Source organism: Sorghum bicolor, chromosome 10 (assembly GCF_000003195.3).
Source record: "Sorghum bicolor cultivar BTx623 chromosome 10, Sorghum_bicolor_NCBIv3, whole genome shotgun sequence".
NCBI classification, from domain to species: domain Eukaryota; kingdom Viridiplantae; phylum Streptophyta; class Magnoliopsida; order Poales; family Poaceae; genus Sorghum; species Sorghum bicolor.
Genome location: NC_012879.2, coordinates 59,697,476 through 59,830,283, shown reverse-complemented (window position 1 = coordinate 59,830,283; position 132,808 = coordinate 59,697,476). Strand labels below are relative to the sequence as shown.

Here is a 132,808-nt window from a genome sequence, read left to right as displayed (position 1 = left end):
GACGGACGCCGGCGTGGTCGGCGCCGGGATCGGAGACATAGCTAGCTCCAACTCGACGAGTAACGTCCAAGAAGAGTAGAGTGCTCGGTCACTCACATAGTCACATGCATGCAAGTGTAAGTACACAGAGAAGAGAAGCAGTAGTATTATCTATGCGGCTATAGTGGTACACCAATATACTAGCAGTAAACTAGTAATAAGCAGCCTGCAGATTAACCTAGCTAACTGTGATCCCAAATATATATAAACTCACTAACTCTCACTCCTAGTACTATTCATTAGTAGTACAAAGGAAGCAACGTGCAATATGTAGGTAGCTAGCTAAGAGTACACTCGGAAGCAAGAGACGGGCTATATATATTAGTCATTGACAGAGGTAATTAACTTACATATATTATTTACTAGTAATTAAGCTTGACGCCAAGTAGTGATCGATGAGTTGCAGGCAGGCAGGCATGCAGCTGGCTGGGCTGCCTCCCATCGGCAAGCACTAGAAAACACAGGGTACTATATGCATGGCCTCGGTAGCAAAGGGATCGGAGCGGCGCTGAAAGAGAAAGCGCGCGTCAGGCCATGCAGCCGCTCGCACACTGCCCAAGGCCAGCTGCTTGCGCGACGACGTCCGCCTACCTACCACCAGCCTATTATATAGCCACTAGCCAAAGCCTCTGCTCCCCCGGCCTCCTACACCTAGGCCTTGTTTAGTTCAAAAATATTTTGCAAAATCGACACTGTAGCTTTTTCGTTTATATTTGACAAATATTGTCCAATCATGGACTAACTATGCTCAAAAGATTCGTCTCATCAATTCCGACCAAACTGTGCAATTAGTTTTTATTTTTGTCTATATTTAATACTTAATGCATATGTCTAAAGATTCGATGTGACGGGGAATCTGAAAAATTTTGCAAAATTTTTTGGAACTAAACAAGGCCCTAAGCTATATATTCGGCAGTAGCCGCGCGCGGGCGCGGCAGGGCAGTCCTCCTCCTCGTCCTCCTCTACAATTAATCCAAATCAAATCCTATCCTCCAGACCAGAATAAGTAATTGTAGAATAAATATAGCCTCAAATTTATAGAGTACTGAATTTGAAGTAGAGAGAGAGAGAGATAGGCTACAAACTTAGAGTATGTTTGGTACAGCTCACAATAACTCTATTGTGAGCTGTTTTATTTTTGTGAAATAATTATTTCTAAAACAGCTTTATTGATGAAATTGTTTTTTTTCTCCTCTCAAAGACATGAGTTGAGATGAAACAGAAAAAAGTAGCTTCACTCTCTCATCTATGCATAAAGTAGTTGATGAAGATATTTTACCAAATACTTTTTCAAAATAGCTTCACTAGTGAAGTTAAGATATGTCAAACATGTCCTTACTGTCGAATAAGGCCGATTCACAGTCCTAATAATTAGCTTCTTTGAATTCAAACTTGATCTGGCTAATAGTCTACCTAAAATTGGCAGTGAATACCTAAGCAACAACTGTCTCACTAATTCAGCTAAACCAGCTAAATAGTTAGCTAACTAACATTATTAGCTATGAGGCGTCATTAGCGATCTAACTAATATTAGCAGCAACTAATGGATTAAAACAAGCTAGGGTTCATTTAAGCATATGTTACTTAGTACATAGTAATAGTAATTAAACCAGATATTACAAATGAATTACTGGATGATCCAAATGTGACTTTTTTTTTCCAAGAAAAGAAACAGATACGACATCCAAATGTGACTTAGTACAACACATACATATATGGTCAACACCGGGTTGTCCTATATATTATAGTGGTCATGCATGATCTCTCACGCAGAGACGCGGCGATAATTTCATCCGGCGCGCGCGCGGCCACAGCCTCTCAAAGCAATAAGCGGGATCAGTAATGTTAATATAATTATTAGGTTAGTTGATGATGATGGCGCGCGGCTGGGGCGGCTTAATTACTAGTACTAGTTTTATTTTATTCCAGCGAGCGGCGCGGGCACATGCATGCATTGCATGGCTGCCGGCCGGCCGGCGTTGTTCTTGCACATAGGATCGTCATCGGCGCCGAGACAGGCCGAGCAGCGACGCGTTTTTTTGGTTTTGTGCGTGCGTGCATGTGGCTGAGCGGCTGAGAGCTGAAAGCTCATGCGCCTGTAGTGCCGCGCTGTGCACACTACTACTGTGCCTGCGGACGCGTACGTCTTGTCTTTGTATAGGATACCGATATATATATATATATATATATATATATATATATATATATATATATATATATATATATATATATATATATATATAAATATATATGCTATGCGGCGCCGGCGATATATGATACTCGTACTATGCTTCAGGATTAAGTATGTACGCTAGGATTATACTATAGGAGTACTAAGGTGCACGTAGAGCAACTCCAGCAGTAACCTCTAAAAGTAGGTCCTTACTTTTAATTTGGGTGCTCTCCCTATTTCTTGGGGCTCAATTTTTTTGCTTCAACTCTAACAGTAGCACCCAAATTTGGACCCCCAAACCTATTCCAGAGAGAATGACACAAGAGACCTACTTGTCACTGTCTTTTTCTTTTTCCTCTTTCTTCTTCCTTTGGACATGGACACAATTAGAGCATTGAGCCAGTTACCGTAGGATGTCATGCACATACAAGGGTAGAGAGAGGAGCATGCGCTGGGGCTAGGACACGCGATGGAGGATGGGGGCTGCCCTCCTGTTGGGCCAACAGGAATGGGGTCTGGGGGAGAAATATGGGTGCCCAGCCAAATATGGGGTCTGGAGTAGGGGCCCTGCTGGAGTAATGTTTTTAGCCTGGACACCCATATTTAGCTATTGGGGCTTGAGTAGGGGTCCTGCTGGAGTTGCTCTAACAGTATAGTGTACTATATAGTATGCATGCATGTAGGATCGGTGCTACGTACTAGTAGCATGCGGCAGTACTAAGGTAGCTAGCTACACTCTAGTGTGTGTTTTCTTTAATTTTCCCCTGAACTAATCCTACAAAAAGTCCAAAAGGCCGCAAGCAATGCATGCATGCATGGAAGCAATAGCTTGCATGCAAGACAAAAGTGCAGGGCATATGTGTGTGTATTATATATATGCAGTACTGTACTGGTAGTAAATTACTAGTAAATTTTGTGTGTGTGTGTGTGTTCCCCTCAAAGCATGTGCTAAACTGATAGCTCCACAGCCTAACGTGTGTACAGGCGTCTGATTTTCCAGACCAAACACACCAGTGCTCACCTTTCCTACAAGGATGTAACACCCTAAATTTTGCTTCTTTGAAAATAGAGCTAAAATAATTTAATTTGTTGTTTTTGTGCTCATGAAAATATAGCAAGAATAATATTTTTCTTTAAAATAAAAGTTATCATAAGGCTTAGCAACATTGTTGTACATACATGCTGATGCATAGTATGATTTTTGCTTGTTGCACATTTGTGTGTTGAGAGTGAACAAAGTTTTAAAAATATGATTTTTTTTTGGTCGATTGTATCTCTTCCAAATCCTTGAGACTAAGCTAGTCAATCATATCCCAATCCATCACATGGCCCCACTTTGGCATAGACCTAGTCCATGTGTGAGCTATATCATCTGTTTCCTTCATCAGCACACCGTCCAAATTGGCCAGTGTCGCCGGCATGAGCCATCGTGGAACCTGAGTATATCTCTCCGGTTCCCTTGCATACTTGCCTGTCCTGTCTTTGTTTTGCTATCCTACTTCTAAAAATATATGGACACCGTACCTCAGCATAATTCTGACTCTCTCTTGCGTATATAAGTGACCCACGACTTATTTCTCTCCCGGTGCCTCATCTATCTTTAGCCCTAATTAATGTCCAGCGCCGCCGGCTTCGTTCATCGCCAAAATCCTCCATCATCACCATCAAAAGTCGTGAGTGCGTGCGCTGCCGCTGCAGTTCAGGACGAGGAAAAATCCATCCTCCTGTTGCTGCTGTGCGTTACCGTTCCTAGCCAGAGGATCATGATGAATTTTTGTCGCACACACGGGCTGCTGCTGCATGCCATCAGGCTGCTGCCGAGTTGGTGTTCTGATCCAATAGTTTCACTTCTCTTGGTGGGAAAAAAAAATAGCAGACTTTGCTAGATGCGCTCAAGAGGAGTACCAGTGTTGTTCAAGATGGTACATATCTGCTCCTCTCTTTTTAATCCTTTGATTTTCTTGTTAATTCCCAAAGACTATAGTTAATTCCGCTTGAGAAGTCTTTTACTGTTTGTCTTTGTAGCTCCGTTCATTAGTTTCGTATGTAGTAGTGTTAATTTATCACATGTCTCTATACATAATTAATTATTAATTATTATGAGTATGATTCATTTTACAATCTAAAAATAAAAATAATATAGTAGTTACACTTCGATATTATATATGCAAATATTAAAATGATTTAGTTACTATCACTAATGTGTTTAATTTAAAAATTATAATTTGATTATATTCAACTCGAGTTATTTGCAATTTAAACAGATGTTCTCACATATTTAATTTCTTCTAACAAATTAAGTTTAATTAATCTAAAATGCTACATATATATTTCTAAATGAAATATGATTAGTTAACTTGATTTTCTAAAATGAAAGTATGACGTGACTAACTTGAGTTAATAACCTTCACATGGTTTTGCTCAACTAAAATAAATCGAGCTCGTAATTATTTATTTTATAATATAGATCTCCTGTTAGTCGTTCTTTTTACACCGTAGCTTCGACCTCGATGTTTCTTGCATTTTCATGACCGTGGATCAAATTAGAGTGCTTTTCACGTCTGTGTGATCGTAGTGATGCGTAGAAATCTTTTATAAATTTTTCATATTGTTTTGCTAGTGTTGGTGTACTGTTCTAATTGTATCCTTGTTTGCTTCGTGTAGTTGTCTCCGATTGTCTGTGTGTTGATGATCGATGATCGAGTTTAGTCGGAAAGCAGTTTTTGGTGATCAAGGTCAGAGCCCTGGACAAGTAAGACCACCAGAATCAAAAGGATAAGCAAGAGCAATTGGATAAAGGCAAGTATAGCATTTGGATTTTATTTCTGTGACCATGATCCTGTGACTAGATTAATGTTAAGTAATAAACGATAAAAATGACTTTTTAGCAACTTGATGATTTGTCTGTACGTGATCACCCGGGACAACAGTGCAACCATGAGGGCTATAATGGCTCTGGCTTTAGCTCAGTATGAAGACCTTTTCTAGCTTGTTAGAGGTTACCCGAAAGGGCGGAGGGGCTGAACCGTTTTGGGTATAGTGTGGCCTCTGTCTGTATGTGTATAGGCTGCGAGTCATTGTGCCATCGGAAGGGGGGCTCTATATCTGCGCGCAAAGGAAACCTTGCGGCCCTAACATGTTAGACGAACTTTTGAAAGGCTTCATAGTGATCCCTGCCGACCTTCCTTGGAAGTGGGTTAAGAGGCTGATCACCTCGGGCGAAAGGGTAAATCATGACTCATGGGTAAAGATGTGCAACCTCTGCAGAGGGTTAAAAACTAGTATACTAGCCGAGCTCACGGTCAGGAGCGGCCTTGGGGACATCTACATTAAGGGTGATGATTCTTGTGTGTTATATATGTTCATTATTTATTATTTAATGCTCTACATTATTTATGTCACATTGATCATGAGATTGTGGGATATATACAATCTAGTTGCTATACTTGTGGAGTTCGACATGGACTCACTCTTGCTATTTCCCCCAAACCTCAGGAGAAGTTTAGGCTTGTGATCAACCAGTCAGTTGGATCCTGTAGAGTGGAGTTAATACCCGAAGTGTGGAGTTGTCTATCCGCTGTTTGCTATCAAAGGTTATCTCCTTTATACTAAGTACGTTATATATTTATGCATTGTCTTTTGATATTACCCCTTATTTGTAGCTATATGTGAGATTTGGCTTCAAACACTCACATATGGTGTATATCTGGTTTTGTCCTTAAAATCGGGTATTACAAAGTGGTATCAAAGCAATGCTGACTGTAGGACGCAAGCCTAGTTAGAAAATGGTCGTCTTAAGGTTTTGGAATTGTCATAAAATCCTTGCTCTATAAACCTTGGTATTTTCATCCATACTGTATCACTATCCTTGCTATTTGTCTCTACCTTGTTGCTTATTTTAAAAGTACTTGTTCTCATCTTCACTTCTGATTCGGTATTGTATTAGAACCTTTTCTTACCACCTTCTTGCATCTTTGAAATATAAGTTTTAGGATCTCTACCCTTACCATGAAGAGAACGATAGTATCGCAAGTTGAGTGAAGTGTGAACCTTCAATGCTTAATTGGTTGTTATTATGTTTATGTTTGATTTGAATCTTTATAATGATTGCAATGATCTTGTGGAATTACTTCACAATTTCATTAGTTTATAGACCTAAGGCATAAGGATTAATGAAATAAGTAGTTGGGTTTGGCTATCTCTTGTTTCTATCCCTTGCTGATTTTTGGAGCAGTTTGCAATAATGCTGGTGTATCTAAAGGTCCGATCGTGTAAAGTTTATCAAATTTTTCTAGGAACAACTAGACTTCAAGATCTTTCTCTGACCACAAGAATCACCCTCATAGCTATTATGGTTTGGAAGTTACAAAAATCACAAGATGATACAGATGTGCTGTCCAGAATCTGGACCAGTTTCGGGAACTTGCTGTTTGAGACAAATATAACTATAGAATTTGGAAAAGTGTTCTATAGAAAAGTTATAGACGACTTGCTAAGGTTTCCAACAGTATAAGCTGGAACTTATTTGGCTAAGTAGAACCTGAGATATGATATTTACAATTGGATGTTTCTGTTCTGTATCAAAGTCCGGACAGTTTTGGTATTCCCTATTTTTGGCCAAGTTAAAGACAGAATCTGGGAAAACGTGGTATATGAAAGTTGTAGATGATTTCCTAAGCTTTCCAAAAATATAAGGATCATCTCCAGATGAGTTAAGTAGCTCGAGATATAACTTCTGGAATTTACTACACTTTTGCTGAGACATTGTCAGGATGGATTTTAAGTTTGGCTATTTTACCTAAGCTTAAAGACAGAACCTAAGGAGGTTTTCTACATGAAAGTTGTTGGGAATTTCATAAGTTTTCTAAGGGTATAATCTACAACTCTATTGGATTAACAGAATAAGAGTTATATCTGTTTTACTACGCCGGTGTTTTCATATCAAGAAGAAAATTCCAGAATACCTGTTTGTTCTCTTGCACATAAGTTCTTAGGATGTCAGAGGTTCTCAATGATAGTTAACTTGTCTAGAAAACATGCAAGCTACCTTTCTTGTGCCCCTAGTTGACTTTTCATAAGGGGGGGTAGCCTAGTTAAAGGAGTTACCAATGAAAAGGATTGGCTAGTGTTGGATCATATGTGAGGATCACAAGGGCTTGGTAAATTGGTTTTGGATTCAAGATATCATCCCATTTAGAGAATATTAACGGAGATACATGTCATTGCTGATACTCATGGATTGAGAGTTGTGTTTATGAGGATCAGATGACACCAATGCCTTCAAAGCTATATGTACAATGTGAGAGTGAAGCAACTTGACTGTGATAAAAGTATCGACAATTGGAACTTAGGGATGAAGCTAACCTTGGATCGAGAGACTCGGTACAGGAAATTTAAAAGACTATATGATGTGTAGCGTCTAAAAAGGATATGGGAGCTAGTCCATATTGTCCCCCGATCCATCTCATCTTAAGGGGGTAGTACATTGATATCACGGGATGATGCATTTTCAATTTATCATGGAGTGAGAATTTTGTCTCTTGAGATATCCTATGATTATGATCATCTATCCTTGCTCGTATTACTGACATGGACTAAAAAGTTAAAGATAACTGGCCTTGTAATTGGAGTTACCTGAGAGTGAGCTCGGTGTACCTGAGGTGTTCACATGACAAAGTTGGAGGCATGTTTGGGTGTACTTAAGAAAAAAAAAATACCCTTAGAGAAATAAGTTTAAAGAAGGATCATACCTACTACACTAGGTGTCTCATCAATATTTTAGGAATAGTTGAGAGGCTACTTGGAGTAAGGCAGTGGAATCATTCCTATGAAGATATAACTACTCAAGGAAGTGAATAAGATTCAAAATCTATATCTCTTTGATCACCGTCTTCCGAATTTCGAGGACGAGATTCATTTTAAGGGGGGTAGAATTGTAACACCCTAAATTTTGCTTCTTTGAAAATAGAGCTAAAATAATTTAATTTGTTGTTTTTGTGCTCATGAAAATATAGCAAGAATAATATTTTTCTTTAAAATAAAAGTTATCATAAGGCTTAGCAACATTGTTGTACATACATGCTGATGCATAGTATGATTTTTGCTTGTTGCACATTTGTGTGTTGAGAGTGAACAAAGTTTTAAAAATATGATTTTTTTTTGGTCGATTGTATCTCTTCCAAATCCTTGAGACTAAGCTAGTCAATCATATCCCAATCCATCACATGGCCCCACTTTGGCATAGACCTAGTCCATGTGTGAGCTATATCATCTGTTTCCTTCATCAGCACACCGTCCAAATTGGCCAGTGTCGCCGGCATGAGCCATCGTGGAACCTGAGTATATCTCTCCGGTTCCCTTGCATACTTGCCTGTCCTGTCTTTGTTTTGCTATCCTACTTCTAAAAATATATGGACACCGTACCTCAGCATAATTCTGACTCTCTCTTGCGTATATAAGTGACCCACGACTTATTTCTCTCCCGGTGCCTCATCTATCTTTAGCCCTAATTAATGTCCAGCGCCGCCGGCTTCGTTCATCGCCAAAATCCTCCATCATCACCATCAAAAGTCGTGAGTGCGTGCGCTGCCGCTGCAGTTCAGGACGAGGAAAAATCCATCCTCCTGTTGCTGCTGTGCGTTACCGTTCCTAGCCAGAGGATCATGATGAATTTTTGTCGCACACACGGGCTGCTGCTGCATGCCATCAGGCTGCTGCCGAGTTGGTGTTCTGATCCAATAGTTTCACTTCTCTTGGTGGGAAAAAAAAATAGCAGACTTTGCTAGATGCGCTCAAGAGGAGTACCAGTGTTGTTCAAGATGGTACATATCTGCTCCTCTCTTTTTAATCCTTTGATTTTCTTGTTAATTCCCAAAGACTATAGTTAATTCCGCTTGAGAAGTCTTTTACTGTTTGTCTTTGTAGCTCCGTTCATTAGTTTCGTATGTAGTAGTGTTAATTTATCACATGTCTCTATACATAATTAATTATTAATTATTATGAGTATGATTCATTTTACAATCTAAAAATAAAAATAATATAGTAGTTACACTTCGATATTATATATGCAAATATTAAAATGATTTAGTTACTATCACTAATGTGTTTAATTTAAAAATTATAATTTGATTATATTCAACTCGAGTTATTTGCAATTTAAACAGATGTTCTCACATATTTAATTTCTTCTAACAAATTAAGTTTAATTAATCTAAAATGCTACATATATATTTCTAAATGAAATATGATTAGTTAACTTGATTTTCTAAAATGAAAGTATGACGTGACTAACTTGAGTTAATAACCTTCACATGGTTTTGCTCAACTAAAATAAATCGAGCTCGTAATTATTTATTTTATAATATAGATCTCCTGTTAGTCGTTCTTTTTACACCGTAGCTTCGACCTCGATGTTTCTTGCATTTTCATGACCGTGGATCAAATTAGAGTGCTTTTCACGTCTGTGTGATCGTAGTGATGCGTAGAAATCTTTTATAAATTTTTCATATTGTTTTGCTAGTGTTGGTGTACTGTTCTAATTGTATCCTTGTTTGCTTCGTGTATGTTGTCTCCGATTGTCTGTGTGTTGATGATCGATGATCGAGTTTAGTCGGAAAGCAGTTTTTGGTGATCAAGGTCAGAGCCCTGGACAAGTAAGACCACCAGAATCAAAAGGATAAGCAAGAGCAATTGGATAAAGGCAAGTATAGCATTTGGATTTTATTTCTGTGACCATGATCCTGTGACTAGATTAATGTTAAGTAATAAACGATAAAAATGACTTTTTAGCAACTTGATGATTTGTCTGTACGTGATCACCCGGGACAACAGTGCAACCATGAGGGCTATAATGGCTCTGGCTTTAGCTCAGTATGAAGACCTTTTCTAGCTTGTTAGAGGTTACCCGAAAGGCGGAGGGGTTGAACCGTTTTGGGTATAGTGTGGCCTCTGTCTGTATGTGTATAGGCTGCGAGTCATTGTGCCATCGGAAGGGGGGCTCTATATCTGCGCGCAAAGGAAACCTTGCGGCCCTAACATGTTAGACGAACTTTTGAAAGGCTTCATAGTGATCCCTGCCGACCTTCCTTGGAAGTGGGTTAAGAGGCTGATCACCTCGGGCGAAAGGGTAAATCATGACTCATGGGTAAAGATGTGCAACCTCTGCAGAGGGTTAAAAACTAGTATACTAGCCGAGCTCACGGTCAGGAGCGGCCTTGGGGACATCTACATTAAGGGTGATGATTCTTGTGTGTTATATATGTTCATTATTTATTATTTAATGCTCTACATTATTTATGTCACATTGATCATGAGATTGTGGGATATATACAATCTAGTTGCTATACTTGTGGAGTTCGACATGGACTCACTCTTGCTATTTCCCCCAAACCTCAGGAGAAGTTTAGGCTTGTGATCAACCAGTCAGTTGGATCCTGTAGAGTGGAGTTAATACCCGAAGTGTGGAGTTGTCTATCCGCTGTTTGCTATCAAAGGTTATCTCCTTTATACTAAGTACGTTATATATTTATGCATTGTCTTTTGATATTACCCCTTATTTGTAGCTATATGTGAGATTTGGCTTCAAACACTCACATATGGTGTATATCTGGTTTTGTCCTTAAAATCGGGTATTACAAAGGATTTTCGAGGCCTACATATAGCAAATAAGTTTTCACCTGAACTTTGAACAATTTCACAGAAAATAATTTGAACTCGTGGTAAGAAGATACCTCTTCGTTACACATTATGTCGCTTTGACCTTTTTTTGATACTTATATAGATTTTGTCATATACCTATGTATACGTTATGTCTCGATATCAAGTAATTCGCTCAAAAAAGGTAATTTATGTTCATATATATTAGGTAAGGTTGGAGTTCTTTCTTTGTCAAATAAACTCGTCCCTACGAGTTTTGTAATATCCTCGTATAGATACATAATGGTATATAGATAAAAACATCAGGAAAACAGTTGATTTTATTTCCTTCGATCCATCAGTGGTTGGAGCTATAGCGCATGCTGCTTAATATATATGGAATATAGTTTTTTCCCTAGCTTGAAAAATATACATATTATATTTATGTTCTTCATTCACGGCTTCAACACAGCCACGCCACCAGGACGCTGCGCCTAGCTGTACAAGACATCTCCATTTATATAGCAACATTTGTACTTTGGCACCTTCATGATTTCGCTTAACTATATAATGGTCCCAGAAATCATAATAGTCTCCTACTGATAGTACCAATAATTAAGTTCAACAGAATTACTACGCCGCTAAATAAATTGCACGACCTAGCTAGTAAGCTAGCTACTACTATACCTACTGTGTAGCCATACTACTACTTATATACATGTATAGTATATTGTATATACTATATAGTCTATACACATACTGATAACACATAACATGCCCTGTCTACGTACTGCTACACGTATGTACATGAACTGCAATTACGCGCCATTATTTGTGGATCATGCTCGCTTGAATTTGTGACAAAGCTAAGAACGCAGCCGGCATGCATGTGAGAGGCATCACCCATCCTTTACAAATTAAAGTTGTCTTCCCTCCCTTTGCTTGGGACCATCTCTATCTCCATGCATGCATATGCATATGTTTGCTGCTGCTGCTTCCATTTCCATGCATCCCCACACTAAACACAGCTAGTGCTAAGTGCTACTATCTCTAACCATCATGCATCCATGGTTAGATACATAGGGGGTGGTGGCCTTAACCTAACAAGGCTTAGCTGCTAGCAGCTCGGCTCTACACACTTCATTCATGCAGTGAAATTCTTGCACCTATGCAAGCACAGACAAGCTGACTAGGAGGCAAGGGCCCAGCTGGCACCCACCGGCCCCACTGCCCGCCCCAGCAGTGTACTATGAAGACTACAATTCTCAACCCGGGAATAAATGAGATTTTGCAACTAGGTCCCTAGACACATGTAGCTGTGGTTGTACACATATATACTCAGTCGCCCATAAATAATTATCGTTGTTGGTGTACGTACTATAAGTTTAACTCGATTTGTAGAAAATAGTGTAACATTTGTATCTCCAAATAAATTTATTAAAAAAACTAGATTCAAAGATTTTTCCAATGATACTAATTATGTATTATATTTAGATAAAGTTGTTTCTCGGAAAATAAAAATGATAGATATTTAGGTACAAAGAGAGTGTAGATGAGGGCAGGGTGTTAGGTGTGGATAGCATTGGCCCAATAAATTTCTGTTGTTAGGTCTGATTCCTTCCTGTTTGCTGCACAGCAGGATTTTGAAGACGTGGCAAAGGGGAGGGGGGAGAGAGCTAGCTTAACATGCTGCACCACCAGCTACCTCTTGCTTGCTTGCTTGCATTGCTCATGAAAGAGAAGGTCAAATTTTGTTGTTGGCCAGCTGAGAGTGAGAGGGTCAAGTGGTCCACAAAATCTAACAAGGCCTAACTCGTCATCATGATGCATGTCACTTTCCTCCTCTCCCATGTATCATGTATGAGATGGAGATGGATATTTGTGATTGGGGGGCTTGTATGTGTTGTGCTGTTGCACCAATGCTTATGACCAATACACATCAACAACTTTTGTTTTTTTATTAAATATTCTTATAGCCCACCTCATCTTTGGAAAAGGGTAAAACTGGATTCGTATGGTTGGTGCAATTAGTTAGGCATATATGCTACTCTTTAGTCTACAATTATTTATTATTTGAGGTAATAATCCATACATATATCCATCCATAATATTGAAGAGAAAAAATTTCTCTCCTCTAGAGATTTTCATCCTTTACTCTTTGTCTGGGCTTCATCTGTCTTTTTTCTTCATTGAGCATAAGCGATGTGTCTGGTTTAATAAGAGTAATATATTACGTGATGAATATAATATATCTGTTGGCTAATTTGTTGTGAGAGAAAAATACTACTGAATGGCTGACAGATTCGGCTGTATAATCCGACCTCACGCCTCATACTTATAGGAGTTATTAGTGCATAATCATGTACAGAGTTCAATTTCAAAACGTATTGACAGTGCAAGCTGTACGTCTACTAGTAATACTATAATGCAACCCTATAGTTTGCTTGATGGGCTAGATCAACCGAACTATATAGGGCGTTGAATTTGCAACTTCTATATAGTACATTCATAAGAGACACATTGAATATCCTGCCGCCGGTTGAACATGTTTTAGTGCCCTAATGAGTAGCAGCTAACTAGGGATCGGAGATACTATATATAACATGTATTGATCACGAGAAAACGACCTTAACTTGTGAACCTTGGGCGAATTGAAAGCCGGACACAAGGCCACGGTATTCTCATTGCATTTAGTGCTTGCTACTGTTGCTCTACTACCTACACTAACACAGAAAGAAAAGGAAGAATAGTGTTCTTGGGAGGTCTAAATCAAGATGATGCATACATGTACAGTGTAGAACCTAAGTGGACTCTCCATTTGCACAAATTTAGTGTTGCTTTTTTTGTAAGTTAGTTATCCTGTATTTTGTCTAATTAACCACCTGATATTATATATATATATAAAGAGAGAGAGAGAGAGAGAGAGAGAGAAATTTTTTTCTACATGTACGTGTAGTTACTCTCATCTTCAATAAACTACATTGTGTATGTACTCATACTTGTTTATCGGTTTGAGTATGTTTATATACTCATATTAAGATACTCTAGATCTTACCACGTGAATTTTTTTCAAAAAAATTATATTTTAAATATATTACTAAAATATCACTACTATATTATATATAATAAGTATAACCATATACTCTATATATGCATGCATACTTAACACAGTCTTAGATGGTCTAGTATGATCATATACTTTGTCTATATACATTTCGTTCGGTCATATACACCTTAAATCTAGAGATATATAGATGAGAGTAACTACACACGCGTGTAAAAAAAGCTCCAACTAATATAACTCATCAAGATAAGCGACTTGAATCTATATAAGTTTTAATTCTTTCCTTCCCACAAACTTTCTGATTTTAAAAATATGGTCGTGCCTCTTGGATTCCAGAAATTATTGCTCTATTTTTACATGTGGATTATTTACTCGATAATATATTAATACTAGAGCGAGTTTCAAAATTAATTCTTGCACTATCTCATCTTATTAATATGATCCGATCGATACAATAATTTGTCCAAGATGCAACTCATAAAAGCTCAGTAACCTGGCAAATTAAAAGAAAACCCCATCTGAATAATCTAATTAGATAGGCTATTCACAATTTAGCACATCAATGAAGGCTACAAGATGAAACTTAATTTACCTGTATCTGGTTTTAAAATATGCATTTATTAGAGGATTTATATGTTATGATGAAAGTATTTTTCATGATGAATGTATTAGTTTTAAAATTAGGCAGGATTGTATTTATATATTTAAATAATAAATAAAAAAGTAAGAGTTGAAAGGCTTTGATTAGCAGGAACTCCAATAAAAATACTTGTATCTCTACTGCCAGGCGGCGTACATAAACCAATAAGAGTAAAATACACTGGCAGCCCTTTAACTTGTCAGCCTGTGCCACTTTGGTCCATAAACTTGCAAACCCGAAAAAGTGACCCCTGAACTTATCCGCCTGTGCCAGTTTGGTCTTGCAAACGCAAAACAGTGGCCCCTGAACTTGTCGGCCTGTGCCACTTTGGTCCATGCGTGTAAAGGCTCTTTCAACGCGTCAACAAATATTTGTTTATTTCATAACTAATTATTAGTGAAATGCTAAATTCATGAAATGTTTTGTGTAGCCTCTTCATGATATACTCTGCCTAGGAAAAATATGAAACCTAGAAAATGAATAATTTTTGCTTGTTTTAAAATTATCTCTTTTAATTAATAAATGCAACGAATTGATATATTATTTGATATATTTGACGCTACGAATAAAAATATATCAATTTCGTAAATTAAAAAAGAAATGCTGACATCATCGTTGATGTCAACACCATAAACGGTGCCATGCATGGCCTACCAGAGGCGGCCACGTGGCAGAACAGTGCCATACAGCTGGTGTTATTTTCGTATTTGCATGTTCATGGACCAAGGTGGCACAGGTCGACAAGTTCAGAGGGCACTTTTTCGCGTTTGTAAGTTCATGGACCAAAGTGGCACAGACGGACAAGTTCAGGGGTCACTTTTTCGGATTTGCAAGTTCATGGACCAAAGTGGCACATGCTGACAAGTTAAAGGGCCGCCAGTGTATTTTACTCAACCAATAATAAAAGGATGCACGTATATGTAGCTTCTTTTCATCTAGGACCAGCGCGTATGCATGTTTAGCTACCTAGACAAGGAATAGACAAGTAATCCGCACATGCATGCATGCCACCAAAAGAAGGAGAAGAAGAAGACGAACGTACTGTGCATACGTTACATCGATCATCAATCAAACTAGCTAGAGATATATAATGAACTGTATGTGTAACGTCCTTTTCACAAATCCCAGCAAGATCAGCTTGAGCGACGACTAACACAGTACAAATACAATTGCCGGCCGGCAAGGCGTCAAGGGACTTATTATTTAGAGTTGTTAAGATAATCTTCTTACAATATGTCTAATTAATCTAGAGCTTGATCTTTAGCAAAGTAATACTGACTTATGTGTGCTATACATAGGGCTAGTTTGTGGCTGCCTTCACTCCACCATTTTTAGCTCCGCTTCTTATTTTCTAGCCAAACAAGTGTAGCTTCACTCTAGGAAAAAAGATGGAGTTGTGACCTACTAGAAACTCCAGTTTTGTAAAGCTACTCCACGGTGGAGTTTGTAGAACAAAGTTTGTGGAGCAGTTTCAAACAAGCTATGTATAGTTTGGCAATAGCTATAACACCATGAATGTAAGAATCTAATTTGAGGGCATTATATTATAGTTTTATCTGTTACTTATACTCTTATTTAGTTTGGAACGCCATCTCAAGTACTATTCTAAAAAACCTCAAGTACTATTATTGGTTTTGCACATGTGTGTCTCCTTCTAAGATAGAAGAGAAAAACAAGTCTTGCAATCTCAATCTACCGCTAAGGATGTTTCACATCCTAAAATTCAAAGAGTAGTAGTATCCGGCCACATATATATTACACAATAATAGTTCAAGCTTATTGATCCTTCTTCTTCCTTTTCTAGCAGTAGGACATAATACACTGTAATTCAATTACTCTATGTATATTATGCTTAACAGAAAATCAGCCAAATCTAGTCTAAGTATCTAAGCTATATTACTGTATTTTAGGTTTTGAACCCTCTAGCCAGAGCACTATGCTTTTTGTCGTGAATTATCTAGAGTAGTTAAGATTTCTAAAACTTTGTATCAAAACTGTAGAAGATAGAAAAATTAAAAAATAGAACTACTATATATGTTTCTCTATTTAATTTGTATAGATCATATATACTGCAGTACTGCAGCAAATTTTATACTGTAAGCCATAGATACATGAAAGATTTGTACTTCCATTAAAATGGGTGGCAAAATTGAGCTGTTTATGATTAACACTATTGCTCTAGAATTTACAATTCCTACTTATTCTAACTTAGTGAAAAAACAGGCATATACATATAAACATTCATTCCCCATTGAGTGTCTGAAGCATGATGTGAATTCTCATAACCCGAAAAACACTTCGAAATGGTGTATAAATGATAAAATTTGAAGCATTCCTACTTAGATTTGTGCATGCACGCGGGAGCATGGCTAGCTACACACTAAACCACTATACCAGTATCAGTTTATGTAGCTCCAATTCTAATTATTCCCAAATAACCAATTGAAGTAACATTTATTGGTCTAGTTAGATATATATGCTCTAAAGGTGAACTTATATATGTATTGTGCTTCTACATAAGGACCATGCATTCACTAGAATTTATGCCATGTACATATGAGTGCAAATTAAATATATCACTAAGTGAACTTATTAGGGAGCCATGAAGCATAATTATTATACTAGTGAGTATGTAGGCAAAACTTTGGATATACAACACGCACATACGAAACCTTGATCCAAATGTAACCATTTTGATCAATATATATAATTATTAGATATTGTGTGTGTATGACAACGTGAGAGAGGCAATCAAATTAATGCACACATAGGAGGAGCATGCATGCATGAACTTTTGAATCTAGTCCTGATTAACAATAATCCTGCTGGTGTCAACAACAACGACATCCGTACATATGTAAAAGCTACGAAGTTTTCTTGAAATAAGAGGAATTTATAATTGTATGAGAAGGTGAAAAGGAAAAGGCAAAGCAGAGATGAGGCGCTACGACAGCTAGCTAGATGTATAGTAGTATAGCCCAAGGACAGTACACACACTGTACCACTCTACATATGCTGTAGCCGGACTGTAGGCCGGCCGAGCTATCAAATTTTACAGAGCGTGGTGGAAGCTAGGACAAGAGATCACATACCAAAGTGTATGAAGTAGGTGCTCCTTTTATTTGTGTAACACCCAAAAATTTACAAATATTGAAATAGGAGAAAAATGATTTAATTTTGTATTTTTGTGCTCATGAAACATAGAAAAACAATTTTTTTTCCATTAACTTAAAATTTATCATAGGATTTAGCAACTTGTTGTGCATTCATATTGGAGCATTTATTTTCATTGTATTGTGTGATTTTGGGGAAAGTCAAAATATTTTCAAATGGATTTGAAAACTGCTTTGAAAAGACCTTGAAATAAAAAAAGAAAAAAAAAAAAAGAGAACAACAAAACAAAAGAAAAGGGAAAACTTTTCCCCACCTGCTTCTGGCCCGAAGGCCCAAATTCTCCCCTCCCTTCCCTTCTTTCTCCGCGGCCCAAACCCTCTCCCCTCGGCCCAGCCGGCGCGTGGCCAGGCAGGCCCGCGCGCACTCCTTCCCCTCTCTCTTTTCTTTGACTGACCGACGGGCCCCCTCTTTCCCTGCCGCTGACGACCGGGGCCCGCACATCAGCGGCATCCTTTCTTCTTCCCTGGACCGTGCTCGGGTGGGACTCGAAGCCGGACACCGACCGAGAGCCAAGGATCCCGATTTGCCCGGGATTTCCTTGCCAAAGTGCCAAACCGAGCGCCCTATAAGACTCCCGGCATCCACCCGCGCACCCCTTTCCCATCTATGCACCAAGAAAGCCATCTAGGCTCGCCACCAAGCCGTGTCAGATCTCGTCGAGTTCTCCTTCACCAGCTCGCGCGGCCGACCCTCTTCCAAGCTCCCTCGGGTCGCGATAAGAGAGCTGGTGAGTTCGCATGGAGCCCCGCATCATTCCCATGCCCTCGGTTTGCGGTTTGGTGCCCTAAATCGCCGAGGCCAAGAACTCCGGCGAGCTCGGCCTCTCAGCAATGGCGCGCCGCCGTGGAAGCTCGCCGGCGGCTGGTTCTTTTCCTCTCTCTCTCTTGCATCTAATCTAAGCCGTCGCTCGATGATCCAACGGTTCACAGAGGCCGATACCCTTTCAGGTGGAATTTTTGTTAAAGAGCCCCTACTCTTTCCTGGAATCAAGCCGCCGTCCCTTGGCGCCCTCTGGAAAGCTCGTTTTGCTGTTTGGAAAGCGTAATCTCGTCGGTTCAGGCTGGAATACGCTTTCTGGTATTTACTAAATTGCCACTAGATTTGTTTAGCTCATAAAATCTTCGTTGTAATTCCGTTTTGACCCATTCCAATTGCGTTAGGTTCATATTCATGAGCTCTACATGTTAGTAAATTTAATTCACCAGTTTGAAGCTTTTTAATTTCGTGGTCCTATTTAATTAATTATTTATCTATAGGAAATCTTAGAAAATTCATATCTTCTCCGTTTTAAATCCGAGTTACGTGATCTTTACGTCTGTGAGATCGTAGCGATGCGTATAATCGTTTTACAAACTTTTCATACTGTTTTTATATGAATGGTGTACTGTTCTAATTGTAGCCTTGTTTGCTTCGTGTATGTTTGTTGCCGTATGTTTGTGATCGATGATCGGAATTAGTCGGTGAGCAATTCGTGGTGATCAAGAGTGCTTCAGTGATCAAGATCAGCAGGAGCAATTGGATTAAGGCAAGTATAGCATTTGGGTTTTATTTCTGTGACCATGATCCTGTGACTAGATTAATGTTAAGTAATAAATGATAAAAATGACTTTTTAGCAACTTGATGATTTGTCTGTACGTGATCACCCGGGACAACAGTGCAACCATGAGGGCTATAATGGCTCTGGCTTTAGCTCAGTATGAAGACCTTTTCTAGCTTGTTAGCGGTTACCCGAAAGGGCGCTAGAGGGGCTGAACCGACACGGGTATAGTGCGAGCCCCTGTCCCTATGTGTATAGGCTGCGCGTCATTGTGCCATTCGGAAGGGGGGTATCTATATCTGCTCGCGAAGGAAACCTTGCGGCCCTAACATGTTAGACGAACTTTTGAAAGGCTTCATAGTGATCCCTGCCGACCTTCCTTGGTAGTGGGTTAAGAGGTCGACGGGCCTCGGGCGAAAGGGTAAATCATGACTCATGGGTAAAGATGTACAACCTCTGCAGAGGGTTAAAAACTAGTATACTAGCCGAGCTCACGGTCAGGAGCGGCCTTGGGGACATCTACATTAAGGGTGATGATTCTTGTGTGTTAAATATGCTCATTGTTTATTATTTAATGCTTTACATTATATATGTCACATTGATCATGAGATTGTGGGATCCATATAATCTAGTTGCTATACTTGTGGAGTTCGACATGGACTCACTCTTGCTATTTCCCCCAAACCTCAGGAGGAGTTTAGGCTTGTGATCAACCAGTCAGTTGGATCCTGTAGAGAGAAGTTAATACCCGAAGTTTGGAGTTGTCTATCCGCTGTTTGCTAATAAAGGTTATCTCTTTTATACTAAGTACGTTATATATTTATGCATTGTCTTTTGATATTACCCCTTATTTGTAGCTATATGTGGGATTTGACTTCTAAAACTCACATATGGTGCGTACCTGATTGTCCTTAAAATCGGGTATTACAAAGTGGTATCAGAGCAATGCTGACTGTAGGACGCAAGCCTAGTTAGAAATTTGTCGTCTTAAGGTTTTGGAATTGTCATAAAATCCTTGCTCTATAAACCTTGGTACTTTCATCCATACTATATCCCTATCCTTGCTATTTGTCTCTACCTTGTTGCTTATTTTAAAAGTACTTGTTCTCACCTTCACTCCTTGCTTGATATGCTTTTAGAACTTTTTCTTACCACCTTCTGGCATCGTTGGAATAGGTGTTTTAAGATATCTACCCTTACTATGAAGAGAACGATAGTATCGCAAATTGAGTGAAGTGTGCTTAGTTGGTTTGTTATTATGCTTATGCTTGATTTGGATCTTTGTAATGATTGCAATGATCTTGTGGGATTTCTCCACAATTTCATTAGTTTATAGACCTAAGACATAAGGATTAATGAAATAAGTAGTTGGGTTTGGCTATCTCTTGTTCCTATCCCTTGCTGATGTCTGGAGCAGTCTGCGATGATTCTGGTGTACCTCAAGTTTTGATCATGCAAAGTATATCAACTTTTTCTGGGAACAACTAGACTTCAAGATCTTTCTCTGACCGCAAGAATCACCCTCATAGCAATTATGGTTTAGAAGTTACAAAAATCACAAGATGATACAACTGTGCTGCCAAGAATCTGGATCAGTTTTGGTTGCTTACTGTTTGAGACAAACATAGCTATAGAATTTGGAAAAGTTTTCTATAGAAAAGTTGTAGAAAATTTGCTAAGCTTTCCAACGGTATAAACGAGAACTTATTTGGATAAGTAGAACCCGAGATATGATATTTACAGTTGGATGTTTCTGTTCTGTTTCAAGATCTGGACAGATCTGGTATTTCCTATTTTCAGCCAAGTTAAAGTCAGAATATGGGAAACAATTGTATAAGAAAGTTGTAGAGGATTTCCTAAGCTTTTCAAAAATATAAGGATCATCTCTAGATGAGTTAAGTAGCTCGAGATATAACTTCTGGAAGTTACTGCACCTTTGCTGAGACAGTGTCAGGATGGATATTAAGTTTGGTTGTTTTACCTGAGCTTAAAGACAGAACCTAAGGAGGTCTTCTACAGGAAAGTTGCTGGGAATTTCATAAGTGTTCTAACGGTATAAGCCACAACTCTATTGGATTCATAGAACAAGAGTTATGTCCATTTTACTACGCTGGTGTTTTTCATATCGCGAGGAAATTTCAGGATACCTGTTTGCTCTATTGCACATAAGTTCTTTGGAGTGTCAGAGGTTCTCAATGTTAAGTTAACCTGTCTGGAAAGTATGGAAGCTACCTTTCTTGGTCCCTTAGTTGACTATTCTTAAGGGGGGTAGCCTAATTAAATAACTATAAGGAGAGGAAGTGGTTAATAACTCGAACATCTACGAGGACATCAAGTGCTTGGTATGTTGGTTTGTTTCAAGATATCATTCTATTTGGAGTGTGCTAATACCAATGGAAGGTTATGTCATTACTGATACTCATGGATTAAGAGTTGTGTATGAGGATCAGATGACACCAAAGTCTACAGAGTTGTATGTATAGTGTGAGAGTGAAGCAACTTAACTGTGATAAAGGTACCGATAATTGGAACTTAGTGATGAAACTAACCTTGGATAAAGAGACTCGGTACAGCGAATTTAAAAGTCTATGATGTGTAGCGTCCAAAAAAAAAAAAAAAAAAAAAGATAGGAGAATTAGTCCCTAATGTCCCCCAACCAACCTCGTCTTAAGGGGGTAGTACCTTGATATCACGAGTGGATGTCGTTTCAATCTATCTTGGAGTGATAATTGTCTCTTGAAATACCCCATGATCATAATAATCTATCCTTGCTCGTGTTACTGATATGGACTAAAAAGTTGGAGAAGTGGTCTTGTGATTAGAGTTATCTAAAGGTTTCTTCGGAGTAACCATCAGCAATCTTGGAATTAGTTGAGCAAGTTAGTTTGTCAGGGTATGGTAAGGCGAAATCTTTCCTAACAAAAGGGAACTACTCGAGGAAGTGAACAATATCGAAAGGAAGAGTATCCATATCTCTTTGATCACCATCTTCCGAATCTCGGGACGAGATTCATTTTAAGGGGGGTAGATTTGTAACACCCAAAAATTTACAAATATTGAAATAGGAGAAAAATGATTTAATTTTGTATTTTTGTGCTCATGAAACATAGAAAAACAATTTTTTTTCCATTAACTTAAAATTTATCATAGGATTTAGCAACTTGTTGTGCATTCATATTGGAGCATTTATTTTCATTGTATTGTGTGATTTTGGGGAAAGTCAAAATATTTTCAAATGGATTTGAAAACTGCTTTGAAAAGACCTTGAAATAAAAAAAGAAAAAAAAAAAAAGAGAACAACAAAACAAAAGAAAAGGGAAAACTTTTCCCCACCTGCTTCTGGCCCGAAGGCCCAAATTCTCCCCTCCCTTCCCTTCTTTCTCCGCGGCCCAAACCCTCTCCCCTCGGCCCAGCCGGCGCGTGGCCAGGCAGGCCCGCGCGCACTCCTTCCCCTCTCTCTTTTCTTTGACTGACCGACGGGCCCCCTCTTTCCCTGCCGCTGACGACCGGGGCCCGCACATCAGCGGCATCCTTTCTTCTTCCCTGGACCGTGCTCGGGTGGGACTCGAAGCCGGACACCGACCGAGAGCCAAGGATCCCGATTTGCCCGGGATTTCCTTGCCAAAGTGCCAAACCGAGCGCCCTATAAGACTCCCGGCATCCACCCGCGCACCCCTTTCCCATCTATGCACCAAGAAAGCCATCTAGGCTCGCCACCAAGCCGTGTCAGATCTCGTCGAGTTCTCCTTCACCAGCTCGCGCGGCCGACCCTCTTCCAAGCTCCCTCGGGTCGCGATAAGAGAGCTGGTGAGTTCGCATGGAGCCCCGCATCATTCCCATGCCCTCGGTTTGCGGTTTGGTGCCCTAAATCGCCGAGGCCAAGAACTCCGGCGAGCTCGGCCTCTCAGCAATGGCGCGCCGCCGTGGAAGCTCGCCGGCGGCTGGTTCTTTTCCTCTCTCTCTCTTGCATCTAATCTAAGCCGTCGCTCGATGATCCAACGGTTCACAGAGGCCGATACCCTTTCAGGTGGAATTTTTGTTAAAGAGCCCCTACTCTTTCCTGGAATCAAGCCGCCGTCCCTTGGCGCCCTCTGGAAAGCTCGTTTTGCTGTTTGGAAAGCGTAATCTCGTCGGTTCAGGCTGGAATACGCTTTCTGGTATTTACTAAATTGCCACTAGATTTGTTTAGCTCATAAAATCTTCGTTGTAATTCCGTTTTGACCCATTCCAATTGCGTTAGGTTCATATTCATGAGCTCTACATGTTAGTAAATTTAATTCACCAGTTTGAAGCTTTTTAATTTCGTGGTCCTATTTAATTAATTATTTATCTATAGGAAATCTTAGAAAATTCATATCTTCTCCGTTTTAAATCCGAGTTACGTGATCTTTACGTCTGTGAGATCGTAGCGATGCGTATAATCGTTTTACAAACTTTTCATACTGTTTTTATATGAATGGTGTACTGTTCTAATTGTAGCCTTGTTTGCTTCGTGTATGTTTGTTGCCGTATGTTTGTGATCGATGATCGGAATTAGTCGGTGAGCAATTCGTGGTGATCAAGAGTGCTTCAGTGATCAAGATCAGCAGGAGCAATTGGATTAAGGCAAGTATAGCATTTGGGTTTTATTTCTGTGACCATGATCCTGTGACTAGATTAATGTTAAGTAATAAATGATAAAAATGACTTTTTAGCAACTTGATGATTTGTCTGTACGTGATCACCCGGGACAACAGTGCAACCATGAGGGCTATAATGGCTCTGGCTTTAGCTCAGTATGAAGACCTTTTCTAGCTTGTTAGCGGTTACCCGAAAGGGCGCTAGAGGGGCTGAACCGACACGGGTATAGTGCGAGCCCCTGTCCCTATGTGTATAGGCTGCGCGTCATTGTGCCATTCGGAAGGGGGGTATCTATATCTGCTCGCGAAGGAAACCTTGCGGCCCTAACATGTTAGACGAACTTTTGAAAGGCTTCATAGTGATCCCTGCCGACCTTCCTTGGTAGTGGGTTAAGAGGTCGACGGGCCTCGGGCGAAAGGGTAAATCATGACTCATGGGTAAAGATGTACAACCTCTGCAGAGGGTTAAAAACTAGTATACTAGCCGAGCTCACGGTCAGGAGCGGCCTTGGGGACATCTACATTAAGGGTGATGATTCTTGTGTGTTAAATATGCTCATTGTTTATTATTTAATGCTTTACATTATATATGTCACATTGATCATGAGATTGTGGGATCCATATAATCTAGTTGCTATACTTGTGGAGTTCGACATGGACTCACTCTTGCTATTTCCCCCAAACCTCAGGAGGAGTTTAGGCTTGTGATCAACCAGTCAGTTGGATCCTGTAGAGAGAAGTTAATACCCGAAGTTTGGAGTTGTCTATCCGCTGTTTGCTAATAAAGGTTATCTCTTTTATACTAAGTACGTTATATATTTATGCATTGTCTTTTGATATTACCCCTTATTTGTAGCTATATGTGGGATTTGACTTCTAAAACTCACATATGGTGCGTACCTGATTGTCCTTAAAATCGGGTATTACAATTTGTTTGTCGTGTTCAAAGTTTATGGGTGGGTAAATATATAGATAAGCATAAATAATAAATGTAAGAATGAGAAGTGTGTGTCAAGTGAAGAAAGTAAATATTCTGGCTGGACTCAGAGCAGACTGATGCATGCTTATATATAGGCTTAATTGGGATGAGCCCTACAGCTTTTTTAGAGTAAACCATGTACTGTGCATTGTTTCTTTAGACGACAAATCATGTACATTGTTGACATTCTTCCATCATTCCATGTGACTGGTATTGGTTGGTATAAGGTGGATTTCCCTTTTTATTGTTAAAGAATTGCAACATTGATCTACGTCACTTCACCAAAAGAATATTGAAAATAGTACCCCTAGGAAAAGAGGAACAGTGGTGTGACAAGGTCACTATGTACTCTAGAGAGAGAGAGAAATGGAGAAGGAGAGAGGCCAAGATGTTACAAGGCAGCTAGCTAGCATTGTCGAGATTAGGCAAAGGAACTAATCCAAAAGCCACATCAATTCCTGCAAAAAAATGCATAGAAATGTACTGCTGTACTTTCCCATGTTCTGGACTCTGGACTCTGGAGCAAGCAGCACAAGCTGATTGCTCATCCATCCCAAGGCAGAACAGCAAGTTGCTTCAAAAGAACCAAACTGGAACAAACTAAAACAGCATGCATCGATAGAGCCCAAAACATGCAACAAATCATATAAAAAGCACAGAAACGCCCAGCTTTACACAAGCCAAATCCAGAGAGGGAGAAGCTTCCCCCCATGCATGTAAACAAAAGGAGATTAGTGCAAGCAATCACACTGTGTGTGATCTACGTAGTAGTACGAGCTACTTACTATATATACATACACTACTCATGGGAGGATTATATATATTAGCTTATATTAAACTAGCTAGACAACATACAGTCGCTAGCACTAACTAATCACGTGCTGGACTACTGCATGTCAAACGGAGCTCCCATCATTTGTGGAATGAGGAATATAATGAATTGAAGAAGAAGGAACCTACACTTAAAATTCTTGTCTTTGCATTGCATTAAGGTGGCCAATTAATAATGAACTCGAAATAAGATTGCTCAAGCTCAACAAGTAGCAGTACACTCTACTAGCTCTAGCTAACAACATTATATATATCCTCCATTGATCATGCATTAGTGTTCATAGATCAACGACTCAATGCGCGTAGTACGTAATAGTAGTAGTACGTAGTAACAATTAAAATCTCTTCTCTTCTTGTCTCGAATTTGTTTGCTGATCACGACGACGACGATGACGATGACTTAGCTCATGCTCATCATCATCTTTGATTTGTTGGAAGAAGTAAATGAAACCATCAAAGGAATTAAGCTACTAGGATCGATAGGAATAATGGAAGCAGCAAAGCTAGCTAATTTAAGCTAGGTTCTAGGGTTATGAGGGAAGAACTGGGTGCCTGCGGCGAAGGCGCCGATCGGTGTCGGGTACGGGTCCATCAGCACCGCCGCCGACGTCGCCACCGTGGCCGCCGCCTCGCTGCTCCCCGCCGGCGACGACCCTTCCCTCGCTTGCCCCGCCGTCAGCTGGTGGTACTCCGCCGAGGACGGCGGCAGCTGGCCCACCGCCGCGTCGTCCGCCGGCCCGTGGTCGCGCAGGATCCCCTTGAAAGTGTGCCCGCCGATGCTCACCGCCGTCTGGTATGCAAGCTCCGCGTCTGGCTCGTCCACCGGCCCGATCCGCACGCATCGGAACACCGCCTCCACGTTCAGCTCCGGCGGGAACCTCCCGCCGCCGCCGTCGCCTATATAACAACCTCATCAAGATTACCATCTAGTTATTAGATATAATCAACGCGTCATGCCATGTCACGCCGTCCGCCGCGCAACAGCGTGACGGTGGTGGAGCGCGCTGTGCAAGCGAGGACTGAGGAGGAGCAGCGTACTGTACTACCTGAGGAGGTAGTCGTGGTGACCATGGCGGAGTTGGCGGACGGCAAGCGGCCAAGGGAGCGGACGAGCTCGCGCGGGCGCTTGCTCGCGGCCGCAGCGGCAGCGGCAGCTGCTGCTGCGCTGGCGCTGTTGCTGTTAGCGGCGCCGCGGAAGAGCGCGGCGAGCTGCTGCTGGCGCTCCCGGCGCTTGGCGGCGGGGACCCAGGTGCTCTTGACGTGCGTGGGGCAGCTGAAGCCGCGGCTCCTGCAGCAGGTGCGGCAGCGCATGTGTGCGCAGTCCTTCTTGGCGTTGTTGCCGCAGTCCTGGCAGCTGGTGCCGGCCCTGCCGCCCCCGGCGCCGCCCGGTCCGCCGATCCCTCCAGCGCCCCCGTCATGGGAGGAGAAGCCGAGCACGACGCCCGTGGCGACAGCGCCGGAGGAGAAGAACTGCGACGTGTGCGGCGCGGCGGCGGCCGCCGCCGCCTGCTGGTGCGGGTGCCAGAGCTGGAACCCTATCCCGCCGCCCCCGCCGCCGCCGCTGGCCGCCGTGTCGGCGGCCGCGGCGGCCGCCCCGCGAGCGTACAGGAACAGGCTGTCGGCACCGATCGGGTGATCGCCGCCCCGGTCCCCGCCCCTCCCGCCTCCGCCGCCGCCTCCGCCCCTCAGAGAGAACCCAGCCATGCGAGACAGCAGCCACCACCACCCACCATCAAGACGAGCGCGAGAGGGAGAGTGAGTGTGTGCACCACCAGTCCACCACCACCACCACTACCAAAGAAGCTAGCCTTTGCAGCTCCTCCTCCGATCCCTCTTTCTCTCTCCCTCCTCCTAGCAGCTAGCTCCTACAGCAAAAAAAAACCCAAGTAGAGATCTTGGAAGTAAGAATAAAAAGCAGGTGCAGGTGCAGAAGCAGAAGGTGGGAGACGACGGCGGCACAGCAGCAAGCAGCAGGCATGGGGTTGGGTTGTGTGAGATGTAGTAGGTTAGATGCATGAGCTTCATATACAGATTGGCAGAGCTCAGTAGCGGATGGATCGGCAGTAGATCTGCAGCGAGAAGCTCCTAGACATAGAGAGAAATTTGTGCAAGCAAGCTAAGCGTAGGAGATGAGTAGCCTTGCTGCTGATGAGTGGGGAAGGATATGCATGTGCGAGTGAGCGAGCTGAGAGAGAGGAGAAATAAAGATAAACCTGCAGTGCTCCATCACCACTCTACACCCAACTCCATCACTGCTACTACTCACCTTGCCTTTGCTGAAAATAGGAAGCTCGCCTCTAATCCGCCTCCTCTTCTCGCCTAATTCCTTTCCTCTCTTGGCCTGCCTTGCAAATTAGCTAGGGTCGTCTAATTAAGCACGCAGCAAGTCGCTCTCTTTCTCCTCCCTCGCCGGCCCGGCCCTCTACAAGTAGTATCTGGAGAAGGGAGGAGGAGGGAGGTGAGAGGTTAGCTGCCGAGTGAGTAGTGGGTAGAGAGCGCAAGCAAGCTGCTTTTTGGGAGGTGATGAGGAGATGAGGTGGGAGGCTATATAAAGAGGCGGAGGAGAGGAGGAAGAAGAAGAGAGAGCTAGCTAGGGGGGGGGGGGGGGAGTGGGTTCAGGGGAGGAATTCGAGGGCGCCTGCAAACGCCGCCATGGAGGCGGCCCGGACCTTAATTTCTATTTATTGCTCGCTCCGATCCCACAGCTCAGCGCAGCTGAGCTCACCTCTCTAGCTTATCTCCACGGCTCCACCCAACCGGATGAAAGAGAAGAGAGAGAGAGAGAGAGAGAGAGAGAGAGAGAGAGGAAAAGGGAAGAAGAAATGGAGAAAGTGAAAATGGCAGTGGTAGTAGTAGAGTGTGTATTTTCTTTTTCACTCGTTTCTTTTTGCAGAGAGGAGTTTGCCTTTGCCTTTGTACCCTCCTCATCAGCTCGGTTCCTTTTTACAATTTGTACCTTGGGCTTTGGCGAATTATTACCGAGCTGTCCCTGCCATGCCATCCATGATCCATCCATGCCTTTGTCAATAACAGCATGACTACATGGCGACAGAGGACAGGGAGGAATTTTTACTGACAGGAGAAACAAGGCCTTTGCAGTGTGTGTGTGTGTGTGTGTGGGTGGATGTGGTCGTCGTCTTCCATCTATCCGTTCGTCCGTCCCCCTGCGCAGGCCCCAACTCGCATGCACTGCAGCACTTGGCAGTTGGACGGGTAGAATAGTGTATTTATTTGTTTATTTGTTCCTATTATCTGAGTTTATTATCCTATTATTTGATGTCCATGTCCAGGAGAGGAGATGATCATGCATGCATGCATGATAACTGTTTTTTTTTCAGCTGAAAAAGAGAAAGCATTGCAGGTGGATATTACTAATGAATTTTATTGATTAAATGAGGAGGAGAAATAAAGGGTCATTTTATGGTTATGATCAGTAGTGGCAGAGAATGTATGTCATATTGTTTTTATTTTTTTAAAAAAATGTGTTTTGTAAATGATACTAGCTTTCCGAAGTACAAAGGACAACGCTATATTTATAGGTAGCTCCACTTAGCTAGGTGTGGTCAAAAGTAATGTGTACACTATACAAGCATGGAGCCTACCAGCAGCTGCAACAATTCAATTCGAGCACATATATATGAGTAATCCTCAACGCAAAAAGAATTGGAGAACAGCGTATATGGAGTACATGTGCATTAAGTACCATTTGTGTGTATGTTGTACTCTCCTTTCGTCCGTGCTTGTTTAGGTTTATTGCCAAAAGTTCATTTATTTTGGAATGGAGAGAGTATTTTGGATGTTTTAGTTGGAAACATAAACATTGAAAGTAAAGGCGCAGGAGTGATACTTAGTATTATACTTTTTGTAAAAAAAAAAGTCTCTAATTATAGTACAGACACAAACACTCATATATGAACACACTCACGCACCTAAACCTATAGGCACCTCCTAAAGACTGGTGGAATAACCTATTAAGAGCATGTTTGCTTGAGCTTATCTGCTGAATCTGCTACCTATTCAGCGAACAGTACTTTCAGCCATGACTTTTCAGTATATAAAAAAATGTGATGACAAAATGGTTTATTTCTATGGATATAAACATGACATAGAGCAATGGAAAATACTTTTGTAACTACGTATACAAAAAAAAATGACCGTGTTCATATGATAGAGTTCATGAATAGTACCAAGTAAGACTAGTATACATGCATGCATATTCCAAACACCTTTATTTGCAGGCTGATGGCTAGCTAGGTGCATGAACAAAAAATCCTTTTGGGACAAACATTGCATGCTATAGTGTAGTATAGTACTACTCCCCCCTACCTCGCATCAGACAGGAATTGTTGCACGCGCTCTCAAAAACTGTTGAGAGGAATTTTCATCCGCCTGTGTGTGTGCCATATCACCACCAGAAAGCTGTTTTTTTTGCAGGGGCGAGCAGTGAAAAAAAAAGGGGGGGGGGGGGGGGCGGGTGGGGAAATAAAGGCAAAGTGAAAACGGAACGGCGCCCAGCTTCATTCAGCCTACTAGCTAGCGGCCGTAGCTGCGCGAGTTTAAAACCCCAAGGGTGTGTAGCGTGGGGCCATCCGGGCCGTCTAGGCGCCAGCGGACGGCGCATGCCTCGCCACGTGGCGGGAATCCGGGGCGTGTGTCGGGTAGTACCACTAGCAGCACCCCCTTTCCGGCCCGCCGGCCGCGAAAGACGCCGCTCCTGCTGCTGCTGCCGGGTGGGACCGTCCGGGCCCTCCTCGCCGTCGTCGTCGTCGACCACGTTCTCGAACGCCATGGGAGGGAAACGGCGCGAGCATGCACACCACACTGTTGCACGCACGCACTGTAGCAGCAGCAGCAGCAGCAGGTAGTAGGGCGCGCGCGTGAACAGTGGCAGTGGTGACTAGTGAGAGAAGCTTCATGCATGGACATGGACATGGACGACATGGACATGCATGCATGGAGATGGACGGAACGACGACGCTAGAGGAGAGGTAGCCTTTGCTGTTGTTGCTGTGCGTGGTGGCCATGGCGATTTAAATTTGACCTGCGTCTGCGTGTGCATGCTGGTGATGGTACGGTGCAGTAGTGTCTTGTTGTCACCATGCATATGCTCCTGGCTTTCTGACGAGATGCAGAGAGGGCGGCATGGCATGGCATGGACACGGCCTGGTCTAGAACCTGTCAGTGCCTCATGATCTCGCCTTGCCTTAAAAAGGTTGCTGATCATCATGTAAAGCACATCCAAGGGCCGGGCTAGCAGCAGCAGGGATCCTCTGCGCGTGGCACGGCAGGCCGGGGAATGAACCATACATACCATGGGAGAGGAACAACAACGTAACGAGGCTCGCTCTGTGTGCTTGCTTGTCACTCACTCGTGTCACTCAGACAGTCACTGTACCACGTACCCATGCTGCCGTTCATCACTTTATTGGTATCACGTCGCCGATTTATTTTCATTATTTGTTTTCATTATTTGAAATTGAAGGACACTAGGCTTGTGTTAATTAGTTGAGAATTGATGTGTGTATTTGTCAATTTAATTAATTTACCACTACCTCAGTCTCGTGTCATCTTAGAGGGTGTTTGGGACTACTCTGCTCCACGTTTTTCAGCTCCGCTCCACGTTTTTTAACCAAACGGTTTCAGCTCCACGCACTCAGTTCGAGAAAAAAGGGTGGAATTGTGAGAGCACCTAAAGAGATACTCCACGAACTCCAGTTTTTTGTGGAGCTGCTCCACGGCGGAGTTTATGGAGCAGAGTTCGTGGAGCAGTCCCAAACACCCTCTTAGTTTAACCTAAGTCAATCATAACTTAATTCTGACTACATTAAAAAAATACTACCAAAGTTTAATATGCTAACAGGTACGGAATACTCAACAATGGGGAGTCGTGGGTCCAAATCGAGTACTTCCCCATCCTAAAAACAATATATATAATGCTTCTTTCTCGAAATGTGAAATATTTAAGTTTGATTCAATCTATAAAAATAAATAAAAACGTGTACGGAATAAGTATCCTTGATTAATTGGGCTAGTCTCACTAGAGGTTTCATTTTTATTCAATATTGTGACACACCAACGACAAATTCGGTGACTTGACAAATTAATTATGAAGAAGAGATAGAGAGAGAGTTTCATCTAGATAAAACTCATTGTTACAGTTAGCCGTTAAGACTGACATAAAATGTTTTTTTATAATAAACTTATTTGCACACAAAAAATGTTGATACTGTTTTTTCTATAAACTTGGTAGAACTTAGAAAGTTTGACTTGTTCTAAATCTACAATTGCATTCTTTTATTGAAGGGAGTATATTGGGGAAAAACTATGGGAAATTATTTATTGACACTGAAAAATTATTGTGAAATTCAATGCCAAAATAGACCTAGTCATGAGAGAGGGCATGCGCAATATGAGACCGCAATCAACAAACGGTAAAATAAAGGAAACAGTGTAATAAAGAAAAAGGATCAGCTCTGAGCCTCTGAGTAATCGAAATGATCAAACTAAAGTATACCTTGAACCACACACATTCCGCGGTTGTTTAGCATGGAAGTAGTGCAGTAATTGACGCTGACAAGTGCGGCTACTATATAGTAGTACTTTCTTGAAACTTGGAGTTGAGGTTGACAACCATATGATTTTCTTACTGAGCTCATAATACATTTTTTTTCTTTATTTGCTTCTGTTCATATGACGTGACAGCAAACCATATGACAAAGTATATAGGTGTAACAAAAACATATGCATGGGCCTCCACTCCGGCTGTTCCACAGCAGCTGCACGCACTTCTCCTACTCCCTCACTCCTCTGATCCTAATCCTACTACATGCATGCATTGCAGCATGATGTATATATATCCATGCACACAACCATTCGTGTAGCCACTTTTGTTGTTGGTTAAGCTAGCTACGTGTACAGGCAGCAGTCTTATTGTTAGCGCTATAGCTACTTGTATAGCTAGCTGCTTAGGTCTTTGGTCTCTACCAAGTGGGTCCCGCCGCGCCCTATATATCATCTGTTGATAGCTCTATATGTACACATTGTGTCTCATGATGCACACCGTGTTGCATAGTGGAAACCAACTCAAATCAAGTCCTTTCAGTTGAGCTAGTACGCTCTATATTTGAGACCAATAAGATGAGCCATAGCTTGTGTTATGTAACGTGTACGTTGCTTTTGTTCAAAGAAGAACAAAAATAAATAAGTGGATACTCAAGTTTTTATGCATCTCAACTGGTTGACATTTGTTTGCTGCAGTACAATATCAGTGAGTCCTTCCCGCGGTCTGATCGATGATGATTTAAAAAAAGTTCATTAGAGCAACTAACCAGCTAGATATATAGGGGCAGCTTAGATGGACGATCTATGTCATTTCATTAAAAAAAAGGAGGAAAAGAATGCACAAGTGTCGTCGACAAGGTATCTCGTCAACGGGAGTTGATTCAAACAGTGGAAAAGTTCAAATGTCCAAATGACATAGTGGCATGCACTAAATTAATAAAGAGATTGGTCCTGAAAAAGGATTAATTTGATGACATAATAAAGTGTTTACCATTGTAATCTTATGCGGTCTGTTGGGTGCCATATTATGATTTTATCAATTAGTGTGACCAGACCAGATAGTAAAATTATCACATTATACTTCCTAACAAAAGTGATTAAACGTTGTAGAGTTTGGACATCTCAGCTGTGAAGTTAAATTAATAAACCCACCTTTAACTCAAAAAAATCCGATGAAATGGATCGATTATTGCCCTGAGACATCTCAGCTGTGAAGCTAAACTAATGTACTGATGGATTATTGCCCGGCAAATTAAAAGACTAAATGAAATAAAACAACAGCCAGCTTCCATTCTCTCCCGGTCCCATTTTCTCTCCTGTACAACACTGGAGCGGTTTGTCTGAACCAGGCGAGAATAGAATATCTGTGCATATATTGTCTTCCTGCCATTGAGTGAATTAATCATCACCACATTCATCTCTCTTCATCAGCTAGCCGGACTCAAAGGAAACGAGAGCTAGCGAGACATATCATTACGCTGCAGGTACATCAGTACATGTGGGTCCAACTTGATATGAAATTATTTGGTGACAAATTTGTCCGCATAACTAAAAATTAAAGGTGTCAAAAAATTCAATGTAGCAAGTGATTTGAGGTGTGATGTACCTTTCAAAGTACACACCAGATAATAAACATAGCTTCCGCTTTGAAATAATCATATATATTAATTACCTATATTAAGCATCGCTTCCAAGTACTAATAACAAGATCATATATGGTATAGGGGCAATACAAAATAACTCCCTTTGGCCTTTGTTTGGTAGTGTAAAATATATAACCACCCAAATTAAAAGGTAGTCTTCATATGTACTAAAGATGCCATAAAAATTGTATTCATCAGCACTTGATGTAAAAGATATTTTCTAACATGTTCGTTGGAAAATGATTAATGATAATGTAATTATGATTGCTTAAGTCTGTGACAAAGATCAATGACCGCACAATGCACAAAGAAACACCTTTCATAATTAACTACTCATAACACATATATATGTATAGCTAATACCCATGGTTTAGTTTTTTATATGAATTAATTGCATTTTTTTGCATGTGAACTACTAAAAAATTGCACATGCAAGAACTATGATCCCATCAGAATGATGTACTATTTGTGCAAGAGAAAACCGTGAAGTTTTAATTAACTGAACCACTATACAAAAGTACCATTATTTCATTGACCATTCAATTTGAGCATAAGATTTTCTTTGTGTTACATAATAAAAAGTATGTTCAGTCAAAATTCATAAAACATATACCTTTTGACTTATTCACTACTCAATATCTTGATGCGAACGAGTTTCTAAGCCACTGCATTTGATGCAAAAGTATATCTCCATCTGGAATGTCTTACATTTATATTCTCTTTTATAATTGGGTCAAAGCATATTTCCAGTTTTCCACATATAGTACGCCAATTAAAGGCCCCCCTTGTGACAAGAAACTTGCCTAACTTTTTCTTTATTAGTGCACATATGAGCAGTCTGCTCTACATGCAACAAACAGGCAAGGTGGGTCATTCATCCAAGGCAAAAGGAGAAAGAGAATATGTGTCCACCAATATATATATTATATATATATATTTATATATATACATATATTTTTGTGTGCTCACTTCATGTGGCGGTTAATTATTGTAAATGCAATGCCTTTTCCTCCTGCTTATGTAATATAAGATAAGTTATATTAATTTATTATACGTGTGATACCATGTATATATTCCTAGGACTTTTAATTACCATGGCATGCAGCCAACATAGACTTCAGTATATAGACTGATTGTGATTGAGCAATGAGGAGGGGAAATACAAAGGCCCCGCCGTAGCATGAACAGATTCAATATATCTTGCCCTAAAAGAGAGAGAGAAACAGTTCTCCAATATATGTATCCTTCAGACGAAAAGAATTGTAGAGGCTCCAATATGTGCATTAAGTACCATATATTTGGGGTTAAATTGAAATTTGCACATGGAAAGATCCATGTCTGATCTGAAGGAAACACTCCTAACAGCACTAAGCGGATGGCGTTTTCAATTAATTAAATTAAACCACTGTATCATTTGTTTGCCGTCGTTGAGTAGAGAAGGGAAGGGATTAAAAGGGGAGAGCACGGCCCCTAAAAATTTGACATTGACAGTGATGTAGGTGAGGTCCCAATAATTGAGTACTTGCTGGGCTTTGTTGCCTGCCTCTCTCTTCTCTCGAGCCCTGTGCAATACACGAGTTGACTCTTCTTTTACTCCCTTTCACTCATTTCAGTCCCTTTCTGTCCCCATCCAGCATCCACAGCACAACACACCACACCACACCACGTCGTCCGTCATATATGCATACCTGCGTAGGAGTATGTAGTGCCGCAAAGACATACTACACGCACCCATAGGCTGTTTAGTTGGTGATTTTTTGTTTTTGTTTTGGCTATTATATCATTTTCATTTGTATTTAATAATTATTATATAATCATAGACTAAATAGGTTTAAAAGATTCGTCTAACAAATTACAGACGAACTATACAATTAATTATTTTTTATCTACATTTAATACTTTATGTATGTGTCGTAAGATTTAATATGACGAGAAATATTAAAAACTTTGTAAAATTAGGAAGTCAGTTCGCTGGTCTGAGAAGTCATTGCTGAAATTATTGATGACTAATTTATTATGAAAAAAACACTATTGACTGTTAGAAAAATACGGCTGACAAAACAAGCGAATGAATGTAGAGGGAGGAGAGAGAGAGGAGGGGGGAGTGTGTGTGGCAGGCCATAATATGCTCAAATCCCTATGCTTAACTAACTCATTCCCTTTGGAGTTTGGGGGGTCGTCGCTCGGAGCAACCTGCTGCTGCTGCACTGCACAAGTGCAGAGGGCAGAGAGCTGGCTGGGATGCCGACCGGACCCGAGGTGCGCTGCACTGCATGCCTTGAGAGGTGTGCCATCAGGTTTTTGAATGACACACTCCGGCCGGCCTGACTGTCATCCTCTGGATTGGATCGGATGCTGGCTGCCGCTGCAGCTGCAGGTCCCAAAAATCGACAGCACCTCTTCTTGTTCTTGACCATGCATGATCAAATTTTAATACCACTGCATGGTCATGATTGAGGCCTTGTTTAGTTCGCAAAAATTTTCAAGATTCCCCATCACATCGAATCTTTGGTCGCATGCATGGAGCATTAAATATAGATAAAAATAAAAACTAACTGCACAGTTTACCTGTAATTTATGAGATGAATCTTTTGACTCTAGTTATTCTGTGATTGGACAATGTTTGTCAAATAAAAACGAAATGCTACAGTAGCCAAAAACAAAAATTTTTGCCAACTAAACAAGGCCTGAGTATAGTGGTTTCAAATTATATAAGTTATGTTTACCTTTTTAGTTATATAATTTTTACTACATGTATTAAGTCATGTTGTATATTTAGGTGTATAGGAAATCCAAAAAAGACTAACAATTTATCAATTTTTTTGAAAGAAACAATTTATGAATTTAAAAGGATGGATCGGAGTAAGACTTCCAAAGCTGCCATTGACTTGAGTTGTAAATTTCTATTAAAAAACTGCTGATTAATTTTCGCTAAATGCAAAACTAACTACTTCTAGAAAAGCTGTCCTTCCTGCAGTCTCTGTGCTCATGTAAAGTGTGTGCGCGGCCACGACATGATGATGATTCGAATTACGACCACCTGACAAGCATATCACCTGACGTGTGAATGAAGCTGACAACAGAAACACTTGTGCCACTTGTGCCAGGGGCCAGGGCCAGTGAATCTTTATGTATGGGTCGGTCGTCTGTAAAAGAGAACGTAACTAAGGCTAGTCTCAATGCATGTTTTATGGGAGTGTCATGCACATTAAATAACGTGCCACATAAGCAAAATTACTGATTTGGCAGGGTCATTAAATGAAGGAGTTTCATCAGATGAGAGAGGAGTTTCATCCCCATGAAACTCTTGTGGCTCGGTTACCTAGTTTATAGTCTTGGTAACTGTGTCATGAAACTATGCATTGAGACTGGCCTAAAACACGCACGAAATCACTGTGACCTCAAATTCAAAGGAAATAAAATGGACAAGCCTCCATTAATGCATGCAATTATAGACTAGCCAGCTGCTTAATCTCCAGTCCAGGCGTGAAGGGAAACTAGACAAACCCCCAAGTGAAGTGATGGCCCCCACCTCCATCTTGTGCTCTAGCTAGCTAGCTTCTTCTTCAAACAGTACGTAGCGCTTGCACACAGGAAGGTCCTAATTGGAAGCTTATATTCATCGGAGTTTCCCACGCTAATAGGGCCAAAGTTTGATTCCCGGGCCGGCTAATGTGATCAACATGCTCATTTAATTAATCTACCAGAATTATTTTATTTCTAGTATAACTATTGATCAATCAACCTGTATACTAGGAGTATATCTTTTAATTTCGTAATTCTCCTAGTAGGATATATGCATGCACGAGTCATTTAGATTCAGACTAAGTAAGTTTAACTAGATTTATGCTAACATCCAAGTAAACTTATTATAATAATGATGCTTATACTTATTACACATCATAAATATATTCTCATAGAATGAATTATGAAACCTAAGATTCATCGACTCCTTGAAAATCAAGAATGAATATATATATATATATATATATATATATATATATATATATATATATATATATATATATATATATATATATATATATATATATATATATATATATATATATATATATATATATATATATATATATATATATATATATATATATATATATATATATATATATATATATATATATATATATATATATATATATATATATATATATATCCCCCATGCAGGAGGATATAATTTGCTACTAACAACAAAAGAAAAAGACGAATAAGAAAGAGACGAGAGGGAGCAAGGAAATTAGAATTATATATAGTATAAATAAGGAAACTATTACTCCCTCCACTTCAAACTATATATATGTATTAAAAAGAGAAAGGCTAAACGGCAATCAAGAGTTTTCTCACTCTTCAGCACCTGATATGCACGCGCTCCTCCTCCTCCTCCTTAGGATTCTGGCGGCGAGTTTCTCATCTCTCTCTCTCTCTCTCTCTCTCCCAACTCCAGCGAGAAGGGACCGGCTAGGGGAGGTAGGCAGTCTAGGTGATGGGATGGCGTCCGGGCGGTTCGGGGCCTTGGCGGCGATGGAGGTGGTTGGGCCAGGTCGAGGCGGGGCGTCGTGGCCTTTCGCCGGAGTTGGACAAAAAAGCGGCAATTGGAGGGGGGGGGGAAGGGGAAGAGGGTTGGCCGCCGTGGAGCTCCGGCGAAACTCTAGTGCGGCGAGGTGGGGGTACTGGGTGTTGACGAGGAGGAAGATAAACAGTGAGAATATGAAGCCATTGGATGAGGAGATTGTCGGTCCAAAATTGGAGTGTAGCCATCTCCATTAGAAAAAAAAGATAAAAACAACTTATAGTTTGGAACGAAGGAAGTGCGTAAAAAGACCACACCATGGTGCCTTACATTGTTGTGCCTTTTGTTCCAACAACGCCAGCTCTCAGTCGGTCGCTCCTCTGTCTGGGCTGTCCAATGCAAGTAACGAAGAGTACGTGTAGCTACTTAATTAGCTAGTATGTGTGGTGGCCTCGCTCGTACTAGTGGCACTATAGCATAACAGTAGCTTTTTTTTTTTTTTTCTCCAGAGGCCAGCAGGTAACGTCGTCGATCGAGCGAGGGAGAGAGAGAGAGAGGCGGACGGACGAATCGAGCCGAGGCCGCGCCGAGCAGGGCATGCATGCATGCAGCGCGCGGCGGCCGCACAGCACAGCAGGTAGCAGCCAGCCAAGCCTGGGCAACACGCCCCCCGGCCGGCCGCCCGGCCGTCGTTTCCACGAGCAAATAGATGCAATAGGGATGGCTTGTCGCAGCGGCTTGACAAGAAAGCGCAATAGTTCCGCTGGGCCAAGCGTCACATGCATGCATGCCTGCATGCCTCACCCCCACGCCCGGCCTCCTCCGATCACTCTCTACCCCCTCCGTCCCTTCACCTCTCAACTCACACATGCACTGATCACCTCGCTCCCCTAGCTGCCTAGTACGAGCTAGTAGCGCCCTCCTCCCTAGCTACTTTCATTTCCTTGCGCCCCTTTTTTCGATCAATTTCCTTTATTCTTTCCCATGACTACACACAACACACTACGCATGTACGTAGTACATATATATAATTAGAACAAATGCTAGCTGTGGATCCATCTTGCATCAACTTGAGTTAGAAAGTAATGTATAGTACTTGTAATGTGTTGAAATGTATACAAAATCCGGACCAGCCAGCTTATGTTGTGCTACCTCAGTCAGTAAAGAGTGACATTTTACTTTTGTCACAAGTCTTGTTACAAGAGCCTCAGTACCACCTTGGTCCTGGATTCAACTCCCCATAGGAGTGAATTTTCTAGAATTTAACGATGTTGTGTTTTTCAGTGGTACGCGACGTTCTCGTCAACAACAAAGCACCTTATGTGACTTCGTCAATCTCGATGATTTGTCGGACCAGTCTTCGAAGATGCTCACATGAGTAAGTTTTGTGTGTGTACGTTCGTAGGTATAAGTGTGTGCATGCATTGTGACATCGTAGTGTGCAATTCATAAAAAAGAGTATTTTTATTTGACCGATTTTGTAAAGAAGATTGTTAGCATTTGTGATAGAAAATAGAACTATGAAAATATATTTCATGATATCAATGTAACAACATTTACTTGGTGTCGTAAATATTGTTATTCTTCCTTGTAAGCTTAATAATCATTGACTTACGACAAGACTAGAATGACATATTTTGCAGGATTGGCGTAGCACTCCCTCCGTTCCTTTTTACATGATGAAATATAAATTTATCATAGTAAATCTAAAAACATAAATCTTTTGTTGCGATTTTTTTTAAAAAAAATGATGGTCAAAAAGGTACAAAAGTTTGACTTAAGAAAGGCCAATACGACATGTAAATAAAAGCGGAGGGAGTATTCACATGTGCAAATTAATCTCAGCAAGGTGTGTGTATGAGAGACTGCTCTAGTGTGGAGCAACCCTCATTTTTTTAAGAAAAGGAAAACAAAGAACGAGAAACTAATTGAGTTATTTTATTTATCTATATCTACATCTCTTATAATTTTAACCCCACTAGAAAAATATCTTGACATGCAAAAAGTTCACCTCATCAGTCCACTATCACTTGCAACTAAAGTCCACTAGTACAATGATATCCATATTAGCGAGACACGTCATCCACTAACATATATCCACATCAGCGTGCCATGCTATCCACTAACATTAGTTTATAATTATAATAGTTTATCTCTTCCTAAGAATTATATGAGAATAGTTAAATTTATTATAAATTAGTAGTTCATGTAGCAATGAGTGGGGTGTTCTTCTAGTTTCTCAATGTTGTTGCTGCCTCTATTTTACCTTTTGGTAGGGACTCTTGAGTCCAAGACTTAATTTGGTATAGCATCTTTTAACAAGGTCTTCTTTAGCAGGGTTTGGGTTTCTCCAAATGGAAAAGACCGGGAAATACACGGTTTGGTGGTTTCGGCTCATGGCCAAAATGGCTTCACCTTCACCATTTGTTGGCTTGGTCTTTGGCTTCAGAAGCCATTCTTGTGTTTGCTCGTTTTGTAGGAATTTTGATTAAACCGGTGGAGAAACCCCAACAAAAGCCTTATCAAAGATGGCGTAGTAAATGACATGGACATTGTCGAGCTTTCCGAAACAATAAACTGATTTGAGTATATAACAGATCGTCGCATTGCATCATACTACTATACATATTACAGAAAAAAAAACCGCATTTTTGTCCAGCTGTGCATTGGCCCCATCGATTCCATTTGTAGCAAGCTTGCCTCCAATGGGCCAGCATATGAACAGGGTAGGCACCGTAGCTTCTTGTGATCACTGAAAGATATGCTAGCGCCAAAAGCGTAGCAGTATAAAAAAAATTAGTGGCCGTAGGTTGCAGCAGGCTCGCAGTGCATCATCATCCGCCCCCCTACTAGTACTCTACTATATACTCGTCTACTCCTACTACAACAACGTCCCACAAAGCAAAACAAAACGTCAAAACCTAAAAACAATTACGGGCGTGTTTGCAGCGGCAGCGGCATCAGCAGCCTACTATACGATCATCCATTCACCCTTTAATGAAGCATTATACTAGCAGCAGCACATGTCTCAAGATCACTAGGCAGTATCTTAAGCCCCCCTCGTCCTAGTACCCACCACACTAGCTAGATGAGATGAGACACACAAACACCTGCTGTGCTGGCCTAAAAAGGGGATCATTAGGGGAGGGGCGGGTCCCACACACATCCTTGTTTCCTTCCTTTCCAAATGGTGGTGATCATGTGACGTTTAGCGTAGTGCTTACCATAGAATATGCCCTAATTGCACCGCGTGCCTCCGTCCCTGCTGCTCAAGTCAAGAGGGAAAAGGGCATCGCGTACGTTATTAATTAACTGCCATCATGTTGTCACCCCCGCGCCTTGCTTGTTCCATGTTTGCCCTGCTAGCTTCTCGAGTGCACTGGCGCGTAATACGGTGAGCCAATCATAAGCTTTCCTTCAGGTAATAAATAGTACACGGACGAAGATGCTCGTGTTCATGCCCTGTCTGTCAGATCGATGTAAGTATCAGGCGGCATTGTGGCTGCAGCAGCACAACTCACAGGCATATATATGCATACAGCTGGAGGAGTCTTCTTCGGCGCTTGACCGAACCTACGTGTCAACAGCTCCAAGAACTGTACCTGAACCTGACATTGCAAATCTGAAATCTCCTGTTGCGAGGCAATCTTGACCAGATAAATTTTCAAAGAAAAAACAATCTTGACCAGATTTTATATATATATATATATATATATATATATATATATATATATATATATATATATATATATATACCAGTGTTGGCGCAAGCAAACCAATCTCAAGAACTCATGCCCTGCCCTGCACCACAAATTCAGCTGCCCCGCACCGCACTGCATGCATCCCAACTGGACACACCAGGCAGGCACGAACAGCTCCAATGCAAGAGCAAGACTGGGTCGGCAGAGAAGCTTTTGGGCGAGTACCGCGTGACTGTAGTTGGGATTGGGAGGACGCACGCACGCCCAGCCCTGACCTGAGCCTTCTGGCCCCTCGCCCCACGCAGCACGGGAGCAAGCAAGCAGTGCGCGCGTCTCCTGATGAGCAGTGCGGCGACGCGAACTGCGCACGCCGTGCGGGCAGCATGTGCCGTGTCTCCGGCGGGCCGCGCGCGCCCCGCCAGCTCCAGCTCCGGGCCACCCCCGATGTCCCCTCCGACGCCACGGGCAAGGGCAAGCAAGCGCCGAGTCAATCGGCAACAGCCGCGGCGCGCATGAATGCGTGATGGAACGCCGGGAGGACAAGTTCATGCACACGTGCACACGGCGAGCGGCCGGTGGGGGTGGCGCCCTGTACCAGTACCTGTAGCCCGCGCCGCCCGTGCGTGCGTGCGTGCGTTCGTGGCTTCGTGCGTGCCTGTCCGCCGTCCTTGCTCGCCCCGCGGTCCGCGCCCAGCCCGTGGTCTGGTCTGGAGTCTGGACTTTGAACCACACAGTGACAGCCAGCTCGCTGTTCCCAATTATTTGCGGTGGTGTTCCGGAGAGTCGTTTTCATCTGCAGAGAATGAAGAGGCATCCAGTGAGAAAAAAAATTGCAGATAGAGAGGTGTGTAGTCAGAGGAAATGAAAACAGAGCAAGGGAATGGATCCGTGGTTGTACCAATCTGATTATCTGAAAAGGTTTTTTTTTAATGGAAACAGGAGGGGGAAGCAAGCCTCTACTGGACTGATTATCTGAAAGTGAGGGACAGAGGGAGCAACCTGGTGAGCCAGCTCGCCCCACCATTTGTTTCTTTCTTGTGGAAAAAGTGGAAACTACCAACAAGGGCTACTTGTGTTTTGCATTGGTATTGTAAAGCTACTCTGTCTACTACAGATTTACAGAGCTGCAATTAAGCTGTTACCATTTGGCGAGAGTACAGCGAAGCGGAAGGTCATTTCAGAAGCCAGAAGGTAAAAGGGCAACTAAGTTTTGGTACCAGTGATGGTTTACAAACTGAAGTATTAGAGAGAGAGAGAGAGAGAGGCACAAAGAGAACAACAACGCTGAGCAAGCGTGCGTATATCGGATCCTATCGCAATAAGCGCAAAACTAAGGGCTTGTTTGGCACAGCTCAACTTCACTAGTAAAGCTGTTTTTTTAGAAAATAGCTTCATGAGTGACTTTCTAGATGAAGCTAAGCTGTTTTGGAAAAAGTGTTTGGCAAAATAGATTCACCAACTACTTCATGCATAGTTGAGAGAGAGAAACGAAGGAGAAGCTGCAATAAGCTAATTTTTTTCAGCTTCATCCAACTTATGTTTTTGTGAGAGGAGGGGAAAAACAGCTTCACCCATGAAGCTGTTTTGGAAATAAGTGTTTGGCAAAAAAAACAGCTCATGAAGCTGTTGTGACCTATACCAAACAGGCCTAAAAGAGGAACATAGACGCTGCACCACATTCCTGACAAGGATGATGACACCATCAATAAGTGATGTTTTATCACGTGCTTTTAATGGGTTGTGCAATGAGTGTCCATGTAGCATGCCTGATGGAATTACTACTGAGATTGGTGGCATTACCACTTCAAGAATTTACATGTTTTACTCCAGTAGGTAAGATGAGAAAGCAGGAGCAAGACAACAATATTATGTAAGCGATCAGAGAAATTCACATTAGTAATTATACTGCCAATACAAACATATAACAGGATTCTATACCTCTCTAGTACAAGGTTTAAATACTGGTCCTGACAGTCCTAAACAGTTGTTCTGGAAACAAAGAAAAAAAAAACACTGATATATTATATAATAGAGCAACAACGCTGAAACACTGATATGACACTCAGGTTCAGATGGCAAAAACATGAACAGGTTCCCGCAACAAGATCTCTGTTTTGCTTCATCTAGTAGTCTGTTCCTAACCTCTCAGGCTCACATCCAAGGGATTGATGCAATTAGCTTCTAGTAAACATGCATCTTTCAGGGAAGCCGCAATAAGTGCAGTATACAGTACAGCATACTTGTGACTTTGTGAGTAAAGACGCTTTCACTTTTTTGGCAGTTTCTGAGATGTGACAGTCCTTATGATGGAGTCCACATTGTTTCGGTTTAAGAGAAATAATGTCATTTGGGTCCATAATGGAAACATTACTTTTCTCTATCAAACTACAGCCATTTATCAGTTATCATTGATGCCTGAAGCTCACTTTCATGACATGCATGATGCATATTCTCTAATTAAATTCTCACTTTCGGCAACTGATTTGTAGAAGACAATATGTCTGTATCCACACCTAAGTGAACACTTGAGACAAAATTCTGAGGATATACTTAAGATTAAGTGATTAACTAAAAACAATAACAAGGTAATAGTGGCAGACAGTTATCTAGCGTTTTTCTTTTTCTTGCGACCGCTAGGTCGTCAAATCGTGAAGTCAAGCTAGAAAAGAAAACAAAATGAAGAAGGTCTTGTATTCTGCACATGTGTCATTAGGGCTCTTAAGCAGTCAATGCATGCAAAGATGGTAATTACTAGTTGCATCAACTAAATGGGACAAATCCTTTAATAGTCCTCGAAGCAAATGTTACCTGATTGTATCCTCAAGACCTCGAAGCACACATGTTTCGTTTGCCACTTTGCCGGTGATCATTACTCCTGATAAGGAATCGATCTTTTACAGGTTCATGACCTGCACGAAGCCGAAAATGAACATCTCAAGTCACAAACTGTTAAAGCATATCCACTCTTCCAAGTTCCAACAGATATCATATCAAATCAAACTCACTCTATGGTAGACGAATAACATATTATGGACACTGCATTTCTTGGTGAAAAGGAGAGTTATTTTGTGTCTGCTTGTCTTACTTCTCCCTGTGATCAGCAAGTGAAAGCTAAAAAAGCAGACATGACGCTAAATTTACAGCGAACTGTAGCAGCCGACAGGATTTCTGAGCAGCATTCGTTAATTGGTTAAAGAGAGACGACCAACTTTCCGGTCCTTCCCAACGAGGCATGCATCGATGCACCATCTGATCCTCCCTATTCAGACACCTGAAAAAACAAAATTTAATATCTGCAGCGGAACACGTTTGAACAAATTCTTCGCGGCACAGCGCATCGGGGAGAAAAAAGAGAAGAAGAAAAAGCGATACCGCAGTAGCGTGTAGCGAGCAGAGCGCGGCAGGAGAGCGCGTTTACCTCGGCCGGGCGATGTACGGGTGCCTCGCCGCCTCCACCTGCTCGACGAGACCCATTTAGATCGCGAGGCTCGCGCCGGAGAGGAGGCACGTGCGCGCGGGCTCACGAGCGACGGCGGTGTGTGTGTGGGGGGGGGGGGCGTGGGGAGGGTGGCCGCAACCCGCAAAATTGCAGAGAAGTTGCGGGCGGCGGGCGAGCGAGGACGTCAGGAGTAAGGACGACGACGACGACGATGAGGAGTGCGCACGCAGGCGACGTATCCGCGACACGTTGGAAAAACTGGGCTGGGCCGCATCACGGTGAGTAATTCACGAAATGGGCGCTTTTGGGTTGGGCTTCCTACCTGACGGCCCGGCCAATGAGAGAGAAAGTGCGTACACTGGGCCGCCCCATGGTATGGCAGTACTTCAAGGCCCATGTCTAACACTTCCATTTTGCGGTGCATTAACGATCATCTCTCTTTTTTCCGCTTTTCTTCCCGTGATTTCAAACGTTTTCGCGTATATAGCTTTTATTAGCAGCTCCCGGTGTATTTCAATATGAATTTAGGCCTTGTTTAGATCCAAAAAATTTTGGATTTTAACACTATAATACTTTCGTTTTTATTTGACAAAAAAGTCCAATCATGGAGTAATTAAGCTTAAAAGATTCGTCTCCCGATTTACAGGCAAACTGTTCAATTAGTTTTTGTTTTCATCTATATTTAATTCTCAATGCATGTGCTGCAAAATTCAATGTGACGGAAAATCTTAAAAAGTTTTTGTTTTTAGGGAGAACTAAACAATGCCTGCTGCCTTCAGGAAATGCAGATAGTGGCTAACTTGGGCATTGGTCAGGTTATTTTGGAGACACATACTCAGGAGGTTGTGAGCGCTCTGGTTCGGCTGCGTATGATGAATCAGGCTTTGGGTCATTTGATTGAGGTGATGAAGTTCCAGGCTAGATCAAATTTTACTAGTTTTGGGTGTGTTCATGTTAGGCCTTGTTTAGATCCGAAAAGTTTTTGGATTTTGATATTGTAGCATTTTTGTTTTTATTTGACAAACATTGTCCAATTATGGAGTAACTAGGCTTAAAAGATTTGTCTCGCGATTTACATGCAAACTGTGCAATTAGTTTTTGTTTTCATCTATATTTAATACTCCATGCATATGCCGCGAGATTCGATGTGGCGAAAATCTTGAAAAGTTTTGGATTTTTGATGTGAACTAAACAAGGCCTTAGTAGATCTTGTAATGAAGCCACTCACGAGTTGCCTAGTTTGGGTTATATGTGTACTGAAGGTGAGTGGATCATCTCTAATTCTGTCTCTAATGATATAATTGTAATTGTTGCTAATAATTTGTTAGCCAATGAGTAATGAGAAAAAACGGCTTTAAAAAAAAGCAGCTCTCGGTGTAGCACATGTAGTAGCCAAAATTTGAAATCTATATGTACATGTACTCCATCCACCCAAAAAATACAATTCTAAATTTAAACCGAGACAATTTTTTAAAGAAATTTTAGAAATCTTATAAAAAATAGTGCTAATGTATGTCTCGAATAAGTTTACTATAAAAAATATACTTTGTTATTAATTTAATAGTAGTAATGTTCATTGATAACATACATATTCTTTCTATTTTTAGGACCGATGGAGTATCCCTACCTAGTATAGCCATGTTCCTAAAAAGGAACCGGAATGGAAATGGACATTCGGGGGATACTTTATAATGTGAAAATGTCATTGTTTCCAAGTCAAGAACATGAATGAATATTTTCGAAACGAGGAACTTGATCATGTTCCACGTTTCTGGTTCTTCAATCAAGAGAAAAAAAAAAGGAGGCCCTGTATATGAAAGGACGAGCCGATCGTGTTAACTGGGCGGATTCGGCAAGGCTTTGATAGGCATTGTTCGGCAAATTAATGGACCGTCATTCATCCCAAAGCGCCTTGCTGCTGGAGGCACCATTTCTCTGTCGGCGGGGCGCGGGTCACGTGGTTTTAGGTGCGCGCGCAGTTGCAGCAGCAATCAGCATCAGCAAGCATAATCCTCGCGCCAGCAGACCAGATAATCGACATGGCGCGTGCTGCGTGCAAAGCGGAAAGGGGTCATCACCTCACCTGCTGCCGCGCGCGCTCCGATCCAGTTCACGATCGACGACCACCGCGCGCTCCTTACCGTTGCAACGGCCGGAGATGGATAGCGACTGCAGCGCATGCTATTTTGCTTGGTCGCCCCTGCAGGATTTGGTTGGTATTTTTCTCGTACTGCTTTAGATGCTCCAAGACCCAGAGGAAACGTACTACGGGCTGGGGCGGGGTCCGGGCGCCTGCTGGCTGAGCGAGTCCGTTGGACTTGACGACCACGACTCCGCCAAGCCCCGGATGGAAAGCGCGTCCTCTTCCTTCCTTGAGTGTTAAGAAAGACTCGAGCCAGCGAGCGTGTATCCAAATTCCAAACAAAGGAAACGACGACGTACGTGACGTGCGTCCGGCCGAGATCGATCGATCGATCGATCGGATCCGCTGCGTGTGGACTGTGAAGAGAGGTCGGTCCAGCAACGGCAAGTCACTGTCGTGTCATCTCCTTTTCCAGATGATCATCAGGACTCCTCTATGCTGTGTGCTGCCGTTTGCATCTTTCACTGCTACCTCGTGTCTTCGTTGTCACCTGGGGTTTATGCTCCACTTGGGGGTCTTGGTGAACTATGGCCTTGTTTAGTTCCAAAAAATTTTAGGAAAACGACATTGTAGCACTTTTTGTTTTTATTTGACAAACATTGTCCAATCATAGAGTAATTAGGCTTAAAAGATTCGTCTCGTGATTTACAGACAAACTGTGTAATTACTTTTTATTTTTATTTATATTTAATGCTCTATGCATATGCTGCAAGATTTGATGTGACAGAAAATCTTAAAAAGTTTTGGGTTTTGGGGGTGAACTAAACGAGGCCTATGTTCAAGTCAACATGGGCAGTGCCCACTACCCCTGCAAAATAATTTTCCTATAAGCATTCGTGTATATACTAATCATATTGCGCAAATAAAAGCTACTCCCTGCTGGGTTCTAAAATCATAAATTGTTCCGACTTTTCTATATGTGTGTATATGTTTTTTTACTGTGCATCTAGATGGACTAATGTATATATACATATCTTTTACTATGTATAGTATATATTGGTCGATCTAGAATAGCAGTGATCAGACACACGTCCTAGAATAATCAAGCAAGGTGTATCATCAGTGTTTCAAGTGACATCTATTTATAACATTTTTCTCTTGATTAGGCCCCTCAACACCATTCCAAGACTCTATGCTCAAGCTAAGGTCACGAGCTGTAATGACTCCTTGTCAAAGTTCTTTCTTCCATTTGTCACTGACATGACGGTTAATTCCTTTTAACGATATATGTTTTGTCCACATAGCACCCATGTGTTTTGTGTTTTAGGTCATGGTTGAGGCTACTATATATACTAACTAAAGTTATATGGATCACTTACCTTAAACTACCAAAGCAAAGTTTACTTGTGTGCCACCTTGTCATTGCATGTTTCCTTTTCCTTCAATTTACTAGCAAATCCCAGTTAAGCCAAAGAGCTCCCGAGTGCAATAGTTTTTATTTTCCTATGAGTGGCGCCAAAAGGATCCTCGGTGCAACGAGTGGGGGTAGTCGCGTGAACTTTCGGCAGCTCTTAGGTTTGGTTTATGGCATCACATTATGACAAAATGGAGGACGTTTCCCCTATGTCGTTATAGGTAACGAATGTCGTAGGCAATTAAATCTAGGGAAAGGCTACATTTCATGTGATCGAGAACAAAAGCGCCCTCGTCTTGTCGGCTTCTCGTATTTTATGACATTCCTTTGGTCAAAATCATCGTTTGTCGTTACTCCTTTATTACTAACTCGAGTATCTTCATTTGCCCTATTTGAGACACTCTATCACCTCCACGCTTGCACGCCAACACTAGATTGCTATATGTATCTCATGGTCCACTACACTAGCCATGGAAATCCTCATAAGAGTTATTTTTTCTAGCTATTGAGAAATATGAATAATCAATATGTATCATTTTTTTCCTTAGACATTTGACAAAGACGCAAAGTGCTTGTACTTTCAAAAAGGAAAATCTACTTGGATTAGTCATCAAGTTTGTTAGTTGCAATTGCAAGTCGTTGCAGCCGCGTTGCGGTAAACTTGTGTTAGTAGCAATGAACTATCTACAAGAGCACTACCACCTCCTCAAATATTACAGTACACATCACCGCTAATCATCAAAACTGCAGGCCCTAACTGCAAAACTCTCAGAAACCTCGAAGCTAAGGCACCAATCCAAAAAAAAAACTCACTAACGATTAACGAAGGACTAATCTGCAAAAACACAGGCGGTTACTGTTTTGCTAAATACACCCTCCATTCGCCCACCTTCTCCCAGCCGACCCCCACCCACTGCCTCGTATTCTAGGCCTTGTTTAGTTACTAAAAAATTTCAAGATTCCCTGTCAAAATTTTTTGCCAACTAAACAAGGCCCTATTCCCCTCCCTCCCCATCTCCGCCGTCCTCGCCTTCTCCAATCCACTAGTCGACACCGCACGCGCGCGCGCGCCTCCTCCTGCGGCGGCGACCCCCGCGGCGTCGCCCTAGGGTTAGGGTTCCGGCGACCTCCCTCCCTTCCGCGTCGCGGCGAGCGAACGCGTGGGAGATCCGCACCCCATGTCGTCCGACCCCTCGCCCCACCTCCCCTCGCCGGTGGCCCCGCCGGGCGCGGCGGAGGCGGATCCCCAGCCCCTTCCCCTGCCCCAGCCTACCGAGCCGCCCGAGGTGATGCACCGGACGAGGGCCGTCGACTTCCTCGGACGACGCACGCCCATCGTCTACCAGAACGACAACGGGCCCTGCCCCCTCCTCGCAATCTGTGAGCTCCTTCCCCACCCTCCAGTTCGACTCCGAACCCTCGCGGGTTCGCCGCGTGCCTAGTGTCTGCCCGCGATGTTCATGCCACCGGTGCGCGTTTGTGCAGGTAACGTGCTTCTGCTGAAGAATGTGATCAGCCTGAACCCTGACGAGGGCGAGGTGTCGCAGCAGAAGTTGCTCTCGCTCGTGGCCGAGCGCCTCATCGATCCTAACATCGCCGTACAGGTTCGTCTCTAGCTCTCGCGAGATCGGATGGATTGTTTGTGTTAGGGGTCGATCAATGCGGGAACGGGGTTGTTTTGGGACGCAGCAGCAGCTTGCGGGCTGGAATCTAGTAGTTAGGGTTGCTGGTTCTGGCATTTCTTGGTGTCTTAATGGTTTCGAGTTGCAATTCATAGGACAAGGATGAGGAGTATGTTCGCAACCGGGAGCAGAATGTCGCAGATGCCATTGATCTTCTTCCTCGCCTCGCGACAGGCATTGATGTGAACGTGATGTTCAGGAAGTGCGTAAGGGTTTTTGGCTTGTTGACCAGTTTTTTGTTACGTGCGCCTGTGATGACATGTTTATTTTGATGCTTACTGGGGTCTGTATGTTGCAGGATTGATGACTTTGAGTTCACCCGAGAACGTGCTATATTTGATCTTCTGGATATCCCGCTATACCATGGATGGATAGTGGACCCTCAGGTGTGCTATCTTTCCACATAGCAAAAATGCTATAGGCCTTTGTTATCTTGTGATGTTGCTGATGTCAGTTAGAGTTGTGCATGTCATTTTGTTCCTAAATATTGCACTCACTTTATCATTCTAATCCATCGCCTAAACCATCCGACATAGTTATGAGATAGTTTTTTGTAGTTTAATTGATACAACTGATTCTTTTAGTCCTAGTAGAAAGTCCCTTTGTTTCCATAATTGGGTTATGCCATTGGCTTGGTAGGTCTTTGTGTGTGTGCACGTGCATGCGCAGGCACACACGCTTTTCCAGAATGTGGTATGTTTGCTATCTTATGCAAAGCGATCGTTAGTCTAGGATCCATACCCTGTGACTACCTGCCTCTGTGTTGTTGATTCACTTCTGGTTCGATATTTATGTCTGCCTAAAATTGTATAGTCTACATAATGATCTCTTTTAAGATACTCACGTGTGCAGACCTAGATTATCCACTTTCTGAAAGGACTAGTGCAATTAAAAAAGTAGTTTCCAATTAACCGGTTGCAGCTGGTGCCCTCACAGGGTTGCACTAGGAAAGACTTAAAAGGAAAGTTAATTACTGACCGAATTTATCTACGTAGAGAAGTTGTCCCCTGATATGGGTATTAGGAAACCACCAAAATTTGAAACTGGTTGGTTGTGTCCATCAGTTAGGAAACCGTCAAAATTCGAAACGTGTCCATCAATTTAACAGGCAAGTTTTCTGTTTTTTATTGGAAATGGGATTATCCTCGGTTTGGAAAAAATAACACGCAAGGTCCACCACGTTATCTTGACAAAATATCTGTGAACACAACACAGGTTGAATTTAATTTTGTCTACTACCGCCAATTATACTTGTTCCTTGTCACTTCTGACACATTTTATATTACATATGACCCAAAAATAGTTTTGTTACTTAGCACTCACCTGCAACATTTATCTTGTATTCTCACAACCCACCTGTATTACACGTTGGATCCATTCTGTGTTAGCTCTGCAATTATTCACTACAAAACAGTAGACATGGACAAATGTTTATATGAACAAAAGATCATACATGTTGGATCTGTTTGTAGGTTACTCTATGTATGGGCCTGCCATGTCACGTTCCTCTCGTTATCTGATTCTGGTCGGTAAACTTGTATTTCTGATTGAAATGGTGGTGTTCCTCGCTTTGGAAAAAAATGAATATGTACATGTTACAGATACATTACTTTCTAAGCTTTCAAATTGAAAATCATTAAGATGCATTTAATAGTTATGAATGACCTGTTGCCGGTAATAGGTCATCTCCTTTATTCTTAGCCATTTGATTAAATAGAATGGACGGTCCTTACTAATTTGGTAGTACCCAGTAATTTTTCCAATACAATAGATAAAAAGACAGTTCATTTTGCAACTTGCAAGCCACCTGCTTACCACTGCTGATTCATATTGTCTTTATTTAGGATACTGAAACTGCTACTGCTATTGGATCAAAGTCGTACAATGCTCTTGCTTCTGGACTTGCTGAATTCAAGTCAGGTAAACCAACAGAAGAAAATAAACATGTGGAGGAAGAAACTGTTGATTTTGCTGCCGCAACAACTGCAGCTTTAAAGATTCCGTCTCCCAGTGTTTCTCGTGGGAGATCATTTGATGAACTTACTCTCTCAAACTCAACTGAACCACATAAAAGGCGAGGTGACCTTGAGGAAGAAGAGGAACTGATGAGGGTCCTCAATCTATCCAAAGCTGAAAGTGGGGATGCAGTTGATGGAGAAGTTTCTTTTGACACTTCACATAGTCATTCATCGTCCAACATGGAGGCACCACAAAGTGAGAGTTTTCAGTCAGAAGCACCTGAGGTGGTGGGGGCTGCAAAAAGAGAGGAACATGGCGATCATGCTGTGAGTGATGATGCCTCCATCACAAATGGTGCTCTTAATGGCAGTGAAGTTGTGCCTGAAGAATCCCAAGAAACTTTGACATCTAAAGAACCAGAGGACAGTGGAATAAAGAATGTGTTACCAGGGGACCTTGATATACCCGTTCAATCTTCAGAATCTACTCCTTGTCCATCCCATGAATCCTTTGCTACCAGTGACCACCAACCTGCTGTTCCTACTCTTGTTGAAGGTGATAAAGAAACCTGCAGAGAACAGTTTGATGTACAAATTCATGGCCAGTCTAAAGATACTGAGGCTGCTTGTGACTCGTCAGTTGCAATTTGTGGAGCTGTTCCAGGTCATGCTACAACAGAACTGGATGTGGAAAGTGATTCATTAGATAATTCTGAGCCTCTACCTTCAAGCATTCAGGAATGTGAACCAATATACCAAGGTGAAGAGCACATACTTGGCGCCACAAATATGGTGTATGAAAATCAAGAGCCAGTGTATGAGGGGGAGGTGGTTCTTGCTGAGCAGGCTGACATTACTGGGGAAAGCAGTCCTTCTGTGGATGACAAGGCCACAGAACATCAATGTGAGTTTTGTTTTTTTTTTGTGTGGGGGGGGGGGGGGGTGTTGACTTTTGTACACGTGTGAATCTCTTTGTATAATACGAGAATTACCATATTTGGCTTCATACTTAAATTGATTTATTTTCAGGGGAACTGATTGATAATTTTCTGCAGACCACTGCTAACCAGCTGACTGTCTATGGGTATATTTCTAATCTATGGTTTGAATACATGTTCTCAATTGGATTCTCATTTATGGATTCTCATTTATCACATTGTCAAATTTCAATGTCGCAGTCTCTTCTGTTTACAAGAGGGACTTAACGAAAGTGAGCTTTGTGTCTTCTTCCGTAATAACCACTTCAACACCATGTTCAAGGTATACTAGTTTTGTCAGTATTTGAGTACTTGAACTGGAGCTGTCTTTGTTTCTTATCTATATTTATTCTGCAGTACAACGGAAGTCTATATCTCCTAGCAACTGATCAAGGTTTTATAAGCCAAACTGATTTGGTATGGCAAAGGTTGGATGAGGTATGTTAACTCCTTCTGTGATTATTTTAATTCTCGCTTGAGATCAAAATCTGTACTGATCTTTTTCTTCTCAACTGACAATTATTAGGTTAATGGAGATGGGGTTTTTCTTACTAGCAACTTCACACCATTTAAGGCTGAAACGCCAAGAAATGATTCATGGAATGAACAGCAAGCTATGACGAGTACTGCTGTATGTATAACATCAATAAACTGTTGTAGTTTCTTATTAGGAATTAATGATAACTAGTTCAAATTTATCTTTGTTCACAGGATTATCTTGCTCAATTTGACAACACTTCTGGAAAGTATGTTCTTCCTACTTGTTTTTCTTAATGTGCTTTATTGTTGTTGTGTGTGTACAATATTTCTAGTTGGATTTCTGCAACTATGTGAATCTTGTATGAATGGTACTTTGCAAAAAATGTCCGTCAGTACTCAGTAGGGCTATAAAGATATGCTAGTTTAAGCTATAGTTTTTTTTTCTGATCTGTTGATTGTTGCTGTTAACCAAGCGCCATAACTTTCTTGAACTTCGACTATTTGATGGTTTTGCTGTCACTGTGTATTGGACTGTCGGCTTAGCATGTACTTGAATGACCAATATATGGCTTACTGTGATTTTGAATGTGCTCAACATGCTGAATCATCATAGATGACTCCTGAGTCACTTTGCATGTGTTACCTAAATTCTAACGCTACCACATTGGTCCTCCTATGCTTGCAGCTCTGATCTGGAGCTAGCTATAGCACTTCAACAGCAAGAGTTTGAGCGGCAACCACAAAGGTTTCAAGCTCCACCACCACAGCAGCAGCAGCAACAGCAACAACCACCTCAGACGCAGAACCATCCGACTCAATCCGGCCGATCAGGACTTGTTGTTGGTCCAAGGGTACGTTTTCTTTGTATTAGTGTAGAAATGTGTACTTGCTGTTTGGGATGATCCTTATAGTTTGGGTTCAAATATGACTGCAATCTATTGTCTTGAAATAACCATGTTTGCCCTGGTTTTGAATCCTAAAGTAGCTTCTGTATTCAAACCAGTATGCTATCCCTTTAAAGATTCACTTGTGAAAGTCACCTGTTTTCCCGCGGTACACTATACCAACAATGAATGGGTTACTTCATGCCCCTAAACAGTTAGAAGTGATGGTGTTATGTGACAGCATACAAAGAGGTTGAATGCATGGTCACTTTAGTTTGCTATAATAGACAAAAAGATGTGTTTTGTATGAATCATCTCGTTTTATTGAAGGTGCCAGTTTACATAACATGTTGTGCTCAGTTCTTGATGATGTTTTGAACTCGGCTATCAGTATCGCATGGGCTCTATTGGTCCTATTCTTGTACTGTTCACTTCATGTTTCCTGATTACTGCTTACCACTTCTGTGGCTGCTGACTGATCAGTCTGAACATTGTGATCATCCTTGCAGAGGTCAAACGTCCCACCACCGTCGAGAAGTGAATCGAAGAAAGAGAGGTGCATCGTGATGTAAAGATACCTTCAACAGAAAAGTAGAAGAAAAAAAGAGAGATAAGAGAGGCATTATACTGTAAAGAAATGGTTTCTTTTGCGGAGGCAGTGTCTGCGTTTAGTCACCTTGAGCCATTCCCCATTTGAGCTTCTTTGGTTTTAATTTGTCTGATGTATGTAAATAACCTCAGCGAATAAAGCGTAGAAACAGATGCTGTCAAAGTGATAGCCCCATGCAATGTGATTTCATTCATAGCCCGTGCAGTGTGATTTTATTTGTCTCCCTGTGCAATCGATTGATTGTTTCTCTTCGTTCATTAATCGCAATGCAAATACGTACATCCGTTTTCATCCGTTCTGAGCTGCGAGTGAGGCTTTTCTTGAAACATAACGAGATTAAAGTCGTTTTGCCTTTTCTAAAGTTATGTATCTAGAATATGTTACGTCTTAATACACAGTTTGTATTTAGAAAAGTCATTGTTATGAATGGAGGGATCAAAAGGTTGCGACGGACTAAACAACGTTCAACTCGCCTTAGTGCTACAGCTAACAAGAATGAACAACTTAAGGTTACAGAGTCATTGTTTGTCCAAAAATGTTCTTACAGTTCAGATTGCAAATGCTTTCTATGTGCATTTTTCAGTTCCATCAACAATCTACTAGTCCACCGCGTATCTCACAACAGATTTCCGTAATGACAATATAATAATTTGAACGAAGCAACTAAACAAAATCGACGCACTATACTGGTCAGCCACTTGATGCAACCCAACGCTAAGGGTGGTTTTGTTTCAAAGTGGAGGAGCCCCGGTGGGTATCCCCTTGCATAAACGGAGGGATCCCCTGCCTGCGCCTGGCACTGGCTGCTCCAGCCTTTACTCTTACACGGCATCGCCTTGACTCAGGCATTCAGACTATCTCGATGTACACTTCCCCATTGATCCGGGCTGCAAAGAACGCAATCAGAAACGGGAACCTCCCAAGACACGTCATGAAGTCGTCCCTGCTTATCTTTTCGTCACCATCTATGTCGAACGTCTTGAACAGCTCCACCATCTGTCAAAGGGGTTTACATGGTCAGATGAGTATGACATCATGGTGGCGAAACAGCGCTACGTGCTGTAGCAGAGGAGCAATGGGGATTTTACCTTATCATCAGACGGCAGCAGCATGCTTGACCGCAGGATATCAGCTAGCTGTGCCCTGGAGATCTCAGATGTTTCAGGATCCCGGCACTTCTCAAAGGCGGTCTCGCAGGAACCCTGGAACAATGGCTGCTTCCTCAGGTGCGCGCACCCAACCAAGAACTGCATACATGATACACCTAGAAACCTTAGCGCTAATGAAATATACAGTACCAATGCATTACAGTATCCTTGGTGTCAGTATGTAAAAAAATGCAAAGCACTAAGGCAAATGTAAAATTCAATTGAATTAAGGTCCATACCTGACGGAACGTAATCGATTCCTTGATGCCTAGATCAAAGTAGTGAAATATCTGGAAAAAGAGTTAGAAGTTCAGCAAAGAGGGGAATCCAGTTAAACTAATAGCATTTGTAGATACTGTGTCAGTACCTTCTTGCATAGAGGACTGCAATCCAGGCCAAAATGAGCCCAAAAATCTTCTGCTTTCACACGTCCACTGCAATGTTTAAATGGCGTTATTTATTAAGTAACCATGAAACAATAGAATAACATAGACTAAGTAAAGCTTGATGAAAGTTCTCCATTAAGGAATGAGGAGTCTTACTCATTATCTGGATTCATAGCCAGGAAATGTTCCAATAGTTCCATTGCTTCTGCTGTGCTTACACCATAAATCTGAAAGACATAACAATACAATGCTTCATTCCACGGTTGGTTGTTATAACAGGATAGGCACACTACATACAAGTACATTAACTATTCTTGTAGGAAATAATTCAGCATAATCTACTTTTTATTGCCTGATAGATTTTGAAAACAGCACCATTCGCATACTGCAAACACATGTAAACAATGTAGTTCACGAAAAACATACATCTTTAACCCAAGCCATTTCTACCATGTAATTTGAGCAGTTCACCTGCAAATAGAAAACTCAACTTATTAGAGGTATATTTCCTTTTAGAGAGATGGCCGATGTTCTAGCAAAAAAGGGTCAGAGTCGGGAATTCATAGTTATGCATAGCTAGCCTTTTTACCTTTCCAGCTTCTACTGCTCGTGCCATAATCATAGAATCACCATATGAATAGGAAGTCGGCAAGACATTGAGGGCGCGAGCCATAGCATAGCTGGTCTGCACGAATAAAAAGTTGTAGGGAGAACATATTGTCACACTGCTAGTGAAATGCACAGGATGTTAGACGAGAAATTTATTTGGGTTGAACATACTTACATCCTCCGCAAAATGAAGGGCATTCTCTTGCTTGATCTCAGGAGGGTAGACAACAGGAAGGTACTCTACCTGTATTTTATTAGATGATCAATCAAATGAGTTAATTGTACAAGACACAAGCGCAAAAAAGACATAATAGGTGAGAATTCAGACATTTGTTAGGCCAAATTCAGTAGGCCATGCATACCTCCATGAAATTATGAAACTGGGTGAACATCTTAAACATGAGCTTTAATAATGATATATTCCCCCTGAAACACAAAACATTGTGTAGATAAAATTTTAAAAATGCAGAGGCACAAAGATGAATGTACATGGAAAGAATATCCATAGAGAAAGCTCACCATGATTGATCAAAGTGCACATGTGGATAACGAACAACAACTGGTTGAACAGGGTAGCCAGGTATGAATGCGCCATGTTGGAACGAAATCAGGAATCTCCCATTTGTTGTGGTGCCTTCAGGGAATAACAGGACCCGCGGGAAGCTATTGCAAGCTGCCTTTCTCTGAAAGGACATCCTAGAGAGTATGTACCATATGAACAAATAACTAAAAGACAATCACGTTATTCTAGGACAAGTTGGCTGGTGTTGATTTTAGAACAAATTATGATGTCTGCTGCAAATGAAACTAAAAGGAATCTGTAAAGCAGGAAACTGCAAATAGCTTGTAGATGTCCTTTTCTGCTTGTTACTTTTTCCATATATTAAGTCAATGTATAGCGAAGATATTCAATAACTTAAAGGTTACATAAAGCAATGGGGTGGCTAACATGTGACCAAATACAATGCAGCACTTTTAAATAAAGCCAACCAAGTGACCAGAACATATAATCAATAAAAGGATGAGGTATGCGAGGAACCGTTCTTACCTTTATTTCATTTACAGCAGCCTTCCGAGAAGCTGGTGAGAATCTATCAACATATATAACCTGGAAAAGGCTATCTTAGAAGAAACATGGAAATGTAGACGCTATCATAGGAAAATGGAAATATACATACCTGCATCGCTCGAATAATTGTTCCAACAAATGGTAGGGCATCATGAGACTCGGACGAAACAATGGTTGGGAACAATTCATAGAAGAAGAATATGGGTTCTATGTACGAGATATGATTGGAAACAACAATAGGTGCGAGTTCCCTAGGAGCGGGCCTTCCTTTCTTTCTGATCCAGTGGTACCTGATAAGAAGAAAGTGAGTCCCCGACTAAGATCAGATAGTGTACACTAGCATCACAATAAGACAGACTCTGAGAAAGAGTAGGCATCCAAAAACTCAGATCAACTCAGCATAAACAAGCAGCAAAAGAAGCAGCGCACAAAGAAATTCCATGGCCAGAAGAAAACTAAGTTTTGAAAGTAAATACATGTAGCAAAAAGAAGATAGCACTCATTGTCCATGCTAAAGTTTTGAATCAAATGCTTGTTATTCCTGTGCGAATCTGAAAGCTAACACACAAACAACACCATAGCCACGTTTGTTTTTCCCTTTGCTATATTTCCAGTATAGAGAAATTGCCCACCATTCGGGGCTATTAAAATCATTGCAATGGATGGAAGGACCATAGGAGAAATTCCCATTTGTAGCATGGTACACCCCACAGTTCATTTCAGCATGCACATGCACATGCACATGGCATCTCAGTTTGAACTGTGCACACGCTTTCGCTCTTCAGTTCCAGATGTAAAAGCTAGCTGAACGCATGTACGAATGGTCCAACGGCGGTTTATAGCCCGTTCGTTTCCTGTTGGTCTCTTCAAAGCTGCAATTCATGCAGGTCAGCTTCAACACGCCATAAACACATCTGCGGCACGGACATTCAGCTTCCGCTACAGCATCGTCCCACCAACCACATCATTGAGGGGCTCCCAACAAAACCGCACGTGTTGCGAATCAGCAACCCTACAAATCCAGCAAGCAAACCAACTCGCACCGCACAATCGCGTCATCGACACACAGGATTAGAAAGCCCCATTTCGCCACACAAATCTAATCATCTATTATTTTTTTTATTAAAAAAAAGGACAGGTAGCCGGAAATTAAAGCGATTATTAGGTGCCAGATTAGATCGACAAAATCAAAACGAGACCGAGTTTACGATCCAGACCCAATCTAAGCATGTAACCGCGTCTGACGATCCAGCAAGTGAGCAGCTCACCCGAATGAGAAGAGGATGCAGCGGGCGGAGATCCGCGTGATCCACATGAGCCGGCGGCGCCACGCCGGCATAGGCCCGCCGCCCTCCCGGGGCCTGCCGTGCGTGTTGGCCCAGCCGCGGAGAGCCACCCACGTGGCCGCGTACCCGATCGCGATGGCGAGCCCAAACAGGACCAGCCGGACCGCCGCAACGGGAAGGAGCAGCAGCGTCCTCGCCCACGCGTACGCGCCGCCGCCCCACGCCGGCGTGCCGTTGCGGAACGGGTCGGCGGGGGACGGCGCCCCCCGGTCCCGCGGCGGCCGGTCCTCCGCGAGGAACGCGAACGGGTCTCCACCGTCGTCGCAGCACACGGAGGCCGCCGCCGCCGCGCCGTCGCTGTCGTCGTGGTGGTGGGAGTGTCGGTGGTTTGTGGCGTGCCCGTTGGCGGCGGGCGCGATGGAGTCGGAGAGCAAGGGCGTGGAGAGGGAGGCGGGGGTAGGGCTTGTAGAGGCCATGGAGGACGAGGCTGGCGGTCGACGGAGACGGCGGCGGGGAGGGAAGGGGAAGGGGAGGGGGAGGAGAGGCGAGCAATGGACGGCCGGGAGTTATGGCTTTTATCAAAGCAAAGCGATAGGCGGCAACAAGGGAGAGAGACGGTGTTTTGTTTGTGGTCGTCGTTTCGTTTTTGCTTATTGGCCCCTTGCTTACAGTTTCGGGGGTCGTTTATTGGAAATTTTAGGAATGGTTTCGTTTTCACGGGTCATATCATTCCTTTTAAAAAAAACGTCCACGTGTCTCCATGTGTTGGAATTTGTAGGTACTTTTTTTTGAAATTTTTTTGACCTATTTACATAAAAATACTCCCTCCATCTTACGAACAATGTCATTCTCATTTACTGAAAAATTAAACATTTTTAATTTTAACTAAATATATAAAAAAATATTAACACTCAAGTACTTAACTAGGATACATAACTCTAAATAAATAAAAATAAATATATTAAATGGAAAATTCTATAAAACTAATATAGGTGTTACGTATTTTTGTTTATAAATCTAGGACAAAGCTAAGGAAATTGTGTTTTTAAAAACGGAGTGAATGTTGGATGCATGTTAACATAGGTTAGTAAAGAGTTGCTCTAGTGAACCCGGTAACAGTGACACTGGATGTACATCAAAAATAAAGTCACGAGTTTTAGATAGGTTCGGGCTTTTTGGTGTGTGTAAGGAGGGTATATCTCTATTATATATATGCTTGGATCATACCTATCTTGTTGCAACCAAACTAGCAACTCGGTGAGGGGGTAATGCCCTAATTGATGGTTATGATCGGATTTATCTTTCTATGTATCCTACAATGGCCATGTTTGGATACTCTAGCTTGGCTGGAGGTTAGAATTAGTTTTTAGCTCAGGACTAGCTCTGAACTAGCTTAGCTGAAGACGCGTTTGGATACAAGGGTTAGAATAACAATAAATGTGGCGGATAGGTGTGGCAGTGGATCGATGCAGCGGATCGATTGTCACATAAGAGGATAAGATTGATCCCATGCGGCCTGAGCCCTAAGTTGGAGAAAAAAAGAAATTGTTGTGGGCTCCATCAGAACTAGCGCAAATAACGACCTCTTTAGAGGCATAGTTTTTTTGGTGGGCTAGTTACAAAAAACTATCTCTAGCCCTCCTGTTTGGCTACTTTTGGATTAGTTGAACGTAAATTAGCGTAAACTAGCTCTAACCTCGGAATCCAAACAGAGCCAATATGTATTTATAAGAATTTGATAGCTAAAAGGTTGCTGAATAGGTGATCTATAAAACTTGCAACAATAACTCCATCGAAACTCAAAACGTTAATAACTTGTTGTAACATCCCTAACTAAATAAACCATTTAAGCATAAGGTCAGTCTCAATACATAGTTTCATGGCATAGTTACTAATACTATAAAACTTCTCTTTCATCTGATAAAACTTCTTCATTTAATAACTCCGTCAATTCAGCAATTTTGTTTATATAATACCCTATTTAATACGCATGACACTCTTATAAAATATACATTAAGACTAGTCTAAGGAGAGCTACAACTAGCAAGGACAGAGTACTAAGGGGCCATTGGATCATAGCCTCCTAGCAAGACATCCTGGCTCAGCCGTATGAAATTCAAAACACCTAAGGCTAGTCTCAATGCATGTTTTATGAAAGTGACATGCACATTAAATAGAGTGTCATATAAGTAAAATTACTAACTTGACAAGATTATTAAATGAAGGAGTTTCATCAGATGATAGAAGAATTTATCTGAGCATATATAAGCATAAGAAGAGCTACAACTTAACTAGCAAGGAAAGAGTACTAAGCTAAGTACTCTAGCTAGAGTAGGAATTTTTTTTCTTTTCTTACGAAATAGCAGGGAAATTTTCTGAGTGGCACTCAAGAGGGGAAGGGTGAATTGGATCATTAATTAAGAATTTTTCTAAACTAGCAGATGTCTAGACTTTAGCCTGTTCCTCTTTCATTTCACCGTGGGGAGGCGGGCGGCAGACGCGTGATTATAGATTGTGGACCTCTTTTTTAAAATTTCTCATCACGGACGCGGACGCGGACGCGGCCGGCGACTGGGGCCGGGGTGCCGGTGAGAGAGTGCGATCGCTGTGGCTGGCCCCTCACCTCGCGGGCCAGGAGCAGGAGGGAGCAAGTGGCCTCGTGCTGGACGAGCACCTCAGCTTTTGTGTAGCAGCTTGTCGAACGTCCGGTCGCCGTCCTGCCTCGTGCGAGCGTGACGCCCCAGTCACCACGCACCTGCACCTGTTCCAAGTTTGGGCGGTGCTCGTAGGAATATAGGTCTTGTTTAGGTGTGAATTTTTTTTAATTTTGTTATTGTAGTATTTTTATTTGTTTGTCGCAAATATTATTTAATCATGAACTAATTAAGATTAAAAGATTCATCTCGTGATTTACAGCTGTGTAATTAGTTTTTGTTTTCATCTATATTTAATGCTTCATGCATGTACCGCAAGATTCGATGTGACGAAGAATCTTGAAAACTTTTTGATTTTTGGGGTGAACTAAACAAGGCCATAGTAACTTAACTCCACTTATACATGGAGCTGTCAACTGAGTCATCATTAGCAAAAACTGTGGGTAGGATGCAGATGTAGAATTTTCTGTCACAGTGAATCTGAGGAGCGTGTGAGATTGACAGTCACAGAGACTGCATTCGATCAAGCGGCGGAACATTCCTTTCAGCTACGTCTCACCGTCGGTCTCACGTTTGCTCTTGTTTTCCTCTCACACGGCACGTCTCATTTTCTAGTGGTAAAATAGCAACAACTTGATCGTACGGATCCGGATTAACTAGCTAATTGATCGAGATTCATTAGCTGTTACTCCTAGTTTATTTGGGGAGCAACCTTCGCTCTTCTAATACTAGTACATATATACATGTACTTTTAGGAAAATTACTACTGTATATATTCGTGTGATGTGATGTGATGTGATTATATTATTCATTCATTCACGGATTTGGATGTGGTTGAGATCGGATCGGATCATGCATTGGATGAATGGATCCCAGCCATGCATCCATTTGCGGCATTGCATGTGGAATCTGCAGGGCGGGCGGATCTTGCGCCGTATGTACGTCGTCGCACGCGTTGAGTTGATCGAGCTCCACCTCCATTCTCATCATAATTAAAGTACAAGTTGTTGCGAGGATTTCTTTAATCCTGCTGCATCCACTCTCCTGCACATGAACGCTGGCATCAGAGATATTTTAGACGAAGATCGGTGTATATCCTGTCAGATGATCGACAGCCAACAGCCAAGGATCCTTCATCATTTCATAAATGAATCTATAAAGCGTCTTTTGTAATGCAGGAATATTCTTCGTATGCAAATTACAGTCCAACGTGAATTTAAATAAAATACACATATAAAAGTTCTCATTGTGGCCTTTAATTTGGATGCAACACGATAATCAACAATCTGGAAATTCCAATAGATAGATATACACAAAGGAAAATTAAGTTTTCATAAAGTCTAACATCGTACTAGTTTTTTCTCCAAATAAATTCCTATAATTCTATACACCCCGAAGGAATCCAAAGAAATACTAGGGTTTAATCCTTTTGTTCCAAAGGGGACATATGTAAAAATTTTCTTATAGGATTCCAAAGGGGCCTAATATATTGTAGTAGATGAAATCCTTCAGAAAAAGAAAAAATGTATGGCTGAATCTACGTGCAACTGGTTTGGTTCTACTAGTAAGTACTGCAGCTGGTAAACGTGTTGTTTCGTTTCAGTGTTTTGTCGTTCGATGAAGGAGCTTTTTACCTGTATGTCATTACGAAAGATTGACCAAACCAGGAAGTCACTAAAAAGTTGTTTCGCACCGCTGTGCCCAACTTCATCTTCAGCTATACCCGTGTGCCATTCCGTCCATTCTAAAGCCTAACGGCAGTTAAGTGGCCTGGCAATAGACTTGAATGCCCCTGAACTACTTGGTCTGGATAATAAAATTTTTTTTGTCCCCAATGCCACTGGTAGAAAGAACAGACTCCCAACAAAATCCATCAAGCCCGCGCGCAGCGAGCGGGCCGTACCCGTAATGGCGCTGTCCGCGTCGGCCGGCCGGGGGTCGCGCGCGGAGAAGGTGAGGACCGAAACGGGGACGGCGGGCTTCGACACCAACGGGGACGGCGGGCTGGACCGCAACGAGATGGCCGCGCTCGTCGTCGCCGTCAACCCGTGGTTCAAGTTCAGCGAGGACCAGATCTCCGCCATCCTCGACGAGGTGTTCCGCACCTACGCCGAGTTCATCCTCCCCGACGGCAGGGGCCTCTCCCTGCCGGGGCTGCTCCGCACCTACGACGACGGTGCCGGGGACGTCGACCGCGACTTCCTCGCGCTCTCCCTGCCCGCCGTCGACTCTGACGCCTCATCCCCGGAGATCGCCGCGGGGGACGCTGCCGCCCTCTCCTCCCCGCCCTCCGGAGCTGCCGCCGCAGCGTCGCTGCTCGACGACCACGCCAAGCCGCTCGGCGCCGGCGGCGCTCTGCCGTCGGTCGGCTCCCGCGCCGCGGCCGCCGCGCCGGCGTGGGCGACCTCCCCCAACCACGGCATCGCCTTCGACTCCTCATGGGGGCTCCTCGACGACCTGGAGATACTCGTCAAGCGCCTCCGCTCAAAGCAGCTGTGGAAGGGCTCCGTCGACGGAAGCGGCGGCGCCGGCAACAACAACTTCGACTCCTTCTTCGAGGCCGGGTGGTCCAGGGAGATCTCCAGCGCGGCGGATTCAGCATCCACCGCTGCTCCGTGGGACGAGACGAGCCGCGACTACCTCACCTTCGTCAAGGAACTCGCCGTGCTCCGCACGCGCGCCGACGCCTCCCGCTCGCGCGAGGAGGCCTTCGACAACCACATGGTCATCGGTCGGGCGCAGATGTGGCCATCGAGGCCGCTGACATCGTTCTGATGAAGAACAGCGTTGAGGACGTGATCACGGCCATCGATCTCTCGCGCAAGACCCTCTCCAGGATCCAGCTGAACTACGTGTGGGCTCTGGGCTACAACGTCCTGGGCATGCCGATCGCCGCCGGCGTCCTGCTCCCGTTCACGGGCATCCGGCTACCTCCCTGGCTCGCGGGGGCATGCATGGCTCTGATCGCCGGCCTAATAAGACACGAGTCCATCTCATGCCAGGGCACTCAAGCTCCTGGGGAGCGCTCTCTTTGGCGTTGGGGAGCAGGAGCACCGAGCTGCTGAGAAACGGGCGGTTCCTTCAGCGCGAGTGAAAACCGAGCAGAGCTACCAGAAGGGCAAGAAGGACATTTTGTTACCTGGGACCCATGTGTCAGATCCTGTAAACGGAAGAAAATGGACGGAATGAGGACGGAATGGCACACGGGTATAGTCGAAGATGAAGTTGGGCATAGCGGTGCGAAACAACTTTTTAGTGGCTTTCTGGTTTGGTCGATCTTTCATAATGGCATACAGGTAAACGGCTCTCGATGAAGCATGGATGGGCGAATTTTATTTTAACTTTTACAGTTGAAATGAACCAATCCGGGATGCATTTCTCATGTAACGATGACTCAAACTATATAAAATTTTTAACATTATAATTCAAAATAAGTAACATTAAATTAATTACAATATAACACGTCTAATTGGAACACATAAGCATTAACACGATTCATTATAAATTTAGTCAAAGTTTTTAAGTAGTTTGACTTCTATAGCTGCGTATTTTTGTGGACGAGACAAAAAAAATATTAGAGTTTTAGAGAAATTTACTTCTTTTCTTGTTACGATTCAACTCCACGTCTAGGATAGGCCCGGATTCCACTTGTAATAGCGTCAGAGTCAGAGAGGATCATGTGATTTTAATTTGGATATGAATGGAAAATGCAGGGCCCTACATGCGTGACACTAGGTATTAGATCTTGTTTAGATCTGAAAACTTTTTGGATTTTATTATTGTAGCAACTTTTATTTGTATTTAGTAATTAGTGTCAAATCATAAACTAATTAAATTTAAAAGATTCATCTCATGATTTACAGACAAATTATGTAACTAATTTTTTATATATAACAAGATTTGATGTGATGAATAATCTTAAAAAGTTTTTGGATTTTAGATGAACTAAACATTAGTAGTATATTTATATGAAAAACAATGCTCGTGTGCTATGTATTGCTCGCGCTGGATTGATACGATACGCCGTATACAGTGCCAAAGATGCGCGGACCCAGTTGCGCAGTACCATACGCCAAGATCCCGCTGTTTTTCAGAAGCAAATACGTATATACAAAACGCAGGCTTATGCTGACCTGGCCCGTGGCGGCTTTGTTGACTGCCGGTGATGCATGCAAGCCGGCGATCAACGCCATATCTCGAGGAAACTCATTCCGTTCATACCATTGGCCGAATCAAAGGGCAGCTTTTCCTCAACAAAAAATAAATAAATCAAAGGACACCTAGAGAAAAGAGAGAGAATTCTAATAAACAATGAATATATCATTGGCCGAATCAAAGGGCAGTTTTTCTCTCTCTTTTCTCTTTCCTCTCATGTAGCTCGTAGGAGCGGTGAAGCTCCTATTGACTTTGTGCGAGAGAAACGGGCTCCAATGAACAATGAATGTGTTGGGTGGAGCTGGATTCACTAGAATCCGTAGGGCCTAAAACATGTTGGATTTTGCAAGTAAGGTGGTAGCACGGTAAGAGAAACCAGATTATGATTTTACCCTTTTGTATTTAGTTAAAGATTTAGAAAAATAAACTTTGAGACCACATGATTTTAGTTTCGGTCCACGGAATTTGAGTTTCAGTCCGTAACTTAAGTTCCTCCCAGTCAATTCCTCTACCCTTATAACCATCGAATCAAGGGGTATGAAGGATCCCTGTGTTTCTTCAAGCGTGGTAAAAAATGCTAATTTATAGGAGATATTTTTCAAACAAACGTGTCTTCCTTTCGTGACTTTTTTTTTCTTTGTTGACCTGTATAGCCTAAAAATGAAAATTTTCTTTCTTCTATAGCCTTTTGTCCATAGTTCCCAACTGTTATACATGCAAAATGACTAAGTGACTAAAATGCTCTTACTAAGGTCTTGTTTAATTTAATTTTTTTTTACAAAATAAACGCTGTAGCACTTGCGTTTATATTTGATAAATATTGTCCAATCATAAACTAACTAGGCTTAAAAGATTTGTCTCGCAAATTATAGATAAACTGTGCAATTATTTTTGTTTATATTTAATGCTTTATGCATGTGCCGTAAGATTCGATGCGATAGGGAATTTGAAATTTTTTGCAATTTTTTTTGAAACTAATGCCTTGTTTAGTTCCCAACAAATTTTGCAAAATTTTTGAGATTCTTCGTCATATCGAATCTTGCGGCACATGCACGGAGCATTACATATAAATAAAAGAAATAACTAATTACACAGTTTATCTGTAATTTATAAAATGAATCTTTTGAGCCTAGTTAGTCCATGATTGAGCAATATTTGTCAAATACAAACAAAAGTGCTAGATTATTTTGTAAAAAATTTTGAAACTAAACAAAGGTCTTGTTTAGATAAAAACTTTTTAGATTTTAACACTGTAGCACTTTCGTTTTTATTTGATAAACATTGTTCAATCATAGAGTAATTAGGCTTAAAAGATTTGTATCATAATTTACAGATAAATTGTGCAATTAATTATCTTTTTTATCTATATTTAATGTTTCATACAAGTTCCGCAAGATTCGATGTGACGGGGAATCTTGTAAAATTTTAGGTGCATCTAAACAAGGCCAAAGCCTTAGGCCTAAGCAACAAAAGTGCAGGCATTAACCTACAGCACAGTACTCCGTATGTTCAGAGTTCAGACTTCAGACTTCAGAGCAGGGTACTCGATGTGTTCTTGATTGGGTAGGTTTTGGGAGAGCAGTTCAGGATTTCTCATCTCTGAAACCGAAACAATAATGTGATCTGATAATGCAAACCTACATGTGAACTGAACTGATCCTAAGCAGAGAAATTGCCAACAAAATCATCAGGAGACACAGGCGCCTCTCAATTCATCGAGTTGCTCGGCATGCACCACTGACGGAGCAGAGCAGCCTCAGTGCGCGCGCGCGCCGGACGCAGCAACCTCCTTGCGCTCACTATCACCGTCGTCGTCGTCGTCGATCCAATCCCAGTAGTGGCGCTTCACGGTGATGGCGCCGGCGTCCCCGTCGTCCTCGCCGGTCTCCTCGGTCTCGAATTCTCCATCCTCGGGCAGGCCGTCCACCACCTCGGCGTCGACCGCGTGGAGCACGTAGCGGGCAGGGAGGCCCGGGTAGGACGCGGACTCCCGCTCCTCCACGCGCGCGCCGTCCCCGCCGAGGATCCGGACGCGGGCGCGGGCGCCGAGCTCCTCCCGGACGGCGCGCGCCGCGGCGGCCTCGGGGGACTCTCCGGGCCGCATCTTCTCGGACAGCGGCCGCGGGCCGCGCCGCCGTACCGTGCCGTCGGAGAGCAGCTGCCGGGTCTCCACGAGGCGCGCGCCGCGGCTGTTGCGGATGCGGACCGTGGCCACGTGCACGGCGCGGACCACCCGCGGTGCCGCTGGCGGTGGGTCCGCGTCGGCGGGGGCGTGCAGCGCGCAGTCGCCCACGGCGAGCTCCAGGAACAGGTTCGACAGGGTCTTGGTCCCCGGCACGGCGCCCCAGGACGCAAGCGCCCCCGGAGGGAGCCGCGGCCGGAGGAACGCCGCCAGAGAGTCCAGCGTCGGGAACGCGACAGGCGGGCGCGGCGGCGACGGCGGCCGCATCGGCGCGGGGTCCTCTGGGCGGTGGACGGGATCGTGCCGCGTCGCCTGGTGCGCTGCCGCTGCTGGTGCTGGTGGTGGGGAATTCTCCATGCGGGAAGTGGAGCTGGAATTTCCTTTTCCAACTCGCTGGGGCCTCGATTAGTTTCCAACAAATTTTGCAAAATTTATCAGATTCCACGTCACATCGAATCTTTAGACGTATACATGAAGTATTAAATATAGACAAAAATAAAAACTAATTACACAGTTTGGTCGGAATTGACGAGACGAATCTTTTGAGCCTAGTTAGTCTATGATTGGACAATATTTGTCAAATACAAACGAAATTGGTACTTTTCACATTTTGCAAAAAATTTTAGAACTAAACAAGGCCTATATATGCTCTCTTCTAGACTAATTGATTTGAACTCAATGTTACTAGATATCAATTGATCCTAGAATGTCTTCTGCATGTATGTATGCTCTCTGATTATACTAATATGGATGTGTGCTACGTGAGATTAATTTCTAATGAGTAATCATCAGTCGGCAATACGAAATTGGATATTTACCTGATGGAACTGCATCATTGACTTGCTGAAACCATTTTCCCTGCCTGTGCATTTTTTTAGCACAGCCTGGCCTTCATGGCCTTCAATTAAGAGATGTAAGCTTGACACAATCGCGAGCTGCTAGATTGTTTACAAAATCCAGGAAGGGATCATCCCACACCGAGGATTGACCCAGGTCCCAACTCAAAACTACTTTAGCAATCTCATGCGCAGATGAGTTACAGGAACACGGTGAATTTAAAACTTAATTACAAAGAAAATGGTCAGCTAATAGTTCACAGATGTTACATAAAAGAACTCCACTTGCTGCCATATTCCGGGCCTGTAACGTGATCGCTTCTTGCTTATTCTGCTAAGGTTGACAGGATTTGCACATATGGTTAAATCTATAGGAGAAATTCTTGATTATATACAGTATGGTGCTTCCCATATATGTTAAGGCCGGTGAATGTATTTCTTTGTGTGCAGCAATGCCGTGCATGATAGCTAGCAGCCTCTAGGGACTTATAGGTGCCAAGTGTTGTCATCAGTTTAGTTATTAGTTTACTCTAGTTTTATTTAGGTTTTAGGACACCTAGAGTTTAGTTTCAGTTTAGTTATCACTTCAATTTTCAGTTCACTCTTGTTTTATTTTAGTTTAGCATTTCATTTTTTGTTCAGGTTTCAGAGTATCTAGAATTAAGGTTCAGGCTATATATTCAGTTTAAGTTCTTGTATTTTCTCCCAATCTTGAAAATAGTTTCAGTATATATTTGCTTTAGTTTTGGTCAACATGTATGTTTGAGTATTTTGTTACACATTGTTATTTTTTGAGTTTTGTTCCTTTTCTAAAAAGAAAAAATGGAAAATATTCCATATATGCCACCAGGGTCTCTTTATCTAGGTAATTCAGTTTGAAAAAATAAAATAATACTGATAGTTAGGTCTATGTTCCTTCCGTTACAGAATGCCACAAACCTTTAGATTTCAAGCTCTCATAATATGCTGATTTCAAGCTCTATGTTCCTTCCGTTTCAGATTTCATTTTTTGTTAGTTTAGAGTTTGAGGTTCAGTTATTCGGTTTTCCCTTCAACGTTCAGTGATTCAGATTTCAGTTTATGTAACTTTATAGCTTGAGGTTGAGGCCTTGTTTAGTTCCAATTTTTTTTTTGGAAAAACGATACTGTAGCATTTTCGTTTTTATTTGACAAACATTCTCCAATCATGGAGTAACTGGGCTTAAAAGTTTCGGCTCGCGATTTATGTAATTAGTTTTTATTTTCATCTATATTTAATGCTCTATGCATGTGCTGCAAGATTCGATATGAAGAGAAATCTTGAAAAGTTTTGGATTTTTGGTGTGTACTAAACAAGGCCCGAGTGTTTCAGTTTTCCCTTTCAAGATTCAGTGATTGAGATATCAGTATTTCAGTCTTCAAAAAGAAAAAAACTTCCACAAGATATTTAGAGAAGGCCCAAATGTGGCTGGGCCGAAATGGAACCCGGAAACTGCAGCCCAAGCCCAACAAATCGAAACGACACGGTGATATACCAGCCTAGCAGCCCCAGCCCAACAAGTCTAAACCCTAACCCCGCATCCTGGGACGCCGCCGACGCCGCCGATACCGCCGCCTTGTGGCCTCCAGCCCCTAGCTTGCCACCCTCCCGCTTGCGCTGCTGAGGTGGTCGCTGTAGAGAATGGGGAAGGGGAAGAAGTCGAAGGAGAAGGAGATGGAGAAGAAACCGGTGGACATCCTCGCGGGGTCCGACGAGGACTCCGATGGCGGGGAGGATCTCTCCAAGGTCCAGATCAACGAGGAGTACGCGCGCCGCTTCGAGCACAACAAGCGGCGGGAGGCGCTGCAGCGCCTCGAGGAGCGCAGGAAGCAGGGCCTCGTCCCCGCCTCTGACGACGGCGAGTCGGATTCCGAGTCCGAGTCGACTGAGGAGGAGGACGAGGAGGCCGCCATTGCCTCGCGCCTCGTCGACCGCCGCGTGTTCGAGGTGATCCGCCGCATCCGCAGCGGCGACCCCCGCATCCTAGACAAGGACGCCAAGGTCTACTCGGAGTCAGAGGAGGAAGAGGGCGGCGAAGAAGGTGAGGACGCCGAGAAGGAAGAAGAGTCCAAGCAGGGGAAGAAAAAGACCAAGAAGGAGAAGCCTCTATACCTCAAGGACGTCAATGCCCGCCACCTGCTCGAGGAGGGCCCGGAGTTCGCAGCGCAGGCCAGCCGGAGCAGCAGCAAGTTCGAGAGGATCGCCTATGATGAGCAGCAGAAGAAGGGTTTGGAGGCTTTCCTTGAGGCACAGAAAGAAGTATTAGGAGACGACGACGACGACAATTTGTTCCAGGTGAAGCCCAAGGTTAGAGCAGGGGCTGATGATGAAGTGGAGGAGGATGAGGAGGAGAAGCAGACCAAGGAGCTTGCTGGTGAGGTCTTTGGGAACGATGAGGAGCTGGATGAGAATGAGAAGTTCTTGAAGGAATTTTTCCTTAAGAGGCCGTACCTTGAGGCAGAGAAGAGGAAGTCCTATCTGGATGATATCCAGGAATTGTCAGATGATGAAGAAGAGCTCGAGATTCAGGAAGAATATGAGCATGGTTATAATTACCGGCATGAGGAGGCCATGGCATCAGGGGCAGTGGTGGCGGACCGGGTAATGGGACATTCAAGGGTTGTTGAAGGGTCAGTAAGGAAGAAGGAGAGCAGCAGGAAGCAGCAGCGCAAGAGCAAAGAGGAGCGGATGGCTCGTATTAAGCAACAGCAGGCAGAGGAGCTGAAGCATCTCAAGAATTTGAAGAAGAAAGAGATTGCAGTGAAGCTTGAGAGGATCCGAATGATCGCTGGGATTGAAGGCGATGCTGCATGTAAGCTTGGTGCTGATGACTTGGAGGAGGATTTTGATCCAGAGGATTATGACAAGAAAATGCAGGAGATGTTTGATGACAGTTACTATGATGCTGATGATGTTGATCCTGAGTTTGGAAGTGGTGTGGAGATGGATCTGGAGAAGCCGGATTTTGACAAAGAAGACGAATTGCTCGGGCTTCCTAAGGGATGGGCTAGTGACCAGTCAAAAGAAGAGTCTACTGCCGCTGATGCGAAAGGTGCAAAAGGGAAGATCTCTCTCAAAGACAAGGTGGAGCTTGAGAAAGAGATGGAGGAGTACTACAAGTTAGACTATGAGGACACTATTGGAGATATCAAGACTCGGTTCAAGTATAAACAGGTTAAGCCCAACAGTTTTGGTCTGAGTGCCTGTGATATATTGACATCAGATGACAAGGATTTGAACCAGTATGTTTCCATTAAGAAGCTAGCTCCTTACAGAGAGGATGAATGGAAGGTTACGCATCATAAGATGCAGAGCAAGGATTTGATCCTTGGAGGCCAGAAGGAAGGGAAGAAGGACAAATCTGTCAAGAAATCTAGGTCTGAGGAAGGCGGCCCTAGTTCTTCAAAAACAGAGAAAGACAGGCTGACAAATGGGCAAGAGTCAACAGATGACAAGAAAAAGACTACCCGAAGTGAGCGAAGGAAGCGTCGTAATGCTGACCTAAAGATATCCGATGATCGATTAGCGGCATTTGGAAAGACAAATTCGAAGCGTCACAAGAGCCATTGACTTTCTGAGATTCATCTAAGTACATCTGAGGAATTTTGCTGTTCTTTTTATGCATTATGGATCGGTCAAAGTCTTAGGTTTAGCAGTCCTTGCTTCTATTTTGGGAGATGCAAAACTAGTGTTGTCCTAGTAGAAACATCTGTTTATTTCGTCAAAAAAAGAAACATCTGTTTCTCTGTGAGTTTTGCAGACATTGTGTTGTGCACCTCCATTTGTGGACCATATCTAATGTAATTGCCCTGCAATTTGTTGTGTACTCAGTTTGTAATTGCCCTCTGAGCTCTTTTGAAATGAATCCATCCCTTGTGTTGTCTTGTTCATCTTCTAGATGTGGGCAGTGCTTGCCGGTAGTCGCGGGAGCCCTTCACCCCTTCTGCTCTAGCCACCTCTCCCCTGGCTATGCCTCCTCTGTATCCGATTGAACTCCTTCCCTTGTGTTGTTATGTTCATCTTCCAGATGTGGGGAGGCATTGGTTGTTGGTAGTCACTGGAGCCCTGCTGCTCTAGCTGCATCTCCCCTGATACTACATCTCCATATCCCGATTTGAACCCCTCCCCTTGAGTTGTTCTGTTCATCTCCTAGATGCAGGGAGGGAGTGCTTTGCCGGTAGTCGCTGGAGGCCTTCTGTTGGAACGCCTCTCACCTGACTACGCCGCCTCCAAATTGTCCTGCGGAACTGTTTTAGTAACTCAGCCCCATCATGATTCAGGTATTCAGTTACTAAGGTTCAGTATATTTATGTAGCAGCAGTTTAGTTTATTTGCTGTTGTGTTTTTAGTTTCCCTGATTTAGCAGTCAGGGATGCTTGCTTGTTTGTAGCAAACCATCAAATGTTTTTTTTCTGTTGCCATGAAAACTGATTTGTTGTTCACATGTTACTGCAATAATTTACTGTTTGTTCAGTAAACTCGGATTAGATTTGCTCATTCTATTTCAATTTTGGAGCTGGATGATAACTGATCTGTACATTCTATCTGAACATAATAATATTACCTCATTAGTTTGGTATATGCAAAGATGGAGGTTTACATCAGTTCATATACGTTTGCTCACGTATAGCTAGAGTTCATATATTCAAGTAATTTTTGCATTTCAGTTAAGTTTTCTATGGTAGTTTACAATGGTTTCAGATTTGGATTTTGGGTCAAGTACTCTAGGTTCGTGCATACGTGTTGAAGAATAACAAGCAAGCTTGGTAAGTGTTAAACTATATGGAACTATACTTTCAAACAAATTAACAGTGAACAGAGTATCTGCTATTTCTCTTCTCCTAAGTGTTGGCACAAGCACTCTGCACCGAGGTGAGCAGCACCTGCTCTCCTCCCCTCTCCCTCTTCCCTGCTCCAAGGTAGACAAAGAGCCTTGAGCTACTTTAGCACACACACAGTTTCAGACTTGAACTGAAACTGAAACTCTGAATATGTGGCAAGTTGACTGCCTCTTCCATTGCATTGAGCTAGTTTATATACACCAATACATGTACCTTCTAAGGTACAATTCTACCTACTGCATACTCCTAGGGTACAAGGCTGAAATCAGCCATCATCTACTCTAGTACCAGCCATACAGCTGGTGTACTTCTACAGGTACATAGGTATGGCCTATTGCCAACCAAGCTACAGGAACAAAGACTTGGACAGCCATGAGCTGAACCATCTACCTGTCTTTGACCTGATTAGGAAGAGAAGAGAATGGGGACAGCAGATTATATCTTACACTAAGTTGGGTGAGCCTTTGTCTTTCAATATTTTAAAATTTAAATACTACCAGGTTTGGTTTGGGTGGATTGTGTTTGGCACCCCCCCTCTAAGTTTGAGCAGTTCTGAATTTTAATTTCTGAGACATCTTTGGCAAAGAAAACTAATCTCCGTTTCTCCAACTCTGTTCAGAAATTAAAAGAGAACCATCTTTCTGATTTGGTAAATTCGTCTAAGTACATCTGGGGTATTTTGTTGTTCTTTTTATGCATTATGGAGCAGTGAAAGTCTTAGGTTTAGCAGTCCTTGCTTCTATTTTGGGAGATGCAAAACTAGTGTTGTCCTAGTAGAAACATCTGTTTATTTCGTCAAAAAAAAAAGAAATATCTGTTTCTCTGAGAGTTTTGCAGACATCGTGTTGTGCACCTCCATTTGTGGACCATATCTAATGTAATTGCCCTGCAATTCGTTGTGTACTCAGTTTGTATTACTTCGCTTTTCATTTTTTCTGTCTTCCGTGGATGGAAGTTATCCTGGTGATGAACTGGAATATGAGCTCATGTCACAGTTGCACTTGCCTCATAATAATGTCACTATTATTGTGAATGAATATGTGCCATTTGAATGCATCTATCTACGTAATTAAAATATTTAATCAGACAGAAATCTGACAATATTGCACATTGCAAGTAGCCATTCAAAGTATAGCAACTTCTCTTTTATATATTTAGAAAAGCCAGTTTGATAATATGCTTTTAGTATATTAGAACACTCAACCTAAAAGCATTGATGGTTTCTTTTCAGCCAATTGTTTTGTCAACAAAGGGCCTATTGTTCTATTTGTTTATAGACCACCTGTTTGTGAAAATATGTATAGGAAGTGGTACTGTGGATCATCTCCAATATCTTCAGTGGTAACGTTTTTTGCTTTTTAAAGTTATGCATCTTTCATCTAACTCAATTTTCAACCTTGTTTCTGAAATCTGTTTACTGACAGCAGTATCGAAATATATCAACTTAAGTAATCTATATAGGTTGCTTGCTTGCTTTTAGAGGATGTCTAGAACTCCTGATATGAATTTCTATTTGTATAGGTGGAAATATGTGGTCCGGTGATTTCAGCTAAACTGAGGATTTTTAACCCCCTTTAAGTGGCTTTTCTTCCAATCAGAAACCAGTCGTTACCAATTTTGTAGGTTTGGAGTCCAAAGTATGCTAACAATTTTTCAGAATTTCTGGAGTGAAGGTTTAGCACAGTTCTAGAAAAAATGAATAAGGTCTATCTAAACATTTGGGAAGATTCAGAATTCCATCGTATGAACTGTTTCAGATCATCTTAAAGAAAACTAAAATATGTGATATCCACAGAGGTGTATAGAACGTTTTCTTTAGAGATTTCTGGTATGCATTTGTTTATTACTACAGCTTTGGTACAAAAAGAGAGGGGGGGGGGGGGGGGGAGAGAGAGATCAGTTGCGATCAGTTTAGGATCAGTTTGTCAGGTGCGAAGACGATGTAGGCCATCAAAAAAGGGGATGGCTGTTTGACTTGTTTGATGACTATACCTCCTGATCCTTTACTCTTTCATTTGATCAGTGCAGCCATGTTAAGATGACCGACAAGGCCATGCTTCTATACTTGCCAATCAACTGCATGCGAAGGCGAGATGACCAAAATTTTAGCTTCCTGATAGTCCAATCTGGTATAGTGTTAGAGTTTAAGATCATTTCCTTCCCTACTTATTTAGTGGATGTGGTGGGGGTTTTTTTGTCAACCTGTATGATATGGGAATCACAAGGCTTATATAATTGGCAAGCTACCATCTTTAGTTCTTTATCCTGCTAATTAATGTATACTGTCTACCTGCAATTCTGGAAAATCATTCAAGGCTGAGTCCAAATCTGGTATAGTTGCTACAAGTCGGTTGTGTTTGGTGTGGCTGGCACTGGCAAGCTGCAGGCGTTGTCCCCTTCGTCCAGGTGTTCCGTGTTCGAGACCCAATATGAGTTGCTATTCACCCTAGCTTGTATGGGTGTTGATCAGATATTGATTTATCACTAATACCTATGTAAATGCTGATCAGACATTTGCAATTGCAGGATACCATTGTCCATTTTCTCTTTGTACCATATATATGGGTGTTCTCATTATCACAGTTCTAATTTTATCTTTCCGTTGGCTTGTAGTGCCTCAAGATTTTGATAGTTTCTGTCCACTGCCATGAAGCACAGGATGGAGGTTTGCCTTGATCCGTGAAGAGCTCCAGGCCTCCAGTATATTTTCTAAAACCATTAAGTTCCTTGGATTCAAAAAAAATGTCAAGATATTGGTTGTTTATGGATTGATAGAGGGAACAGCTCCAGCATGATCATTGATGGTCTCGGGCTCTCGGCTCATCTATTTGAGAATCTTGTTCCACTTGATAAATGTGGTCTCCTTCATGTTCTCTTTCTCTCTCTTTTTTTGGCCCATGTTATTTGAGGATGAACTGCCTTAGCCTAGACAACAGTGCCACAGGGCTTATACACCTAATTCCTTATTTGGATGATGTCGTATTCACCTCAATCCACATGTCTTGGAGTGGATCAGGGTGGAATTTAGTTAAGTTTTACTCCAATCCACCTCAACATATGTGGATTGACGTGAATCCGATTACATCCAAACAAGGCCAAATGTGGTTGTAAAATATTAGTTGTGAATGGGAAAATAAACAGATTCTTTTCACAGAAAAAATACACACATTCCTCTGACCAAGGTATTTGACCATGGTTCTGCACACACTTCCTGCATTACTCCACTTCAATTGAGCCTTTATGCTTTGTGTACAGCCTCATCGTGATTTGGCATGTCAAGAAAGGGTTATGTTTTGTTTGCTTGCCAACGTCTCATGAAGTTCTCAACCCCTGTTGCCTGTGGTCCAAAGACGAGAAGTGCTAAGCGATAGTGCCTTCTTCTGTGGACGAATAAGGTTTTCATAGTCATACAGAGTGCTGCATGGTCCGTTTGATCAATTGATCTTGAACAAGGTTAATGATTGATATTGCATGGTATCACATGATTTATCATATTAAAGTTCAAGTTCGGCGCTTAGTGCTTATAGCATCTAATGGTTGTCCCATTTCAATGCACAGGCATGTTACTAGTGGATAAATGTATTCTTTTCCGGTTAACTGAGGCTTTGTTCCGTTCAGTTCGTTTATTGGATTGGATATGTAGAGCTGTCTCTGATCTTTTCATGTTTTTGTCATTACTACTATCAGGATGCGTTGCTGAAGAAGATGTCGAAACATGTATGTTTTCCCTTCCGGTTCTTTCCATCATTCTTGACATTTTTTCTCTTGTTTTGCTTACAACAGCAATGGTACAGCAGGGCATATATGTGCAAAATAATAATAATAATCAATAACAGGTGATTGGTACTCAACACAAGTCTGAATCCACCTAAGAAATTTGCCGGTGCCATGACAGATACCCATACAATAGCTCCTAGGCCATGATGATCAACCAGATGAAGCTGAAGCCCACCAAGGACGACGCGCCAGTCAAGCTCAGGCTTCGTGCCAGGCTGCCTCCGTTGGCTGTGGGTTTCGTCACTGAATATACAGGAGCACAAAAATGTTCACTTCAGTTACAGCTTACAGGTAATTGGAGTATCCTTCTCTTTTATCATAAAGAGAAGTCAAGTTTGTGGTGGAAATTTATGCTGTGGGGAAACTGTATTCTACCGTCAATGTTATTTGAATCAAACAATGAAGCTCTCTTTAGTTCAGTAGTCCGCAGCTAAGTGACAGTAGTAGTGTATACCTGAAGAAGAAGTAGCAGCGCTGCCTGTGGAAGCTGAAGATGCAGCAGTACTACCGCTAGCGCCTGTGCCTGCTACAAGAATGAGATCGTCATCATTCAGGTTCAGAAATCAGAATACTGTGCAACTATATGTGATCATGTAGTACAGTATTAATTAATTAACTACTGGCTTCAACTTATCTTCTGAGACGTGATCAGAAGATGAGCTGCAGAGATCTGAAACATTCACACGATACTGAGATCCAAATCTCTCCACGTCGAGTTTAGGGAAAGATTATTTAGCGTAATGTAACTTGCGGGAATGGTTCGGATTCAATTATTATACGCTAATCGCCGTGCGTTGAGTGATTGGTAGTAATGAGAGTAAGAGCAAAGCAAACTAGTACGGCTAGAAGAAATGAATGAAGACGAGCGATCGACGACGACACGCGCGCTTGCTAGCTAGCTTACCTCCGGCGCCGGCGCAGGCGGAGGCGTCGGTGGTGACGTTGCATCGCCTGGCGAGGACCAGGCCCTGCTCGGGCGCCACGCCGAACGCCTGCAGCGCGGCCCTGTTGAGCAGCATGGCGCACAGGCACGCCGTCTCGTTGGCCGCCGCCTCCCTGAGCGGCCCGCAGCACGCCGGCGCGGGCGCCGCCGCCGTGGACGTGGAGTTGAGGTACCCCGCGCACGGCACCAGCTTCGCCGCGCACGACGGCATCGCCCCGGAGCCGGACGTGCCCTGCGCGTGCGCGGATGGAGCCAGCACCAGGCACGCCACGGCCACGGCCACGGCGGCGGCCAGGAGGCGGGCGGCGGCGGTCTGCTGCATTGTGTGCTCTGCTGCTGATGTCTGGTCTGTGCTTGCAGGCGAGTGACACTGAGGGAGGGAGTGGAGTGGAGTGATCGGTGGTGCGGGTGGTGGTGGGAGTTTATGGCGGTGGGCGGTCGGCTGCCTGCTGCGGCCTCGGATTCGCCGGGCCGGTTGGTGGCGCTGGCGTGCCAGCGGGGCGGCGGAGATGCGATGCGACGACGGACGGCGGGCGGGTGGTTGGCGGGACGCCCGTGGGCCGGAATCTTGCGCTGTCTGTCCGGGGCTGCATCTGCATGGGTGGCCTGGCGCACGCACGCACGCTCCTCCGGCGAACGTCGTGTCGGCGGGACTTGTACGCAAGCGCAACGGCACGTCGACAGCCAAGGCGTGAACTCACGTGGGGGACGGGACTTGTACGTTCATGTCATGTGCCAACTGAGCCAAGCACGTTACACTGACGATGGCACTATCTGATCTTCGTATTCCCTTGGGTCCGGGGTTTTTTTTTTTTGTGGTTGTCAAATCACAGCCACATGTCCTCACAAAACACAATCATTCATGATTCGTTCACCGCAGCCAAACTGCCACAGCCTCATACCTCCTGATGAATGGACCAACACGTTAAGGGCCTTTTTGAAACGTACGTGGCATATCTAAAACATGAATGAAATATAGGGAAAAAAAATATAGACCTAGAGTTGCAAGTCATTTGCAGTCCTATAGGAATTGGAAATACAAGAAAGTCTTGGAGCATCTCCAACAACTTGGTATTTCAACATACTATCCTACTAAATTTGCTAAAAGCATAAAAATCCTCCTCCAACAACTCCTTATCTCAACTTGCTAAATTTCCCAAGTTGTTATCCAGAGGTTTCTACGGCCGAGATTTGTCAAGTTGCTATCCCAAGTTGCTATCCCGAGCGCAACTTGTTGGAGACACATATTCTTTTACTAAGTGAGCAGGTCCCATCTGTCATCCTCTATTTTTACCAAGTGAGAATAGCAACTTATTAGTGACACATCCTTTTTTCTTTTGCTAAACAAATTAGCAACTTGCTATAACTCAAGATTTGACAAGTGGATTTTACCAAGTTGTTGGAGATGCTCCAGATATAGCACAGAAGATACATTAGAAGACATATCGACACAGAGGAAAAACAATTTGCAACAAAGCATGATGAGTTGTAAACAAAATTGACAAAGAAGTGCGCTGGCATCATAACGGGATCCATTGTTGCCCTTAATTTGGGCTATGACATTAATTAGGACGGGCCGTGCGGGAAATGGAAAGGGAGATCCACGATTGACCTCGATCGGAGGAGGCCTGCCCGGCATCCGTCCGAACAGCCTGTCGACCATTCATACACACATGGCTCGAGCATACAGTTAACATGACAGTATTGCAGGTATCACTGAATTTAGCTTATGTTAATGCTAAAAAAATATTGTTCACTGATTTGTTTATGCTAGCAGGGCCGATCATCAGAACAAGCTAAATTTCAGCGAAACGCTTGTATAGTCTATGCTAGCAGGGCTGATCTGTCCATGCAAATTTACCGAGACCCAACCACAAATTTCAGTAGGCAGCGTTTCTCGTCTGCGTTCAGTAACACGCACTCTCGCTTTCTCTGTACTCTCTCTCTCTCTCTCTTCGCTAGCTAGCTGTTCTTGTGCGTGCACACTGCAGTGCCCTGCTGCTGTGGGAGACGTACGCGAGAGCAGAAAGGTCACGCGTACTCACGTGATTAGCGCCAGCAAACTCTGAATTTCTGAAGTCTGAAGCGCAAACCCATGCAAACCTCCAGCATACTATTTCAGATCCTGTTGCTGTTGGTGCATGCTGAAAACGACAGATGCTGGATTACATTACAAATATCGGAGAAGAGACGGTGTCCTAGGCTCAGTATTCCTACCTACCTCGTTGCAGGTTCGGCGCCGGAAAACTGTGCGAATTGCCCTGCCGGGTGGAGTACACACGTCGTCGACATGCAGATGGAGCCGAGACTAGTACTAGGGCCTTGTTTAGTTTCGAAAACTGAAAAAATTTTAGAACTGTAATAATTTCATTTTTATTTGACAAACATTATCCAATTATAGAGTAACTAGGTTTAACAAATTCATCTCGTGATTTACAGGTAAACCGTTGTTTCTTGCCAAAGATTATTACAGGAAAGCTAGCTCGTGTTCCCGATCGGCAGCGTTGTTCCTCAACGATACCAGAAAAAGAGTGAAACTGAGACGGCGACGTTGTCCTTTACTAGCTCCTTAGCTAGAGAGAGGAGACATCATCATCATCATCAGGAAATTAAGCTAGTAGATTGTTGGGCAGGTAGTGGTCAAGATCGAGCAGTCACCAAAGCGTGTCCAGATCCGCATGAAGCATTTGACTAATGTGTAACAATTGGTATTCTAACCAGTTCCGCCTGAAAGTGGATGGAATTCCAGTTTCAGGAAAGAGCAAGAGCGTTGAAGAAATTCGTTCGGTGTGTCGTGTGTGTGTGTGTGTGGCCGGCCAAACCCACGATGGTGGTAGGGCTAAGGTGTATGTGGGCCGAACATTATTAGGCCATATCCAACCATGTTCAGTACTTACCATTCAGGCAATTGTAGGAGTACCAGCACTGCAATTACATGCAAAGATTGTTTTCAAATCAAAGTACATAAATGTTTCTTCCTTTTTCTTCAGTGTCAATTAAGCTACGTAATAGGCGCTCTGCGTTTATATATGCCGCTTTTCCTCGGTCATAATAATGCTGACAAGCTTTTGGGTCTTGATGTTGTATTCTCTCCGTCATGAAAGGATCAATTCCTAGAGTTTTCTTAAGTTAAACTTTTAAATTTTTGATTAAATTTTTAGAAAAAAATACTAAAATTTATGATATCAAATTAGTATCATTAGATTTATCATAAAATATATTTATGTAAGATGTGTATTTTATGTTATAGATGTTGTTATTTTTTTCTATAAAGTTAGACAAATTTTAAAAGATTTGACTCGCACGGATTCTAAAATTTGATTCTTTCGTGGATGAATGGAGTATCATTGATCATGGAAAAGCCAGCTAACCACTGTCATTACTTAGCTACTAGTATAATCCTCACTGATCCAACCTTGCACTACAATACTAGCTAGAGACCCTCTACACTAAAAACCGTTCCTACAGCACGAAGATATCAGTCTGCCAGGAAAAAGGACTACTGCTAATGTTAATATGTGATAAAAAAAACATTGTTTCTTATGTGAACAAACGAAACGATGACGATGAACTTTCTGTTGGGAGGCCGGCAGCAAAATGCCGTCAGCATTCATACTGAACTAGATCCACACACCACATACCACTATCACATCTCTGCAGGTCCAGGTGGGCCGACAGCGAAACAACAGTCCGCTCCTTCTCCCTGGCCCATCACGTGATCACACATCACACGCACCTCCCCCTCTATCCAGACAAGGCCTTGTTTAGTTACCCAAAAATTTTGCAAAAATTTTCAGATTCTCCGTCACATCGAATCTTTAGATGTATGCATGAAATATTAAATATAGATAAAAATAAAAACTAATTGCACAGTTTGGTCGGAATTGACGAGATGAATCTTTTGAGCCTAGTTAGTCCATAATTGGATAATATTTGTCAAATACAAACGAAAGTGTTACTATTCATATTTTGCAAAATTTTTTGGAAGTAAAAATATCCTTTTCCCACCTCCGAATTGTAGCAATTTCGCGACCGAATTGCCGCGGGGAGGCTTGGTGGTTGCCGTAGTATTCTATCAATTCTCACCCAAGACGAGGACCATTTCCAGAAACATCTCCACTCATGTCAGATCAAATCACCAACAAATGACTTTGTCCCTGCATGGTTGATGCCTTGATGGTCCAAGCCCAAAAGCAAATAATCCAAAATCAACGAAATATAATACTAATACCTCCAAAAGTTTTTTTGGTTCTTTTTTTTTGAAAATAATCGTCTCGGAAATTTGCACAAGTTTCCAAATCTCCCACTATATAAGGAGACACAGCTAGGTGGTTGATCTCAAAAGCCATTCAATCATTCAAGAGAAACAACCAAGAGCCCGCACTCTCACTGTGACTCCGTGAGCACACTCGCCGCACCAGCTCAGCTCAGTAATCATGGCTCGCCCGGGTAGTAGTGCCGCTGCTCCCCTCCTCCTGCTGCTCGCCGCCGCGGCGGCGTCGATCCTGGCAGCGGCAGCCGCGTCGCCGGCGCCGAGCGACTTCGTCCGCAAGTCGTGCCGCGCGACGCAGTACCCGTCGGTGTGCGAGCAGAGCCTGGCGTCGTACGGGGGCTCCCCGGCGCCGCGGAGCCCGCGGGAGCTGGCGCGCGCCGCGCTGTCGGTGAGCGCGGACCGCGCGCGCGCCGCGTCGGCCTACGTGGGCCGCCTGTGCGGCGGCTCCAGCAGCTCCGCCGGCCACAAGAAGGGCGCTGCTGCGAGGAAGGGCGGCGCGCCCGGGTCGGCGGCGGGACCCGTGCGCGACTGCCTGGAGAACCTGGCGGACAGCGTGGGACACCTCCGCGACGCGGCGCAGGAGATGGGCGGCGCCGGGATGTCCCGCTCCGGGACGCCCGCGTTCAAGTGGCACCTCAGCAACGTCCAGACCTGGTGCAGCGCCGCGCTCACCGACGAGAACACCTGCCTCGACGGCCTCTCCTCCCGCGGCGTCGACGCCGGCACGCGCGCCGCCATCCGCGGCAAGGTCGTCGACGTCGCGCAGGTCACCAGCAACGCCCTCGCACTCGTCAACAAGGTCGGGCCAGGGTACTAGCCCAGGCCCAGGCCCAGCCCAAATAGCCCTCGCTACTTAGTCCATACACGTATTATACTTCGGTGCGTCGGTTAAGTACGTAGACCAGTTTTCCACGTGTTGCTTCTGCTTATGATTCCTCGTGTTTGTAAGATGTCGTTAAGGGCGACAATGATAAAGCTTGTAATATTATGGACTTATGACAACAAGTACAGTAAGCATGTACTACAAAATAAGTCTCATCGTTACGTTCATATGGTCTTCGAGAAACGAAAATTTTCTTTTACTACCGATCTTTCTCCAATGTGGGGGTGTCACTCATTTTTAACAGATGGAGTAAATATTATTGTTCACTGAACAACGTTTTTGCTAATGCTGATGCCTCAAACGGTTTATTTGTAGAATCTTTTCAATGGATACTATTAATAAAGACTAATGGCAATTATACTCATTTTTAAGGTTGGAAAGGGGGAAAAGGGATTCTGGCTTTTTTTATTAGATAATAAAAGCAACATCTCACTCCAATGAATGCTTATATTTTTGTTATACCAATTCCTGTGGGAAAAAAATCTATTTCATTGGTTAGGTAACAAATGGATGATGCTTCTCCCAATGGAATGTATAGAAACCTATCATGTGAAAAAATGATTTGGAGTTAGGACCGCACCTCTCACTGCCTATAATGACATTAGGAGTTTTTTTTTTGTAAACATGACATTAGGAGTTGAGAAGATGATACTTGTTCATTTGTGGATTCAAACTTTTCCAAGATCATCTAGTTTCTCCAAAGATACCCGTCCATCGATCTCACATGCTAAGTTAGGAACTTCACTTTCTCACCCATTTAAGTGGTCTTCAAAATTTGGATATCTGCTTCTCCAAGATCATCTAGTAATGTTTGGCATGCCTTAAATTGTTGTTGTATTTTTATGTGTGAATGCACATTTGTTTGCACTCATGCTCATTTGTAAATTGCATAGAACATGCAACCCTCCAAAAACCAATGTCTACTTTGAGTATTGGCATAGTTTAACTTAACAACATTGTTAGTGTTTTGTCCTTAAACAGGATTGGCACATCAAAATTATTGTGTCGTGTTGCAAGTTCTCAGAGAGCTTGAACTATCCTTTTTCGATTGGAACAAGGTGTAAAGTTATTCGCGAGAATGAGGATGCTAAGTACACTACGGAGAGGTATACATTCTATTAACTTTGGAAATCATTTACCATGTACAATGACATTTAGACTAAATGGTTTAATAGTTTTATATTATTTGAGTAGGTCAACGAGAGTAGCAGGGCGGAACTAAAGCAAATTTAGGCCCTCTTCACTCTTTAGAATATGGATTTTTTTCCTAATGTGCGTTCCAAAGGGGGCCTGATGGAGGTGCACTGAATAAAGCATCTAGATCATTCGCGTGAACTGTCTGACTAATAGTGGTGGATGGAGTTCAATCAAACCATGACTCCATATATAGCACTGCATATCTAGAAATGGTATTCTAGGGTTAGGTTTATCAGCGAATCCGGAGCACCAAAAAGGTCAGTGAGGTCGATGAACCATGGAACAAGGTTCAAGGAGATGACAAGATACAAAGATTTGTGGATGGTCAGATGGACTCAAGGCCCCCGTACCCGAAGATAATGAGGACGATCAACGGTTGGGGTCTAGAGGAAGAGGGGCACAGATGGCCTAACGTTGTGCTATGTGCTAGTGGCGGCCTTATGTGGCAATGATCATCCACCGGAAGGGGAGAAGAGGAAAAGAGTTGTGAGGGGAGAGAGCTAGCAGAGTAGGCGGTGAAATAAGCTAGGGTTCAGGGTCAAGGGTGTGACTAGGGCACGCTTATATATGTCGCCCACCCCAGCGGCTAGATCAATGATCGAAAAGCGTGGGGTGGTGTGATCTAATGGTCGAGGATTGTGCTTGTGTAGTACCGACCTATTAATCATATTGTGTCCATACTAGCACTATGCATGGGCTAGCCTGGTGGCCGAGACACAACCCTATAGTAGCGCTTGTACTGCCACTGGGCCTATATGGACATCATGTTGGGCCATGCTCAAGGCTGTCCGTTAGAACCGGTCCATTTGACTTCGGATGAGCAAATAACTAGCTAGGACGACTTCATTAAATCAACTCAATAAAAAGAGGGGACTTCTTTAAAAAATAGGAAGATACTCCCCTGTCAGCAAAAAAATATAATTATAATATCTGTGTTAGTCAATCGAGCACATATTTGACTAAGTTTATAGTAAATAGCATTATGATTTATGTCTCTAAATCAATTTATTATGAAAATATATTATATAACTATTCTAATGATACTTATTTAGTATGCATTACTAAGTACGTATACGATGATATATGCGTCCATCGATCTCCCATTAATAAGATAGTGGCTAGCCTAGAGGAGGTGGCCTACCGACCCCAAACTCGACAAGGAAGAAGCAGCAGCCGCAGCCGCGCGCAGCAGTGTTCGTTGAAGCATGCACTGAATTTAGCCACGCACAGCTAGCTGGCAAGCAGTGTAGACGTGTAGTGTATGCATGTATTGGACGCACGGCACTACTACATGTCTTGCTCCACTGCTAGCATAGACACCATCACGATCACGTGCGTGTCTATATTTTTCAGAACGCGAGCGAGACCCCCGTCTGTTCAGACTTGAGACCTTCCAGTTCCAGCCACAGATTTCAGTATAGCTAGGCAGCGTACGTCAGGGACCGGAGGCTTGCAATTGCAATTGCAAAGGGTCGGTGGGAGCTGAACATTTCCTGTTTAAATTTTTTTTTTCTCTTCTCATCGGCAATTGCTTCTGTGTGAGATCGAGCTAGCAGGCAGCAGAAGGGGCTCACACGTGATTTGTGCCGGCAAACTCTGAAGTCTGAAGCAAACCTTGCAAACCTCCAGCCCTTTCATTTCAGATCTAGATGCTGAAAACGACAGATCGATGCTTTAATTTGCTTGCATGCATGGAGATTACTCCTACATTACAATTGCAGTACGTACAAATACAATAGGGCCCGTACAATATCGGAGAGGATATATATGATCCAGATGGTGTCCTAATAGGCTCCTAGCCGCTCGTCGTTGCAGGTTAGGCGCCGGAAACTGTGGGACTGCCTGCCGGGTGGTGGAGTACACGCACGTCGTTGACAGATCGATGGAGCCAAGACTAGACTATGCCACTTAGCAGCACCTAGATCTGTACGTTTCTTGCCAAGATTAACGGTAACAGCCTAACAGTAACAGGGAGCGAAGCTAGCTAGCTCACTGCTCGCTCCCGGCAGAAAAGAGTCCTTAGCCAGGGAGACATCAGAATAATTCAATTCAGACAACTATGCTTAGCTAGCTAGTAGTAGTATACATAACAGAAGTCAAGAGCAGTCATCAAATTAAAGTGTCCGGATCTGCGTGAAGCATTTGACTAATGCGTAACAAATGGTATTCTAACCGGTTCTGCCTGAAAGTGGATGGAATTCGAGTTTCAGAAAGAGCAAGGTCGAGCGTTGAAATTCGTTAGGGGTCTCTGTGTGTGTGTGTGTGTGTGTGTGACCGGCCGAACTCACGATGGTAGTTACTCCTTGCTAGGGCATGCACTTAAGCTAGGGTGTGTGTGGACCGAACATTATTAGGCCATATCCAACCGCCTTCAGTAGTACACGTTCAGGCAACAATTGTGTACCAGCACTGCAATTACTTGGGTATAATGTTTCTTTTTTTTTCTTCATGATAATAAATATATAGTACACTGGTACCAAGCTAGTCTGAATCCATGCAACTTTTCCCGGGTTAATTACAACAATGATGACAAGCTTTTCGGTCTTGACACTGTACTATATCATCAATCATGGAAAAGCCACCTACCTGACTACTGCTCGACTAATGATAATCATCCTCGCTGATCCAACATTGCATTGCAACATTATACAGATCCTATATATTAAAATTAAAATGGTTGCTACAGTATGAAAAATATCAGTGAATAGTGAGCTTAATGTTACCTGAACAAATTAAATGATAATGATGATGATGAGCTTTCGGTTGGGAGGCAAGGCAGGCAGCAAAATGCCGTCAGCATTCATACACATCTCTGCAGGTCCAGGTGGGCCGACAAAGCAACAGCAGCCCCATCCTGGCCCATCACGTGCATACATTCACATTCAACTCTCCTTCTTTTTTCTTTATCAAGACAACCTCGGAATTGTTAGCATTTCCTCCACAGAATTGCCGCGAGGAGGCTTGCTAGTTGCCGTCGTATTTAATTCTCACCCAATCTGAGGACCTTTCTAGAAATGTCTCCACTCATGTCAAATCAAATCACCAATGTCTTTGTCCATGCATGGTTGATGGTCCAAGCCCAAAAGCAAAAATCCATAATCAAATAAATATAATAATGTGGTGGAGTACCTCCAAAAGTTTTTTTTACTTTTTTAAAAAATCGTCTGCACAAATTTCCAAATCTCCCTATATATAAGGAGACACGGAGGTGGGTGATTACAAAAGCCATTCAATCATTCAAGTGAAGCAGCCAGCACACTCCACTGTGACTCCGTGATCTGCCGGCACTGCACACTCCCCGCACAGCCGCACCACCAGCTAGCTCAGCAATCATGGCTCGCCTGCTCCTCCTCCTCGCCGCCGCCGCCGCAGCGGCGTTCCTGGCCGTGGAGGCCGCGTCGCCGGTGGCCAGCGACTTCATCCGCAAGTCTTGCCGCGCGACGCAGTACCCGTCGGTGTGCGAGCAGAGCCTGGCGTCGTACGGGGGCACCCCGCCGCCGCGGAGCCCGCGGGAGCTGGCGCGCGCCGCGCTGTCCGTGAGCGCGGACCGCGCGCGCGCCGCGTCCGCGTACGTGGGCCGCCTGTGCGGCGCCGGCACCGGCGCGAAGAAGGGGTCCGGGTCGCGGCCGGCGGCGGCGGGCCCCGTGCGCGACTGCCTGGAGAACCTGGCGGACAGCGTGGGCCACCTCCGCGACGCGGCGCAGGAGATGGGCGGCGCCGGGATGAGCCGCTCCGGGACGCCCGCGTTCAAGTGGCACCTCAGCAACGTCCAGACCTGGTGCAGCGCCGCGCTCACCGACGAGAACACCTGCCTCGACGGCCTCTCCTCCCGCGGCGTCGACGCCGGCACGCGCGCCGCCATCCGCGGCAAGGTCGTCGAGGTCGCGCAGGTCACCAGCAACGCGCTCGCGCTCGTCAACAAGGTCGGGCCTGGGTACTAGCCCAAGGCCCAGGCCCAGGACCAAGCCCAGCCCAGATAACACCCCTTGCCAGCAGACGGATCAGGTGTTCTTTGTGCGTCGGTTATGTCTGGTTTTTCATTTTACCACTTTGCTTGTGTTGTGTAAGATATAGTTAAGGGCGATAAGTACACTAAGACGCATGTACTCTTCTGTCCGATCCTGTCACTGTCACGGTCACGGTGAATAAGCTAAGTGTCATCGTTAACATTGATATGATCTTAAAAGAAAATATAAAAACGTTTACTAGAAATTAGTAGTGTGTCTGTGCTAACACTAGGATATAATATAAAACAAGATAAAGTTGTAAAAGAATACAATCAGATTCATTAAAATTAGTGTCTTTATCACTTTCGTAAAAAAAACTATGTGAGAGAACCAAAACCGTTTGGTTGAGGTTAGTCCATCTCACCTATGAGCGGTCTGCTTTTTCTTCCTCTAACACCAACTGTTCCTCTCCCTCGTAGGTGAGACATTTTATCCAACATGTGAAGCATGTTTTTCGGCTCATTAATGAAAACTATTGATGTAGTTCTTTATTTAAATAATATAATATATTTTATGCTAATCCTAAATTTAACTCTGTTGGTTATTGATTATATCATCTGAATTGTACAACATTCATATTTTATACGTACAAAAATTCACGATACATTCATCCACCAACGACCAATTCAAGTATTCACATAGAGAAAAACAAAAATCACTAGCCCGCAACCCAGCCCAACAACTCTAATACTCCATAGAGCAGTCAGTGAGAAGCAGCCAACAGTGAAGGCGTGTTGGTAGCTGGTGCAGTGCACAGGCTGTTGGTGCTCACCTGCTTCTCGGTGCAGCCTGCAATTGCCGAGTGCCAAGCACCTGAGCTGCCTGAGAGTTGGAGGTTGTCACCCGCAGCTGAGCGCTCAAGCAACCGCAAGTCAATGCCTCGTGCGCTAGCGTCTGCTACTTTGTCATACAACCCACAGACGAAAGTCTGCTTTTTCTAAGGGCATGTACAACCCACAGACGGAGGTCCGTCTCTAAACACCTCGAATCTATCATATAGACAGGTATATAAAGATATGTCATACAACCCACAGACGAAAGTATGTCTCTAAGATGTTTAATACTTTATATATAGCTAGGATCAACTAAAAATATTTTTTTGTGTATCATCGTGTGGCTTTTTGATAGGAAATGTACCAAAGATAAATAAGAGCACATGATTACAATATTTTTTAGAAACTATGGCTATTACGAATGGAATGGAACAGCACCACCCAAATGCTTAATTATCATAACGCTGACAACTTGGAACCTTTGAATTAACAAGAAAAGAAGGTCATTTCACTGGTAACCTTGAAGGCAAAGCTATACTCGGCACAACATCACCTCCCCCATTTTGATCCAAGTTCCCAATTCAGTCTATAATATGCAATGAAATTGAACATGCTACATAACCAGTCAGCTGAAAAGAATTGTTTGATAGATCAAGTTTACTCAAGTTTTTCAGCCCACTCAAGTTCCCCATCTGTGAGTTCATCAGATGTAGAGCTCCCAAGTACAAAGATATCCTCTTTTCTCCTGTGACGCTATCTGCTGCTCTCAGATACATGCCATCGCGAACTGAAATCACGGCACTGCATCTAGAGACAAATGTTGAACCTCTTGCCTTAAAGGATTAATAAAGGGAAGCAATAATTCAAAGCATGTCAGGCATCACTCGATGACCTGGGAGGTGAAGAAATCCAAATTTCTGTGAGAAAGTGCGATAGGATTACAGAAACTGAAGAATTGTGAACTTGCAAAGAGCTGTTTGTTTCTGTATGGTTGTATAGACTTGCCACAACAGACAACATAAGTAGCTTCGAATCAGCATAGTTCACAGCTTTGAACGACTCTTGTAAGATTCAAATCATGTAATTTAACTTAAATAAATTACTCAAATTAATTGACTGAAATCCTAGCAGGATAGAGGGACACAAGCGAACCTTTGAGTTGCAGCTTGAGGACGACAAGCCTGGATCGGCAGCGGACAGAAGCCTGCCATCCTGCCCTTGGCGTCCTTGCCGTCGTTGTATCCGTGGGCTCTGGCCCCGCCGCCGCCGCCGCATCCGTTTGCTCCAGCCTCACCGCCATGCTCAAATCTGGAACCACGTGGAGAAAAGAAAACGGATTTTGGCGCGCACCATGGATGTCTCCGCTTGCCACAGCCAGATCCGTGTCTCGTCGTTTGGAGGCGACGACCAATACAACGCGTCCTCATCTGTGTCTCGGCATCTAGGAGCACGAGCCATACTCGTCGTCTCACGAGACGACGACCCTGCCCGTCTCTCCACTCACGAGGGAGTTTTTTACAAAAATACATCGTATAAAGACGGGGTAAAACGTCGCGTTGTACGTGCCCTAAGGCCCATGTCAAATAGTGGGTGCATGTGTGGGTCAAACAGGTACGGTGGAGCATTCCACCATTGGGCCTTGTCGAATAAACAACCCAACGATATCGAGTTGTATCCGAGTGTCTGCAACTTTTGTTCCTCACTTCTCCTGTCGCTCGTTTAGAATCTCGGACCTTGGAGCTTGATGGTCGGTAGGAGATAAGGGTCCTAGGGGTGGTGCTCACCGGAGGTAAGGTAGGATGGTAGCCCAACCTCGCCTTATAGGTGGCTCTGCCTATGGATGCTCTTGTTTAAACTCCCTCGAGATAAACACCTTTAACCTAATAACCCCAATTAGTGCATCCAAATAAAAAACAAATACCTATTTCACATTACAACAAAATTCTCTAAGCACCAAGCTTACACTCACTTTATTGTTTCCTTAACCTTGACATATATCCTTTGTGCCATATGCCAAACATCAATTAGAGACTTTAGGGATAAGACACTTGTTGACTTTTAACTTGTAACTAACTCCAATTTGATTACCGCTACAAAGGCACATTAATCACAATTTTTGTACTTATCAATCATCAAAATCCCCAAAACACCAAATTAATACCTATCAATCTACTGTCTTTTTAGTGACTAATGACAAAACAAGTCTATGAAAAATCAAAAAATATTGAATTTGAACCGATCATAAGCATGAAAAGGGTTAGCTTAGGGAACACATAAAGAGTAGCACAAAGTTGTACATAAGCAAAATGTAAATGAGTAACCAAGAGTAGCCCAAACTTGTACACATGCAAAATGTAAATGGTGGATAAGAAGGTTGAAATGTCTATATCGCCCTTGGTTTCTTTCTTTATTTTTCTTTTTCTTCTTGTACTTATTTTGTTCTTTCTTTCCCTTAGCCCATCGCTCCATGGGAAATTTAAACATTTTCATCCTTCCCAATAGCACTCCTCTAGATGCCATTTTTTGTTTTGCAATTACACATTTGCCATTAAGTAGACATTGCTATATATTTGCCACTTTTGTAACAATGTGGCAAACCAACTCACGTTACCTGTGTGTATATACTAACCAACTCATGTTACCAGTGTGTATATACTATGGGAAATGATGCTTGTGCCCCTGCCATCTTCTTTCTCTTGCTCCCTCACTTCATGAGGACCCCACTTGTCTTCATCTACCTCCTATCGGCTCCCATTTTCTTTGTCTATCGCTGGAACCCGACCCACCATGGCTGCACGTGCCTGACTCTACCATTCATGTCTAGCGCCACTTCTGCCCTATACCTAAGGGCCATTGCAGGTGCAGCCACGCCACATCCTTGGACTAGCTTGAAACACGCCCGCACAGCAGCATAACTGCACACTTGGTGTGCCGTAGAGCTCCTTCTCGTCGATCCACTAGAGGTACAAGTACTCCTAGGTGACGTTGCTCTCGACGTGGTCCAAGCGCACAACGAAGGCATCCATGTGCGCCATCCGCGTTGTTGTCAAAGTTGAGCAACACTACCCGTTGTCCGCGTGCCGCTGCCGTCTATTGCGGAGCAAAGTGCTTCACAACCATCTCGATCCATGACCGATCGATCCTCAAGCTCGATGCGTACCCCCAAGTTCACCTAGTTGGGGTGCGACATGCAACCGGGTGCTGGTGAAGTGCTTAGGTGCCTGACTCCGCCATCCGCATTGCCCATGAGCTTCGCACGCTATGCCATGGCCGCGAGCTCCAAGCCCACCTCGTTGCCGCCTGTGCATGCCTCGTTGCGTTGTGCTAGGTCGGCTTGCATCTCCCAACGCCATGGATGGAAGGTGGGAGCGGGAGGAGATGGATGACACATGGGCTTTGCGCGAGGATAAAAAGGTAGGGCAAGACATCAATTTCCATGTCTTTTCATGCTGACAGGTGAGGCCTTATTTAGATGTGAATTTTTTTTAGATTTTGTTACTGTAACACTTTTCGTTTGTTTGTGGCAAATATTGTCCAATCATGGACTAAGGGTCTGTTTGGTTCCCTTGCTAAATTTTAGTCAGCTAAACTTTAGTCACTTTAGTAGCTAAAGTTCCAAACACATTGACTAAAAAGGAGTTAAATAGTTTAGTCCCACTAGTCACCTAAAAGTAGCTAAAATAATTTTAGCTGACTAAAATTTAGCAAGGGGAACCAAATAAGGCCTAATTAGGATCAAAAGATTCGTCTCGCGATTAAGCTGTGCAACTAGTTTTTGTTTTCGTATATATTTAATGCTCATGCATATGTCGAAAGATTCGATGTGATAGAGAATTTTGAAAACTTTTTGTTTTTTTAAACAAGTCGTGAGTTGCCGTGTACATCATCAAAAATGGCAAAAACAGGTGGTAAATGTGTAAATTACAAACCTAAAGTTCTCTTTTTTTTTTGAACTTTTACAAACCTAAAGTTGCATACGGAGGAGCGGGGGAGGATGACAAATGTTTAAATTCCGTGAGCGGGAGACCGGGGATCCTGCGGCGCACCACGAACTCTTCTTTCTTCTCCGCCGCCCCACCGCTCCCGCTCGGGCTACCACCACCGCCCCGCACCTCCCGTCGCGCTGCCGAGCGACGGCGCGCATCCGTCTCCTCCGCTCCGACCCTCCCGCCCTGCCTCCCGCGCCATCTCGCCTCTCATCGCCGCCCCGCCTCCCGCGCCGTCTCGCCTCTCATCGCCGCTCCGCCTCCCTCCGTCGTTCCTGGCTGCCGGGCTCCTTCTCCGTCGTCGGCTACGCGCGTGAGGAGGGAGAAGGAGCCGCAGCGCGTGGATCCAGGGGCAGCGGCGTCCATCCCGCGTGAGAAAGGAGAAGGAGCCGGTGAGATCTACTTCTTTTCTGCTCCTCCTTTTCTTGCAGCTCTCTCTAAGCACGTTTTGCGGAGATTCGTCGGTAGCGAGTAGCGACGGCGGGGCAGTCCCAGGCTCGGCAGAGGCGTCAGCGGCTCCCCCTCCCGCCTCTCGCCAGTCGCCTCGCGCCCTCGCCAAGGCTGGAGCCAGCAGCCGCTGCTCCACCAAGGCGGTCGCGCCGCTTTGGGATGCAAACGGGCCTGCCTGCGGGTTGCCCGCTGGCCCGCCGCATCAGCCGCTTGCAGTTGTGCGTAATTCTGCAGGAGCCTGCTAGGATCTGATGCACTCCTTCTTTCTCCTGTGGGGTCTTGCAGGCAAGAAACCTAGCAGATTGCAGGATACTGAAGACGCCTTCATCTATACGTGTGCGCTCAGCTCAAATGCCTTTGTCCTATCTCTTGCTGTGTATAATCACTCGTCTCATGTACACTTATTTCCTCCTGTATATAAGAACATTAGTAAAGGTGTTAACTGTTAGGTGCTTGAGATGGGGGAACTTTCATGTCCATGAAAGGACTAGCGAACTGATGAACCAAATGCCTGCTAGGTCCTGTTCTTGCATTTGCAGATTGCACAATCACAAAAAGGAAGGAAACGTATGGACAGATAACTGAACTCATCAGGGCTACTGGCAACAGCTACGCATCAGTGCTGTAACGCCGAATCGCTGTGATGCGGGTTGCAGGAGATGTGGGCGTTGTAACTCTATGCAGGCGATGTAGGTCTATGCATGAAAATGCAGGTTTGCTGATTAGGTCCGCTAGGCTTTGCAGACTGCCCACTTTAAGCCGTCTTGGCAAAGGCAGGTGTTAGTAGGGACCTGCTACAACATTTTTTGCAGGCGGGCCCAGCAGTTTAGCAGGTCTTGCGCCCATTTGCATCCCTAGCGCTTATGCCCCAAAGCAAAGCGTTACCTGTCAGCTTAGCGCTTCAGCGCGCTGAAGCATGTGTTTAGTGCTGCCTTTTGGAAACCTGCCAGTTATGTGTTGCTTTTGTGATAGGTATCCCTGTACTGTGCCGGCTTGTTCTTCCTCTGAGTTACAGGTTTAAAAAATAAATAGTTTGACATTAATATAAACATGATTTCAATTTCATCAACTTGTTGATGAAGTTTTGATAGAAGGGTATGCAACCTTGCTCTTCAGTCGTTGACTTTAGCCATTTTGCGATGATTCCTAAGTGCATAGTATTGTTCACTTGTTCAGCTCTCCAATACTATAGTTGCACATTATACAAAGTCACATAGTCCTTCTATTTTACAACATTCAGGTTTGGATGGCTGCACGGAAAGAAAACCCTGAGCTTATTGCTTGTCAAGCACCCAATGGTCGAATCACGCGAGCTCAAGCCGCTGCAAATCGTCGAAGCTTTGGTGTTCTCCCTTCTGTTCCACTGCCTGCAAAAACTGATCGAAAACAGACTACACAAGGGAAGATGAAAAGGGGATCTTCATATGACAACACTAGTGCAAGTACTGCAATTTCTGGCCCCCAGCCTAAGAGGCGCACAGTTCTCAGGGATGTGACCAATTTGCGTAATGCTAACTCTAACAAAACTTTTGCTGCTGCACCGAAGGTTCAGGTATTGAGATGTTCCCTGCATAATTGCATTATTGTACAATGAGTTCTTGATGCGTACTGTTTCCTAAACATTGCAAATGTAGTAGAATGACAAGGTTAACTCCTTTTTATTTATTTATTTATTTCAGACAAGGCCCTCCCTAAGGACTGGAAGAACCGTGACCAGAGGCAAGCAGTGCACAAAAAGGATTCCTAAAATACCCCAACCAGCTGGTAATGGTGGTTCATTCGCCAATGATTCGAGCATTGCCGAAGAAACACAAGAGAAACTTTTGGCACAGAAAGAAGAACCTATTCTTTTGCTTGAGAACAGGGGCTCACTGTCATTGCAGAATGTTGAAAGGAACAGGGACAGTGCTTGTCATGAGGCATTCTTTAAGGAAAGAAATGTCAGGGATATATGTGAACCTTCTGTGTCAAAGAATGGTCAGTTCCATTTCCTTTTTGAGCTTGAAATTTGCTCTTAAAGATTTGCCAGCATCCCCAGCCACACTGAGTCTGTATAACGTTCAAGGTTTTTCTTACCTTAATATTTTACAAAATGCAGCTTGCACCCTTGCTTTTACTTGAGTATAATCTTGATGGTCTTTCTGGAGTATTAGAATCTGAAGAAACTAAAGCTTGCTCCTAGTGTTCTTTATTTTGTCATTTCTGAGATACCTTGTAGATAATCTTAACGTTTCTGATTAGTGACCATCTGCTAAAGATTCTGTATTTTCTTCCAGGGGACTCTTCTGTGTTAGACATTGTAGATATCGACAAAGATAATGGCAATCCTCAAATGTGTGCTTCCTACGTTGTAGAGATATACTCAAACCTTATGGTTTCAGAGGTATGCTGTTGTATCTTGATCAAAACAGAAATTCTGCTTAGTTGTACTGTTCAGGCAGAATTCTATTTAATTTAATATATTTCAGATGGTATGTTAAGCATGCAAGAACTCCAGATTTAGATTTCTGTGTTATATTCTTGGCACATTGTGCTTGTTTAAACGGTATGTGTCTATCTTTATGTTTATGTCATTCCACAGCTTATGAGAAGACCCAGTCCGAATTACATGGAGGGTTTGCAACGGGACATCACTAAGGGCATGAGAGGAATACTCATTGATTGGCTTGTGGAGGTTGTTATATCTACAATTCTATCTGGATTTCTGCTTATTTCAATACACTGCATTCCATAGCATCACTACGTTCTTAAGTTGCTATCAGCTGATTCAACAGCTTTCCATAGCATACTCTGCATAGAAACTGATGCACATATCTCCCAAATGTGAAGGATGACCCAACAAATAAGAAAATTACTGCTATTTGATTCCAATAAACAGGAGATAAATTATACTGTATGTTTGAATCAGTTGCTGATGATGTTAAAATGGCAAAATAATGTTTACTTTCTTTAGAGACAAACAGTCTTTGTACATCTCATACACACAGAAGCATCTAGTTTGTCTTTTGTCTTATAATGAAAATATTATATACCTCTTACTGTCTATTCCTCACTTCTCATGATTGATGACTCGGTTTAAGGTGGTGTTATATATTGTCTTTGTCACAGGTTTCTGAAGAATACAAGCTTGTTCCAGACACGCTGTACCTAACTGTATATGTTATTGACCGGTTTCTTTCTCGGAACTACATTGAAAGACAGAGACTACAACTTCTGGGAATAACAAGCATGCTTGTTGCCTCGTGAGTTTATGCTCTAGCCATTTTATTTTTTAGGTAGAAAACTTTAAAATACATAGATACATAGATGTAACATAAGAAGTTTTCCCTACAAGCTAGACTAGTTTCCTCTTTGGCGGATGTAATGAATAACTCTGTAAGTAAAGTAATTTTTAAATTCATTTGCAGAAAGTATGAAGAGATATGTGCTCCTCGAGTTGAAGAATTCTGTTTCATAACCGACAATACATACACAAAGGCAGAGGTATTTGTTTCATGTGAAGTTGGGGAAAAACTAATTACATATATGGAAGAAATTGTTGAATTTGTATCTGATAACCCCCTGATCCAGTAGGTGCTGAAAATGGAGTGCCAAGTGCTGAACGACCTGGGATTTCATCTTTCTGTTCCAACTACAAAAACATTTCTCAGGTTACCTTTCCCAAATACGCCTAGTATCTCTTTTCTAATGGGAAACCGCTGCACCATTACTAACATGTCTCCCTTTTTATTTATTTATTTTTATCAGGAGATTCCTTAGAGCGGCACAAGCATCTCGTAAAGTAAGACTGGCATCAGATCTTACAGCAACAGTTTTCATTCAATTTATGCCTACATATTTGATCTGAGCGCTAAATTCTGAAGTTTATGTGCAGATTCCTTCTATGACTTTGGGATTTCTGGCCAATTATCTTGCGGAGTTGACTTTGACCGATTATGAGTTCTTGAAATTTCTTCCATCATTGGTGGCAGCATCGGCTGTGTTTCTTGCTAGATGGACACTTGACCAATCCGACGAACCATGGGTACGCATGAAAAGCACTTGGTACATACAGCAGTACATGCTTTAAAAAATAACTTGGTTTTATCTCTAATCTGTGGCTATTCAACTATGTGCAGAACCAAACTCTAGAGCACTACACCTCTTACAAATGCTCTGACATTCAATTATGTGTCTGTGCTCTACGAGAACTCCAGCATAACACCAGTAACTGTCCTCTTAACGCCATCCGTGAGAAGTACAAACATCAAAAGGTATGCAACCACATCCTGCTGTTTGAATTCATACCACATTGCTTAAGTGAAGTCTTCGGTTGCACAGTGGCAAGTATAACTGAAGCTGTTCCACTTACCTTAGCTCCAAAAAGGAGGACTGCCGAACTTAGCATCGTCGATCTTCTAACACTATGCTGGTTATTCTGCTGCAGTTTGATTGCGTAGCAAACCTAACCTCACCGGAGCTCCCTCGGTCGCTCTTCAGCTGACACGCCAATGACACCAGTTACCCTTTGATCAGCAACGTTAGCTGCAGTCGTAGCTCTGGCTGCGTTAACATTATTGTAGCATCCCCCTTCCCTCTTTTCCCCGTTTTCTGATTTGGTTGTGTGTTGTCATCGAGCTGTTGTGTCCCGGCCTTTTTCGAGTCGCAAGTATAAGATGAAAGACAGGTAGGTGGCTCGTTGGCTTTTTTTTTGGTTTGACATGAGGTTTACCCGATTGTAAACAACACTGTGTGTAGGGCTTTGGCTTGGGCTGTTATTAACTGTAAGATGGTCCGGCATGTGTAACAAACAACGGAATGCTGTTTGTTTTGACACAATTCGTTCATTGTTAGCTTCGGAATGGAAATTAGTTTATTGCCAGTGGTTACTTTCTCTGTCTAAATGGAATGCTTGCTTCAGTGCTGGTTCTTGTATATGTGGTTGATAGATAATGGCAGCAAGGCCATGCAGTTTTGGCCATTTTTGGTTCGGCAGGTGCCCGTCAGTTGGGGCGGCGAGGCCGCACAACACCTTATCTTCCTGACCAGTGACAAACCTCTGGCAACCTTTGTGTGGCCTGTGGGGGACACACGTACACACAAGGAGCCAAGGAGGCCCGGAACACCGGATCCTGGGAATTATGCTTTGTTGATTTCTTTCTTTTAGGTTGTCCGTTTCATCTGTTATGCTATATGAGCATCCTTTTTTGCTGAAAGAAAATGCTGTGTCACCCAATTCCCGGGTGTTAAAATGAATTTGACTTCGTATTGCTGGTAGTGACAACTCGAACAAATTCACCCCATTGTGATTGTTTACCTAGTAGTAATAACTCCACTGGTGTTATTTAGCTAGTTTGGTTCAACTAGTGAGATACTAGTTAGTAGTCAGCTAATATCTCCGTTCCACTGAAAGTATCATTTTTAATTTATAGACTTGACCGTTTGTCTTATTTAAATTTTGTATACAAATAATAAAATAAATAAATCATTATTAAAGTATTCTTAATAATAAAATAAGTCATCACAAGATAAATAATATTCATATAAAATTTTAAATTAGATGAACGGTGAACCAGAAGACTAAAAGTCAAAAAATGATATTTTCAATAGAAAGACGGGAATAACTAACTACTAACAAGTACTCTTAGGCCAGTCTCAATGGATAGTTTTATGACACAGTCACACATGAGTTTCATGTGGACACCTCTCTCATCTGATGAAACTTCTTCATTTAATGACCCTACCAAGTCAGCAATTTTGCTTATGTGACACCCTATTTAATGTGCATAACACTTTAATAAAACATGCATACCTAGAGAAACCGGCTTGTTTGCCGTGTGTCACATCCTAGAGCATGTGCCGATTCATGGATGCCTAGTTCGCAAAATTTTTCAAGATTCTCCGTCACATCGAATCTTGCGGCACATGCATGGAGCATTAAATATACATAAAAACAAAAACTATTTGCACAGTTCATCTGTAAACCGCGAGATGAATCTTTTGAGCCTAGTTACTCTATAATTGGACAATGTTTGTCAAATAAAAACGAAAGTGCTACAGTGCCGTTTTCACAACTTTTTGCGAACTGAACAAGGCCTGAACAACGGGGTGGGGGTGGGGACAGGACACAGGACAGAACAAAAAAGTAGCCGGGCGGACTTTCTGCTTCCGCTTCCGCCGCGGCAGTGCAATTTTATGGTGGGGGCAGGTCCACCGGTCGCCTCGCCGGTGACATCAGGCATGAGATGAGATGAGATGGGCGAACGATGGTCTGGCGCGCGGCGCCGTGTGGCCATCGCAATTACGCCCCCGCCTTTTCGCGCCGCGGCTGCGGATGCCCTCCTCCATACACCCCACGACCGCCGTCGCCGTCGCCGTCGCTGGCCGGCCTCTCCCGCCTTTCCCGATTGAATAAGCCAAACGATCGAAAGCTACCGCATTGATGGCCGGCTGGCCCTCGGACCCGCGCCCTGCAACCGACGGACGCCTACTTTTCGCTCGACGCGACCCGACCCTTGCCGCTGCCGGCGGCGCGCCATTTATGGGTTATGGCGCCGGGACAAGTGGAGAGACAGCAGACGAGACGACGCGAGCCGCGACGTGCGAGACGAAGAGGACGTCTCGGCACCGTACGTGCTACGGCGGCTCCGTGGGAACGAACGAAACCAGACGACACCTCGCCGAGAACCATGAGGCTGCCATGGCTGACCGCCCGCCCGGGGAGGCAGGCAGCCGACATCGACATGGATGATCGGCACGCCATCCATCTGCACGGCCGCCGCGAAAGAACCGACAAGTCGCCAATCCTTGGACATTCGCCTCCCACTGCATCTGGGTATGAGATCTCTGGGTACATACGTATACTACGTAGTACAGTGGAATGGAACAGTATCTCGTCTAGCTTTCGCGCTCGTGTCTCCCACTGCATGCACCACGAATCTGCCGTGCCAGGAACAAACATTGCAACTCTGCCGTATTTCATTTGTGGTGTCTACAATCTCTCAATGGAATGGAATAATCCAACACAAACTCCGGTACGAAATGGAAATCTCAACAGAGGTTGAAAGTTGGAGTGGGATGACGAGCAGCAGCAGAAGCACGTGTAGCGAATCCAACGACCATGCAATCCACACCGACGTGGCGGGAAGCTGCTCGCTGTCGCTGCTGCTACTCCGCGCGCGGCATCCGTGGAAGCACGTGCAGCGCCACCACCTGCTTCCCGGGCGGCGCAGCCACCTCCCACACGCGGGGCCGAGGCCAGGGCCGGGGCGCAGCAGCAACGGGGGCACCCCACCGTCGTGAGGGCGGCGTCGACGTTGTCGGCCGGCAGGGTGCGACGTCGACCACGAGGACCTTCTCGCCGCCCTGGGCCGCCACGCACACCCGGCCCCCGCCCGACGCCATCTCGGCGGCGCCCTTGAGCCGCTCCGACTCCACCACCGTCCGCCACCGGTCCCTTCCCCAGTCGTACGCGCTCAGCGCCCCGCGCTCCTCGTCCACCACGAAGATGGTCGTCTCGTCGTCGGCAGCCACCGCCGGGCCCTTCCATCCCGCGAGCATCCCGGGCGGCATGTCCTCCCACCTCGCGGCGCGCAGGTCGAACACCGCGCCTTCCTTGGCGCCGCGGCCACGGAGGCTGACCATGCACACCTTCCCCGCGGCGCACACCGCCTCCGCGGCGTCGCGGCTGAACCGCGCGTCCCGCATGGGCGGGATCGGCTCCCACCCCGCCGCCGTGGGATCCCACGTGGCGCCGGACCGGGCGTCGCTAGGGTCGTAGCCAGCGCCGACGCCTCCGGCGACGAACACGCGCCCGCGTGCCGCGCCCGCCGCGCACCACCGGCGCGGCGCGAACGGGAACCGCGGGCCGAGCCGCCACGCGCGCGCGGACGGGTCGAACACCACGGGGCGGGGTAGCGCCGGGGCCAGCGACCGCGTGGACCCCGCCACGAGGACGAGGCGGCCTCCGGCGGCCACGGACTGGAGCGGGAGACGGCGGGAGAGGAAGGACTGGTGCCATAGCCTCGGTGGCGAAGACGGCATCGGCGGCGGCGGTAGGTCGTCCCACCGCCCCGCCACTGCGTCGTAGGCCGCGAACGAGGCGCCACCGCCGGTGCCGGAGGAGGAGGCGGCGGCGTCGTCAAGGACCGCGTAGAGCGAGAGGAACGGCGGGAAGGAGGGCGTGTAGAGGAGGCGGCGCCAGGGGCGGCAGACGGCGTGTAGGAGCCGGGGCGGGAGCGGGGCCAGGCAGAGCTGGGCGAGGTGGTCCGGCAGGCCCGGGAGCAGGGGCTGGTCCTCCTGGTCTTGGTCTTGGTCCGGCTCCGGGTCCATGGGCGCCGCGGCCGTGCGGTGCCGCTTGTTGGGCTCAGCTGCTGGCGCGGCAACGGCGGCGGTTGGGGCCTGCCAGTACGGGCGCTTGGCCGCGGCGGGTGCAGCCATGGCGGTAGGGGGAGCGGTAGTATAGTAGTAGGCGCGTCGTTGCTTGCGGTCGCACGGCGAACGCCGTGTAGTTTAGTTGGAGCAGTAGTATTATATGGCGGCGTGCGTGCGCATCGTGTGGTGGCCGACGGCGATGTGGCCTGCTGCTGGTGGTGGTGGTGGTGGTGCAGTTAATCCGGAAAGGTGCCGCCGCATGGCAGATTGGCAAGGGGCCAGGGGGGTCGGGGGAGGAGGAAGGAGGGTCCGGCTCCGGCCCCCCCCGCCCCTACTAGTTGTAGGGAGAGGGAGCCGTGAAGAGAGAGCGGGCGCCGGCCGCGGCAGCTGTTGAATGGATCAGCATGCAGCAGCTGGCGGGGCGGGCTGGCGCTCGTGCTCGTGCTCGAGTCGAGTCCTCTGCTGCTTCTCCGCCCCGGTCCCGGACGACGGGCGCAACTGGAGGATTGGGTAGGGGATTCCTGGAGGGAAGGGAATCAGATCGCCCGCTTGCCCTTTTTGGACCGCTTGGTCCACGCGGTCGGCGCACCATGCACTTGCACGACGTTGCACAGGGCCATACCCATAAACGTCGCCAACACCACACGATTGGAGATATCCTGTCCCATGCCTTTTTATACGACCTCGCTTGATTTTGTCGCTCTGGTAGCTGTAATAGAGTTTACGCGTACGATTTTCACTGTTGGAGAAGATTTGACCATGTGGTTTGCGATCGATCTTACTACACTATTGGAGTTGATATCTGGGTCGTACGTGATTGTACTAGCAACCTTGGTTATAGTGTTACAAAAAGTTTATTGAACTAGTATCTCGCTCTCGCCTCTTTTATTTTCAAATAATATTTTGTGGGGGGCGCTAAAGTTGCAGACTTTTTTTTTTGTCTTACAATAAAACGGTGGCGAGCCGTATATGTGCTCATTGTGCACTAACAACCTATAGTACCACAGCTGCATGATTGATTATTATCATTAATATCACAAAAGCAAAAAAAAAAAAAGGCTCGTGTCAGGTCTAATAACTACTCGTACTACGAAAAGGGAAAAAGCCCTATTTCGGTTAGTTAGCTTTGGATCGCTATCATACAGTGGTACTACTATATGCAAAACAGCAAACGTTCACCCCGAAAAGGGCCGGTCGCTCCCGTTTTGTGCCCAAGTTTGGTCGTGAGTCGTCACACGCACCGGCCGGCCGGCCCGGTAGAATCGGGGCACGCCAGCAGGTCCTGATGTGCGTCCAAACTGAATTAGCGCTGACAGCGACCGATCGATTATTCACTTTGTTGTCAACATGCACGAGGTTAAGGCCTTGTTTAGTTCACTCCAATATCTAAATTTTTTAAAAAAATTTCTCGTCACATCATCAGCATCACATCGATCGGCTGGGGCTAATTAACTGGGTCGGTCAGTCACCGTCCAACTGTCTGTCGTCCAGTCGATGGAAACTTGGAAAGCATGCATGCAAATGCAAATGTTGCAAAACCAAGCTACTAGCAGAAAGCTCCAGCTCCAAAGGACAAGTCCGAGACGACTTTTGCCGTTCCAGAGAACAAAAGGTTGCACCATTGGATGATCCGGTTGTATCCTCTCACCCTTGCACTTTTGACTTTTATTTCGACCTAAGTTGTTGGTGCCTTGCCTTATCCTTGATCTGTACATATAGCAAGTAAAGATCTCAACGCAAATGAAAAGCCTAGGCGGCAGATTCACGTACCTTTTTTATTTGTTTGTGTGGAAGCTCACATATAGGAATGAAAACAGTACGGATATTTTCTGATCGTATTTGAGATCGAATTCGTTTTGAGAGATTTAGATTGTCCGTATTTGAGTCCGAATATTCAACATCCGATACCGTATCCGTATCCGAATATTTAAATTGCATATTTATGATGTCGACATTTAATCCTAACTTATCCGACATGGTTGACATTATCCGTATTCGAATTCGAATCCGATCAGAAATATGGAAACAAATATGATATCGATGATATCTGTCCGTATCCGATCCGTTTTCATCCCTACTCACATATATGATACTTATCTAGCTATACCGTGAATTCTTTTTTTTTTAATAAAATGTGTGGAGGTTTCGTTTGGTAGGGCTTCTCTCCAGCTTGTGTGGAGAAGCTTACCTAACGGTTTTGTAGGAGGACCCTTTTTTATGAAAAAAAAGAAGCCATATTTATTTTAGAGGAACCACAAATCTTAAATGGCTCTAACTCCTTCGAAGAAGCCCTTGAGAAGAAGGCCTACCAAAAGAGGCCTAAATGGTGGCTACTATTTTGGGAAAAAAAGGTAGACCAAGACATCAGACAATATGCTTTTGTGGAGCTGAAACTGTTTGGATAAAAAAAATATAGAGTGGAGCTAAAAAAACGTGGAGCGGTGCAGTTCCAAACACCCTCATAATTCAATGAAAATATTGGTTTCCCCTCTTATTTGATGCATGAAAATCTGTATCCGTGAGCAGGATGGGGACATGGTACTTGGAGCTACGGAAGGCACAACTTGTCAGTCGTGACAAAGGAATCCGGCCAATCCACATGCAAGTCATGAGGTGGTGAATCGTTCTGGATAGGAATTCGGATGTTCCGTGCCTTTTTTTTTCTCTTTCCCACACACATGGCGCGTGAGCGCACACACCTTTTTAGTCTCGCTTTTATTTTTTTGGGACATTACGGTCTTGTTTAGATTCAATTTTTTTGAATTTTGATATTGTTGCATTTTCTTTTTATTTGACAAATATTATCCAATCATAGAGTAACTAGGTTTAAAAGATTCATTTCGCGATTTATAAACAAACTGTGCAATTAGTTTTTGTTTTCATCTATATTTAATGCTCTATGCATATGCGGCAAGATTATTGGATATGACGAGGATCTTGAAAAGTTTTTAGAGATGAAGAACGTAGCCGGTGAGGTGGTGGGGCAGCACGCCAACGTCGACGTCGCTCCGGTCATGGCGCAACGCAAGTGATGGGCCGCTGCACCGGCATGGGTGCATGGAGCACGGGACCGGCGACGGCGGCGGGGCGAGCCAAAAGGCGCTTTTTTTTCCCCGGGGAGCCGAAAAGGCTATCTGTGTTACCTTGCGCCGGCGGCCTTGGCCTTGTTCAGTTTCCAAAAAAATTTGTAAAATTTTTTAGATTCTTCGTCACATCAAATCTTTAAACGCATGCATAGAGTATTAAATATAGACAAAAATAAAAACTAATTGTACAGTTTAGTCGAAATTGACGAGATGAATCTTTGAGCCTAGTTATCATGATTGGACAATATTTGTCAAATACAAACGAAAGTGGTACTATTCCTATTTTCTAAAATTTTTTGGAACTAAACAAGGCTAGTGCAGAAAGATGGATGGATGCCGCCGAGATCTGTTTCGGTCGTCAGTAGCTGCGAAAAAGGTGTCGTTCGGAAAGAAACAATTGAAAGAAAAAAAAAAACGCGTCGTGACGGTCTGGATTCGTTGTTACGAGTCGTTTGTGCTGTGCGTGCGTCTCGCCGTGCCATGCCATGCCACCCGTCGGCTTCACTGACGTCGGTCGAATCGCTTCCGGTCCGGAGCAGGATCGAGCTGACCCGAGAGCCACTCGTCCGTCGTCCCGTCCGCTCCACCGCCGGGGACCGCGAGATATTAGTTGGCCCCAACCCCAAGCAGCAGCAAGCAAGTTGGACGCGGCCGCGGTGGATCCTGATGACATCCCCATTACTAATATTAATTATGGCTGCCAATGCAATGCAAGTGGGCCGGAGCTAAGACTATCTCCAACAATCGTCACCCAAAATACAGATCCATTTGTCCTTTGGGTAGCGCTACAGGTAAAAGGTTCTATACCTATTTTTAGTCTTCTCCAACAACAAGACCTAAAAGACAACACTCTCTGCAAATGGGTCTCGAGGAGAGAGGATACCCAAATTTGGGTTATGTCTCCCCTGATACTCAAAATGGGTTTTCTGTATGGGTATTCTGTTGGAGGCTATAGGTATTGTGTTGGAAACCTATTTTGGGTTTGGGTTCCCAAGTGCATATGCTATTGGAGACATCCTAAGGGCTTGTTTAGATGCAAAATTTTTTTGGATTTTGACACTGTAGCACTTTCGTTTTTATTTGATAAACATTGTCCAATCATGGAGTAACTAGGCTTAAAAGATTCGTCTCGCGATTTATAGACAAACTGTGTAATTAGTTTTTATTTTTATCTATATTTAATACTCCATGTATGTGCCGCAAAATTCGATGTGATGGAGAATTTTGTAAAGTTTTGGGTTTTTGGGTGCAGCTGCCTAAAACAAGCGAAAAGGCAACTTTTGGACTTTAATGAGCGGCGACCGGCGACCCACCCACACCGGAATCTTCCATTTATCATCGTCTTGTCTTGCTCGCGTCCGCTCGGCCTTGTTAGTTTCGAAAAGTACCGTAGTATTTTCGTTTGTTTGTGATAAATATTATTCAATCATAGACTAACTAGAATCAAAAGATTCGTCTCGTAATTTACAGCTAAACTGTGTAATTAGTTTTTTTTTCATCTATATTTAATGTTTCATGCATGTGCCACAAGATTCGATGTGACGTGAAATCTTGAAAAAATTTTGGTTTTCAGGGTGAACTAAACAAGGCCTCGGCTTGCTTGCCCTAAGATTGGGATGCACGCACGGCATGGAGCCATGGACGATCGACTTGCTTGCCGGCTTAATCAATGCCCCGCCCGTCCTTTTCTTAATTTATATATCTCTCTCTGCCGTGGATATGCTGAACAGTGCATGTGATTGTCCAACACATGCACGATATGCATGGTTGATGCATGAATGCATCGTCAGCATAGTCCAGTCCAGTCCAGCCATTACCTTTTCGGACTCAAAGACACAGAGAAGAGAAGCATGCCTCGGACTTGTAACACTTTCGTTTTTATTTAATAAATATTGTCTAATTATAGAGTAACTAGACTTAAAAGATTCGTCATATGATTTATAGATAAACTGTGTAATTAGTTTTTGTTTTCGTCTATATTTAGTGCTCCATGTATGTGCCGCAAGATTCGAAAATCTTTAAAAGTTTTTGGATTTTAGAATGAACTAAACAAATCGGAACCCATGCAGTGACCAGTGAGATGGATGGAGATCCATCCATCGGGGAGATCCATCTCCGTCGTCGCATCTCGCATCGCATCGGTCATGCGAGGAGAGATGCACCTCACCGTCAGCGCTGCATGCATGCATGCGCGGAAAGGCACGGTCGTCGGCAAAACCGCAATCCTAATACTCAGGCTGCCTATTGCAAATGGAGCTACTACTTAGCACCTGTTTGGCAGTGGCTCGTTTTTCTAAAAAAACCGTATTTAACTACAAAGCAGAGAAGCTTCTTATGAGGAGCACTGCCAAACAAACTCTTAGTAGCTAACTATTAATATATTTAAACTAACAATTACACAAATTATTTGTAAGCATAACTAAGCATTATGTTGATAGATGAAAACTAAGCTATCACATTCACCTCGCACAAATCTTATCGTACGAATGGATTTATTTCTAGTACTAGTTGACGGCGACGGTTTAATTTTAGAGTAACTATGTGTCGGCGTCTAGACTCGCGGTCTAGGCACTAACAAGTATAAATCTGCGTGACTGACCAAGCTTGGATGTTGATGCAAGTGAGACACAGAGGGTTTATACTGGTTCGGGCTAAGAATGCCCTACGTCCAGTGTAGCGGTGGATTCTGTATAACCTTGCACCCAAAGGTGCTTGCAGTAGGGGGTACAAGCTGGTTGCGAGAGAGGGCTAAGTCCCAGGTCTCGGCTTGGTGTGGACAAAGTGCGGGCTGTTGCTGTGTGAAAGAGTGTTGTGTGCGTGGGTTCTGGGCCTGTCTCTCCCCCGGTTGTGAGCCCTAGCTCCCCTTTTATAGTCCCAAGGGGAGGCCAGGTATTTACATGAGTAGATTTCTCTTATTGAATGGTAAAACCACAGTCCCGACCCTGTTGGGGCTGGTCCATCTCGTCCTTAAGGGATGGTTGACGGCATGGCTGCTCCTGTAGAGGGTTACCGAACCCTGTAGGGATCGCGGGGGTCGGATCGCCGACACTGCTGCATATCCTGTCAACAGTGGGAAATGACCACAAACAGTGGTGCTGCTTTACTTCACCCATTCCCTTTCTACTGTGCGGTAGTGTGCTACAGCGAACAGGGGTAAGGATGTATAGTGACAGAGGTAAGGCCACAGTGACTGGGGTGGTTGAAACAGTCGTCGCCTTGCCCTGCCGCGTTATGGGGGCCGTCGCATCCGTCACGTCGGGGGAAGTCTTATTGACCAGGTGGAGTGGGGTCCGGCGTCCTGGCGTCCGAGGCCCCGAGGGGTCGGGCGAGCCGGAACTTGCGTCCGAGGCTCCGAGGGGTCGGGCGAGACGGAACTGGCGTCCGAGGCCCCGAGGGGTCGGGCGAGTCGGAACTTGCGTCCGAGGCTCCGAGGGGTCGGGCGAGTCGGAACTTGCGTCCGAGGCCCCGAGGGGTCGTGCGAGTCGGAACTTGCGTCCGAGGCCCTGAGGGGTCGGGCGAGTCGGAACTTGCGTCCGAGGCCCTGATGATTATAATTGGTATATTCCTTCGCGTTTTTTGTTGCTCTGATTTAGGTATCCCTTATTACGATACCCAACACTATGTATTACAAGTATGAGTGTAGTCCAGCCTCCAACTGATTTTATTTAAGGTCAGCAACAACACGTACGCACGTATGTACGTACATCATCGTCCATTATATTGTCCTTGGCTAATTAACTAACCGATCGGCGAGTACAAAGACTTAGGGCAAGTCCACCTTGCCAGTTAGCTAGCTACTTGCATATATTCATACTTGCTGCTGATAATCCAGTTCGTACTATCTTCCAACAAGTTTGTACCTACGTATGTATGTGATTTCAAGTTTCAATGTTTAACGACAAAGAGCTATATATATGGAGGCGTTTGACAGGGTTTCAGAGATGTTTTAGGTCCATATTTTCTTTAGAAATGTTTCTCTAATGAATGATTATAATCAATCCGTTAAACTGTTTAATTTGACTAGCTCGCTATATTCTTCAAATTAGAATTAGAATTAGGAGAAACTAAAGCAGGTTTATTTTGGATATTTCTCTAGACTAGTACAAAAGTGAGAAATCGGTTCTAATAAGTGATTCTCTCTAAAATGTTTCTTTCTTTGTGGCGTTTGACAACGATTCTAGCTAGTGTTGTGCACTAAGGATCTGAAACCTTTCTCGCTGCCAAACGAACCAAGCAGAAATTAGATGTTTTCTCCCTGAAAAAAAAATCACAACCATGCTTCTTCGGCACCAACATAAAAAACTAGATATTATTAGCCATGTTTGCTTCACAACATACATGTATAACAGCAAATATGCTAACACATGGTGTTAACGTTTTCTGCACAATAAAGCATCAACAGCCACTAGTATCGATCATGCATATCTATCTCCTCATCAACAACAAAAAATATATATATATATATATATATACAAACACATGAGACAACAAGGTCGCTAGCTAGGCTCGCTGGCGGCCATTCCCACGGAAGAGAGAATCCATGATGCCGATATGATTTCGGGGACCATGATACATGACCTCATATTCAGAAAGAAACAGACTGGAGCAGATTATTATTTTGGATACATATACCCTAATACTAGTATAATGCAAGGGATCAGTACAGCTGCCAAGCTAAACAGATCCCACCGTCCCGGCCGGCCGTTGTGTACCCTCCACAGAACATGCCAAGGACTGCCTTTTCGATCGCCCACCACTTGATTGCACAGTCACCCCACATGTCAACGAGTACCAATTCCATTATAAAAAAAAACGAGTACCAATTCCAAGAAACGCCATGTATATTTTTTTCCTAGCTAGAGAGTAACAAGCTAAGATCACTCCTAATACGAAAACTATTATAGTTTTTATGAATATTTATTGTATATTTTACTGACGTGACAAAGTAGTTATTGAAGAGAAAAAATAAAAATCATAGAAACCAAATTTAAGTTAGAAACCATATTTACACGAGAACCAAGACATGACGACATAGGATTGGTAGAACGGAGAGATAATATTTATGATTAGATAAAAGAAATATTTTATGAAAACTATTCAGACCCAGACTATAGTTTTTATATGTAATGTCTATAAAAATTAATAAATATGAAAACTATGTGTAGTTTCTTGTCTCCTAAGCAGCCGTAGCATTAAAAAAAACCCACAAATCATTTTCGGATATGGTCGACGTACGTCAGGTCCTCCTAGACCATGGACCGCACCCTGATCAATTAAACAATAATAATCCCATTTCAGATCGATTTTTGAATGGTCAGTATGTAACGTAGGAATGAATGGTCAAGCTCAAACTTTCCGGCTCATTGCACTACATGCACTCGACTTTTCAGCCACTCCACCGATTCATCAATGTGTACGTCTCATTTCGTGACGAAGCTACGTGTAATGTCGTGGATACGGATGTACCCACACAAATTTTAAATATCATTGAATAGTATTAAAATTCCACCATGATTAATTATGATTCAAATCTATGCATCTATAAGACCGTCATACCTTCCTCGAATTTGCTTTAGCTTCACCGCTGGATGTCATTTAATATCACCTCTGGTAAATCAAGAATTAATTTATAAATTTCATCGGGGTTGACAATGGTCCTTAATAAACAGGGCTAAAACAACGTATAATATAATATTTTAATTTACAAACTACAAAGATCCATACCCCAAGCAACTATTTGTAGTGTAGCTAGACATATCGACAACTGAGCTCAACTAATGCCTGGCATCTCCAACAGTTATGCAATTGGACTTTGCATTCTTGAAATTTGCCAAAAACCTTAAAAATTGCTCTCCAACAGTTTTGCATTTGACTTATGCATTTTGGCAAACTTGGCATTTGATGGACCAAACTTGGCATTTTTTGCATATGCACAATGGCTTGGCAATTTTGATATCCCGAGAATCTTGGACTCCTTGTCGTGCCCGTACCCCCCACGTCGCGGTAGTTTCCCGCGAGATGAGTCCTCCCCGTGCGCGACTCTTTTCTTTCCCCCGCGCGCCGCCTCCTTTCTTCGCGCGCCACCTTCTTTCTTCGCGCAGGGACGAAGAGATCCATCGCCGCCTCCTTTTCTTGCAGCGGCGCGAGGCTAGGAGATCCATCGCTGCATCTTCACCATGCCGCTCCTGTACCACAATGCCATCATCTTGTTGGGGTTCACGCCCGTGAGGAAGACGTCGAAGTCCACGCGCTGCTGCCGCGTCGAGTTGATCACGGAGATCTATCGCGGCGAAGGAACGCGCGACAGGCGAAGGAATTGCACGCGAAAAAAAAGCGCCCGCGCGACGTGTGAGAAAATTTCCCGCGAAGATGAAAGATTCCCGGACAAAAATAGTTGGGTCCACTATTTTGGGAAATGTCAAGTCAAAAATGCCAAACACTTGGAGATGAACTTATTTTTCCTTTGGCAAAATGTTTAGGGACTTGGCAAACTCCAACAAATGGCAAATTCCAATTGCATAACTGTTGGAGATGCTTACTGTATATGCATCTGCAATCTCGGCACTAATTAGCTGTCGCACTAAAGCGATGTGCCATACATTTTAATCTTTTTATAGTTTTAACTAGATTTATATAAATGTCATTATATCTATAGCTCTAGATAGGTGAACAGGTTAATTAATCCAATGATACTTATTTGATATCATTGTTAATACTTTTATATAAATTTAGTTAGAATACTCATTTAGTTAAACATGAAAATATTTATCCTTTGAAAAATGAGAATCATATTTGTTTTCTATGAAGAGAATACTATATAGCAAGAGATTCAACATACCTAGCTTCGAATAAGGACTCGTTTAGCATGGCTCAAGACTAATTATTTCTTGTGGTTTCTTGCAAAGAGCCTTGCCAAACACTATCTGAAAATAGCTCATTCAAGGAGATTAAAGGAGATAGAGCCAGAAAAGGTGTCTTCTCTTCACTCCTTTTACCAGACCTAATACGAATTATATATTACAAAACTATAATTAATAAAGTCTTCTTTGCCAAACGTTTACAACTTTTAACTTCACCGGAGAAGCTCCTTCTTACCCCCAAGCTTCTAGCTACAACAATGAAAGGAGTCTAAGGGGGTGTTTGGAACTGTTCCGCTCCACGTTTTTCAGCCGCTCTATGTTTTTTAGCCAAACGGTTTCAACACCTAAAGAGGTACTCTGCAAACTCTAATTTTTTGTGAAGTTGCTCCATGATGAAGTTTGTGGAGTAGAATTCATGGAGCAGTATCAAACAAAGACTAAATTCAATTCCAAAAGGGTACGGTCCATCGCCTAGGCTGCTGTACCGCAAATCCGCAATAAATAATCAAGTGCTTCCTCCACCAGCTGCCGGCCTGGCCATTTCTCTATGCTCCCTGCACTGCTAGTCGGCCAATAAACTAGTAGAGCCTGATGCATGATACATGCTCCAAAAACATACAATACCCTGACCCTTTCAAAGAGATATTATACACAGAAGAGAAGAGACAAATTGGTGGGTGGTACGCTCGCGAACAAAGTTAACCTTTTTGCTCCCCCTCACATTGGCCGGCACCTGCCTATCATCATTACATACATTGTCTATTATCAAGTCTGTGACCTAACCAAGGAGTAGACTATACTTTTTCCGTCAAAGAAACCGTCCTACCATAGCACCCAATCAAACTATCTGAGTTTTTTTTAATCAAATTTATACAAACATTTACAATTATTTATATTGTATTAAATAAAAATTGTTTAATTTGCTATGGAATATACCTTTCATATTGTACCTATTATTAATTATCATAAAAATTGTCAAAAACCCTGGTATACTGTACATAGAAAATTAAGAAAAAAATATATCTAGAAAAAAGCACAAAAGCACTGTTGTTTTTGTCCTCAAGAGTACATGCCTGTGTGCATCACCCTTAGATGATTCCTCTCCTACTACACACGCATCCTAGTGCTTTGAAAATTCCCACATCTCAAAAGTTAACAACACAAACTATAATTTGGGAGGGCATTGAAACTGGGAGTCCAAGTAGGAGGTGGGTTGGAGTTGATTTTTTTTGCATCAAGACCCTAAATTTAGAATAGGGACTTGTTTAGGAGGTGGGCTGGAGTTGAAGTCACAACTAATATTAAGTGGTATTAGTTAGTTTAGTCCTACTAGTGGAATAGTTAGTTGAGTACCGAGCTAACAATAAACTAAATTGTTAACTAGACTTTTGGATCTAAAGGAGCTAATGAAGGGATTGAAACAGGACTAAGTTGAATGCTTTTAGATAATTTTATTTATTGGGGATGATAGATATTCAGTGTGCACGGGCGTTATTAGGTTGTCTTTAGTTCAGGCAAATAAAGCCAGAAATCAAAGCGGGCCCATATGCTGAGTACATCACCACCCATATATAACCCGGTTGCTGCATCGGTTTTTTCAGGCCACGCCCGCGCTGCGAAACTGATGAGTTCGATGTGATGCTGACCCATGGACGAGCATGGCCGATCGATCTGCGACCATGCAGTGTAGCGCCTGGCGTGGTGCTGGTCAAGATCTAAGATCTGCACATGATTGTCTTTAATTTGCCGTCAGCGTAGGGATGAAAACGGATCGGATCGTACAGATAATGCCTTCTTTATATCTCAATCTGTTTTTCTTTATTGGATTATGTGCGGAGCGGATAATATACGGATATGGATATAGATTTTTTCGATGGCCGGAACTAGTACGCATATGGAGCGGAACCGGATCGAAGACAGATTTTAATAGTCGAGTAACATGTGCATACATAGAGAATTATATGCTTGTTAAAAATTGAGTTAGTAGAAAATAAGAATAGGCAATAGATAATAATCTTGCATTGCATTCTATGTTGCGGCTCTCACTGATAATTAACACTTAACATAATATTTTTACTAAAAAAATAAGTTATTAGCCAAAAAAATAGCATCTAGCGTATTTCTTCCACTAACAAACTTTTTAAAATCCCGAATTTTTTAGTCTGGGAAGAGAAACTTTCGTATATCCTATTTTAAATATATAATATAAATAGAATTTGTCGGATTTTACTTATTCCATATCCTACCCTATATCCTACTCCATATCCTACCCTATATGTCGGATTTTACCTATTCTATATCCTACCCTATATCTACAGCAAACAGAATCAAATTATCTATATCCATATGGATATTAAAATTTCTTCTCTATATTCTCAAAAATCAGATTCAAATCGGGTCAGTTTAAAGAATTATTCACGCCACTTCTGCCCTACAAAAGGTACCCTTCGTCGGCAGCCCTACATGCCGATGACGATTTCAATAGCCTCCTTTTCCTCTCATCACAGCCAAGCAAAACCGAGTATACACACAACGTTCAAAAAAAAAATACTACTCAATATTTAAAAAGCTATAAATAATTTAGGGTTAACTAAATATATGTTAAAAATGCTACTTTAATATCCATTATACCGAATAAGTATATACAGATTAGTTGCTGACTTAATTAAAGCCTAAAATTACCCCTCCTTTTTTTAGACCAAGGTCATGCTTAGTTTCCTTTGCTAAATTTTAGTTTGCTTTGGTAGCTAAATTTCTAAACACACTGACTAAAAAAGTTTAAATAATTTAGTTTCACTAGTTATCTAAAAATAACTAAAATAATTTTAACAGGAGCAAAAGAAACCATAGCCCAAGGGGCCTTGTTTAGTTCTAAATTTTTTTTACAAAATAAGAATAGTAGTACTTTCGTTTGTATTTGACAAATATTGTTCAATAATGAACTAACTAGACTCAAAAGATTCGTCTCGTCAATTCCGACCAAACTGTGCAATTAATTTTTCTTTTTATCTATATTTAATACTTTATGTATGCGTCTAAAGATTTAATATGACAGAAAATTTAAAAAAAATTGGAAACTAAACAAGGCCCAAAGGAGAGACGAAAAGGCAGCTTTTGGCCTTTACGAGCCCCCGGGAGCCGCGCCGACGACCCAACGGAAGTACAAAGACGCCGCTCACGCTCACATCCATGTGCCTCTCCATCAATCCATCATGTGCCTCCGATTGCGATTGGATCGCCCGGGACCACCGACCAGGCGATGGCGATCAAACTCGTGCTTGTGTTGCGTGACAGTCCAGATCACCTTTTCGGCACGCTAAGCACAAGACCCAGCAGCCACTTTTTTTTCGAATTCTAAAAAAAATTATTACGGTTACGACTTACGACGAGACCACCCATACACACGCTGTCTCTGGGTGACGATGGAGTAGGACCGTGCCAACCGCTGGCCCAGCTGGCCTCTCACGTTTTCCTACATTTTATTTTGTTTCGGCCCAGCCCACCTTCAATCCCCTCCCATCATCGCCTGCGGGCTGCAGCTAGTACTACAGCCGGCCCAGCTGGCCCGTGCGTTTCCGCCGGACAACGGGACAGAAAAAGGAAAAGTTCTGCCATGATTTGGATTGATGATGCTATAATACTCCGTACAGTGCCGTACTTGATGATCAATTCAATGGTGTTGTGTTGGTGTTCTCGTGGGAAGGGAAGGGAAGGGAAGGGAAGGGAACGAGCTGCTGGACTGGACTGAATCTCCTCTCGCTCCGTCTACATCTACTACTGCCCCGGCGCCGGCGGCCGGAGGGACGAGAGGACGACGTCCTGGAGCGCGCTGTCCTTCTGCATCGCCGCCTTGAACTCGTCGAAGCTCACCTTGCCGTCGCCGTTGGCGTCCATCTCGTCGAACACCTCGTCCAGCTTCCCGGGCTCCGTGATGTCTCCCGGCAGGCAATCCTCGGGCAGCGCCTGCAACACCAACACCAAGGAGGTGGTCATGCCATGCACCTCTCTCTGGCACAATGCAAACTCGATCATCAGAAACATATCGACCGGCTTCTTACTCGCAGCATCGACGCCAGCTCGTCCTTGCTGATGCACCCAGACCGGTCGGCGTCGTACATCTGACACGTCACAATTTTTTTTTTTTTTCAGTATGTCAGTCGAAAGAGAAAGCTATTAGAATGACAGTGACCACCGATTCACATCACCTGGAAGCAGAGCCGGAGCGCGTCGTCGCCGCGGGAGTTGCGGAGGCTGGACAGCCCGCACAGGATCTCCCTCATGTCCACAGTGCCGTCGCGGTTGTTGTCGAACAGGTCGAACACGCGCGGCGCCAGAGGGACCAGCGACTCCAGCTTCATCGCCTTCAGCACCTGCTCGAACTCCGCCAGCGTCGCGTTCTCGCCGTCCGCGCATCTACACTCGCCACAGCATACCAGGTGTCCTTTATTTTCAGTGAAGATTTCATTTTTTTTTTCCAGCACACTATTATGAAGGAAGCAACACTATTATGTTTATAAGGAAGGAAGCAATTACTATGCTTAAAATCAATTATGTTTATAATGAAGGAAGCAACAATGCACGCTATTATGTTTATAATGCTACAGCTTCTGAAAACTCCACGTAGATAGGTCAAGGACACGCCAAACATAAACTTCATGATTAGCAATTACTATGCACTTCTCTGACGAAGTACAGGTACAGGTAATTCTATGCTTAAAATCAATTCCAGAGAATATGGATCTAGACACATTTTGAACAGTTTTTAATCTTCAGTTCAACCTCATGTTAATGCTCAACGAGTGCTAGAATCATAACTCGAGTATCAAATAAATTCCTTATATACTCACATTCGTGCGAAATGAGCCCGCAGATTGTCTAGCTCCTCTGAGCTCAGGTCATGTGTTCCCAAAAGGTTCCTCAGCCTTTTTGTCCTCAACGCCACCTTGCTGCTGAGGACGCTTGCGATTGCTGCTGCCCGCAGTTTCCTTCTAGCATTGAACCTCTGCAGCTTTGATATGACCTCTGCGTCCATGAGGTCTTGCTTTGCCCAGTCTCCAATCACCCAAGGATGCCCCAGAAGCTGGTCCAAATGGTGCAAGACAACAAGGTCCACGACTTTAATAAACACTGTTATATGTAGTTCAGATTGGCCAATATGACAATATGGATGGAAGAGGAAAAGAAAAGAAGAAGCATGGGACATACATCACTTGCTGTTGGCCTCTTGTAAGGCTCAACAGAAAGAAGCCTGGAAATCAATTCTTTCGCTGATGAAGATATTGTTTTCCATGTATGGTCCTGGAAACTGAATTCTCCCTGAAAGGAGAATGAAGAGCACACATCATTAAGAGCAAAACCTCCAGATTTAGGGAGAGCAACTTAAGACAATTGATGCCATCTTTGTTGAAACATGTAAGCAGTTAAGAGTACACCATCATGTAATCCAAAAGACAATTCTAGATTTTTGAAACCTTACTTCTTCAAGAAAATGGTTCATTCCTTTTTGAGAGGTTGGGTTGCCTTATTCTGACCTTATGTCCATATTAACTTACCTTTTTGTATTTCTCTGAGCAATTTGATTAGACATAGCAAGGCTTGTATCAAGAACATTTTTTACACCCAAACCAACAGGAAGTTCTGTTTGGGTGATAGCACTTTGACACCTCTAAGGAAATGGTCTTTAAAACAGAATAACAGATAGGCCAAATCAAATATGACTGCCAACAGCTACCAGAAGAAGGCAGTTCTTCAGCGTTCATTGAGAGGCCTGCTCCCATGCTATGAAACGATTGCTCCAAAATCTCTTACCTAGGACCACCTAGGTTCCCTTCTTTTAAATGTAATTTATGTTGGAAGAGCATATAGCACTAAGACTATATATAAGTGAACGGAAATCTAAACTGCAATACATTCATGATTATGACACCTGACATGTGCTATCAAATGATTATAGTTATGTTAACAAATAAAAATATATTTTTATAGAATTTAATTTGGCTCCCAGTTCCACTACAAGTGAGCCAACGTGTTCCTTATTGTAAGAGCAGGTTGTAGGAATGCTCAAATGGTGAACACATGAAACATGAAAAGGCAGAATAATTCGGAACAGCTCTGAACTCAAAATGGACCAACGAGATGTCCAGAGACTAGCCACAATAAGACTTACTTGCAGTATCCTTTGCTGCTTTTCTCGATTGGTTGGTGCATGAAATGGCGGGCATCTGTAATCACACCAAGTGAAATTCATCAGGATATAAACAGGAATCAAACCAGGAGAGAATCACAAGGAAGGTTGATCAAACATACCCAGATAATAGGATATATAGAATTACACCAACAGACCACATATCACTTGCAGCTGAAACATCTTGCCTCGAGAGAGCTTCTGGCGAAACATAATCTATCGACCCAAACAGAGTCACAATTGGGTCGCTGAAATCTTCGACAGAACTTAAACCAAAATCCATGATCTTCAACGTGGAATCTTCATTCTTGTCGGAGAAGAGGCAGTTCTCTGGCTTCAAGTCCCTGTGTATGATGTTTGCCTTATGAAGAGCCTCCAATCCCCTAGCAATCTGACGAATGACAGCTGCTGCATCGAACTCCGAGTACCGGTCACGCCCCACTATCCTATCAAACAGTTCACCACCAGAGCACAGCTCCAGGATCAGGTGCACGCCATGCGCATCCTCATACACATCATGCAGGCCTATGACGTTGGGATGTGGTGCGACGTTCTCAACTATCCTCCTCATGACGAGAATCTCGTTGGTGAGCAAGGCGTCAGAGATGGATACCTGCTTCCACATCGGAAGGCCACCCTTTGACCCTTGCTGCATCCCGTTCATGGCTGGGCCAAGCCTTCGCAAGGTCTTTATGGCGACCTGGGTCTTCCCCTCTGATTTGCTCACTCCTCTCCTCACTATCGAGAACCCGCCTCGGCCTAGAACATCCGCAACTTCATAGTCATCGGACAACTTTCTGCTCTCTGTCTTGGACATTGCCTGGCAAATTTATGCAAGTAACTGAATACTGGTATCAGATGCTGATTGGTAGGCCACAAGAACTGGGGAAGCTGGTAGTGAGGCAGCAAACAATCAGGGTGTTGGTACAAGAAAAAAAAAACTAGAGTAGTAAGTGCAGGATGAACAGAAAAGAGACCATGTGTTTCTATGGAACAAGAAGGAAGATTGGAAACAAAAGGGCAGAAACTGGGAGCAGTATAGTAGTTGGGAGTAGAAAGGGACGTACCATATGTTGTATAAGTAGCTTGTCTATGATTACTGTAGGAGCAAACTGAGAGAGTAGAGAGCATATAAATAGAGTAATGTGGGGGTGCTGAACATGGTGACGGACTGACGGTAGAAGAAAGTGAGATGTGCAACAACCAACACGATGGAATAAACCCATTGAGAATTTGTTTTGTGCTGATGGCAAGATGACAAGAATTTTTAAAAATGGGCGTTCAGAAGTGGACAGGCTACAAAGGTTATTGTTGACCCGGTTGCTATTGCTCAAGGGCTGCTTTGAATTGGTCTTCACTCGGTTTAGGCAAAAGAAACGCCAAGTCTATACCATTTGTTTAAAGAAACGACGCCATGTTCTTATACTTGTGTTGAAGAACTGAAGCAGCACAAGCATACCTGGCGTCCTGACCAGGAAGATCACCAAGCAGAAACTGGAGCAGATCGTCGCCAAGGTTCGCTGCTACCCCACAGCGGGTGGGCAAGCTAGCTGGCTTAATGCAGAAAAGAAATTCAAAATAAGCGATGGAGCTTTGTATGACCTCCGACGACCTTGAAGGAGAACGAAGAGAACTGCAGAGGGATGCTTGCTGTACCTTGTTTGTGTCTCCTCTCTTCCCAGGTTTGTTTCAGGGATGGATGCTTTGTTAATGGAAGAGTGGGTGTCTGCTTCAGTAGCTATATGTCGAGACACACAGGTCCCTCTCAAAGTCTCAAAATTGATTTTAAATCACACAAACCTCGACGCGGTATGTACACCATTACAAATCATTATTTCCATTCAGCTCACATGCAAACACGACTGTTTGTACATTGCTTCAGCCTCGCCTCATTACAACCCATTTCAGGTTTCTTACAAGTCACAATGGAACTGTGGCCAAAAGTTACAAGCATACAAGAAGTAACCATGTGAAAAGGAAAACACCACCAGGGACACTCGCCTCTAGTCGAGTAGTTAGCTTGAATGCCATAAGATAGCTGCTGTGTATGGTTTTAGTCTGACAAGCCAGTACCTCTTTCCATGCTGTTCTTGAACCCGAGCTGCTGTGTAAGGTTTTAGTCTGGCAAGGCAGTACCTCTTTCCAGGTTGTTCTTGATCTCGAGCGTGTACTTGCCAAAGGCACGCTCAATCTTCTTGTTGAAGTGCTCATTCCGGTCGTTGATCGAGTCAATATCCTTGTCTTCATTGAACTTGCGCCTCCTGCTGAACGATTTCCGCTTCTCTTCCCTCTCCTTGAGTTCCTTGACCATTTTGTCAATGTTTTCTTCTGGGACATTGGATACCTTTGCAAGGCAAAACACAAAACGGTCAGTTCAGGACTTGTTTCCACAAGGACATTAAATGATTTGTTGATGTGATGTGATGGCACCATGGCAGAAGTACCTTCCCATACTGGAGACTTGAGGCGTCACGGTAGAATTCAGGGTCAGCTTCCTTGGCTTTATTGTAAGCCTCCATGTCGACTTCTATATTCTTGGTCCTCTTTTTGTATGCATCATACAAGGTCTTTTGATTGAAAACTGAAAATATAAACATGATTTCTCAGATGCAACTCAAATATCCAAATAAATAAAGGTGCATTTGGGCTTCAAGATGTATGGCATGCTGTGCACATGGAAAAAAACATGGAACAGTGCTTCATCATAACAACTGACTGAGGAATAGAAGAGATTCCTATGGCAACAGTTGTATAATTCAACACCATTGCTGCTAGTATTATCTATTATGTACATTGTTATGTGGCAAGACTGTTTGCAATCCATATATACCAGCAACATAATAGGAAACATTTACCTATTGTATATAACACGGAGATATCTCCCACGTACATTCCCAGCCTAGCTTACTTTTCTGGTTTATACTACACATATGCATGATGGACTGAGATAGTTATTCAATAAGCTTTGCCAAGAAAGTACTATACTACTAATTATGTTCCACAAGATTTACTTCTTTCGCTTTGGGTGCGTTCTTATAACATGAATAACAGAAAGTACGATAACACTTAGCCTGATGTTGTCACAAACCAAGTAATCGACCATGAATAACATTGCACCCTGAATCCTAACACGAATGGAGCAGAAAGTCATCAAAGACAAAGCAACACACAACATAGAAGCCATCAAGTAAACATCGCCAATGTATGCCATTTTCTGCTATCTCAACAAAACAATGTTTTCTACCAATCAGACATCTGTGGACGTTAGAGGAGTGAGCTCACTCACCATCCCACCCATATGGAGCAGGTTCCTTCTCCCATTTCTTGTACTTGGTTTCTGCCGTCTCCTGCGTATCGAGCATGTATGCCTTCGACATATCAAGCCCATTGGAGTCCAGCAGCTTCCCGATCTTCTTCTTCCTGTCGTCTAGCCACTTCTGCTTAGAAACACCTCGGCTCTCACCGCGAGGCTCCATCCTTTTCTTCTCGGCAACCATTGCCTGCTGATTCGCTTTCCGCGCTTCGTTCTGCGGAACGTCAGACATTAACAAAACCAATGAATCAATATACCAAACAGCGTGGCAACAGCCCGGTCACAGTACTAGGTAAATGACACGTGAAATAAGCAATTTGCCATACCATCTTAAGCCGCAGCTCGAACAGCTTCTTCTGCTTTTCGGTCATCTGCAGATAACCATCATCCGCGCCTGCGCCCTCCTGTTTGTCGGCGTCATTATCTTCAGGTCGCTGCTGCTCCGCAGCATCGGACGTGCCAGCAGCGGTGGCCACATCAGCTGGTGGCTGTCCCTCCCCACGCTCGAGCCCTAACGAGAAGCCAACCAAAGCACACGGTAAGCAGCCAGAAACGCTCAGATTTTAGTTACGCAATAAACAGATAGAAGGGCTTCACGACGAATCGAATCGAATCGAATCAACGGGAAAGGAATCACCCGCACGCACCGGATTTGGCGTCGGCGATGCGCCTGAAGCAGTAGTCGGAGCACTCGTGGTAGGGGTTGGAGGCGTTGATGCAGTCCGGGTGGACGGTGCGTTGCTCTGGCGGGCGCTTCCACGAGTCGGGGAGCTCGTCGTCGAGGCGCTGCCTGGCCTCGGCGATTTTGCGGAGGCAGTAGTCGGAGCACTCGTGGTACGGGTTGGACGAGTTGATGCACTCCGGCCGCGATTTGCTACCCTCCGCCGCCGGCCCCGCCACCACGCCCTCCCTCCCCATCGATGAGCCCGGATCCGGACGGAACAGAACAGACCGGAACCCTAGGTTAGCGTTGGAACGATTCCGTCTGAGGTTGGGGAACGGAGCTTGGGCTGAGGGGGAAGGGGAGACGAAGACGACGGGAGACGGGGGCGGCGGCGAGTCCGTCTAGGGATAGGATGAAAGTGTACGCGGGCCTTCCTGCAGGCCCATTCGGCCCGCTCCGCGAAAACAGCGGTGGTGGGGCTCAAGTGGCAGCCTCCAAGTAAATCTTGTCGCGGGCTTTAGAGGGCACGTGTGCAATGAAAGGCCCACTGGACACTAGCAGAGGCCCGCTACTGTCCACCAAACCCGCAGTCGCCCCGCCGTGCTCGTGCCTCGCTCGCTCACATCGCATCCGCGAAGCTGCGGGGGAGCGCCTCGCCGCCTTCGGCGACAACCGGCGAGAAGCTCCGTCGAAGGACCTGCTCCTTGCTTCTTCTCGTAATCTGGGCACGCAGCTCCGTTGACGAATCCACCGGCTGCCTCAACACCTCCTCCGACGCCAAACCCTAGTCTGGGCTGGCGGGTCCAGCACCGTCGCCTACTCAAGGTAGTCTCCGTCCAATCGCCCTCCCATTCTGTGAATCAACTTCGACATGACAAATCAAGGACTTAGAGATGGAGCTTCTGTATTCTTATTGCCTTAGATTATTTTTAGCTTCTGAGGCCAATCAGACTCTTCAGGAGATTTTCGTATGTCATACTTTAGATACCGTAGCCAAGTCCATAAATGGAACTGGGATATCCTGAAGACATCTTCTTTACTGCTTAAACATCTACGAGCAAGGTTGTGTGGACATGTTGCAGTATAAGCAAAGTATTACTCGTAGTTTTTTGAACTGTAGTTTTCTCCCCATCTCTGTGAGCTCCACGCATTTCCTAATTTTTCATCAATCATCCTGTTGGATGGACCAGCACTCCTGTTACTATGTTTCACTGACAAGGTCATTAATGCATACGGCAGTGTTTTATTATTTCTTCATGGTTGGCAAGTTCACTGAGAAGGCCATTAGTGTATCCGTGAGTTAGTAACTTTATATTAAGATTCAGATTAGGAGTGGAGTGTTTGTAATAATTTTGCACTCTAGCACAAAACGTACAGAACAGCATAAGCTTATATAGATCTGGACTCCTTCAGAAATAATTTTGCACTCCTAGCACAAAATATATAGAACAGCATAAGCTTATATAGAACTGGACTCCTTCAGAAATAATTTTTGCAATCCTTCAGTTGGTGTCTTTGCTTCATTTCTTATTTGTTTTGTTTATTTTTTCTGTATTTGAACCACTACAGAGAGTTCTGGATTCTGTGTCTAGATTCTTAAATCTGAATAAACAAGTTGAATATGTTCACTGCAATGCAAACATATAAGTAATCAGCTGCCACCTATTTTCATGCACCCTCTGGCTAGACACCACCAAGGTCCAAGTCACTGTGCTGCATCACCTGCCCTTCTCGTGATATCTGATTACTACTTTGCTAGTGCTAGCTACCAATGCTGTTCGGGGATTAGTAGTGTGCCATTTGGTCCTCTTAATAGGTTTGGTTTATTTATTTGTTTACATCAGATAGATATATGTTCATACAATTTAAGGATCCACTGTGAGCAGCTTACACATTTGTCTTTCTCCATGGTTTTTCTTTTTTTAGTGTTCATCTATTAATAGGTTTGGAGACTGGATTATTTTTCGTTGGGATAAACTTTGTACTGGACCAGAGCATCTTATCTCTGCATATGAGTGCCTTAAAGGGATATCCAATAAACAAATTTTGAACACCTTTTGTTTGTCGGATAGGTACAAAGCAAATGCTTGAGCAGGTTTGGTCAGTTTCACTAGAACTGTTCACTACTTGACTGTCTCAGTAATACAAGTGGATAACTTCAACTCATTTAGCCATTACTTTCTTTGACATTGTTTCTTTAGCTGAATTATTTTGCACAATTCAATGGATGTGCACTACCCATGTTGTTCAATATCTCACATTAATATCGAACTGAGTGTGATAACTGATGACAACTACGAGTCTTTTTTTTTTTTGATTTAGCAACAGCTTGGCCTCTGTCAGCCATTCCCATTTTGCCCCTACCCTTGATGTGTAGTGTCATTTTATCATGCATACCTTCTAGATGATTGACTTTTTACATTACTGCCTTCCCCAGTCCCCACCCCCACTCCAAATTCTTTTTTATCTTGGAAAATGGGATTTAGACAATAAGATGTTTCTTGGGTTACTTACATTTCTTAAAAGTATTGACTGGTCTTTCATCTGGATGCAGGAGCTCTGCAGTAAAGGAAGTGTATAGTCACCATGGTTCATTTCAAGAATAGGTACATGGTGGTGGAGGTCTTTATAGATGCAGCTAGAGGTGAACAGGACCCTGTAATCCTCACCCAATTTAATATAACAAAAGTTATAAGGGACAGCATTCAGCTCAACTTCGGGGAGTGTGGCCTAGCTGGATCTCTTGGATCATTGCAAGGTACTACTAGCAATTACTTCTGAAACCTTTTTAATCTTTTATCAGTGTTTGCTGCACTGTGTTTATTACAGGCTTCTTAATATAAAAGAACTTATAAGCTCTGCAAATTTTCAGTTAAGTATGTTAATCCTGTAACAAAGCTCTGCATTGTCCGTGTATCACGTGAAGACCACCAGAAAGTTTGGGCTGCTATGACAATGGTGAGGTGCATTGGGAAGATCCCTGTTGCATTCAACTTGCTCGACATGAGTGGTAAGTGGCTCAGACTCTGGCTGACGATACAAAACAATTTTGTTGCATACTTGCATTGCCTTTTTACTTGGTTGATTTCCAACAGAGTGGCACTTGATTTGGTGCACTCTGAACCTTCCAAAAATAACTTATTTATGTAGTTGATTTTGTCTTCTAACTTAGTAATTTGATAATTCAATATGCCCATCTCGCATCATTTTCAAGGTTAACAAGTGTGAAACTGTGAATAATCCTCTTGTGGGCTGTTTTGCTGTTTCATTTGAGTAATAGACTAACTTTCGGTGCAACATTATTGCCATCTCTGATGAAGGTACATAGGATCCAAGCTATAGAAAGCTATAGCATTTAGATTTATCAAATTTAATCTATTTTCCTCATATATTGTTGACCTTTTTGGAACTACATTTCTCCTTCAGAACTCAAAATATAGTGTACTCTTCAGTTATTTTCCTGCTTAAATTATTGCTGTGTCAATTAGGATGGTCAGCTTTATAGTAAAGCTATGCATCTAGATATATGCTGTGTGGGAACATCTTATAATTTGGAACAGAGGGAGTAGCACTTTTGCCATGTTGCAATACTAATATGTACTGGTAGTCCTTAAGAAAAGGGCTGCTCCTTTTTTTATGGCCGAACTGAGACCACAGTTGTTCTCATCAATCATCATCACATTCACTTTTTTTTCTAGGAAGCATCAGGGCTTGCAAGAAAGCTGCGCTGGAGTGTGATGAAGCGAAATTTGAACAATACAAGGTGGCTGCTGGTGATCGTATCACGGCAGAGATCATCCAGTCGGTAGAGAGCTGCTTTGAGAAGATTAGAGGACTAGAGAGCTAGCAAAAAGAAAAAACTATCTCCCCTCCTGTTTTTGTTTCGTTATCTCTGCCCCTAAACGAAATTAAAGGATGAAACGGCACATTCAGCCATCTAGCATTGAGCGCACACCTTTGTATGGTCTGAAGAGTGAAAGAGGGAGGAACTTGTATATATTTGCATCGCTGATATTTGATATTCAGTTGGTCCCGAAATGAAGGGAAAGGAGGTGTTTCATTCTCTCTCGTATTTTGCTTCCAATACACGAGAGGTGTTTCATTTCTTTTGTTACTAGTCATAGTCATGGGAGGCTAGGCTATATAAAACAGGGTCGAGGACCATGCGTATGCGTACGTCCATGCCTCAGAGAACCATGCCGCCAAGAACAAAACAATGTGTGATGGTGACGATAGGGTCACTATCGTCGATCATCACAACAGACCCCCCGTCCCGTTTCAAGTTACGGGCGATGGTGGAAAGGACGCCGTGCTCATGTTCATTTATGTATGTCATTGTACATGAGCATCTCCCACATCCACCGCAAGCCAACCTAGGCCAGTTTGGATGACTTTGACACTGCAAGGCCAGGCGTAGGGATAAAAATGGATGGAATACGAATGGATATCACTGATATTGTATTTGTTTTGATATTATATTTATTTTCATATTTGTGTTTGGATTCGGATTCAAATACGAACACTGGTGGAGCTACGTTTAGGCAAAAAGGGGGCCATGGCCCCTCCTTGCTAATTGAAAACTCCATTAAGTAGCTATTAATTTGGTGATTCAAATTAATAAATATGCATATTAAGTAAGAAATTAGTGATAATGGCCCCCTCTTGTTTTCTTGTCAAGCTCCGCCACTGAATACGAATAGTGTGAACTATGCCATATGATTAGATGTCTACATCATAAATATGCGATTTGAGTAGTTTGATACGGATACGGTATCGGATATTGAATGTTCGGATTCGAATACAAACAGATATAAACCTCTCTAAACAAATTTGAGCTTGAATACAATTTTTAAAAAATATATTTGTACCGTTTTCACCCTGAGCGGCAAGCTCCGCCCTCCTAGTATTCCCCTTGTAAGACCTGATGCATCATAACCACACGCATAATTCGTGATTACGAGCAAACCTTTATCACATATTGATATAATATTAAAGAGCAGAAACATATAATAAATGAAAAGAATTGGGTATTATATCTTGACTTGAGGAATCCTGTATGGATGGATAGGGATAAAGGAAGAAAAGAATATTGTATTACATATCTCTTGTCCTTTTTCTCGAAAACGGAAAGGGTATACTTTAAAAGGACCAAAAAAAAAGAGAGAGAATAAAGAGCTCCTGATAGCAATTTCCTTAGAAAGTGAATTTATTTCTTCTTTGCCGTGGCAAGTCTTAAGATCCCCACAAAGCTTTGAACTGTCGAGTAGGAGTACCCTTTTTTTTCCAACACGTGCAAAGTATTTAGAATAATAATAGTACGGCTATACGGAGACGAATTAAAAAAAATAAGGAAGCCCGTTGCAGTTGTACTTGTACGACTACTACCAACCAGAGCGGTCCGTTGCAGTCCCAGTCCCAGTCCCAGTCAGGAGGCAGAGAGAGAGAGAGAGAGAGAGAGAGTCGAGAGCGCGCACGGCGCCACGGCCGGCGCGACTCGCCTTTCGTCCTGACGCCGCGTAGTAGGGGTACGTGTCAACCGTAACCGTGTGATGTGAACACAAAAGCGACGCAACCGTATGCCCGTCGGTGCCGTGCGCAAGTGCAACCACCACCAGCGCCGTGGACCTCCTGACCCTGCACCGCATGATCATCACTCATCACGTCACCCACACGCTGCGCGTGCGCGTCTGACAGGCTCCTGGATCCACACCACACCAGGCAGTTCGTCTTCTCGTGTGGTCACGTATGGAAAAGAACAGAACCTCAAATGGACAGCTGCAAGCGAAAATGTCCTTCAATGTTTGGTTGGAAGTGTTAAAATTTAATATGTATTTTTATTTTATTTATTTAAAAATTAATGTACAGTTATAGACTAATTAAATTTTTTTAAAAAAATCGTCTTGTAAATTTTATAAATAGTCTATATTTAATACTTTATGCATGTGTCAAAAATTTAATATGACTAACGATAAACTTTACACTAAACGGAGTAGTCTGAGTTCAAAAATGGCCATAGACTTGTCTGACAACTGATGCGCGGCACACCACCTGACACCTGTCTGCAACCGGGCAACGCCACGGATTCTGGTTCTAGAAGCACTGGGTTCTGGTTATAGAAGCACCTGGTTCTGGTTCTGGTTTCAACTCCCAACCAGAAAGAGCAGCCAGACGCGGGCTTGTCCAAGCGAAGGGCCATCTCATTCGTCTCGTCTCATGAAGAGCCGCCGCCCCGCCCCGCCCCGCGCCGGCCCCATGTTCTTTCGTCCACCGGTGACGACCGACTGACACGGCGGCTGGAACCTGGAGGCCAAAATAAATGGCCGCAAACGCTTGGTTTGCAAGCATGACTCGCTAACAAACACCGCCCAGCCGGCGATTAATGAACACCTTCCTCCTCTTGTTGGTCTTGGCACCACAACCTCCTGTTTTTCCTCGAACAATCAATACCAAGACATCGATGGAAAACCAAAACCTGCTTTGCTTTCATTTTGGTGCTATAAGTTCGGAGGGTTCTTATATCTTACACTTACACAAGTGAAGGGAAAGAGGGAAAAAAAAAGAACAGCAGATACTCCAGGATGCTTCTATTTGTACAGCCTTCATCATCAGGGGAAAAAAATATACATTACAATGGAACTACAATATGCCATATATGCATTTCACTAGTATAGGCTGGAAATGGCGAAATAAAAAAATAATAATAATGATGATGATATGGAAGCACACAGGGGAGGAACACACAAGGAAAGGATTCAAATTCAAACAGCTGCAACACCCTACAAAACAGCCTCTGCTGCAGCTCAAAGCCTATGGTCCGTCGATGGAATTTACTTAGTAATTTTTCATCGTCGTCGTCGTCGATCGTCCCTCTGAAGAGATCTTGTCTCGCCAGCCTGTTTTCATCACAAAAAAGAAAGGTATGCTTGTCAACTCCCCACCAAAAGAAGGGAACCTCATTTGTAGATAAACAAAGGAAGAAAGACATGTGATACTAGTGTTCAACATCTTTCTTTTTTTTCAACTACCGAAATGGTCAAAGCATTTTCCAACGTTTGTTTTCTTAATCTGTTATTCAACTATGCCCCAAGTTTCCTTTTCTTTTTTTTTTCTACAAAAAGACCCAGCAATCCGCAACATGCTGGGCAAGAGGCTTCAAAGATCGATCAGGGGAAAATCTTTTTAAAAAGAGGGCAAAAGGCACAGCCACCAAGTTTTTGCAAGCAAACCACGTTCTAAATGGGAACATTATGCCACTCTTATATAGTCCAAAAAATGGTGAGATTGTAAACAAAAAGAGGAAGAAAATGCCAAATGATTAAATAATAGAAAAGGAAAGATGACCGTTGAAAAGTAAAAACTAGAGAGTTCCATGATTTGCATGTGAAATCTCCAAATAAATCAACAGTCAGAATATTTTTTTTATTCCATAGCAGGATGTTTCTTGTTAGATAAAATAAATCTACCAATTGGCCCTTTGTGCAACACAAGTGACCGGCAACCCTAAATTATGATCTGGGACCAAAGGCAAACAGCATGTTTGTCAGAGAAGAAGTTTTAAGATTTCTAGAAACTCAATAATAATAAAAAAAGGTATTCTATGTTGTAATCATGAAGACCGCTATATCTTTTAGCACTCCATATACCAACATGATGTTAAGTTCCTTAACAAGCTCTAGAATGATGCGCATAAAGAAAACACTGAGCATTTTTCATATTTTCTACCAAAAATAATAGTGGATGATGAAAAAGAAAGAAGCTTGACAGTTCTTGAGACACAAAAGTGCATAGAAGCTGTTCACTTTCTGTGCTACAAACAATAATTTAGCAGTTGACTCAAAGATAACAGGCTACTCTTAAATGAATGAACGATTGGCTCAGTCCAGGGGAACTTTACTATCTGTAGCAAGCATATTAAAATACCAAATTTTAACCAGATGGGATCTTGAATGAAGGGTGAACTGGTCAAAAGGACTTAGCAAGCTGAAATTCACATCCACCTAACTTTGGCTTGATGCTGACGAAAATTGAAGAATGTTTTCCCAAGTTGCCATCAATTGACCGATGACATTTGAAGAGATAGAGAATTATGAGAGGAAATTACCTTCCTCGTCTACCTATCACCCTCTTCTCTTGCAGTGGTCACCACACTTGTGGTAGGGGTTGGATGCATTGACACAATCAGAGTTGATTTCTCCTCTTCGCTCATCTTTAGGAATATCCTTGCCTCTACTCTTGTCTGGAAATAAATACATAATAATAGATCGCAAAGCATAAATATAGCAGCCAGAGGGAATCCATCACTGACCCTTACACCACTGCTGGCACATTGCATATCCATGTGTACAGCACATGCAGTTTCAGGGAGAATTAAAAAAAATAAAAACACAGACACACACCTGACTTGGTTGCACTTGTCTGCGCTGTTTCACTGAGATGATCAAAGCAATACTGGGCACACATATGGAATGGATTGGACGCATTAGGGCACCTTGGATCAACCTTCCAATTTGGAATCACTGTAGCATTCTTTCCCCCTGCAATGACAACCATTCAACCAATATGGTTCAAGCAACACCGCCTCAAAAGTTACAAAAAAAAAACCATGTGCTAGACTCTTGACACGATGCATGCAGATACAGACATAATTTCCCCCTGCAATGTACAACAACACGTAAAATCTCTAATAGTCCGTGAATTTGTTGGATGATAACCACTGTAACTTAGGATCAATATCACAATTCACCACACAATTGCAATGTCATGAACTAGTTATGCATGAATTTCACATCAACAGGTTAAGTCTATCAGTACACAATGCTCTACCTTTTCTGCGTGGGGATTTGATATTGAACCCCTTGTGCTGCTCTGTCTGCTGCATCTTGGTGGCACAATGCTCACCACATTCATGGAACAGATTGCCAGCATTCGGACACTTTGGATCCACCTTCCTACTCCCCGGGGACTTCAAGCTACCCTCTGATGCAACCAACACCCAAAGAACACAAAAATTATTACAGCAATGGACCAACAAGCTGCTGGAGAAAACAAGACAGGCCAACATTACAGGTGATGAAGTTAACAACCTTCGGAGGACGATGAGGAACGGCGGGAGTGGCGCGAGAAGAGGGAAATGGGCGACTTGGCGCCCTCCGACGAGCGGCCGGCGTCGGCTATCTTGGCGAGGCAGTGGTCGGTGCAGACATGGAACGGGTTGGGCGCGTTGG

General features: G+C 43.5%; 16 protein-coding genes across 23 annotated transcripts in view; 8 read left to right on the top strand and 8 right to left on the bottom strand.

Moving 5' to 3' along the window:
- Positions 25,810-28,276, bottom strand: LOC8065614 (protein SHI RELATED SEQUENCE 1). 2 transcript variants are annotated; one of them, XM_021449172.1, is made up of 3 exons: positions 27,958-28,276; positions 26,738-27,556; positions 25,810-26,588 (listed from the first exon to the last, which is right to left on the bottom strand). In XM_021449172.1, exons 2-3 carry the CDS (start codon positions 27,393-27,395, stop codon positions 26,209-26,211), a joined length of 1,038 nt encoding a protein of 345 aa, XP_021304847.1. In that variant the 5' UTR covers positions 27,396-27,556; positions 27,958-28,276; the 3' UTR covers positions 25,810-26,208. The 2 variants fall into 2 exon arrangements, with proteins under 2 accessions (XP_021304847.1, XP_002437584.1); XM_002437539.2 differs by having other exon boundaries at positions 26,738-28,276.
- On the top strand, positions 50,027-55,866 carry LOC8064982 (ubiquitin carboxyl-terminal hydrolase MINDY-1). The gene is made up of 12 exons (XM_002438957.2): positions 50,027-50,440; positions 50,546-50,664; positions 50,838-50,944; positions 51,041-51,128; positions 52,587-53,604; positions 53,730-53,784; positions 53,879-53,960; positions 54,035-54,115; positions 54,204-54,308; positions 54,389-54,423; positions 54,843-55,008; positions 55,551-55,866. The coding sequence occupies exons 1-12, from the start codon at positions 50,239-50,241 to the stop codon at positions 55,611-55,613; spliced, it is 2,121 nt and encodes a 706-aa protein (XP_002439002.1). The 5' UTR covers positions 50,027-50,238; the 3' UTR covers positions 55,614-55,866.
- Positions 56,123-60,796, bottom strand: LOC8065613 (lysophospholipid acyltransferase LPEAT2). 2 transcript variants are annotated; one of them, XM_002437538.2, is made up of 13 exons: positions 60,132-60,795; positions 58,973-59,153; positions 58,843-58,902; positions 58,314-58,477; positions 58,157-58,220; positions 57,970-58,038; positions 57,775-57,870; positions 57,612-57,656; positions 57,342-57,412; positions 57,167-57,233; positions 57,039-57,089; positions 56,740-56,898; positions 56,130-56,647 (listed from the first exon to the last, which is right to left on the bottom strand). In XM_002437538.2, exons 1-13 carry the CDS (start codon positions 60,623-60,625, stop codon positions 56,501-56,503), a joined length of 1,668 nt encoding a protein of 555 aa, XP_002437583.1. In that variant the 5' UTR covers positions 60,626-60,795; the 3' UTR covers positions 56,130-56,500. The 2 variants fall into 2 exon arrangements, with proteins under 2 accessions (XP_021304518.1, XP_002437583.1); XM_021448843.1 differs by lacking the exon at positions 57,612-57,656 and having other exon boundaries at positions 56,123-56,647; positions 60,132-60,796.
- On the top strand, positions 64,712-65,578 carry LOC8064981 (uncharacterized TPR repeat-containing protein At1g05150). Its single transcript, XM_021449932.1, has one exon. The coding sequence runs from the start codon at positions 64,712-64,714 to the stop codon at positions 65,576-65,578; it is 867 nt and encodes a 288-aa protein (XP_021305607.1).
- LOC8065612 lies at positions 68,362-69,632 on the bottom strand. The gene has a single exon (XM_002437537.2). It carries the CDS (start codon positions 69,495-69,497, stop codon positions 68,715-68,717), a length of 783 nt encoding a protein of 260 aa, XP_002437582.1. The 5' UTR covers positions 69,498-69,632; the 3' UTR covers positions 68,362-68,714.
- Positions 71,515-73,885, top strand: LOC8064980 (protein kri1). The gene has a single exon (XM_002438955.2). The coding sequence runs from the start codon at positions 71,637-71,639 to the stop codon at positions 73,563-73,565; it is 1,929 nt and encodes a 642-aa protein (XP_002439000.1). The 5' UTR covers positions 71,515-71,636; the 3' UTR covers positions 73,566-73,885.
- On the bottom strand, positions 78,545-80,149 carry LOC8065611 (lipid transfer-like protein VAS). Of its 2 annotated transcripts, none has more exons than XM_021449031.1 (3): positions 79,518-80,149; positions 79,068-79,139; positions 78,545-78,856 (listed from the first exon to the last, which is right to left on the bottom strand). In XM_021449031.1, exons 1-3 carry the CDS (start codon positions 79,876-79,878, stop codon positions 78,750-78,752), a joined length of 540 nt encoding a protein of 179 aa, XP_021304706.1. In that variant the 5' UTR covers positions 79,879-80,149; the 3' UTR covers positions 78,545-78,749. The 2 variants fall into 2 exon arrangements, with proteins under 2 accessions (XP_021304706.1, XP_002437581.1); XM_002437536.2 differs by having other exon boundaries at positions 79,068-79,136; positions 79,518-80,144.
- LOC8065610 (21 kDa protein) lies at positions 83,897-84,911 on the top strand. The gene has a single exon (XM_021448969.1). It carries the CDS (start codon positions 83,993-83,995, stop codon positions 84,644-84,646), a length of 654 nt encoding a protein of 217 aa, XP_021304644.1. The 5' UTR covers positions 83,897-83,992; the 3' UTR covers positions 84,647-84,911.
- Positions 89,141-90,121, top strand: LOC110430834 (21 kDa protein-like). The gene has a single exon (XM_021448887.1). The coding sequence runs from the start codon at positions 89,242-89,244 to the stop codon at positions 89,848-89,850; it is 609 nt and encodes a 202-aa protein (XP_021304562.1). The 5' UTR covers positions 89,141-89,241; the 3' UTR covers positions 89,851-90,121.
- On the top strand, positions 92,041-95,753 carry LOC110431201 (protein transport protein sec31-like). The gene is made up of 4 exons (XM_021449931.1): positions 92,041-92,179; positions 94,660-95,067; positions 95,144-95,347; positions 95,665-95,753. The coding sequence occupies exons 1-4, from the start codon at positions 92,041-92,043 to the stop codon at positions 95,751-95,753; spliced, it is 840 nt and encodes a 279-aa protein (XP_021305606.1).
- LOC8064979 (cyclin-A2-1) lies at positions 94,715-99,993 on the top strand. 3 transcript variants are annotated; one of them, XM_021448782.1, is made up of 13 exons: positions 94,715-95,067; positions 95,411-95,461; positions 96,366-96,677; positions 96,805-97,102; positions 97,402-97,508; positions 97,707-97,799; positions 98,234-98,367; positions 98,533-98,608; positions 98,699-98,775; positions 98,873-98,906; positions 99,000-99,149; positions 99,244-99,378; positions 99,552-99,993. In XM_021448782.1, exons 3-13 carry the CDS (start codon positions 96,372-96,374, stop codon positions 99,606-99,608), a joined length of 1,467 nt encoding a protein of 488 aa, XP_021304457.1. In that variant the 5' UTR covers positions 94,715-95,067; positions 95,411-95,461; positions 96,366-96,371; the 3' UTR covers positions 99,609-99,993. The 3 variants fall into 3 exon arrangements, with proteins under 3 accessions (XP_021304457.1, XP_021304458.1, XP_002438998.2); XM_021448783.1 differs by having other exon boundaries at positions 95,411-95,501; XM_002438953.2 differs by lacking the exon at positions 95,411-95,461 and having other exon boundaries at positions 94,716-95,067.
- Positions 102,001-104,154, bottom strand: LOC8064978 (F-box/kelch-repeat protein SKIP25). Its single transcript, XM_002437535.2, has one exon. It carries the CDS (start codon positions 103,541-103,543, stop codon positions 102,272-102,274), a length of 1,272 nt encoding a protein of 423 aa, XP_002437580.1. The 5' UTR covers positions 103,544-104,154; the 3' UTR covers positions 102,001-102,271.
- On the bottom strand, positions 116,764-121,365 carry LOC8064977 (calcium and calcium/calmodulin-dependent serine/threonine-protein kinase). Of its 3 annotated transcripts, XM_021449462.1 has the most exons (9): positions 121,264-121,365; positions 120,675-121,157; positions 119,730-120,427; positions 119,590-119,644; positions 118,629-118,739; positions 118,271-118,503; positions 117,629-117,836; positions 117,482-117,541; positions 116,764-117,386 (listed from the first exon to the last, which is right to left on the bottom strand). In XM_021449462.1, exons 2-9 carry the CDS (start codon positions 120,831-120,833, stop codon positions 117,198-117,200), a joined length of 1,713 nt encoding a protein of 570 aa, XP_021305137.1. In that variant the 5' UTR covers positions 120,834-121,157; positions 121,264-121,365; the 3' UTR covers positions 116,764-117,197. The 3 variants fall into 3 exon arrangements, with proteins under 3 accessions (XP_021305137.1, XP_021305136.1, XP_002437579.1); XM_021449461.1 differs by having other exon boundaries at positions 120,675-121,290; XM_002437534.2 differs by lacking the exon at positions 121,264-121,365 and having other exon boundaries at positions 119,730-120,498; positions 120,675-120,773.
- LOC8065609 (pre-mRNA-splicing factor syf2) lies at positions 121,420-123,956 on the bottom strand. The gene is made up of 5 exons (XM_002437533.2): positions 123,568-123,956; positions 123,247-123,431; positions 122,894-123,134; positions 122,052-122,188; positions 121,420-121,951 (listed from the first exon to the last, which is right to left on the bottom strand). The coding sequence occupies exons 1-5, from the start codon at positions 123,836-123,838 to the stop codon at positions 121,724-121,726; spliced, it is 1,062 nt and encodes a 353-aa protein (XP_002437578.1). The 5' UTR covers positions 123,839-123,956; the 3' UTR covers positions 121,420-121,723.
- On the top strand, positions 124,159-127,652 carry LOC8064976 (probable ribonuclease P/MRP protein subunit POP5). The gene is made up of 4 exons (XM_002438952.2): positions 124,159-124,409; positions 126,139-126,342; positions 126,457-126,594; positions 127,283-127,652. Exons 2-4 carry the CDS (start codon positions 126,171-126,173, stop codon positions 127,429-127,431), a joined length of 459 nt encoding a protein of 152 aa, XP_002438997.1. The 5' UTR covers positions 124,159-124,409; positions 126,139-126,170; the 3' UTR covers positions 127,432-127,652.
- LOC8065608 overlaps positions 130,045-132,808 on the bottom strand; it is a 4,042-nt gene continuing 1,278 nt past the window's right edge. Inside the window, exons 2-6 of the mRNA XM_002437532.2 lie at positions 132,668-132,808; positions 132,408-132,560; positions 131,981-132,118; positions 131,686-131,820; positions 130,045-130,477 (exon numbers count right to left, since the gene is read on the bottom strand). The exon at positions 132,668-132,808 is cut by the window's right edge and continues 48 nt beyond it. Of these exons, the coding sequence (XP_002437577.1) occupies positions 131,702-131,820; positions 131,981-132,118; positions 132,408-132,560; positions 132,668-132,808 (551 nt within the window). The 3' untranslated portion in view covers positions 130,045-130,477; positions 131,686-131,701. The remainder of the gene's footprint in view (positions 130,478-131,685; positions 131,821-131,980; positions 132,119-132,407; positions 132,561-132,667) is intronic.

Bases quoted from the DNA above. Each gene is read 5' to 3' on its own strand.
- LOC8065614 (XM_002437539.2), bottom strand. From the start codon at position 27,395: ATGGCTGGGTTCTCTCTGAGGGGCGGAGGCGGCGGCGGAGGCGGGAGG. The intron at 26,589-26,737 runs GTAGTACAGTAC...GTTGTTATATAG, and splicing joins CACCACGACTACCTCCTCAG to GCGACGGCGGCGGCGGGAGG.
- LOC8064981 (XM_021449932.1), top strand. From the start codon at position 64,712: ATGGCGCTGTCCGCGTCGGCCGGCCGGGGGTCGCGCGCGGAGAAGGTG.
- LOC8064982 (XM_002438957.2), top strand. From the start codon at position 50,239: ATGTCGTCCGACCCCTCGCCCCACCTCCCCTCGCCGGTGGCCCCGCCG. The intron at 50,665-50,837 runs GTTCGTCTCTAG...TGCAATTCATAG, and splicing joins ATCCTAACATCGCCGTACAG to GACAAGGATGAGGAGTATGT. The intron at 54,424-54,842 runs GTATGTTCTTCC...CTATGCTTGCAG, and splicing joins TTTGACAACACTTCTGGAAA to CTCTGATCTGGAGCTAGCTA.
- LOC8064978 (XM_002437535.2), bottom strand. From the start codon at position 103,543: ATGGCTGCACCCGCCGCGGCCAAGCGCCCGTACTGGCAGGCCCCAACC.
- LOC8065610 (XM_021448969.1), top strand. From the start codon at position 83,993: ATGGCTCGCCCGGGTAGTAGTGCCGCTGCTCCCCTCCTCCTGCTGCTC.
- LOC110431201 (XM_021449931.1), top strand. From the start codon at position 92,041: ATGGATGTCTCCGCTTGCCACAGCCAGATCCGTGTCTCGTCGTTTGGA. The intron at 95,068-95,143 runs GTGAGATCTACT...ATTCGTCGGTAG, and splicing joins TGAGAAAGGAGAAGGAGCCG to CGAGTAGCGACGGCGGGGCA. The intron at 95,348-95,664 runs GTAATTCTGCAG...TTGCATTTGCAG, and splicing joins TCAGCCGCTTGCAGTTGTGC to ATTGCACAATCACAAAAAGG.
- LOC110430834 (XM_021448887.1), top strand. From the start codon at position 89,242: ATGGCTCGCCTGCTCCTCCTCCTCGCCGCCGCCGCCGCAGCGGCGTTC.
- LOC8064979 (XM_021448782.1), top strand. From the start codon at position 96,372: ATGGCTGCACGGAAAGAAAACCCTGAGCTTATTGCTTGTCAAGCACCC. The intron at 97,103-97,401 runs GTCAGTTCCATT...ATTTTCTTCCAG, and splicing joins ACCTTCTGTGTCAAAGAATG to GGGACTCTTCTGTGTTAGAC. The intron at 98,776-98,872 runs GTTACCTTTCCC...TATTTTTATCAG, and splicing joins ACTACAAAAACATTTCTCAG to GAGATTCCTTAGAGCGGCAC.
- LOC8064980 (XM_002438955.2), top strand. From the start codon at position 71,637: ATGGGGAAGGGGAAGAAGTCGAAGGAGAAGGAGATGGAGAAGAAACCG.
- LOC8064976 (XM_002438952.2), top strand. From the start codon at position 126,171: ATGGTTCATTTCAAGAATAGGTACATGGTGGTGGAGGTCTTTATAGAT. The intron at 126,343-126,456 runs GTACTACTAGCA...GCAAATTTTCAG, and splicing joins ATCTCTTGGATCATTGCAAG to TTAAGTATGTTAATCCTGTA. The intron at 126,595-127,282 runs GTAAGTGGCTCA...TTTTTTTTCTAG, and splicing joins CAACTTGCTCGACATGAGTG to GAAGCATCAGGGCTTGCAAG.
- LOC8065613 (XM_002437538.2), bottom strand. From the start codon at position 60,625: ATGGCCTCTACAAGCCCTACCCCCGCCTCCCTCTCCACGCCCTTGCTC. The intron at 58,039-58,156 runs GTATGCATGGCC...AATAAAATACAG, and splicing joins AGTTTCATAATTTCATGGAG to GTAGAGTACCTTCCTGTTGT. The intron at 57,090-57,166 runs GTACTGACACAG...CTCTTTTTCCAG, and splicing joins GCAGTCCTCTATGCAAGAAG to ATATTTCACTACTTTGATCT.
- LOC8065611 (XM_021449031.1), bottom strand. From the start codon at position 79,878: ATGCAGCAGACCGCCGCCGCCCGCCTCCTGGCCGCCGCCGTGGCCGTG. The intron at 79,140-79,517 runs GTAAGCTAGCTA...TCATTCTTGTAG, and splicing joins CGCCTGCGCCGGCGCCGGAG to CAGGCACAGGCGCTAGCGGT. The intron at 78,857-79,067 runs GTATACACTACT...CTGTATATTCAG, and splicing joins CGCTGCTACTTCTTCTTCAG to TGACGAAACCCACAGCCAAC.
- LOC8065609 (XM_002437533.2), bottom strand. From the start codon at position 123,838: ATGGGGAGGGAGGGCGTGGTGGCGGGGCCGGCGGCGGAGGGTAGCAAA. The intron at 123,432-123,567 runs GTGCGTGCGGGT...GCTTCTCGTTAG, and splicing joins CATCGCCGACGCCAAATCCG to GGCTCGAGCGTGGGGAGGGA. The intron at 122,189-122,893 runs GTGAGTGAGCTC...TTATATTTTCAG, and splicing joins TGCTCCATATGGGTGGGATG to TTTTCAATCAAAAGACCTTG.
- LOC8065612 (XM_002437537.2), bottom strand. From the start codon at position 69,497: ATGGAGAATTCCCCACCACCAGCACCAGCAGCGGCAGCGCACCAGGCG.
- LOC8064977 (XM_021449462.1), bottom strand. From the start codon at position 120,833: ATGGGTTTATTCCATCGTGTTGGTTGTTGCACATCTCACTTTCTTCTA. The intron at 120,428-120,674 runs GTACGTCCCTTT...TAAATTTGCCAG, and splicing joins AGCTACTTATACAACATATG to GCAATGTCCAAGACAGAGAG. The intron at 117,837-118,270 runs GTGAGTATATAA...TGGCGAGTGTAG, and splicing joins CGGGCTCATTTCGCACGAAT to ATGCGCGGACGGCGAGAACG.